Below are 144,179 nucleotides of genomic sequence, written 5' to 3' on the forward strand. Positions count from 1 at the left end.
CTGGAGGTCATTTTGCAGGGCTCTGGCAGTGCTCCTCCTGCTCCTCCTTGCACAAAGGCGGAGGTAGCAGTCCTGCTGCTGGGTTGTTGCCCTCCTACGGCCTCCTCCACGTCTCCTGATGTACTGGCCTGTCTCCTGGTAGCGCCTCCATGCTCTGGACACTACGCTGACAGACACATCAAACCTTCTTGCCACAGCTCGCATTGATGTGCCATCCTGGATGAGCTGCACTACCTGAGCCACTTGTGTGGGTTGTAGACTCCGTCTCATGCTACCACTAGAGTGAAAGCACCGCCAGCATTCAAAAGTGACCAAAACATCAGCCAGGAAGCATAGGAACTGAGAAGTGGTCTGTGGTCACCACCTGCAAAACCAGTCCTTTATTGGGGGTGTCTTGCTAATTGCCTATAATTTCCACCTGTTGTCTATTCCATTTGCACAACAGCATGTGAAATGTATTGTCAATCAGTGTTGCTTCCTAAGTGGACAGTTTGATTTCACAGAAGTGTGATTGACTTGGAGTTACATTGTGTTGTTTAAGTGTTCCCTTTATTTTTTTGAGCAGTGTATATCAGTTGGTGTAGCACTTTTGAGGCACATATTTCACATAAATTGAAATAATTTGCTTTTTTAATTTTACTGGACTGATGGTACCTGCATCTGACAACTGGTAACTTAATAAAACTAGGTCAAATCATGACGTCAGTGATTTTCAGGTCGGAAAGTCGGAGGTTTCTTAAGATGCCAGATTTTCCGACTTGGAATTCCGAGTTGGATTACCTTTTAAAACGGATCTCGTTTTTTTCCAGAGTTCCCAGTTGTCTTGAACGCACTGATGTCGGAAGTCGATGATCACTTGGCTACTCTCATTCATTGCAGCTGCAGCGCGAGCAGGGAGAAGCGCGTTTTATGTTTTGTAATAGTGTTGAATAAAAACAGTGCTGAATAAAAAATGTAACATGAACTCACTCATAAAAACAGCAGCTCTTTGCTGTATTCTTTGACAGTCTCTCTGTGGTCATGGTTTTAAAAGGTATTCAATCTTACTTAGGCAGTGGCGATTTTAGCATGTACATCTTGGTGGGGCAAACTCGACAAAAAAAATTTTTTATGCATGCCAGCGAAGCCACTACACAACATGTTATTATTTTATTAGGCCTATGTGTTCTAAAAATGTAGGAAAATACAATCAAATAGGATCCCCTTTTATAGACAATATACCGACGCACAGACAGCGCATTGGGCAAACAGAATAACTCTCCCAATATCAACTGGAATTACATGGGTCTATTACTGAACTTTTTGTTGATAAACAAATATCTGAATGGGAAGAGACTGTCACTGGCAAACATGGTTACACACCCAATAACATTATATAGTATCTCCTCCTCCTGAATTTTGATTAATACAGTACATTAATGAGCGAGTAGTCGATATAGCTATTTGTTCAGCACTTTTGAAATGTACAGCGACAGAATTCAGAACATGGTCCGTTCTTACAGTATTCTCCCTGTACACCAAGTCAGAACCGTAGGATAAATAAAGGGTGCATATAAGCAGACAATGAAAACTCTTACAATATTCGATGATTACATTTATCTAAAACAGGCTATCGGCTACATGTGCACCACCAAGCCAGAACAGTAGGCTAAGTTCTGAGGGGGAAAGGGACCAAATTATTAGGGTGAGGCACATGGGCTACTGACAGCTTACTACACAACATACACTTAGTATTACTTTCTTAGCTACAGTATACATATCTCTCTGGCATATTGCATCATTTATGCAGCAGCATACAATACATTTTTGGACTCACCGTTGTTGTGCTGTGCTCACTTGAACATGGCGCCGTTGTCCTTCCTGTGGGCAAACATCGTCATCAAATTTTGTCATCAAAGTCTGCCATTCTCTGGATTTATGTTACTTTCAAGACAACTGGGAACTCAAAAAACAAGGTTGAATCATGACATCAGTGATCTTCAGGTCGGAGCTCTAGAAAGCTTGGAATTCCAAGTTTGATGACCGTTCAAAACTTATTTTTCCAGTCCGAAAAGGTTTTTATTTCAGACTTCCCAGTTGTCTTGAATGCACTGAAGTCTGAGATTTCCCAGTTCCGAGTTTCCAGTTGTTTTGAATGCGGCAGAAGTCATGCTGGATTGACAGCATGGCCAATGTATTCAACCTTTTCTGTCCCATGGTGTTGCATTTGAATGTTTATCCTTTTAAGTTTGGAAAAGAGACCCTTTCAGACAGATGTTTTAAATCCTTAAACCGGGACTTGGACCACACACCCTCTCCACCAAATAGTAGGCAGAGGAAGCAAAATAGAGATTGCTTTGCAAAGCTTGCAGTTAGCCATTGATTCCTTCCAAACCACTCATTGTTGAATTTGCAATTTCCGACTTGTTGTCTAATGTTTATGTCCAATGGCGATGAGCACCGATACATTTTATCTATAATTTCTCTTCATATGACAAGGATTGAAAAGGATTTGCCAGTCGATGTAATTCATTATGACTGCTTGCTGCTGTAGCTAAGATTGTCAAAGTATGATGTTGACGTGATCAGTCCAGTCAAAGCTACTGTAGATATAACGTGATTTGACGTCATTTTATCTGTGGCCAATGACCTTGAACCTTCTTGGACAGGCACTTCTAATGTAAAACTATGGCATCACCCAAGGTGGCTTGAACTGCCTAGCTCGCCCTGTAGATTCTGCGGTGACATAGTGTCCCCATGAGTGACAGAACACTGAGCCAATCAGGGCGCAACTAGAGAAGATTACCAATACCTACGCTCTGTATTTTCGCTGGCTGCCATGCCACCACAGAAAGCACTGAGCTAGGCTGAAACACCTGAATTTTGGAGCTGCCTTACTCAAGAAAGAGACCATGTTTGTAAGTTGCTTTATTAACTCTAGGATTATTTTATTTTACATTGTTTGCAAACTGATAAGTGACACGAACTAATGCCAAAATAACACGCAAAACAGGCTAAATATATATATATATATTTTTAATATTTTTTTTTGCTAAACAGGCGGGGCTCAAAACAGGTGGGGCTCTACCCCACCTGCCCTGAATGATGGGTCACCATTGTTGTGGCCGGAGTCGTGGAAGCTGTGATTTGAGCTATCCGATTGGCCAGCGCAGTAGGCACACTTGATTTAGCCACATATCTTGTGGTCCACCGGGTAGGCGGCGTTTGTCTTTTCAGAAAAATGTAACGATTCAAAATGGGAACACTTTGCTTACCCCGTGCCAAGAGATTACTTTTTTTGGACAAGCTATGTTTTCAAAACTTTAATGTTTACATGAATTCTGAATTCCAGGGATTTCAGGGAATATATGTAGATATCCTTGTTAGAAAGAATACTATATTTCCCTTAACAGAGTGACACTGAATGAAAATAAATGGCTCAACTTACCCTACTCTCCCCTACAGTGCAAAATGTGCCTCCCTGCAGGCTGTGGTGGCCTAACTTTCTCTGATGTTTTTTTTAAAAAGGCCTTACAAAGCCTTTACAAAGCCTTTGCTTTCTCATATTGGTTCACCCTATGAAAGGTTTCAGTATTGTTTCACATCATCAAGTTAGTTTCACTTTCATAAAAAAAGTCAAATAATGCATGGACTTCTTTATGATTACTTATGCAAAAATTGCATACATTTAGTGTTGCCTTATGCCTGGTAGACTATGTCTGCGTTTACACAGGCATTCCAATTCTGATATTCTTTTCACTAATTGGTCTTTTGACCAATCACATCAGATCTTTTCACATCAGATTTTTTTTCAGAGCTGATCTGATTGGTCAAAAGACCATTTAGTGAGAAAAAAAAAAGATCAGAATTGGTCTGCCTGTCTAAACGCAGCCTAAATAATTTATGTGGGTTACTTTCTTGATTCAAAAAGTATAATGTTCACTGTAATAATGGAGCTATCACTTTATCATTTTCAAAGTTCCTTGTTTTGGCAACTGAAAAATGTATATGGCTGCAGGATAGCCTACACAACATTGCCAGCAAACCAAAATCATTAAAATGGTAGGCTTAACACTTACCTATAACTTCTTTCAACAAATATCTGATAATGTTTTCATCTTGAATCATAAGGAACAATAACTGGATTTGAGATTCATAAGGGGAGGGGTCTTTCCATCGATAGTAAAAGATAATAGGTGAGGAGCTTGTGAGGAGCTTGGAGCTTGGCGTCGGGTAAATGTGGCTTTATACATAGCTTGGGCTTTGTCGAGTAAGGCTTAAACTATGTATTTATATTGTAGTTAGGTATTGTAGGTAGGTATCGTGGGTTGTTGTAGGTAGTTATTGTATGTAATTATTGTAGGTTAGTATTGTATTCGGCGGTGCCGGGTGTAGCACGAAGCTAGCTAGCTAGCTAACTCACCACCTGGACTAGCTGGCGAGTAGCTATTAGCAACGGTATAGTTGTTTCACGCCTGAGAGTGCCTGTAATTACACCTACAATAATTACATACAATAATTGCCTACCATTCAGCTGTTTTCTAACCTCATTGTCTGAACCGTTAACGTTAGGCATCAAGTGGCTACTGTGCTCGAAAATTAGCAAGCTTGTTGCAACCTGGATAGCTACTTGTAAACAATAGCTGGAACGACCGAGCGAACAGACGCGAACTGGCTGAGTCAATTCAGTGGCTAGCTTTGCACTTGGCTAGCTAACAGTAGCTGCTAGGGGTAAGTCATAACCTACACTTGTGTTTTGTTTTTTACATATTGATAGCCCGAGTCGCTCAAGGAATTCGGGACATGGGTGACTAGTTAACGTTAGTTTGGCTCTCTCTGTGTGTTCGTGCCGTGAAAGGAGGGGTTATTCTTTGTCTGAAAGCAATGGCTAGCTAGTTTGCTAACTATTCTAGCTAACTAACTGGCTGAATAAGTTGACGACGGACTCGCTCAAGCTGTCGAGACTAACCCACAACGTTAGACACGGACGATCTGCTTGTGTGTTGATACACTGGTGGTTGTTGTGGCTGAGTATTGGCGCTAAACCCTGCTGTTGGAGACCGGCATGCTAGCTGGCTGTGGCGTCTTATGACGAGGTGCCCAGACGTTTTTCACGGAATAATACTGCACCTAGTTAGCTAGCTGAATAAACTAGGTTAGTCTATTCCTAGAAAACATTGAACCGCTGTAGTTTACAACAATTATAGTTTCTGAGGTGGAAGTTGGGAGAGTTATATTTGGGAGTTGTGGTGAGGGAGGCCCCGCTCTCTCCTTTCCCAGATGTTTAGTTCATTTTATTCCGATCTCCTCTGCATTATTGTAGCCATCTGCTGCAGCCTGTCAACTATGCCTCTGCCTATCCCTGTTCTCTCCTCCCCGCACAGGCTACACAAACGCCTCACACCGCGTGGCTGCTGCCTCTCTAACCTGGTGGTCCCTGCACGCACGACCCACGTGGAGTTCCAGGTCTCAGGCAGCCTCTGGAACTGCCGTTCTGCTGCCAACAAGGCAGACTTCATCCCAGCCTATGCTACCCTCCAGTCCCTCGACTTCTTGGCGCTGACGGAAACATGGATTACCACTGAAAACACTGCTACTCCTGCTGCTCTCTCCTCGTCTGACCATGTGTTCTCGCATACCCCGAGAGCATCTGGTCAGCGGGGTGGTGGCACAGGAATCCTCATCTCTCCCAAGTGGACATTCTAAATTTTTCCCCTGACCCATCTGTCTGTCTCCTCATTTGAATTCCATGCTGTCACAGTCACTAGCCCATTTAAGCTTAATATCCTTGTCATCTATCGCCCTCCAGGTTCCCTTAGAGAGTTCATCAATGAGCTTGACACCTTGATTAGTTCCTTTCCTGAGGATGGCTCACCCCTCACAGTTCTGGGGGATTTCAACCTCCCTACTTCTACATTTGACTCATTTCTCTCTGCCTCCTTCTTTCCACTCCTCTCCTCTTTTGACCTCACCCTCTCACCGTCCCCCCCTACTCACAAGGCTTGGCACATACGCTTGACCTCATCTTTACTAGATGCTGTTCTTCTACTAATCTCACTGCAACTCCCCTCCAAGTCTCCGACCACTACTTTGTATCCTTTTCTCTCTCCCTCTCCTCCAACACTACTCACTCTGCCCCTACACAGATGGTAATGCGCCGTCGCAACCTTCGCTCTCTCTCTCCCGCTACTCTCTCCTCTTCCATCCTATCATCTCTTCCCTCTGCTCAATCCTTCTCCCTCCAATCTCCTGATTCTGCCTCCTCAACCCTCCTCTCCTCCCTTTCTGCATACTTTGACTCTCTATATCCCCTATCCTTGTAAAGTGGTTATCCCACTGGCTATAAGGTGAATGCACCTATTTGTAAGTCGCTCTGGATAAGAGCGTCTGCTAAATGACGTAAATGTAAATGTAAATGTAATAATCGGTACACAGTAACCTACAAACTACATTCTACCTAATCCTACACCATTTTTCTTGCGAAAAAAGGCGCTGTACTGCCACCCGCTGGATGTGATGAAGTAACTTGGAGTTATTATGAGAAGAACAACAAAATGTGACAAACCATCATCATCAATGTGAGTGCCTGGTGCTGAAAGGACAGCTCCGCCAAGTGGCGCCAGGTCAACTAAACCTAGGGTATGGCAACGTGGGGTGTAGAGGGCAGTATTGCCATGTTCGCGGTGAAAATGGATTTGTACTATTTCTAAGTTGCACCGCGGCCGCCATGGTATTTCTCTTAAAAATATATATATTTCACTGTCACCTGCTGCTGACTGTCAGGCAGTGAGGCAGGCTGCTGCTGAGTGAGTGATGTGGAGGGCCGGAGGAGTGTGTGTTTGTATGTATACAGCAATTGTCTGAGTCACGTGAGCGAGAGGAGCGAGAGCAGCGCGCACGTACGTTGTGACAACTTTGTATCAGTTGAAGGTAGGCTATTTAGATTGTCATTATAAAGACACCTATTTCCAACCCATGTTCCATAAAGCATATTAATATGCTAGAACTGATGCACATCAAGAAATAGTGGAGACAAAGCACTGAAAAACGACTTTGGGCGCACTATAGCGCATTACATAAATTCGCTCGAGGTGGTTTAAACTGCATTCTAATGTTGACTGCTTAAAGAAAACAGTACCAAGCGAAGTGCTTTATGCATATTCAGTTATTGGGTCTCGGGGCTGCCCGAGGGGAAATTTGAAATGGAAGTTATAGAACTCCCTCGCATGGTTCTTTTTATGGGGGAAAGTCCACAATGAAACTGACATTAGGCTAAATGTGAATAATGATAAATTTGCCTCTGTTGGCCATCAAGTAGCCTATTCATGTATATGCCATCGTAGGCTACCATTTGATACAATAAATATGTTGATATGACTATATCACTGGAGTCATTGCAAATCAATTTGTGCCACTTGTGTAGCCTACCTGGAGCTGGCAAACCAATGTAATAAATAGCCTATAAATTACGTTTATTGTTGTTGTAGCCTTGTGTTATTATGCAATTATTAATGGACATGTTTAGTTAATTAAATTGGAAATTATCAAAACTCTATCGCAAATGCCGATCAGTTAGAACGCATTAGATTGATGGTAACAGTAGTCAGATTAGGCTACAGGTAAAACAAATTCTAAAAAAGAAACACTGGCTGTTGTTCCAGCAGGCTATTGGGAAACACAAGCACGTCTGGCCCCGTGTAGCTCAGTTGGTAGAGCATGGCGCTTGCAACGCCAGGGTTGTGGGTTCATTTCCCACGGGGGGCCAGTATGAAAAATGTATGCACTCACTAACTGTAAGTCGCTCTGGATAAGAGCGTCTGCTAAATGACTAAAATGTCAAATGTAAATGTTAATCGCCTTGCTATTCATGTTGAATAAATTAGTATGTTAATTTGAACTAAGCAAGCTACTAAATCGTTCAGTTTACATCTCATGTAGACTATCTGAAAGGAGATGTAGACCTATCAGGGGCAATAGGCTACCTTCCTTTATCTAAGCAAATTGAATTACAATCATAAACCCAGATTTTAGTCTGTAGCCTATGCCTATTGAAATGATAAATCAATCTCGCAAATGGGCCATTTGTAGTCTTAACATTTGGCACATAATAACTGCACAATTGCCAGAAAATTGCCTAACATTCGTTTTTTTATGTTCATCCAAGTTTTTCTTGCTCAGAGATTTCGAGATCATCTGTCCAACTTTTATCACTCAAACTCTTCTGTCAGATTTATCTATAGTTATGCACATGCGCAAAAGGGATTTATTTACAATTATAAACCTGGTTCCAGCTCTGAATGCTGATTGGCTGAAAGCAGTGGTATATCAGACCATATACCACGAGTATGACAAAACATTACTTTATACTCTTGTAATTACGTTGGTAACCAGTTTATAATAGCAATAAGGCACCCCTGGGGTTTGTGGTATATGGCCAATATACCACGGCTAACGGCTGTGTCCAGGCAATCTGTGTTGCTTCATGCTTAAGAGCAGTCCTTAGCCTTGGTATAGTGGCCATATACCATACCCCCTTGTGCAAATGATCTGGCAAGTTTAATAAGGGCAAATTATTTTTTCTCTTTCCACATATTCAAATTACTTTATTACATCATGTCATAGCTTGCAATAATGATTCTTTTGAGGAAACCCGAATTTTGCTTCTAACTTCATTACAAGTTACTATGATATTCCTTCATACACAAAAATGTATGCACGCATGACTGTAAGTCGCTTTGGATAAAAGCGTCTGCTAAATGGCATATTTATTACTTTTTTTCTTAATTGGCTCGATATTGTTATGTAAAAATAAAACAGTTTTATTGTATAAATATGGCAACTACTCTCTTGCTGTGAAAAACAAAATTGGGCTAGTTTCAGGTCTTTTGGGTCGTCATTGGGCTAGATATTTTAGCTTGACCTGGCAACCCTGGTAGAGGGTGTGTGAGGGGGGATTCCAAATGCCGACATCCATAGGCGGGGCGTGAGTTTTAAGTTACGGGAAGCTATTTTTTTCACCATAAAATTGCACCTTTATAATAAAGGATTGCGTGCCTCTATCACTCCCATTTGCAGACTAATTTAAGATAGGCTAGTATTCCTAATGTGATAAGTAGATTGCATAGTCATAATTTAGGCTAATAATATAACTCAATCACTGTATGCAAAACAGACAGTTCTGAACAATGCATGCACGAGCACTTAATGACATAGAGTAGGCCTAATCAGACACGTTTCTTTTCCCTTCTTTGCATGGGAACAATTGTGCCTTTTATAAACACATTTCATGCAATTCTACTACACTTTATATGACTGGAGATATAAGCAGTGAATCATTTGTAAATCGGGAGGTGCCGGAACAAAAGGTGAGCGCTAGAGGGGGGTGACCTGGGGATTTCTGAGGTCCCTGAACGCATGAGAAAAAAAACACGTCGTGAATGGGTATTCCAGCATGACAATGACTCAAAACACACGGCCAATGCAACAAAGGAGTGGCTCAAGAAGAAGCACATTAAGGTCCTGGAGTGGCCTAGCCAGTCTCCAGACCTTAATCCCATAGAACATCTGTGGAGGGAGTTTAAGGTTCGAGTTGCCAAACGTCAGCCACGAAACCTTAATGACTTGGAGAAGATCTGCATAGAGGAGTGGAACAAAATCCCTCCTGAGATGTGTGCAAACCTGGTGGCCAACTACAAGAAACGTCTGACCTCTGTGATTGCCAACAAGGGTTTTGCCACCAAGTACTAAGTTATGTTTTGCAGAGGGGTCAAATACTTATTTCCCTCATTAAAATGCAAATCAATTTATAACATTTTTGACATGCGTTTTTCTGGATTTTTTTGTTGTTATTCTGTCTCTCACTGTTCAAATAAACCTACCATTAACATGATAGACTGATCATGTCTTTGTCAGTGGGCAAACGTACAAAATCAGCAGGGGATCAAATACTTTTATATAACGTGATATGATGTTGTTTTATCTGTGGCCAATGACCTTGAGCCTTCTTGGATGGGCACTTCTAATGTAAATCTATGGCAGCACCCAAGGGGGCTTGAATTTTCAAGCTCTCCCTGTAGATTTTGCGGTGACGTAGTGTCCCCATGAGTGACAGAACACTGAGCCAATCACGGCGCAACTAGAAAACATTACCAACCCCTACGCTCTGTATTTTCCGCTGACTGCCCCACCACCACAGAAAGCACTGACCTAGGCTGAAACACCTGCATTTTGGAGCTGCCTTACTCAAGAAAGCAAAAAAGAGATCATGTTTGTATGTGGCTTTATTAACCTTTTCACACATACCAACAAAAGGGTGTGATCATTCTACAGTGGTTCCTGCAGCGTACGCTCAAACCGGTGTGATTAGAACGCTTATTTAGAACGTCCAGTTACGATTGACGCAACAGTCAGCATTTGAGCTGGCCACACAGTTTTTTCACAGAAACATTTTGCACAAACACAGTCCTTACAAAGTTATGTCCTGAATGTGAGCAGTTTATTTTTGGATGCAATGTTCAGACATTCACAGAAGTAGCGACAACATAACACAATTCTCATCCAAACCGGAAAATGTAGGCTACATTTGTCCTAGCGCTAATTGAGGAAAGATTGAGGTAACACAAGCGGTCAAATTTAGATAACTCTCGGCTGACAGAAACCACAATATGAATTAGCTAATAGCAATTACTATTTAAAATTCATCACTTCACCATCGATCGAAATAATTGAGTAAAACACTTTCTAGAAATTGAAAGTAATCCGACGATGGGTAGTTTGTGCTCGCAGCCATGTTTGTTTTTTCGCGTCAACCAAAGATAATAAGAGGAGACAAGATGAGTATGGTCTGTTTGCAGTATACATGTTGAAGGGGGTGTGTCGTCTACGATCATTCACTTCCCTTCATTCACTTCCGGAAGTTTACACGAAAGATGAGTGAACCATTCACCTCATTATATTATCTTTGGTCTGACAGATGTTTACGTGACACACAGAATGCATTGTATAATGTCAACCAACATGGTGCCACACATAGCTGGCAAATAGCTTAGCATTAGCTCATTATAATCAGTACAACATTCAAAAAAGTATTTTATACACATCATAGGTGTCCATTACAATCTATGCAATAATTGGAATGCATTATTTGTCACCAGTACTTGAAAACAACTGTAAATACATTATGCTCCATACATACAGTTAAAGTCGGAAGTTTACATACACTTAGGTTGGAGTCATTAAAACTTGTTTTTCAACCACTCCACAAATGTCTTGTTAACAAACTATAGTTTTGGCAAGTTGGTTAGGACATCTACTTTGTGCATGACACAAGTAATTTTTCCAACAATTGTTTACAGACAGATTATTTCACTTATAATTCACTGTATCACAATTCCAGTGGGTCAGAAGTTTACATACACTAAGTTGACTGTGCCTTTAAACAGCTTGGAAAATTCCAGAAAAGAATGTCATGGCTTTAGAAGCTTCTGATAGGCTAATTGACATCATTTGAGTCAATTGGAGGTGTACCTGTAGATGTATTTCAAGGCCTACCTTCAAACTCAGTGCCTCTTTGCTCGACATCATGGGAAAATCAAAAGAAATCAGCCAAGACCTCAGAAAAAAATGTGTAGACCTCCACAAGTCTGGTTCATCCTTGGGAGCAATTTCCAAACACCTGAAGGTACCACGTTCATCTGTACAAACAATAGTACGCAAGTATAAACAGCATGGGACCACGCAGCCGTCATACCGCTCAGGAAGGAGCCGCGTTCTGTCTCCTAGAGATGAACGTACTTTGGTGTGAAAAGTGCAAATCAATCCCAGAACAACAGCAAAGGACCTTGTGAAGATGCTGGAGGAAGCAGGTACAAAAGTATCTATATCCACAGTAAATCGAGTCCTATCGAATTCTGGGTTTAAGGGTTTCTCTTCCAAGCTTAAAATGATAAACATTCAACATTGGCCATGCTATCAATCCAGCATGATTTCTGCCGCGCTCAAAACAACTGTTAACTCGGAACTGGGAAATCTGACTTCAGTGAGTTCAAGACAACTGGGAACTCTGGGAAAAAACATGCTCCGACTGGGAAAATACATTTTGAACGGTCATCCAACTCGGAATTGTAAGTCGGGAACTCTGCCTCTTTCTAGAGCTACGACCTGAAGATCACTGACGTCATCATGATTCAACCTTGTTTTTTTCAGAGTTCCCAGTTGTCTTGAACTCACTGCAGTCAGATTTCCCAATTAATGCCAAAATAACATGCAAAACAGGCAACAACAACAACAACAAAATATACTGTATATATACAGTACCAGTCAAAAGTTTGGACACACCTACTCATTCCAGGGTTTTTCATTATTTTTACTATTTTCTACATTGAAGAATAATAGTGAAGACATCAAAACTATGAAATAACACAAATGGAATCATGTAGTAACCAAAAAAGTGTTAAACAAATCAAAATGTATTTTATATTTGAGATTCTTCAAAGTAGCCACCCTTTGCCTTGATGACAGCTTTGCACACGCTTGGCATTCTCTCAACCAGCTTCATGAGGTAGTCACCTGGAATGCATTTCAATTAACAGGTGTGCCTTGTTAAAAGTTAATTTGTGGAATTTCTTTCCTTCTTAATGCATTTGAGCCAATCAGTTGTGTTGTGACAAGGTAGGGTTGGTATACCTATTTGGTAAAAGACCAAGTCCATATTATGGCAAGAACAGCTCAAATAAGCAAAGAGAAACGACAGTCCATCATTACTTTAAGACATGAAGGTCAGTCAATACAGAACATTTCAAGAACTTTGAAAGTTTATTTAAGTGCAGTCGCAAAAAAATATAAATTACAGTTTTCCGTAAACAGTGTAGGGTTGGGCTAATCACATGTAAACAGCATGTATGTCAGAATTGAGTATGAAATGAACGCCAACATAGTGAAAAACAACTTGGCTACAGCAGAACCAAGGCTCAGGCCTACAGTACAATGGGTAATAGGGTAATAATGGGCCATCATCAGCTAGCAAACATCTCGTGTTTGTCTATGGTCTACACTTCCATAGAGAAACACATGGGATGTTGATCAATACAATATCCAACATCGCTTTGTATTTTGTGGTATTATGCTGGTTCCCTTGCAGTTACAACAGAATATGATGATAAGAGCCATAAGGCAGATAAAGTAAGGCGAAGGAAGAACAACGAGAGTTGGTGTGAAATTACCAACAAACAGCATGTTTGTGTAGCTTTTTGGGAATATTTGCATGGTGTAGTTTTAGTCAGACTCAGAACACAAAACAGAAGGGAAGGAAAGGCCTATACCTGCCCTGGCCCCTTCTGGGTCTATAGCGCCTTCCCTTTTTTCTACTGGACCATCACAGGAATATGCAAACCCATTAATCTCTCTCCATCTCTCTCTCTCATCTCTCTCTCTCTCTCTCTCTCTCTCTCTCTCTCTCTCTCTCTCTCTCTCTCTCTCTCTCTCTCTCTCTCTCTCTCTCTCTCTCTCTCTCTCTCTCTCTCTCTCTCTCTCTCTCTCTCTCTCTCTCTCTCTCTCTCTCTCTCTCTCTCTCTCTCTCTCTCTCTCTCTCTCTCTCTCTCTCTCTGTGGAGGCTGCTGAGGGGAGAACGGCTCATAATACTGTCTGGAATGGAGTAAATGGAATGGTATGAAAAACATGGTTTTCATGGATTTGATACCATTCCATTGACTCCATCCATTACACTCCATTCCAGCCGTTATTATGAGCCACATGTATAGGGAGAGGGGGGATAGAAAACAGACTGCATCTAGATCACAGAGTCATCATCATCCTCCACACCTTCCTCTGTCTGTCTGATCAGGTTAGTTCACTCTCAGTTTTCATTTGTCTACCACTGATTTTATACTGAATCCCAAGTCTTATTCATTTCAATTACAAGATAAGATAGTACTTTATTAATCCCCAAAGGGGGGAATTTGTATGTATTAGCTGGTGCAAACAAATGGGATGAATAAAGTACACATTTATATGATCTTATCTTGTAATTGTGATGCATTGACAGATTACTACTTTGACATTAAGAAGATAAGAACCTTGGAATTATATTGTTCAATGGCTTGAAGGTTGCCCTTGAAATTAGATACATGTTAAGAGTTTTGTTCCAAAATGCTATATCCACAAATGTTTCACATTTGTGTTTTTTCATCATAAATTATTGCTTATGGGTACCTTCGTGTGTGTGTAAAATAGTACTGTTATTCATAGATTTTAGATGTGTATTCAAATGGGTTTTGTTGCAAGACACTATACTGTATATCAATTGTTTAACTGGAATGGAATATTTGTATCCTCTATATTTGTCTGTGATATGTGGTTGTATTAATTTTACATGATGAGATATAATTTACATTTTACGTCATTTTAGCAGACGCTCTTATCCAGAGCGACTTACAGGAGCAATTAGGGTTAAGTGCCTTGCTCAAGGGCACATCGACAGATTTTTCACGTAGTCGGCTCGGGTATTAGAACCAGCGACCTTTCGATTACTGGCACAACGCTCTTAACCACTAAGCTACCTGCCGCCCCATTAATGTGTGAATGTCAGAATGATAAGCCTTATTTGTTGAATCTCACTATATTTTGAGTCGAGTAGAGACTTTAATGTTTGAGACTTTAATGTCAAAATGATTGATGAGTAGACATTACAGATTCATAACTTCAGATTCAGTGTTAATTGATTTTGAAGCTAGTTTAAAGATATCCCATTGTACAGGCGTTTCCCCATTCCCTTTGAATGGTTGGTGATACTTTGCCTGATACATATTCAGTATATGTAAATAGCGAATTGCTTTTGTCCACTACAGGGTATTCTGATAATTCTCCTCAGAACAAACACCATGGTCAACAATAGCACTTCCTCCGGTGGGGGTGCAGCATGCAGCAACTCTTCCTTTTGCTGGGGCCAAAACACCAATGGCACGAATAGTTGGGCCATGTCACCATTTGGCATGAGCATGGACGAGGTGATGCACCAGTGTCACATACTTGGCGATTCCACTGTCTGGTTGAGCATCAAGATCTTCATTCTGCTGACGGGTCTCCCAGCCAGCGTGGGCCTGCTGTGGCTGTTAATGAGCAGCAAGAAGGCCCTATCAGCCTCCGAGGTCCTGGTCCTCAACCTGTCCATCCTGGACATCCTATACTGCCTCTGCCTGCCCCTGGACATCTACACTGCCATGCACCACGACGTGTCCAAACAGATGCTCTCGGCGGCCAGAGCCCTCTCAGCCTTCAACATCTTTGGCTGTCCTCTCCTTCTGGCCTGCATGTGTGTGGAGCACTATCTAGTGGCAGCGCGGCCCGTGGCCTACATGCAACTGGGGAAGTGGAAGTACCACACTGGGGTGTGTGCCCTGGCCTGGCTCCTCACCCTGGTGGTGATGCTGTTGGCCTACTTCCAGGGAGTGTTCTCCATAGCTCTGTACTTGTCCTTCACCATTTCAGTCCTGTTCCTGATCATGCTGCTGTGTCTGGTGGGCATCGTGTGGGTGTTGTGCCAGAGCGGGACTGGGGAGGGCTCTGGGTCGGATTCGGGAGACAGCATGAACCTAAAGAGGAGAGCTCTGAAGAACATCTTGGTCGTCCTGGTGCCCTCGGTGGTGGCCTACACTCCTCTTGTGGCCCTGGTGCCCTTCATGTCCGCGTGGCACACGGAGAAAGAGGACCAGGAGGCTAACCGCATACACTGCCGCATCCTCCAGTTGCTCCTGGCCTTCCCCAACTTCGGCCTGTACATCGGACCCCTGTTCTACATGTCCCGCTTCAGACAGCTGCTCCCCTGCTGCAGGAAGGGGGATAATAACGTGTTAGCAGACTCCAAGACACAGGCAGAATAGGTGTATTTAGATACACAGGAACTAGTTCAAGCTTCCTGTGATCCAGTATGAAATGTATATTTATGACAGTTACCAAGGTAAATATGTTTTAATCGTATTTATATTTTTCTAGCCTGGGCAACACCAACCAGGCACAAACTGGTTGAATCAACGTTGTTTCAATGTAATTTGTCAACGGATTGTAATTTGGAAACTACGTGGAAAATACATTGGATTTGAAAAAAGTAATCAACTTGTTTTGAGGGTGAAATTTCAATCACATGATTATGTCGTCATTGTAACCAAATTTCAACAAAGACAAATCTTGTATAAAATATGTTGAATTTTTATCTTAAAAGCAGCAACTCCTACTGGAGAATTTATATATCTACAGCTACCCTTTGGTCTCCCATCCAGGGTTTTAACCAAGCCCAGCTATGATATTTGTCACTGATTATTACCAATGTGCTATCGTGAGAATGATAGTTGCGAGATCTCCATTTACTAAATAGATTCACTGTTGCTATAGAAGTCATTCCAAAGGGTAGGTTTAACAAAGTAAATGAAATGTGACCATACTTTATCACTCATATATTATTAATGATGCTACAGTATTTAGGCCTATATAACATTTACAAAGTAATCAACAACTATTGTTTAAATTCAACCCAGAATTCAACAAAAAATAGACAATACAATAGGCCAAGGTTTTTAGCTCTGGTTGATTTCAAATGTAATGATATTTAATGATATAATTGTGTTTGGTTGTCAACACAACCAAATATCAACATTTGAAGGAGATGGTTCTTCTGCTTGGATAGTTCTATCTGTGCCACTGACTTAGTCTGGCTAATTGATATGTTGGATTCACGTCACCATCTCAACCAAAAATCTAAGTTAAAGAATATGACTAAATCAAATCAAACTTTATTTAAAGTGCATTTAATGTTTGTTTTGATTTGTCCTATTCTTTAACTTTCTGGTTGAGATGGAGACGTGAATCCAACATATCAATTATTCATTTGTAGACAAACTGGAATTACAATCCAGACTAAGTCAGTGGCACAGACGGAACTATCCAAGCAAAAGATACATCTCCTTCAAATGTTGATATTTGCATGCATTGACAACCAAACACAATTCAATATCACTTTTAAAATACAACAAATAGCCTAGTAACTTGTCCACAAATTAACAGATTATACAGTATGTTGGATTCACATCTCCAACTAAACCACAAATAAAAGTTAAAGTTAAGGCTATCTTGCAAAGTAATGTAACATTCAACCTTAAAATTAGTAACACATCCATGGTCACATTTTGAGGTTACTGTAAGTATAAATGTCTTCTTATGTAATCATATAAAGTGTGCATGTTCAAGATAGCATACAGTAGGTCTTCGCAGGTCTGTGGAGATCTTCACAATTGCTGTAATAATATGCGCAGAATCTCAAACGGCATTGATCATTGTACTTTGTACACCATGTACTTTTAATGGAATCTCAACTGCAATCCAGGTCATTTGGTTCTGAAATCCAGGTAATTTGGTATTCTCATATAAAACTTTGCTGTGATTTTAAATGGTCGAAAATGCAGTGATAGACATTTGGGTGATAACTAAACCAAAAATCAGACATTGTTTTTCCATTGGAATTTGATTGTGCTTTTAGATGGTTGAAAGCGTAATGATAATCCATTTATTTTGATATTCAAATATTTTTTGTCTGTCTTTTTGATTGTGTGAATGTAGTTTGTAATCTCATTGATCAACGTCTCAACCAAATATTACTGAATTATCCACATTGAAATGACATGGTGTGCCCATTGGGCAGTATGTTTGTGCTATCATGCCACCCCTCGTCATACCAAACATGACGAGGAGTTGACATGGTAGCACAAACACATCTGGGAGCAGGCTAATATATTTGTCAGTTTTAATTATATGAAGTTTGATATCATATGGTATGGAATGTTCTATTTAGAGATGTCATCCAATGAATTAAATAGATGATGAAAACAGATAGTGGTTTTGTTGCCTCTCTTTTTTCTCCCTTTTTTTTATTTTATTTTGGTTTTGATGTCTCTCACAACCTCCCTCTCCACTTCCTATTGGCTCTCACCCCACAGAGTCAACAGAGGTAACAGACCATGGAAATGTTTGCATAGTCTTTTCTTGTGACGCACCAAGGAGGTCTCATTCTTATCTTTTTCCATTCAGTGTGAAACTGAACCATGCAAATATCTTAGGAAAGATAAACATTTGGGTCTGCCATTCCACTCTCAACTCTAAAAAAATATAAACTAATTTGCCTGCTGTGTAACTACTACAGTGGCAGTATGTTTTTTCTCTGTATAGTGCCTCCATAGAGTTAACACCACGTACAATTTTGTATCGAGATAACTTTATCTTACACAATAACCTCATTAAGTAATATAGGCCTATCTGTATGAATCATCATTAGATGCTTACCCATAGGAAATCAATTGCTTATTGTAGGAACAAGTTGCTGGCTCTTCAAATCTTCCAGTGCGTCAGTGTTACTACCTGATCCGATTTAATTGTAATGATTACAAAGCCAACACATCAGAGGGAAATTCAGTTTAATCTTTCAAAATAGTTTTAAACATATATAGAGTTTTTGTTTAACACACATATTGTGGATATGGGTTGGGAGGACAGCCACACAAACAGTCAATTTGGGTGTGGGCCCCACCTGAGCGCACTGCTGTCTCAGACTTGATGCCTATGGCTAAAAAACAGAGATAAACGTTTCTATAACTTCCACACGACTGTCTTTGTGGACCACCTCCTCAAGCTTTGGTCTGTCCAGTGTGCGCCACAGTCTCTCCTTTAAGTTTATGCCTTGGGGGTGACTATATGATGACAATGTACTAGCAGTACTAGCGAAGGGCTCCACCACTGTGTTGTAGATGGCCCGGTACTCATTGACCCTCAGGCCATGCATGAGCAGAGGCCGGATGGTTGGCTTGGTTGGGAGGGTTGGCTTGGTTGGCTTAGGTTCGTGCCTTTTACGCACTTCGGATAGCAGGAGAGGTCTACATCTCCTTTGGGATCCGGAGGTATATGCTTTATGATGCTTTAATGGCATTAAATATACTCCTCTTTTTATCTTTCGGGGTTTGCTTCTTTCCTTCTTAAGCTTCTGTACAAAAAGAAAAGCAGACAGAATATGAACAGATGATGGTGGAATAGAGCAGATTACTATTCAGTATGTCAGTCAGTCCAGAGGAAGGGAGACTGCAATCCCTCTAGAACAGATGTACTAAGCATTTGCATCAGTTGCAAAGTTGGGACTAGGCTAGTACAGTAGTTCGCATCATAAAATGTCTTTATTTTGCAGGGGTTTATAGCAGTGCTAGCCTAGTCTCAGATCTCTGTACTCTCTTGTAAACTTTGGCATGACAATGGCTATAGGAGTTCACAAGACAGCACAAAAATATCTGGGACCAAGCTATAGCAGTGCAGTGTAGATTACCTGTCTCTGGGGATGGATGGCAGCCTGGTCTCCAGCCTCTGGTCTCCTGCTGCTTGGATTCAGAGCCAGGCTTGGCTGGGTACCAACACTGGCCCCCAGCCCCGACTGCTCACCCCTGGCCTTGTTGGCAGGGACATTTTTGACCTGGGTGCCGTTTGAACCCCAGCTTAACCTCAATGGCTGCTTCTGTTAAAGAGATGTTGATAAGACATACAGAATGATTATGATATCCATAGGGCTTTATAAACTATTATGTAAAATGTTTTATTTTGCCTGGGGCTACAAACTGTAGGCCTAGTAAGCATTATTTAAATATGTCCAATACCAATAGATGTTAAGGTAAATAATCAGATCACTTGCATTAGATTTAGAATGAGAAATGCATTTAACTACAATAACATGCTACTAATAGACTATTATTGCAGCATCCCCCCCCCCCCCCCCCCCCCCCCCATTTCTTTATTAAATACAGTATATCAATATAAACCATACCAATCAAAACTGTTTCAAATGCACAGCAGCAAATGATACTTATTTGAGACTAATTGCTTTCAAAACACCAATCAAAATAATGTTGTTTTCCTACCTCATCCATTGAAAGTTATTTCTGTGAAAAGAGCTTCAACTGTTTGACAGTGTTATTTTCAGTGACTTGTTTTTTCTCAATTAACAAACAAAAACACATTCAAACGCTCGCTTGTTCTAGAATTTATGGAGTGACATAGAAGAATTCTAGTGTTGTGCAATACAGTAGCACAACAAAAGCATCATGTCAACAGAATGCATCCGTCTCACCCTAAAATCACATAAGAATGAGGAATAAGCGGGCTATAAAACCATAGTGCATAATTCAGAACGTTTGTGTATTTTCCTCCCTACAGTAAAGGACACAATCAAACACAATCAAACAGAGTAGACTATGAAACGCAAAAACAGCCCAATTATCCTACAACTCAATCAATATGTGCCACCATAGAGCTGCACACTATCTATCAAATCTAATCCAATTGTATTTGTCACATGCTTTGTAAACAACAGGTGTAGACTAACAGTGAAATGCTTACTTACGGGCCCTTCCCAACAATGCAGAGAGAAAAATATAGAAACAATTATAACACGAGGAATAAATACACAATGAGTAACAATAACTATATACATAGGGTTCCAGTACCGAGTTGATGTGCAGGGGTACGAGGTAATTGAGGTAGATATAGTATGTACATATAGGGAGGGGTAAAGTGACTAGGCAACAGGATAGATAATAAACAGTAGCAGCAGCGTATGTGATGAGTCAAAAGAGTTAGTGCAGTTTGGTTAACTATTTAGTAGTCTTATAACTTGGGGGTAGAAACTATTCAGGGTCCTGTTGGTTCCAGACTTGTTGCATCGGGACCGCTTGCCATGCGATAGCAGAGAGGACAGTCTGTGACTTGGGTGGCTGGAGTTTTAGGGCCTTCCTTTGACACTGCCTGGTATAGAGGTCCTGGATGGCAGGGAGCTCAGCCCCAGTGATGTACTGGGTCGTACGCACTACCCTCTGTAGTGCCTTGCGGTCGGATGCCAAGCAGTTGCCATACCAAGTGGGGGTGCAACCAGTCAAGATGCTCTCAATGGTGCAGCTGTAGAACTTTTTGAGGATCTGGACATGCAGTGTGTGTTGACTGGTAAAGCGCAGGAAGCATATTCATCTCTTGGTGTAGCCGACAGTGTCAGCTATGATAAGGTTCAAATGGCTAATTGGTTCCTGAGGCTTAAGGCCAACGATTTAGAACTTTAAAAAGGGCTGACAAACAGACTCATGTTGAGTTTGCGCGAGAGTTATCTTCACAGTTTAATCGCTGGTGTTCCGCCTCTGCGGTTACGACTTTCCAGGGGCTGTGAACTGATTATGCTAGAGCAATTTAAGGACACAATCCCTGATCGAATAGCCACGTACATTAATGAACAAAAAATGAAGACTGTCTCTGAAGCTGCGGTTTTGGCGTACAAGTATGTTTTGACTAACAAAACTGGCATTGCAGATCCCCGTATTCTGAGTGAGTGGGGACGTTCGGAAAGATTTGGGTCTCGCCCACCGAGATACTCTGGTTCACGGGCAGAGCTTCATTCGTCTAGGGTTGAGCCTGGCTCCCGTGGTAAAGCTGACTTCGGTCAAGTGTGTCAATACTGTCAGGGTTCAGGTCATTGGAAAAATGAATGTCCTGTACTCAGGGCTAAGGGTAAATTCAGTACTCACGCTAATGTTAAACCTAGGCCAACGGCGTTAGCAGCGCCTGTCCCACATCAGTTCACTCCTGTCACTCCGTCTTATGCCCAGGTGCATGTGAAAGTCCCAATTGACCCAGATTATTTACCTTTCATTACGGACGGTTTTGTGTCCATGTTCGGAAGTAATGACCTAGTGCCAGTGAAGATCCTAAGGGACAGAGGTGCCTCTGAGTCATTTGTGTTAGTCTGTGTTACCCTTCTCTGCTGAGACTGATTCAGGGAATAGTGTTTTAATTAGGGGAATCGGTTTGAACACTTTCAGTTTCATTGCATAAATTGATGTTGGATTCTGAACTGGTGAAAGGCGAGGTAGTTGTAGGGGTGCGTCCTTCGTTTCCTATTGAGGGTATCGACGTTATCCTTGGGAATAACTTGGCTGGTGAGCGTGTATGGCCTGTCGTGTCTCCATCTCTAGTGGTTTCCTGTAAGCCGTCATTTGTAGTGATTCCTGATGAGAGCGCGACCTGTTCACAGCGCCGGCTAATGATGATGGTACAAAGAAATCTGTCACTACTTTTCCTGTTATCCCATTATCTGTGCCCCGCTCTGATCTAATCAAAGAGCAACGGGCTGACCCCACATTAGAAGAGTTGCGTGACAAAATTGTACCTGTGGAACAGTTGGGAGATGTCGCCCATGGCTATTTTCTCCAGGATGATGTCCTGATGAGAAAATGGGTGCCTCATGGTAGTAGTTTTGTGGGGGAGGCAATTAGTCAAGTTGTGGTACCAGTTAAGCTTTGTGAGTTGGTGGTGAAAACTTCCCACAACGATGTTGCTGGACATCTGGGCGTGAAGAAAACCTACCATCGCATACTGAGACATTTATTTTGGCCTAGGCTAAAGAGGGATGTATCTGCTTTCATCAAAACCTGTCAATTAACGGTTAATCCTAATCAAGCTATTAAGCCGGGACCGCTGTTTCCTATTCCCGTACTCAGCCAACCTTTTGAGTATCTGATTATTGACTGTGTTGGCCCTCTGCCTCGCTCTAAGAATGGTAGTAGTTACCTGCTCACTGTGATGTGTCAGACCACTAGGTTTCCTGCTGCCCATCCTCTCCGGTCTATCACAACTAAGTCTGTGCTAAAAGCTTTTACTCAGTTTATCTCACTGTTTGGAATCCCTAAGATCATTCAGAGTGATCAAGGTTCTAATTTCACCTCTAACCTGTTTGGTCAGGTTCTCCAACAGCTCCATAATATTAAACATAATTTGGCTAGTGCCTATCACTTGCAGAGTCAAGGAGCGCTGGAACGTTTCCATCAAACACTTAAGTGTTTGTTGAGAGCTTATTGTACGGAGATGGATAAGGATTGGGAGGAAGGGTTGCCTTGGTTACTGTTAGCCGCCAGGGAGGTTTCACAGGAGAGCACGGGTTTCAGTCCAAATTACCTAGTGTTCGGACATAGTGTTCGTGGACTTCTAGCGGTGCTCCAGGATGACTGGAAGTCTCCTGAGCCACCTCAGTCTCTGTTATCTTATGTATGTGATTTCTGGCGACGCCTGTACACTACTGGTGAGATGGCTAAAGAGAAGCTATCATCTTCACAAGGGAGGATGAAAGGCATATTTGATTGGCGAGCTGAGCCTCGTCAGTGACCAGGTTCTTGCTATGCTGCCAATTGTTGGTTCTCCTTTTCACGGCAAGTTTCAAGGTTCATATACAGTTGTGTGCCAGTGCACTGAGCAAAACTATCTAGTTGCCACTCCGGAACGGAGGAAAGCGCACCAACTGTGCCAGGTAAATCTGCTAAAACCCTATTACGCACGTTCCTCTGGGGCCGAAGAGTGTGAATCCGCAGAGGACGGTAAACCTGTTATTTTGGCCAGTACTGTTACATCGCTGGGTTCTTATTTTTCTCACGCTAGGTCCGTGTATGGTGAGGAGAATGTCCCTGGTCCTGACGATTGAGTACTGCAGGGTAGATTGAAAAATTCAGAGACACTAAGTGTGAGTTTGCTCAGGCGACCGTTACGTACCTGGTAAGGTGGTTGGGCAGGGTGGTCCTGTTCGGTCTGAAGTGGTAGCTATTGATGCTTTTCCACCGCCAACTACTAAATGGAACTGATGCATTTCTTGGGAATGATTGGTTATTACCATAGTTTCTGTAGGAACTTCTCTACCGTAGTCGCTCCCCTGACAGATTTGCTGAAAGCTAAGGCGGTTTACATCTGGTCTCCTCTCTGTCAACAGGCTTTTGAGGATGCTAAGAGGTTGCTTACCTCAACTCCGGTGCTGGCTGCTCCTTGCGTGGATTTGTCATTCACCTTGCAGGTGGATGCGAGTCACATTGGGGCAGGTGCTGTCCTGTTGCAAGCAGATGTGTCCGGTGTTGAGAGGCCTGTTAGTTTATTTTCCAATACATTTTACCGTTATCAGTTGAACTACTCTGTGGTGGAAAAAGAGCTAGCATTCATATGGGCACTACAACACTTCGAGGTGTATGTCGGGTCGAGTGTAGTACCTATTGTGGTCTACACCGACCATAACCCTCTCACCTTCTTGAGGTCTATTATGTGTCCCAACCAGGGGATAATGAGATGGTAATTGTTTTTACAGGCCTTCCATCTCGATGTGCGGCACATCAGGGGGACTGATAATGTTGTTGCTGACGCGCTCTCTTGTTCCCCCTGGTCCTGAACGAATCTGGTCCTATTGATCGGTGGACACGCGTGGTCCCCGAGTGTATGCGTGTCGTCCACGTGACTTACTACTGTTTATTTGTATATTTTATGTTGTCCTGTTGCTCCTGTTTTCTGTTCCCTGCTGTTCTCGTTTTCTTCTTTCCTCTTAAAGGGTGCTTCCTGTGCGCAAAGGTTGCTGAGGTCTGGGGAGGACGAGGGTGGCTGGGGCAGTGGGATAGGGCTAACCAGGGCAGTATTTTGTTTGTGTTTATGTATGTATGGTTGGTGTGGTGTTCCGGGGTCCTTGGTGGTCCCCGGTTTTATGGGGGGTGGGGTGTGACGACCCTCCCACTCTGTCTGCCGAATTCTCTCTTTGTTCTTGTTTTCCTTAATAGGATGTCGGTGTGCGGAGCCGGGAGGGTCATCAGAGAAATGGGACACACCTGGGCTCGGGTGTGTCCCAGGGATAAATACACCTTTCCCCCATTCATTGTGGAGACTCTCTCCATGCAGACACACTGTTGGATTTTGGTTGTGGCATTTGTGTGGCTGTATTGTTTGGTTGTTTGCTTTGGCATCTTTCAACACTCCTCATTATCACATCTATGCACGCATCCGTTCACTTACATAACTGACTACACACACCATTGTTAATTGTAAATTATATAGTTTGCTTTAGTTACTAAATATATTTTGTTATTCCTTTTCTCCATGTTGTCTCCCTATTTGTTACGGGCTACGAGCCGGTTCATGACAGCAGGCATAGACTGGTTTTACGGTTTTCTGAAGTGGCACCTAGAATTATCCATCCGTATCCCACAAGCAAACAGTCTGGCTCGAGCTGTTGGCTTCACATTTTACATTTACATTTTAGTCATTTAGCAGACGCTCTTATCCAGAACGACTTACAGTTAGTGAGTGCATACATTTTTATTTTTTTTCACCCCCACAATGACCTCTACCCCATGCCACAACCTCCGCCACAACATCAGCATCCGTCACAACCTCCACCCCACAGCCTACCCAGCACCCACAGGTCTCCAGCGACCTTGCTCCGAATGTTGGTAAGAAAAAGAAAAGTCAGCACTCACTTTAAGAAAGACATAGTAGCATATAGAGTGATTAGATTAGAAATAAGTGTTTATTGAAACAATACTCATGAGTTGTTGTTTATTTATTTGTTTGTTTTTGTTTAAAGTACCAGTTCGACAACAACAAACCGTGGCAGAGGTCATGTTGGAGTTGTCCCCCAGGCCAAGGATACAGGAGGCAAGGTTTAGGAAAAGAAAGGCTGAGTCGGCTACAGTCCTGACAGCCTCACCCCACAAGAGGTTCCTGGAGGACAAGGCAAAAAAACTAAGAGAAATAAGCAAAGGGAGAAAGAAACCTGTGACACTGAAGAAAGCTGTGGCGCATCTGAAAAAGGTTGTTCCAGTTTCCAAAACCACAACAAACACCCTAAAAGAAGGGGATGCAGAATGCTTGTCCTGTAACGAGCTCTTCAGTTTTACCGGTGGGGACTGGATACAGAGCGAGATGTGTCAGAGGTGGGCTCACGAGCTATGCTCATGTTTAACTGGCGTGGGATTCATTTGCGACCTCTGTGTCAATTACAAAATCAGGGAAAATTCCATTGTGTTAAGTTATTGTTATTGTTATGAAATGTTTAACCCCCTAGAGTCGATGTCCGCACCCCTGCGAAAATGTATTAGCATAATAAAAAAACCCTGCATAATAATCTTTCCGTTTTGCCCCCACAAGCGTCTTGGGACTCGTCTGAAGTCAGTACAGCTGATCTGCCAACTTCTGTCTGTAGCATCCGAACAGTTTGGGCTACACACTAATATGACCCCTGTGTGGAAAGGTGAGACTCTCACTAACACGTACATTGTTTTGCACTAGGATGCCCACAGGCCTCATAAGACTCGTCTGAAGGTACAACGCTACCAGTTGAAAAATGAATGAAAGTACAGTACCAGTCAAAAGTTTGGACATACCTACTCATTCAAGGGTTTTTCTTTATTTTTACTATTTTCTACATTGTAGAATAATAGTGAAGACATCAAAACTATGAAATAACACATATGGAATCATGTAGTAACCAAAAAAGTGTTAAACAAATCAAAATATATTTTTTATTTGAGATTCTTCAAAGTAGCCACCCTTTGCCTTGATGACAGCTTTGCACACGCTTGGCATTCTCTCAACCAGCTTCATGAGGTAGTCACCTGGAATGCATTTCAATTAACAGGTGTGCCTTGTTAAAAGTTAATCTGTGGAATTTCTTTCCTTCTTAATTGCTGCAAAGAATCCACTACTAATAGACGAATAATAAGAAGAGACTTGCTTGGGACAAGGTTTAGACTGTACTGGTTTAATGTGTGTGTGTTTAATCAATATTTGATCTGTTTTATTCCTAAGACTTTGTTAAAAAATATATGTAAATATTACAAACTATTGAACTCTTACCCCAGTAGCTGAGCAAAAGCCCCTTTCCTAAAAAAGACATTTTATTAAATCACACAAAATCTGTCAACTGTAGCCATTTCTTTTCCTTTATAGTTCGTTATCCTAAGTACCCTAAGGGAGGCGTCATACCCCATGTTACCCTACATGCAGAGGTGCAGCTTGTGTTCTCAATTAAACAGAGTAGGCTATATCCTATGCATGGGCAGAGAAGCACCAGCACTTTATCAGTCCAAGGAAATGTACTTCCTAAATATGACTAGGCTAGTTTACTACGTTGCCTACAAATAAATATTGATCACGCATATTTGTCTCTGTCTGAAAATCGAGAAAGTGCAAGTATCTAACTCTGGTCTCCTTAAACTAAGACTAGTAATACCGATAGCCTAATATAATGGGCCACGTGAGAATCTCTTATAATTTAACCAATTTCTTAGGTTATTTTTGTGCATTTTGATATTGCCTATAGGGCGCAATATTGCTGGGACCATGGCTGGCAAGTGAGCAGCGTCACATACGCCTAAAATAACATTGCTGGACTGTGATTGGGCTCGAGACCAGTAGCGGGTGTGAGTCCGACAGAAAGCCAGCGGGTGCGGTATGAAGAATTCAGTCCCGCGCAGACCTCTACCTCCATGGACAAAGGCTATTGACAAACTGTCATTGAGTGTAGGCTTGTGTACTGTTGGCTCAAAATGTACCCAACTAAACCAGCAGAGGGTGATCAAATGCAGCATGTCGTCTGTGTCTATCTCTGTGACTTTATGTGTCACTATGCACTTGTACAGTAGCTCTATGCCCTAATGACATTTACCAGGTGTTGTCCGCGTGGTTTGTTTCGACACAAAATGCTGTATTGTTATTTAAGCAAGGTGTTCATCTCCCTCTTCATCTTGTAAATAAAAGGGACGACAGACAGTGGGTTTGTCAGGTGGAAAAAAGCTTTATCTCAAGCAAAGTACACAGCACTCATTCGTGCAAGACAGCCTTCTTTTTTGGCCATTCCAAAAGTGAAGGTGAAAAATCAACAATTAACTTTTCTAGTGTATTATTTTACTGTACTTTCCACTATACATTTGAAATTATAGACTCAAAAAATATAGCCTATTTGAAAGGATTATGCGTCTGTAAAATGTACACTTGACGCATTCGTCATGGACTGCCTGCTACATTAGACAGCAGGTAGATGTCAGATAAAAAAAATAAAAATAAATCGAATCATGTGGATTCGCCGCGTGTGCAGGCTATTATTGTAGCGGTTGCTTGGCAGTGTCGGCAGTATCAGCGGCATAGCTTTCCCATGGGACTGCCAGGGACTTAGAGAGCAGAAAATAGAAGCAGGGAGATGCGGGCGGCGAGCGCTGCGCTCCACTCACACAGTTGGCAAAATGCCCTTGTAGGCTACTTCTCTCACCCTCGAGCTACTCTAGAGCCCTCCCTAAAACTAATAAGTGAATTCAACAGACACAACCAAAAACGTGACTGAGTTAATGGACCGTAAGGCGAGAAGCAATGAGGTACATTTTGGTAGATTTTATTTGCAAAGATATGCGAAATCTGAGTTTTCAGTCGTGATGCTGAAAGACCTCGTTTTACATCAACAACCTCGAGCGGGAGGAAATTGACTCTCTACAGACACGCGCGAGCTCTTCTCAGCTTCCAAGCCTGATGGTGATTGCTACAGAGGTGAGTTGGCAAATAACACCTTATTACTACGTTATTACTATGTTATATACAATGTTATACGCCCTCACCTATGTATGCTGAAATGGTCCGGGTATATTTTCGGTAACTACTGTATGTGGAACCAGGCTATCTGAATGAGAAAAAAACGAGCTTTTATTTTGTGTTGTTTGAATTTCGAAATCATTTCACAAAAGAGGAAATTACATGTTTTGCATTCATACCAAACACTGCGCTGTGTCCTGGCTTCTATGGGATAAAACTACTTGTAGGCTGATTTATTTATTCATCTATTACTGAATTTTCATTTTACATTTCAATGTGGAATGGCATTGTGCATAAGTTCTCTGGAGATATGGAAGATATGTTAAATAAATACATTCATTGAAATTCATTTTAAAGATTTCCTGACAGTCAGGCAGTCCCCATGTTATGCAAAACACCCAGTTTATATATTAACCTAGCAAGCTAAAGGATATACAGTCATGTCAAGTTTCATTCATTGCCATAGATTTAGATTAAGAAATCATATCATGATTGTTGGCCAGGCTTTGGCTGTGCTGCACTATTCAGAGGAAGAAGAGTGTCTCTCTTTGACAGCTCACAGAAGGGACTGGGGATTGAGCCATAAAGCTTCTAACAGATATCATATCCCGTCTGTCATGAATGAAGAGTAGTGGTGGAGAGAAAGAGAAAGAGAGAGGACATATCCCCACTGTCATTAATAAAGACTGATAGAGAGTGGTAGAGAGAGGGGAAAGGGGATATTCATCTTTCACCTATCTCCTCTGTCAAAAGAAGACTTGAATGACCTGCGCTCTGATCACACTGAAATATTTATCTCCTCCTGGCTATAAATAGTCTCATCCTGTCTGTGCTGTGGGCACCTCATGGCCCCTGGCATGGGAATCTGTGCACTCCGGGCAGGGCTGGGAATCTGTGGAATCTGCACACACACACACTGCCTGAATGCACGCACGCACACACACACACACACACACACACACACACACACACACACACATACATACCGTATTTTCCGCACTATAAGGCGCACCGGAGTATAAGCCGCAGCAGCTAAATTGAATGATATTGAATGATGTGTACGTATATAAGCCGCACTGGACTATAAGCCGCAGGTGTTTTAATGTTTAATTACCATATGTAAGGGTTCGTGCACAGAGGGGATTGTCGGGAAAGAGACAAACTGTCTCGCTCTCGTAATGTCTGTCTGTCTTGCTCTCGTTCTGTCTCTCGTTCTGTCTCTCGTAGCACTCTCGGTTCCACTTTTACTTTTGCGCGCTACCTGTCTCACTCTTTTCCGGCCTCCAGCTTTTCCTACTGGAGCCCGCCGCTTAAAGGTGGGGGGCGCGGACCGGTCATAGAGCCCATAGAGTTAAAGTTGGTGGACTGTAACCTGTAAAATCCATAGATTTAGGAGGTCTTCTAGTGGCCGTTAGCTGTAAAAATCCATAGATTAGCCGCACCGTTATATAAGCCGCAGGGTCGAAAAATGGGAAAAAAGGCGCGGCTTATAGTCCGAAAATTACGGTACATACACACACTGCAGTTGGTACACTGTAAGAGCAGTGAACTATGCCAGCCTGTCCAGGGATGACCAATCTTAACAATTACAGGGAAAACGTTATAAGTCATGAAAGTATTAGCCAATTTGTCATGAGCCAATTTGTCATAACATCCTAATAACATCTACTGGCAAGTATTTTAGAGACTACTGATAGCATATAGCTTCCTAAATGGCATTCAATTCACTAAAGCTCCACAGCATGAGCTGGAAATCAAACCTAATTTCAAACCCACTTTCTTTGAAGTGTGCTGTTCACTAAATCTGTATAAGGATTCAGTTATCATAAAGACCTTTAAAAGGTTAGCGAATTACTCCCCCTCTCACAGAGGAAAAGGTATACTTCCACCTTCCTCTAATGAGGAAAGCTACACGACTTGATTATTCATCTGGGATGTCAAGTAATCCCCCCAAATAACTGAGATCCATTAATGATACATTATAAAAGATCCCCTTATGTCGGTCTCAGAAAGAAAGGGGACGCATCTCTGTTTGTTTTGTTGTCTCCAAGTCAACATAACCCACAAAGACCTTTACTCTCACTGGATTGTGGTTGTTTGGTGCCTTGGGACGGGACAGAGGTGATCCGGATGGATTCATGAGTGTGTCCCAAATAATGTCTATGTCGTGCACTACTTTTGACCAGGGCACACAGGACTCTAGTCAAAAGTGGTGCAATCGACCCTAGTCAAAAGTAGTGCACTATATAGCGAATAGGGATGCACATGGTGGTTAGGAATGTGAGGTGTTCAATGGCTTCCTTCCTTCCATTTGGAGGAATCAAGACTCTCCAGGGATCCCTAATGCTCTTTTAGCACTATGCTAATGGAGCTACGCATCCTCAGAGAGCTGTGATGTTTTATAACAAATCACTTTTAGTGCTTTTATGTGGAGTAGAATTACTTCAGCTCCTCTCCTCTCAAGTTGTCTGTGTTTGTTTTGGTTGACTATGCTCCTATGAATTCCTTTGAAGGGTTCCAATCGAACTCTCTGGAAACCAAAAGGAATTATATTTTAGAGGAAGGAAGAAGCTGATTTACAGTGCCTTCAGAAAGTATTCATACTCCTTGACTTATTCCACATTTTGTTGTGTTACAGCCTGAATTCAAAATGGATAAAAAAATATATACAGTGGGGAGAAAAAGTATTTGATACACTGCCGATTTTGCAGGTTTTCCTACTTACAAAGCATGTAGAGGTCTGTCATTTTTATCATAGGTACACTTCAACTGTGAGAGACGGAATCTAAAACAAAAATCCAGAAAATCACATTGTATGATTTTTAAGTAATTAATTTGCATTTTATTGCATGACATAAGTATTTGATACATCAGAAATTGTAGACCTGCACAAGGCTGGGATGGGCTACAGGACAATAGGCAAGCAGCTTGGTGAGAAGGCAACAACTGTTGGCGCAATTATTAGAAAATGGAAGAAGTTCAAGATGACGGTCAATCACCCTCGGTCTGGGGCTCCATGCAAGATCTCACCTCGTGGGGCATCAATGATCATGAGGAAGGTGAGGGATCAGCCCAGAACTACACGGCAGGACCTGGTCAATGACCTGAAGAGAACTGGGACCACAGTCTCAAAGAAAACCATTAGTAACACACTACGCCTTCATGGATTAAAATCCTGCAGCGCACGCAAGGTCCCCCTGCTCAAGCCAGCGCATGTCCAGGCCCGTCTGAAGTTTGCCAATGACCATCTGGATGATCCAGAGGAGGAATGGGAGAAGGTCATGTGGTCTGATGAGACAAAAATATAGCATTTTGGTCTAAACTCCACTCGCCGTGTTTGGAGGAAGAAGAAGGATGAGGACAACCCCAAGAACACCATCCCAACCGTGAAGCATGGAGTTGGAAACATCATTCTTTGGGGATGCTTTTCTGCAAAGGGGACAGGACAACTGCACCGTATTTAGGGGAGGATGGATGGGGCCATGTATCGCGAGATCTTGGCCAACAACCTCCTTCCCTCAGTAAGAGCATTGAAGATGGGTCGTGGCTGGGTCTTCCAGAATGACAACGACCCGAAACACACAGCCAGGGCAACTAAGGAGTGGCTCCGTAAGAAGCATCTCAAGGTCCTGGAGTGGCCTAGCCAGTCTCCAGACCTGAACCCAATAGAACATCTTTGGAGGGAGCTGAAAGTCCGTATTGCCCAGCGACAGCCCCGAAACCTGAAGAATCTGGAGGTCTGTATGGAGGAGTGGGCCAAAATCCCTGCTGCAGTGTGTGCAAACCTGGTCAAGACCTACAGGAAACGTATGATCTCTGTAATTGCAAACAAAGGTTTCTGTACCAAATACTAAGTTCTGCTTTTCTGATGTATCAAATACTTATGTCATGCAATAACATGCAAATTAATTACTTAAAAATCATACAATGTGATTTTCTGGATTTTTGTTTTACATTCCGTCTCTCACAGTTGAAGTGTACCTATGATAAAAATTAAAGACCTCTACATGCTTTGTAAGTAGGAAAACCTGCAAAATCGGCAGTGTATCAAATACTTGTTCTCCCCACTGTATATTCTCACCCATCTACACACAATACCCCATAATGACAAAGTGAAAACATGGTTTTACAATTTTTTGCACATTTATTGAAAATGAAATACAGAACTATCTAATTTACATAAGTATTCACAACCCTGAGTCAATACATGTTAGAATCACCTTTGGCAGCGATTACAGCTTTGAGTCTTTCTGGGTGTCTCTAAGAGCTTTGCTCACATGGATTGTACAATATTTGCACATTATTATTTTAAGAATTGCTGTCAAGTTGGTTGTTGATCATTGCTAGACAGCCATTTTCAAGTCTTGCCATAGATTTTTAAGCACATTTAAGAAAACTGTAACTAGGCCACTCAGGAACATTTAATTTTGTTTTGATAAGCAACTCCAGTGTATATTTGGCCTTGTGTTTTAGGTTATTGTCCTGCTGAAAGGTGAATTCATCTCCCAGTGTCTGGTGGAAAGCAGACTGAACCAGGTTTTCCTCTAGGATTTTGCTTGTGCTTAGCTCCATTCCGTTTCTTTTTTATCCTGAAAAACTCATAAGTCCTTAATGATTACAAGCATACCCATTACATGATGCACCCACCACTATGCTTGAAAATATGGACAGTGGTACTCAGTAATGTGTTGTATTGGATTTGACCCAAACATAACACTTTGTATTCAGGACAAAAAGTTAATTGCTTTGCCACATTTTTTGCAGTATTACTTTAGTTCCTTGTTGCAAATAGGATGCATGTTTTGGAAAATGTGTATTCTGTTCAGGCTTCCTTCTTTTCACTCTGTCAGTTAGGTTAGTATTGTGGAGTAACTACAATGTTGTTGATCCATCCTCAGTTTTCTCCTATCACAGCCATTAAACTCTGTGATTGTTGTAAAGTCACCATTGGCCTCATGGTGAAATCCTTGCTCTTCAGCAACTGAGTAAGGAAGGACGCCAGGATCTTTGTAGTGACCGGGTGTATTGATACACCATCCAAAGTGTAATTAATAACTTGACCATGCTCAAAAGGATATTCAATGTCTGCTTTTCTTATTTTTACAAATCTACCAACTGAACGGGACCGGCAAGTGCTGAAGCGCGTAACGTGTAAAAATCATCTCTCCTCAGTTGCAACACTCACTACCGAGTTCCAAACTGCCTCTGGAAGTAACATCAGTATAATAACTGTTTGTCGGGAGCTTCATGAAGTGGGTTTCCATGGCCGAGCAGCCGCACACAAGCCTAAGATCACCATGCACAATGCCAAGCGTCGGCTGGAGTGGTGTAAAGCTTGCCGCATTGGACTCTGGAGCACTGGAAACTCGTTCTCTGGAGTGATGAATCACGCTTTCCCATCTAGCAGTTCGACGGATTAATCTGGGTTTGGCAGATGCCAGGAGAATGCTACCCGCGCATATGCATAGTACCAACTGTAAAGTTTGGTGGGGGAGGAATAATGGTCTGAGGCTGTTTTTCATGGGTCGGGCTAGGCCCCTGAGTTCCAGTGAAGGGAAATCTTAACGTTACAGCATACTATGACATTCTAGATGATTCTTCCAACTTTATGGCAACGGTTTGGGGAAGGCCCTTTCCTGTTTCAGCATGACAATACCCCCGTGCACAAAGCGAGGTCCATACAGAAATGGTTTGTCGAGATCGGTGTGGAAGAACTTGACTGGCCTGCACAAAGCCCTGACCTCAACCCCAACGGACACCTTTGGGATGAATTGGAACGCCGACTGCGAGCCAGGCCTTATCGCCCAACATCAGTGCCCGACCTCACTAATGCTCTTGTGGCTGAATGGAAGCAAATCCCTGCAGCAATGTTCCAACATCTAGTGGAAAGCCTTCCCAGAACAGTGGAGGCTGTTATAGCAACAAAGGGGGGACCAACTCCATATTAATGCCCATGATTTTGGAATGAGATGTTCGACGAGCAGGTGTCCACATACTTTTGGTCATGTAGGGTAATTGTATGTGTGGGGTGCAGAAATGAGGTAGTCATTCATATTATGTGACTTGTTAAGCACATTTTTACTCCTGAACTTATTTAGGCTTGCCATAACAAAGGGGTTAAATACTTATTGATTCAAGACATTTCAGCTTTACATTAATTTGTAAACATTTCTTAAAACATAATTCCACTTTGACATAATGGGTTATTGTGTGTAGGCCAGTGGCACAACAACATGTGGAAAAAGTCAAGGGGTGTGAATACTTTCTAAAGGCACTGTATGTGTAGTGCTATGCTTTGTGTAATTTCAGTTAGAACAGTATACAAGGGACTGATAGTAAATATGCATAGGTGGGGATATCAGAGTGAGGCTGTGTTGTGTAATCACTTGGGTTCCATTTCACGCATAGACACACTTAATTGATTGAAAGCATCAATTGCTTTTCATCTGAGAATCCATCTGATGAAGGCCACTGTGTATTAGCTGACCTTTTCCTGTTGATACAAGACCATTATTACATTTTTTCAAGGCTGAATCCTAACTCTGTCTTTCAACTCTATTGTTAATGGAAATATTGCCTCATTGCTAGAATAATTTGACTGTAGTTTGATGTGAGGATGAATCTGTGAAATGACATTAGCAGTTTTCTAATCATGGACCTTTGTCTGACCCTGACACATTTACATTTATTTAATATCCCATGATTAGGAAGAGCTGTGGTGCTTTGTGATAAAAGAAAGGGCATCCAGTCTTTCTCTTCTCCTTTCCTCCATAAAGGGCTTTCATATGGTGGCAACAGAGCAATAAAGGCCAAACTACGGGAAAATTGATCATATTGGCTCATGCTGGAATACACTATATCTTATAAAAGAAAATAGCTTGGTTGAAATGATTAATTATTCAGAGTTCACGAAAGGGTACAAGGTGGGTACAAGGGTGCAAGTACAATTTCTTTCAGGACAGGATGCTATACCATGTATGGAACTTTAGTGCAGGAAAAAGTGATGTTGAAATAGTATTTTCCAAAGCAATTTGATAACTGTGCCACTTTCAATTTCCGCGCTCCCTTGGGAGCATGAAATTCCGTTAATTCACACTAACCTAATGTAGCCAGGCGTAAAATAAACTCCTGAAACTAGATCCCCTTCATTCTGGTGTTGATGATAATAAAAACTAACTGTCAGGGGAGGTTCTCTTCTGAACTGTTCAGCCAATCCATTAAATGTAAAGGAGGAGTTAAGAGGGAGTGTCGCCTTCTTAACAGGCACTTCCAGTTGTTGGCAACTCCGCCTCAACCCCATCGAACACCTTTGGGATAAAATGGAACGCCGACTGCGAGCCAGGCCTTATCGCCCAACATCAGTGCCCGACCTCACTAATGCTCTTGTGGCTGAATGGAAGCAAATCCCTGCAGCAATGTTCCAACATCTAGTGGAAAGCCTTCCCAGAACAGTGGAGGCTGTTATAGCAACAAAGGGGGGACCAACTCCATATTAATGCCCATGATTTTGGAATGAGATGTTCGACGAGCAGGTGTCCACATACTTTTGGTCATGTAGGGTAATTGTATGTGTGGGGTGCAGAAATGAGGTAGTCATTCATATTATGTGACTTGTTAAGCACATTTTTACTCCTGAACTTATTTAGGCTTGCCATAACAAAGGGGTTAAATACTTATTGATTCAAGACATTTCAGCTTTACATTAATTTGTAAACATTTCTTAAAACATAATTCCACTTTGACATAATGGGTTATTGTGTGTAGGCCAGTGGCACAACAACATGTGGAAAAAGTCAAGGGGTGTGAATACTTTCTAAAGGCACTGTATGTGTAGTGCTATGCTTTGTGTAATTTCAGTTAGAACAGTATACAAGGGACTGATAGTAAATATGCATAGGTGGGGATATCATAGTGAGGCTGTGTTGTGTAATCACTTGGGTTCCATTTCACGCATAGACACACTTAATTGATTGAAAGCATCAATTGCTTTTCATCTGAGAATCCATCTGATGAAGGCCACTGTGTATTAGCTGACCTTTTCCTGTTGATACAAGACCATTATTACATTTTTTCAAGGCTGAATCCTAACTCTGTCTTTCAACTCTATTGTTAATGGAAATATTGCCTCATTGCTAGAATAATTTGACTGTAGTTTGATGTGAGGATGAATCTGTGAAATGACATTAGCAGTTTTCTAATCATGGACCTTTGTCTGACCCTGACACATTTACATTTATTTAATATCCCATGATTAGGAAGAGCTGTGGTGCTTTGTGATAAAAGAAAGGGCATCCAGTCTTTCTCTTCTCCTTTCCTCCATAAAGGGCTTTCATATGGTGGCAACAGAGCAATAAAGGCCAAACTACGGGAAAATTGATCATATTGGCTCATGCTGGAATACACTATATCTTATAAAAGAAAATAGCTTGGTTGAAATGATTAATTATTCAGAGTTCACGAAAGGGTACAAGGTGGGTACAAGGGTGCAAGTACAATTTCTTTCAGGACAGGATGCTATACCATGTATGGAACTTTAGTGCAGGAAAAAGTGATGTTGAAATAGTATTTTCCAAAGCAATTTGATAACTGTGCCACTTTCAATTTCCGCGCTCCCTTGGGAGCATGAAATTCCGTTAATTCACACTAACCTAATGTAGCCAGGCGTAAAATAAACTCCTGAAACTAGATCCCCTTCATTCTGGTGTTGATGATAATAAAAACTAACTGTCAGGGGAGGTTCTCTTCTGAACTGTTCAGCCAATCCATTAAATGTAAAGGAGGAGTTAAGAGGGAGTGTCGCCTTCTTAACAGGCACTTCCAGTTGTTGGCAACTCCGCCTCAACCCCATCGAACACCTTTGGGATAAAATGGAACGCCGACTGCGAGCCAGGCCTTATCGCCCAACATCAGTGCCCGACCTCACTAAAGCTCTTGGGGCTTGAATGGAAGCAAGTCCCCGCAGCAATGTTCCAACATCTAGTGGAAAGCCTTCCCAGAAGAGTGGAGACTTTTATAGCAGCAAAGGGGGGACCAACTTCATATTAATGCCCATGATTTTGGAATGAGATGTTCGACGTACAGGTGTACACATACTTTTGGTCATGTGAATGTATTTCGATATTGTATTTTTAAAAATGTTTACCAATCGGGCATTGAGACAAGTGCGGAAGAATTATAATAAGAAATAACTATTCCATCAAAAACAATAGGTTTGCTTAAATGTTGAGGTCATTTGAATGTCAGTGCAGATAGATCAATCAATACACAGATACTAGGAAATTTAGATTATGATATCAGCAGTATAATCTGTTAATGTAATGTGTGGCTTCCCGAGTGGCGCAGTGGTCTAAGGCGCTGCATCGCAGTGCTAGCTGTGCCACTAGAGATCCTGGTTCGAATCCAGGCTCTGTCATAGCTGGCCGCGACCGGGAGACCCATGGGGCGGCGCACAATTGGCCCAGCGTCGTCTAGGGTAGGGGAGGGAATGGACGGCAGGGATGTAGCTCAGTTGGTAGAGCATGGCGTTTGCAACGCCAGGGTTGTGGGTTCAATTCCCATGGGGGGTATGAAAAATAAAATATATATATACAGTGGGGAAAAAAAGTATTTAGTCAGCCACCAATTGTGCAAGTTCTCCCACTTAAAAAGATGAGAGAGGCCTGTAATTTTCATCATAGGTACACGTCAACTATGACAGACAAATTGAGATTTTTTTTCCAGAAAATCACATTGTAGGATTTTTTATGAATTTATTTGCAAATTATGGTGGAAAATAAGTATTTGGTCACCTACAAACAAGCAAGATTTCTGGCTCTCACAGACCTGTAACTTCTTCTTTAAGAGGCTCCTCTGTCCTCCACTCGTTACCTGTATTAATGGCACCTGTTTGAACTTGTTATCAGTATAAAAGACACCTGTCCACAACCTCAAACAGTCACACTCCAAACTCCACTATGGCCAAGACCAAAGAGCTGTCAAAGGACACCAGAAACAAAATTGTAGACCTGCACCAGGCTGGGAAGACTGAATCTGCAATAGGTAAGCAGCTTGGTTTGAAGAAATCAACTGTGGGAGCAATTATTAGGAAATGGAAGACATACAAGACCACTGATAATTTCCCTCGATCTGGGGCTCCACGCAAGATCTCACCCCGTGGGGTCAAAATGATCACAAGAACGGTGAGCAAAAATCCCAGAACCACACGGGGGGACCTAGTGAATGACCTGCAGAGAGCTGGGACCAAAGTAACAAAGCCTACCATCAGTAACACACTACGCCGCCAGGGACTCAAATCCTGCAGTGCCAGACGTGTCCCCCTGCTTAAGCCAGTACATGTCCAGGCCCGTCTGAAGTTTGCTACAGTGCATTTGGATGATCCAGAAGAGGATTGGGAGAATGTCATATGGTCAGATGAAACCAAAATAGAACTTTTTGGTAAAAACTCAACTCGTCGTGTTTGGAGGACAAAGAATGCTTAGTTGCATCCAAAGAACACCATACTTACTGTGAAGCATGGGGGTGGAAACATAATGCTTTGGGGCTGTTTTTCTGCAAAGGGACCAGGACGACTGATCCGTGTAAAGGAAAGAATGAATGGGGCCATGTATCGTGAGATTTTGAGTGAAAACCTCCTTCCATCAGCAAGGGCATTGAAGATGAAACGTGGCTGGGTCTTTCAGCATGACAATGATCCCAAACACACCGCCCGGGCAACGAAGGAGTGGCTTCGTAAGAAGCATTTCAAGGTCCTGGAGTGGCCTAGCCAGTCTCCAGATCTCAACCCCATAGAAAATCTTTGGAGGGAGTTGAAAGTCTGTGTTGCCCAGCGACAGCCCCAAAACATCACTGCTCTAGAGGAGATCTGCATGGAGGAATGGGCCAAAATACCAGCAACAGTGTGTGAAAACCTTGTGAAGACTTACAGAAAACGTTTGACCTGTGTCATTGCCAACAAAGGGTATATAACAAAGTATTGAGAAACTTTTGTTATTGACTAAATACTTATTTTCCACCATATTTTGCAAATAAATTCATTAAAAATCCTACAATGTGATTTTCTGGAGAAAAAAAATCTAATTTTGTCTGTCATAGTTGATTACAGGCCTCTCTCATCTTTTTAAGTGGGAGAACTTGCACAATTGGTGGCTGACTAAATACTTTTTTTCCCCACTGTATATATATATAATAACAAATACAAAAATATATATATATATAATAATAATGTATGCACTCACTAACTGTAAGTCGCTCTGGATAAGAGCGTCTGCTAAATGTAAAAAATGTGTGGAGACATCATACATCCTCCTTCTCCTCCACAGTATAAAAAGGCCTTAGCCCCTTCAATGTCAGCTAATGATGAGTTCAGCCTTTTCATTATTCTACAAGCCTTTCGTTCACCATAGAGAGCTGTTTGGAGCTGTCATTTGTGTCTGAGACTTATGAAAGTGTGCTTCAAACAATGTACATTTGTGATTGCTAGGCATAGAAATAAGGTTAATTCTTGATCTAGATCTAGTCCTGTTGCGGCCGCAACTAGACCTTGTTTTAAAGGTATCAAGAATGTAGCTTATTTCTATACCTAGCAATCACAAATGTACAATGTTTGAAGCACACATTTATACGTCTATGGTGAACGAGAGGCTTGTATAATCAGGATTCTTTCAAGTTTTTTGTTTATCGTTGGCCGGCAGGGGGTTGTGTGTGCTGTGAACGACGCTTGACTGCCGCGAGGGAGATTTGCACAATGCCGTTTGCAAACTGCAGCAGGCCCCCAAACAATTTGTTCTCAAGTTCAAGCTTGTTGAAACTGTATGTTTTGGTTCTACAAAGCTGTCCATCGATAACATTCAATAATCAATTAATTGCATTTATTCTTGCACCATGTGATCAATTATCAGCATGATCTATTTTCCTGCGCGCACATACTGTATGATAGACAGTTGGTGCATACTGTATGATAGACAGTTGGTGCATACTGTATGATAGACAGTTGGTGCATACTGTATGATAGACAGTTGGTGCATACTGTATGATAGACAGTCGGTGCATACTGTATGATAGACAGTTGGTGGATACTGTATGATAGACAGTTGGTGCATACTCTATGATAGACAGTTGGTGCATACTGTATGATAGACAGTTGGTGCATACTGTATGATAGACAGTTGGTGCATACTGTATGATAGACAGTTGGTGCATACTGTATGATAGACAGTTGGTGCATACTGTATGATAGACAATTGGTGCATACTGTATGATAGACAGTTGGTGCATATGTAACCAGTGTGAAATGGCTAGCTAGTTAGCGGTGCGCACTAATAGCGTTTCAATCGGTGACGTCACACGCTCTGAGACCTTGAAGTAGTTGTTTCCCTTGCTCTGCAAGGGCCGCGGCTTTTGTGGAGCGACGGGTAACGGTGCTTCGAGGGTGACTGTTGTCGATGTGTGCAGAGGGTCCCTGGTTCATGCCCAGGTAGGGGCGAGGAGAGGGACTGAAGCAACACTGTTACACATACTGTATGATAGACAGTCGGTGCATACTGTATGATAGACAGTTGGTGCATACTGTATGATAGACAGTTGGTGCATACTGTATGATAGACAGTTGGTGCATACTGTATGATAGACAGTTGGTGCATACTGTATGATAGACAGTTGGTGCATACTGTATGATAAACAGTTGGTGCATAGTATATGATAGACAGTTGGTGCATACTGTATGATAGAAAGTTGGTGCATACTGTATGATAGACAGTTGGTGCATACTGTATGATAGACAGTTGGTGCATACTGTATGATAGACAGTTGGTGCATACTGTATGATAGACAGTTGGTGCATACTGTATGATAGACAGTTGGTGCATACTGTATGATAGACAGTTGGTGCATACTGTATGATAAACAGTTGGTGCATAGTATATGATAGACAGTTGGTGCATACTGTATGATAGAAAGTTGGTGCATACTGTATGATAGACAGTTGGTGCATACTGTATGATAGACAGTTGGTGCATACTGTATGATAGACAGTTGGTGCATACTGTATGATAGACAGTTGGTGCATACTGTATGATAGACAGTTGGTGCATACTGTATGATAGACAGTTGGTGCATACTGTATGATAAACAGTTGGTGCATAGTATATGATAGACAGTTGGTGCATACTGTATGATAGACAGTTGGTGCATACTGTATGATAGACAGTTGATGCATACTGTATGATAAACAGTTGGTGCATAGTATATGATAGACAGTTGGTGCATACTGTATGATAGACAGTTGGTGCATACTGTATGATAGACAGTTGGTGCATACTGTATGATAGACAGTCGGTGCATACTGTATGATAGACAGTTGGTGCATACTGTATGATAGACAGTTGGTGCATACTGTATGATAGACAGTCGGTGCATACTGTATGATAGACAGTTGGTGCATACTGTATGATAGACAGTTGGTGCATACTGTATGATAGACAGTTGGTGGTCGGAGCGCATATTTATCCTGCTGTTTTCATTGCGGCCAGCAAAGGTCAAACGAACGACTAAAATGAACAAATCACTCTGAAAAATACACGACTCTCAAGTCAGTAAAAATAGTTGTTCAAAAACTATAACTAATGTCAGCTAAGGAAATGATTAATCCATCTTCATTCTCTGATTAAACATATAATATTATATTTTATGATGTGGAGCCCAGCTGCAAACGTCAGTACAGTACAGTAAATCATGCTCTGTATCCTCTATGTGTATGTTTATCCAACAATATGTTAGTTGACCTCTAAATGAACTGAGGTGAGGTAAAGGTTACATTATGGCCAAGAACAGCAGAACATAGAACTGCGAATAAGCATCTAAACTGCAATTGTATCACTTTTCTTTTTGTCCTTTATGACCGGTTAACTCTTAAAGGGGAACTCCAACCACAAACTACACTGGGAGATATAGGCTAGGCCTTCTTGCAGAGAAACAGGCTTCAAACCACTACCTTTGAGCAGGTTTTTTTTTTTTTTTTTTTTTTGTCATTTAGCAGACGCTCTTATCCAGAGCGACTTACAGTTAGTGAATACATATATATATATTTTTGTATTTTTTTGTATTTTGTATTTTGTATTTTTGTAAACTGGTCCCCCGTGGGAATCGAACCCACAACCCTGGCGTTGCAAACGCCATGCTCTATCAACTGAGCTACATCCCTGCCGGCCATTCCCTCCCCTACCCTGGACAACGCTAGGCCAATTGTGCGCCGCCCATGAGTCTCCCGGTCGCGGCCGGCTGCGACAGAGCCTGGATTGTTTGTCATGAATTGACAATGGTGAATCACACAGGTTTGTCTTTTTTATTTTCCTTGTTTTTCTCCAATAGAGCTTTGTACACGGATCCAAACCAATAACTCACTGGTAGTATTGCAGCAGCAGACAGCACAAGCTGCTCTCAGCAGACCCACTTCATTCGTTCTTCAAATCATAACAGTGAGAGTCACAATATTGATACAGCAAACATGATCTGAGTGGTTCAATATTACCAATCGTTTCCGATTTCAGAGTGGTGATGATCCACCTCTGGGATATATTGTGTGGGGATCCGCTGTGTGATGGATGGATGGATGTAATCCTTGAGCTGTGATTGTCTGTAGGTTATATCATCAGATAGCCCCAGACCTGGGTCCAAATACTATTCGAAATCATTTCTAAAACTTTATTGGGGCTTAATTGAGCTTGTCTGGCGCACTGGAACCAATATAACAGTCCAATAAAACAATGTGTAAACCCTGCTCATCTGGTACTCCAGGCAGGCTAAAGCATACTCTATACGTATGTGTGTGTGTGTGTGTGTGTGTGTGTGTGTTTGTGTGTGGAGATGCAGGCTGGATTGTGTTTCTCTGTCTGTCAGGAATTCTTCTTCAGGAGAACATCCTTACTCTAACATTGTTTGACTGTCTATTCAGTCTAATAATGCATAACTGTTAGACATTTATCACCTGATCCCCCCCACCCAAAAAAAAAATATATATGTTTCTAATCACAGCTCATTATCATGCATTATTTTTTTTATATCATCATAATGATTAAATAATGCAATCAAAAGAACACCAGAGTTCAACTTAGTCACATGACAATATAATTACCATTTATATTATTTTATTATACGCTCTTTATATTATTATATTATGAACTCAGTGCGCTGTCTGATTATTGAAAATGAACTTAATCTTGTGCTGGGAAGAATAAAATAGTAGGTTCAGAGGTGCTACGTAATTAGCAGGATGAGATTTATTTTAATTGTCGAAGCCTTCCTCTCGATGACAAGGCTGTGAGGCTGTGAGGGGTGGGTGCACACTGCACATTTCATTTGAAGGAACAAAATAACTGAAAAAGAGCTTGGATGTATTGTGAGGAAATTATTAAATATAATGATAAAATGTGTGCCACACCATAACCTTGTGAACGAATATTCAAAATGCTAATTCTAGCTAAGTATAAATGTATATGTTCCTAGTGACTTAAAACATAGATCTTAAATGAACAAAGCACAACCACATGGAGCTAATTAGTATACTTGCCAAATCCAACACCAAATGGCTCCTGGTCCATCCACCCAGGAGGGAACATTGATTTGAATGGGAATGCCCATTTGATCCATTTTAATCTATGGGCTACACCAGAGGGAAAAGCAATCACCACTAGACGAAGAGGGTGGTTGGATTCCAGGGAAAAGCAATCAACACCCAATACAAAAAAACCTGATGAAGCATGGGATAGGTGTAGAGATGTTTTTTTTTACCCAGCATTGTCTCGTTTCAGGAGACATCCTAATCACACCTAGTTGAACATGCATGTGTGTGTGTGTGTGTGTGTGTGTGTGTGTGTGCCTATGCATGCCTGTGTGTGTGTGTTTGTGGACACCTGATTTGTGAAGCTAGTCACACCTGCTGAGTATTCTTTGAGTGTGCGCCAGAGAGACAGATGTGCTCTACCTGGCCTCTTGGGAACAAGAAGCCCGCAGTCAGCAGGACACTCTTCAGGGTTCCTGGATAGTAAACACACACACACAGTATTACTAACAATGTTCACTCTTGGCTCCTCTAACCACCTCTTCTCTCTGCAGACACAACTCTCACTGCATCCAACACCAATCTGTTAAAGTACTCACAGTATTCACACTGCCACTCTGCTTGTCGCAAATAAATCATTGCCCCTCTAGATTGTGTTTTAATTGGGCATCTCTAGTCTATTTGACCACTACCTTACTGTACGCTCTGCTTTTCCAGATTGCTCTCCTGATCTACTTTCACAAACCAATGGTCTTTTTACAGTCTGTTGCCTCTGGCAATCTCTGGTGTAATTCACTGCACTCGTTTGCAACATGGCGTTATTCATTTGCTGTTACCTATTATGTATTTATTGTGACTAGCCTATTTGCTTTTCTGTTGCTGTCATGTCTTTTTTTTAAACTATATGCTGCAAATAACGTAACTATTACTCTCTCCCCACTGGCAGGTTCCCGTGCCAGGGCCGAGGCTGAGAAGGCATGCTCTTGGCTGAGTGTAGTAGCACCAGCAGGCTACTGGAGGCTCTGTGTGGCAGGAGGAGGGTGATGGTGTCGGTCATGAAGCTGCCCTGCTCCTTCTACTGCTCCCTCTGGTTCCTCCTGCTCCTGGGGGCCGGGTCCTTACTCCTCCTCATCCACCTCCAGGACCTCTCAGACATGCTCCAACAGCAGACCCCAGGTCAGTGTGTGGGTGGGGATGTAGGTGAAGGTGTGTGTGTGTGTGTGTTTGTTAGTTAGTTTTGTTTATTGGTATAGGCAGTAATGAAAGAGAGCAGGGGGGAGACAGATACAAGTAGACATAGACAGTGGTGGGATTCGTAGCCATACTAACAGGAATAGGATGCGGGCTGCGGGTGTTGGTGTATCTCCACATAGCTTTACTGATCTCAGATTAGATCATGCCATAAGAGTTTGGTTGTTTTTTGTGTCACAAACAATCAACACAGAAAAAAAAGATGGATGTGCATACAAACTGAAACAAAAAATACATTGTGAAGCATGTTTGGCATCATAAATGTCCAGTAAATGATAGCTTCTGGCCAATAGGAATACAACTGTCGCAATAGGAATACCATTGTCGGAGCGATCATGATTGATAAGCCATTTCAAATTTCATCCGTTTTGAGAGGACCCTTGAGACATCCAATAAAATCTGTCATCATCAGTAAGTCTATCTGTGAGGAGGTATTTGTATTTGTTTTGTGCTGTACTGTGCTCTACTATACTGCTATTCTGTACTATGTCTATTCCCTGCTGTGTAATCACAAGTGGATCCTATGATCTCTGTGGCAAAAGCGTCTCTAGTGATAACAGCCACTTACTGGGAGCCAGCTGAGACTTCTGGGGCTGTTGTTTTCTACTTATTGTCTGATACAGATGGGTGACAGAGAACCCAGACAGAGTCGGAGTGGATATAACTCTCTTTGGTATTGAATCTGGCTCAGTGTTGTTGTGCTTTTGGTATCTTTTTAAGTTAAGTGACTTTGCAGTTATCATCTCATTGTTGGGATTTGGTGCAGTAATGAAGAGAATATGTTTGAAATACATTTTATTTTCAATTAGGCAAAACCAATTCTAGACGTTTTTATCGAACACAGCGTGTTATTATTGAGGTTGTTAAGGTGGCACACCTCGTTTGTGGAATAGAATAATTATGTCTGTGTTCGAAGAGAAGAAAAAGCTGAAAAGCAGGTCAGTGAAAGAAAAATAAATTGGAAAATGGCAGCGTTAGTAAATTACATTTCACAGATCAATATAATGGCATAAAAGAAGAAACACATCAGAAGCCATGTTTAAATTGCCTCTCTTTGAGAACCATCAGTAGGAAACGCACAATACCCTGAAATTGCTTTGTGATGTCTTTATTAGAATTTGCTATGATTTTCCCTTTTGTATCCTTCACAGACACAATAGATGAAACAAATGCAGATGTTCAATAATTCTATAAACCATTTAAGGAAATTGACATAGAGGGAGGGTGTAATTGTCAAAGTGGGAGTGCAGTGCGATTCCAATACTAATGGAACATTACCATTGTTGTTATGCTTCTGTTGTTGCCTCATGAAATACTAAAGAAACAAATAAAATTACCCAGATGTAAACAAACTTGGAGACAGACTAAATATTCTTGTTTGCGACTACACGATTAGCATGCCACTAGCTGATTTAGCTAAACACGAATTAATTACCACCTGTGCCACTCAGTCTGTAAATCCAGTGATTAAATTCAGGGTCTTTCTAGTACACATAGTTACATACCCAAGTTTGACAGATCACTACAGATCACTACAGATCACTACTGTCTGTTAGAACACTTCTCAATGACCTTCCCAGACCTTCACCACTATAGTCCTATGCTGTCTGACTCATGCACTAAGGAGGCCAGTGAGTGTCTACTACTCATTAATCAGACAGTGTAACCAGTCCAGTGGCAGTTCAGAATGGCCTCTCTCTCATAGCTGAGTCAACTGTCTCAATGTGGGACGTCCAAAATAGAATCCCCAAAACATCTCATCTAAATTCATGAGCATCTGTTTTGGCTTCCATGCCCATATGGTGAGGGCTGAGGGGAGGTGAGGGGAGGGAGGGAGGGAGGGAGGGAGAGGAGGGGAGGGGGGCTGAGGGGAGGTGAGGGGAGGTGACAGTGATGAGAAGGTCCAGAGAGGGATCAATATAATATTCAGCAGGTTGACTCAAGCCAGCCACCCTCCCTCAGCCTTCTTCAGACACTGACCCTCCTAAAATAGCACAGCTAGTTGGGTGGTTCTACACAGGCATGTGAGCAACACCACTCTATAAATGCATACTCAAACCAAGAATAATTCAGTTAATTGTCTAACTACCACTAACCTTTTTCAATCTATGTCAACTTCATGGTTAGGAGCTAAAAGTATAGTTGTATTCTACTCTCAATGATTGTTACAGTGTTACTGTGTCATTACACTTTGAATTATCCGATATACCTACCATAAGCTTAGGCTACATGGATGGGTTCTTGGACCAGCTTGGATATCCTCTAGCCCCAAACTCGAATTGATTAGCAGATCATTGATTCCACTGCTCTCAGGGAGGGAAGAACGTTCACTATGATCGTACAGAGAGTAATAATAACTCACATGCCGTTTTGGATGATCGTTCCTCTTTCAGTGCCGTTTCTAGGCATAAGTGAAATAAGCGTTGCTAGGGGGTCCCCAACCAATATTTTAGGAAGTCAGTTGTTGTCTCAAATGACTGTTAGTTAGGATAGTAGAATACACAACGTGCAATTTAAAAATGTGGTTGTGCATCAGCAGTTTTTCTGTTGTTATGTCAGTCACTGACAGTCACTCAATTAGCCCATGTCAGCTAACATTTGATAGATTACTAGTTAAGTTAGTCTAGCCAGCTATCTAAACCTTGTAGTAATCATGGCCGAATTACTGATCTGGCATGCAAGGCACGTGCCCAGGGACCCTGACCTCTAGGGGGCCCCTATTGATTTTGTTATCACTCTTACTCAGATATCATTATGAACATGGCAGAAGTCATGGCAAAATGTTTAGAATTACAGGAAATTAGCTTTAAAACTGCAACGTTTTCTCTCTGTCCCATGGCAAAATGAGTAAACCTGCATGAAATTAGTTTAAAAATGACAAAATGTTCTCTCTTCCCCATGTAAAAAATGTGTAGAATTGCAGAAAATGTGTATAAAATCTGCAACATTATCTCTACGATGCCAAGAGGGCCACTAAAATGTTTTGCCTGCGAGGTGGGGGGGCCCTCAACCAAATCACGCTTCGGGCCCCCAAAAACCTAGAAACGGCCCTGTCCTACTTTCCACTGTGTAGTATTTATAATCTAACTGGCATTTGAAGTGCCACTCTATTATCTCTCTCAGTACTGTATTTCAACATTTTTGCAACTCACAGAACACACCTTCTGCAAAGGAATCTATTACGCTACTGAAGTGAATATCCTCCAAATTATCAATTCATTTTACACTGACAGCACTTTAATCAACAGCCCTCATCCAGAGCATATACTATGAATAATTTTTATGTACTGTATTATGCATCTCAGAAACACATTGCCATTATTCAAGGTAGATTAATTTATTTTTGTTATATTTCGTTGTCTGCCTGCTTTATGAAAGACTACCTCGGGTAACTAACAACGGCCATCCAGAAACCGTGGCAGCCTTTTGTTCAGAACTTGCCGCTTTTCAAACAGAGACTCTAAACAATGGGGCATGGCTGCACTCAGTTGAGGTGAGCCTGAGAAAGTAAAGCACATTTAATCACATCAAAGCTTTCCCATCAAAGCTTCCCTCTTTCCCCATCTCTCCATCTCCCTCTCTCTCCCCATCTATCTCCCTCTCCCTCCCCATCTCTCTCTCTCCCTCTCCTTCTCTCTCTCCATCTCTCTCCTCCCCATCTCTCTCTCTCTCTCCCTCCCCATCTCTCTCTCCCTCTCCTTCTCTCTCTCCATCTCTCTCCTCCCCATCTCTCTCTCTCCCTCCCCATCTCTCTCTCCCGCTCCTTCTCTCTCTCCATCTCTCTCCTCCCCATCTCTCTCTCTCCCTCACCATCTCTCTCTCCCCATCTCTCTCCCTCCCCATCTCCCTCTCCCTCCCCATCTCTCTCACTCCCTCCTTTCTCTCTCCCCATCTCTCTCCCTCTCCCTTCCCATCTCTCTCTCTCCCTCTCCTTCTCTCTCTCCATCTCTCTCCTCCCCATCTCTCTCTCTCCCTCCCCATTTCTCTCCCTCTCCTTCTCTCAAAGCTTCCCTCTTTCCCCATCTCTCCATCTCCCTCTCTCTCCCCATCTATCTCCCTCTCCCTCCCCATCTCTCTCTCTCCCTCTCCTTCTCTCTCTCCATCTCTCTCCTCCCCATCTCTCTCTCTCTCTCCTCCCCATCTCTCTCTCTCCCTCACCATCTCTCTCTCCCCATCTCTCTCCCTCCCCATCTCCCTCTCCCTCCCCATTTCTCTCACTCCCTCCTTTCTCTCTCCCCATCTCTCTCCCTCTCCCTTCCCATCTCTCTCTCTCCCTCTCCTTCTCTCTCTCCATCTCTCTCCTCCCCATCTCTCTCTCTCCCTCCCCATTTCTCTCCCTCTCCTTCTCTCTCTCCATCTCTCTCTCTCACTCCCTCCCTTCCTTCTTCCCTCTCTCTCCCTCTCTCTCTCTGTGCGACAGATTTAATTCTCTCTCTTAAGTGACCTAATGTAATTTGAAAGTTTGACTATGGGTGTGTGAGACGTGTGAAGTGTGTCCTATTTTTGTCTAAACAAAAACATGTCACAGCATGCTAAACCCTAATTTGAACAGCTAGATTTAATTAATGTTCATCGGGGGTGGTCCAACAGCAGCCTTTCGTACCCAGGGGTTTGCTGAGCCATTTCATTGCAGCCACCCTGCTTCTCCGCAATAATTACATTGAAATGTGTATTTATTCTAGTCTGTTTAAATATCTCTAGTGACGTTCCCAATATTTTCTTTTGTCATTGTTATGCCATTCTCAGGATAAGCCGTGGGCTTTAATCAAGGGTATCATTCTGTACGTTTTGTTTATCCCATATGTAACTCTGTGTTGTTGTTGTTTTTATCGCACTGCTTTGCTTTATCTTGGCCAGGTCGCAGTTGTAAATGAGAACTTGTTCTCAACTGGCTTACCTGGTTAAATAAAGGTGAAATAAATAAAATAAAAATTTGTCAGTTCTGCTGCTGTGTCTTGAGCAAACGCAAACTCTCTCACATTGACAAGACATGTTAGCGCTTCAATGTCTGTCTATCTGTAAGTGAGTATGATGGAAAATGTATCTGTAACAATACGTTGAGAATAAACTCAGTGTTGTTTAGAACTGAGCCCACCTCAATCTAGGGATTTGTGAGCCCACACAAAGGTGGGAGTCTTTTCAATCCACGCAGTTCAAGACTGAGGCCAACGATTGCTTGGCAGTAACCATGCAACACCATTCATTTCACCCCTAGGGCTCTATTCTAACAAACCGAACGCAATGGGTGTGTCACAAATAATTGTGCTATTTTCACAGGCACAATTATTGGCGCAGTTGCTGGGGTTGGCACAAAAGAGCTGGGTTTTGATGAATGAACAAGTTGTGGGTGTGTCGATACTTGGCCCATCACTGGCCAATCAGAACGTGCTCCATGGCTAAATATGTGGCTGCTTCAAGTTGTGTATTTACGGTCTTTTCTGTATTGCCTTGAATCAACTCCAATTCCAATGTTAGTCCGTTATAGTTTGTTAAATAGCTTACAGAAACAAAATAACAAACTGTAGACCTATCCCATCTTTGCTAAATATGTTAACTTGAACCTGTTTGCAGTCCACATTGTTCTAAGTAATTGCATGGCTTCAATGTTGAAATATATACATAGCATTCGCACTGATATAGGGGCTAGGCCTACTGTGAATTGCATTATGGCTGAGCATGGACATGCCAAATGTTGTCAATAAGCAAGATTAAATTCACAAAAAACTGAGTGAATAATTATAATCAAATTCTAAACAAAACGAAACAACAACTTATTTTAAATAGGCTATGTCTAAATACACTTACAGGCACCATCATTCTTTCCTTTGGGCACATAATATTAAAATAACGCAGACTACGGAAGGTTTTATGCATTTCTAAACTTTTCAATTTTCCGCCTGGTGATGTCAACAGGCAGGCCAAAACTCTATTCCACTAAAACAGGCTGAAATTTCAGGTGTTCTTTTCAAACAGCTCTTACACTAAAATGGCATTGTCATCATTTTCACAATTTCACATTATTATTCCAACCTCATAATGTGGAAATGTATATAAAACACAGGAAAAGTACATTTATGACTGCACTGGGCTTTTAAGGCCATAGCATGAATCTCAAATGTTGCCTTCAGCAATATCTGGCCCCAGGGAAAGCAGATCACTCAGGTTGTTTTTTAGATCCCAGGTCGCGTACACATATACACTGGTATACAACTTCATACACCTAGACTTGTGTTGAATACGCTGACAGGAGACATATAGAGGAGACATACGCATATTCCTACCCCTGGGTATTGAGTGAGTCAGCGCTAACTTCTAGGAAGGTCAAAGCTTCAAGGTATTGGTCCTCAAGAGACAAGAGTGATTCCCTTGAGTCTCATATGTACGTATGTCCTATCAAAATAGCTCATGGGTAATCACAAACTTGAGATAGTTTTTTTTTATGAATCACTGGTTGCAAGTAGATACAAAGTCAGGGTTGTGTTACCAACTCACTCCGGGAGATTATAAGTCCTTCAACATCTTTCACATCTCAGTTATTCATTTCATTTTAGACATTCAAAAATTATCCAGGCCAAACAGGAATAGTTGACATCAAGATGTCGGTTTGATGTCTCTGTTGACATGCTCTAGTAGAAAAGTGTGCTGTCTAGTATAATTATTTTTTCTAAAGTGCTGTACAGGAATTGCTAAATATGTCATCTTTCACCCTCTCACTAGGAATGTATCATTTTTACTGTAGCCTACAGAAAGATGCACCGACTACATGCTTTATGCTGCTTCTCCTTGAGACAAGTTTCATCATGACATAGTGTTGCCAGCGATGTCTGGGACAAGCCACCCACAGAGAGATACTAGACCATCAGGATGCCAGCATGCAAACACAGTCTGAGCACAGGTGTCTCCCCTCCCCTGCCCTGCCCTCTCCTCTCCCCTTGTCTCTCCTCTCATCTCCCCTCTCCTCTCCTCTCCTTTCCTCTCCTCTCCTCTCCTCTCCTCTCCTCTCCTCTCCTCTCCTCTCCTCTCCTCTCCTCTCCTCTCCTCTCCTGCCCACTCTCCAGTTTTCCGGCTGGGTTCTGGAAGGTAGCTCTGACAACAGGTAGCCCCCACCACCTCCACTACACTGAGCTCAAACAAATCAGTTGGATATATGCCAGCCACATAGTCAAAACTTCCATTCTACCAACCTATAATATTGTTTGCGATAGCTGCTATGCTGCACGTACAGAATGATTAGCTCAGTTTGCATAGGTGTGTGTGAGATTGTAATACTACTCTGCTCGTCTACCTTGCGCGCTGCAGATGTGGCTACCTTGTGCTCGGAATACATTTATTTAAACCGCTGAAAACCCTCCCACTTGCTGGCCAACAGATTTTCTTGTGGAGTTTTCATTCAATAGGGTATCAGTACATGTACCTTTTAGTTAGAATTTTGTCGACAGACTCACTAGAGTCGGTGTTCATAATATTAGGGATCAATGAAAGAAGCCCCCACTGGGCACAGACGTCAAGTCCACGTCTGTTCCACGTTGGCTCAATGTAATTTCATTGAAATTATTGATTCAACCAGAATGTACCCAGTGGGCCATATAAATATATGCATATTCGTCTCTGTTTCAGCACCAATTGGTATATTTAAAAATACTCTGATCTTGTAAATGATTTAGGGTTTGGAAACAACAGGTTTGGAGAGCCTTTACACATGTTTATTCTCCATATTATAATTGTATGTACACTAATCTTCCAACATTACCATGGGTTGAAGAACTGAATATGGCAACTTTCAGGATGAATCAGTGTACAATAGTAGGCTATACCCTTGTCTATTGCCTGCACTGGCCTGCATTAACCATCGGGTTCAAACTGTTATGGCTTGGTCTGCGTTCCGCTCCATAACGATTTAATTAGCCTGCATGTCATTTTTGTTATATTATCAACTGTTACTGATGATCCTCAGCAACAACAACACGGCCCTGACTGCGTTTACAGTGGAAGCAAATGAAGGTAAATGAAGCAATGTAATGAAATGAAGTGATAATGTAGGCTATACCAACTGAAGGGAACTAACAGGCCTAATAACCAATGGGAGACTAAAGGAACATTTGACTCAAGTGGAAGTTAATAGAGTACAGACCAAGCTGGAGACAGCCCGAGCCAAGCTGACTGGACAGAGTGTGAATGGAGGGGTAATCGACTGTGGTAACCTGGGAGGATTGGCTCGGATCGGTTCAGGGTCATGGAGGAAAGCCAGCCAGAGCCAGGCTCCTCATTTCCATCTCTCTAGAGAGAATTTCTTAAGCCCTCCTCAGCTCCAAATGACGAGTTCAGACACAACTCAGGAGGTGAGGACGGTCAGGGCGCTCATCTCCCCAAAGCGTGCCCCTCTACTGAACTTCAAATAAAGAGTTCCTCCCTCGAAGGAATCACTTCCCCGGCCAGGCAGGGCATTCTTCACTCCACACTACAATCAGAGAGGAAACGATAAGCGTCAACTAAAGCATCTATTTCTAACCCTCATTGTCAAAATGTGCATCAAGGGTTTGATGTGAGTATAGTGTTTGCTGGCACTGAGTGTGTGGTTGAACATCTGGTTGTGAGAGACTACCTTACACTCTCTTACATATACATGTTACATGTAGCTAACTACATCACTTTGCTTATAAGCATGCATAACACTCATCTACATTTGGAAGACTACCTACATTATCTTACAGATTCAGGAACATGGTTTACTGAGCAGGACTCTTAATTACAGCCAGTCTACACAAGGAACCCCTCGAGTTCCTCAAGGAACCATTGCTAGTCAATGGTTCATATTTGCACATTTGGTTAGTTGAGGGGTTCTTGGAGGAACCTTTAATGCAGGGGTAGGCAACCCTGTTCCTGGAGTGCCGCAGGTACGTGGGGGACAACATGGTTACTGTTGGCTTGTTTTCTTTTGTGCCACTTCTGCAAAATATGAGACAAGGCACCATATAGAGAGAGAAACTGCAGTCATCAAGAAGCATGTGTTGCATAGTAATGGTTCATTAGCACTGGATTGTTTTCTACATTTACATTACATTTGAGTCATTTAGCAGATGCTCTTATCGAGAGCGACTTACAATTAGTGCATAATTTTTTACGACAGCTGGGTGAGAGCCACATATCACAGTCGTAGCAAATACATTTTCCCTCACTAAAGTAGTTATCATTTTCTCTTACAGACACATACTGGAAACCTCTCAGGAGTTGTGTCATAAGAATCTTGGCTTGCACGGGAAATGTGTCTGGTGTGTGTGTGCTTGTGTACTTGTGCGCTTGTGTGAGGGAGAGAGAGTAAGAGAGAGCTAGTTACCAACTCTTCCCTCCTTGCTAAGCCCCTCCCCTGCCCTCATTCTTCCTAGAACTTTGTCCTCTGGTCTCCTCGACAAGATTTTGCAGACTTGACACCTCCCGTAAAATAGGTTTGTCATGACACACTATTGTGGAAAAACTGCATTACCCCACTAAAGGTCCTAAGTAACCTGACAAATCTCGAGTGTGACCTGGCCTTTCCTCCATCATCTACTCCACCTCTGGAGCAGGATGGACCTACTTTTATGAGAGGGGCTCCCCTAAGTGCTTCCTCATTTATGACGTCTCCTCTCCAAATCGATCGCATAGAACCTGCTCATAAATATGTACCTGTGGTGCTCTGCACTCAACAACTATAGAGCTCTGTAGTCATCTTTCGGTTAGTCATCACTGAAATCATCTGTGGGTTTCCTTAGTTTCCTCGTAATAAAATTAACATGATTTTTCACTTACCTGTAGTCGATTCACTAAGATGGTTTTGAACAAAGAGGACACAATGACGGACATGAACAAAGAGTGTGAAAGGAATTTTCACTTTCAATCTAGCGTCTAGACACATCATCGTCTCCGTCCCAAATGGCACCCTATTCCCTATATTGTGTACTACTTTTGACCAGAGCCATATGGGCCCTGGTCTAAAGTAGTGCACTAAATAGGGAATAGGGTGCCATTTGGAATGCACATGCAGTAATCAAATTGATGAGCGCAGTCTGAAGTCTTCATAGAAGCATACAGTCACACAGTGATTGATTGGGTGAAATGCATTAGTCTGGCTTTTAGCTAGAGTCTGGACCACAACACATTATCTCATGCTGTTAGCGAATCTCAATAAAGTGACTTCCTGCTGTCTTAGTTATCTTTTTCACTTTTCTGACACTGGACTCCAATTCAATTTATGGCCATTTCCTTATGAGCGAAGAAGTGAAGGGGTACCTAAAACCTCTGTGTTTTGGTAGTGGTGCACAATTCGATTTAGTCATTATTTCTGAGACATTTGTGCATCTAAATCAGAGTGCTGACAGCAGGCATACTATAATGACTAATACACTACACTTAGAATTATTTTTTCCAAAAGGTTATTTGTGGAGGGATAGGGTTCTATCAATAACCTTTTTCATCTGAAGAAACCTTTTTGGAAGATGAGGGTTCTTTCTAAGGCAAAGGGTTCTAGAACACTCCGAGTAGATATTCACCTCATAAGAAGGAATTCCCCTCGACCATGCCCACAAATTGGGGGAAACAAAACATGCTGGAAAGCTGCTGTGTTGTTCAATTGACATGTAACCAGGTCAAAAATCCTGACCTACAATTTGCAATGCTCCCACGTAGGGAAATAGAGCCTGCGAGAAGAGCCCTATGGCTTCAGGCAATTCGGCATGGGAGAGTGGGAAATGTGGGGACCCGGTGTCCATGTTTTTAGACATTTTTACAAATTAATTAAAAATGAAAACGTGAAATGTATTGAGTCAATAAGTATTCCACCCCTTTGTTATGGCAAAAAATGTGCTTAACAAGTCACATAATAAGTTGCATGGACTCACTCTGTGTGCAATAATAGTGTTGTCGTGGAAATTCTACACAGGGACACACAAAGTCAATCTTAAATGAATCATTGTTTATTATCAGCGCGCTGGAGATGTTCCAACCAACTCAATGCACCAAGTACACATGTTGATCAGGAGCTCTACCAGGGAAGTCCCGTTGGTTCTCTTATATACTGATTACACAGAAAGTAATATTTGCATGATTAAGCTTATTCATCATTCATAATTAATTGAACATTAACGTTTGCTTCATTCATGTGACCAACCAATACTGGTTCATGCATGTGACAGACCAATACCTCACGAGGCTTCTTCTCTCTAAGCTGAGACCTTGAAACTGAGATATCTTTCGTTCTCAAAACAAGGGTCTGGGCGTACTGCCAAATTGCAGATACCAATAGTGATCGTTCAATCAGTCACTTGCATGAACACAGAAATTGGTTATTAGAAAAGCATAAACATAGAACACAGAAATTGGTTAATAGAAAAGCACAAACATAACATTTTCCATCACATTCCCTCCTCACTCAATCTGTGATAATTATCATTACATTTTAAGGTAAGCATTAGATTATAGCTTCTATCAAAAGGTTCTATACTTCTATTCAAGTAAGGGAAATCAGCACATAAAACCAGACACTTCATCATTTCAAACCCTTCATTCTGGGTTGTACAATCCTTCTTGTAAAACCATGGCTTAAGACCTTCACTTCATACAGTTACACATATGCTTCATTACACAATTTCATTTATGGATTCTGGCAATTACATTTCAGCTGGAGCTTTTGTCGCGAGTGGCATGTTAATGACAGATCGCTATCTCAATGTATTTCTAGTCTAAATTACTATACATTTTGCAGTGTGCAGACCTCCACAATCAACCTGATACCCCAAATAAACAATTTTGGATAAGCCTAAATTAATTACGGCCACGGTTGACCACACCCCTCCCTCTCGGCACTCATTCTTCTGCCGTTTCAGTTCGTCCTCCCAATGGCACATGTTCAAAGTGGATGGCCCTTGATAATGTCCCTCACCTGAGCCGCCACTGTCCTATACAGTCCATTATGTCTTGTCCATTTTCCTACCAGTACACCAGCAGCATGAGAGAAGTTTGGATGGGGATCTCTCTCCATGCTCACTTCACGTGGACTCATGTCGCACTCCTGAGAGAAAAGGCATGAGAGAAAAGGCAGTTGATAGCTTCGACTGGATGCTGTGTACAGGTTGCTGGCTCGGACTCAGGTCTCACGGTAGAAGTGCTGAAGGACCATAGTGAAGCCATTGTCGCCATTACTTCAGCCGGTTAAAGGGGGTGAGGTTCACACTGTTCTCGACCGAATTATCCCTTCCATGCTTCTAGATACCATCTGTGGTCACCTTCGCCATAACGTCGCGAGAGGACAGACCAGAACAACAGTTTGAACAACAAATGACAAATTATTTACTGTATGACTAATTATTACTACTACCAATATTCTTAATACAAATGTCAAAGAGAATAACAACACACAGTTGAAAACATTTTTATTCCTCCAAATTGGCTTATACTCTCCTATCATCTTGGTGATCTCACTGCAGAGTTACAGGGTCAGGGAGTTAGAGGGCTAATCCTGAGGGAAAAATCCCGACCATCCAGCAGACCCAATCTGGTGAGATTTGTATTGAAGCAAGACAAACACAAACAAACAACACAACAGCAATACACTTCTTCTAATAAAACTAGAGGTGGGGAAAACTTCAATCCATTTGGAGGAACTGTCAACCATTAACAAAATAATTTTTTTCCTTTTACTGGCAAGCATGTGAAGAAAATCTATTTGCATATTTACCAAAGGGCCCCAGGGGACCGGTAATTCCCCCTTTGGACACATGACTAACATGGTGAGTCATGCGTCCAAAAAAACAAAACAACACTGCCTGTTAAATCAAAATAACAAATAAAATTAGAATTAAAACCCTTGATGACTGCATCTTAACTTAATTGTATCCCATAAGGTAATGGTAAAATAGATTAGAGACAGGTGTCCCTCATTCAGGGGCAGCGCTCTCGCTCTCCTTCTCTTGTTCTGAATCACACATAGGACTGTTGATAAATTATAAACTTCTTCCTAATTATCTAGTGTTTACATAGCCCATTTAAATCTCACCCAATGTCTCTAGTCTTTCTAGTGAGGGTGATCAGGCCTCACCAGGAAGTCAGAACAGAGGTCAGAGGTCATTCAACCCCATTAAGTGAGTGTTTGTTTCCCTGTACCTCAGACATTATTTAAAGATATTTCAAACATTTTGTGTGTCAGGTTTACATTGGGTTTTTCAGTACATTTCTTATCAAGGTGGGTTGTGTGAGGGTGCTGGCGTGTGTGTGGTAAAAATCGTAGGGTAAAAACAAACAAAATGGCCTTACTTAATTTGGGAGCTCCCTCAACAGCTGGATCCGGGCACCTTTACACTGCACAGTACACAGTCTCAATAACTGCTCTCCTAAGGCACCTGCCTCAGGAAACCCCTCAAAGGGAGAGACAGAACCATTGGCAAACATATTTTTAAAAAAACTTGGTAGCAGACATTCCATAAGTCCTGGAAGAAAGAAAATAAACATCTTAATCTTAAGTGAGTTTACTGCATCTTGGGCAGGAAGTCTTGATAAACCCATGTGTATACAGAATTATACTTCAGACACATCAGATGATGCAGTGTCCCGTCAAGCTGAATAGGCACCTTCTAAAGTAAACAATCCCAGAGCCCCTCTCTTGTATTCATTGTCATTTTGACCTGTTGCATTGACATACAGTTCTGTACAAACTGTCCCTGGGACATAAAGTAGTGAAAATATGAAACCTGTTGTTTAACAAATCTGCTAGGACCTTCAAAAAGTTGGTGCTGGCTTATCAGCTCAATATTCGGTACTAAAACATTTACCTGGATCTACTTCATTCTGGACACAGTTCCACGTAATGGAAACAGATTATTGTTTTAGATTACATTACTTACTTAAATCACTGGTGCTACCCAAACTATAAAAATAAAAAAATGTATCTTATTCAATTATTCATACCTCTGTCCCAAATTTCCCCACTGTGTCCCTTACCCCCACTGTGTCCCTTACAGCCTGTTTGAGTTCAGTGTGTACTGGCGGCTATCTATTGTTCCACAGGAAGCTTATCTCTAACCCAAACAACAGATGGCGGCCTCATAACTCTGTTCGTCATGTGACCTTGTATTGAAACATTTACTTCTTCAAATTACTAAGACATTGCATTATTAGAATGTTATCTGAAAGCCAATTACCATTCACTTTGTTACTTTCACTAGTCTCCATATCTGTTTCCTTCAACTAGGACTCCCTTCTTCCCAATAGGAAGACATTCTCAATCTACTACTACTAATACACACAGATCACTCTCAAACAACGTTCTGCTCACAGAACTGGTTGGGGTATCCATTCAGTCACACTCTCACATCCACATTCACTTAGTACTATTCCCAAACACACTCGGTAATCTCCCTTATTACCCCATGTGCATCTTCAACGATTCTCCTGTCGTTACTTCCTATGCACTATATGTATCTTTCTATACATATAGAATAGCACCTCGTGCTATTATCAGTGGCTGCAGACCACGTAGACACATCTCTTATAAATGCCTACAGACAGCTGTCAGCGGGGCATGGTACCGTTACTTGCCCTCACTCTAGTCTTCTCTCTAAGACTAGCTCTAGCCTTCTTCTGTCATATGTATCACTTCCGCGGTTCCGCCATAGTCTCTACAGTATCTATACTCTCTAAAGTATCTATAGTCTCGCGTAGCTATAGTCTCTCATTGTCTATAGTCTCAGTAGTTTATGTAGTCATAAATACTATGGTCCCTATAGATTCTATAGTCTTGCCACATACATATAGAATAACACACGCACTTTCACACATTCACTCAGTACTTACAGTGGGGAAAAAAAGTATTTAGTCAGCCACCAATTGTGCAAGTTCTCCCACTTAACCCTCCCGTTGTCCTAGGGTCAAAATGACCCGCCACTGTGTTGAACCAACTTTATTTAATTGTTATATTTTTTTGATCATTTGTGAGAAGGAGGCAGTGATACTTTCTTTAAAGTCTCACTGCCTCCTTCTCACAAATGATCCCCAAAATATAAAAATTAAATAAAGTTGGTTCAACACAGTGGCGGGTCATTGTGACCCTAGGACAACGGGAGGGTTAAAAAGATGAGAGAGGCCTGTAATTTTCATCATAGGTACACGTCAACTATGACAGACAAAATGAGGAAAAAAATCCAGAAAATCACATTGTAGGATTTTTTATGAATTTATTTGCAAATTATGGTGGAAAATAAGTATTTGGTCAATAACAAAAGTTTCTCAATACTTTGTTATATACCCTTTGTTGGCAATGACACAGGTCAAACGTTTTCTCTAAGTCTACACAAGGTTTTCACACACTGTTGCTGGTATTTTGGCCCATTCCTCCATGCAGATCTCCTCTAGAGCAGTGATGTTTTGGGGCTGTCGCTGGGCAACACGGACTTTCAACTCCCTCCAAAGATTTTCTATGGGGTTGGGATCTGGAGATTGGCTAGGCCACTCCAGGACCTTGAAATGCTTCTTACGAAGCCACTCCTTCGTTGCCCGGGCGGTGTGTTTGGGATCATTGTCATGCTGAAAGACCCAGCCACATTTCATCTTCAATGCCCTTGCTGATGGAAGGAGGTTTTCACTCAAAATCTCATGATACATGGCCCCATTCATTCTTTCCTTTACACGGATCAGTTGTCCTGGTCCCTTTGCAGAAAAACAGCCCCAAAGCATGATGTTTCCACCCCCATGCTTCACAGTAGGTATGGTGTTCTTTGGATGCAACTCAGCATTCTTTGTCCTCCAAACACGACGAGTTGAGTTTTTACCAAAAAGGTATATTTTGGTTTCATCTGACCATATGACATTCTCCCAATCCTCTTCTGGATCATCCAAATGCACTCTAGCAAACTTCAGACGGGCCTGGACATGTACTGGTTTAAGCAGGGGGACACGTCTGGCACTGCAGGATTTGAGTCCCTGGCGGCGTAGTGTGTTACTGATGGTAGGCTTTGTTACTTTGGTCCCAGCTCTCTGCAGGTCATTCACTAGGTCCCCCCGTGTGGTTCTGGGATTTTTGCTCACCGTTCTTGTGATCATTTTGACCCCACGGGGTGAGATCTTGCGTGGAGCCCCAGATCGAGGGAGATTATCAGTGATCTTGTATGTCTTCCATTTCCTAATAATTGCTCCCACAGTTGATTTCTTCAAACCAAGCTGCTTACCCATTGCAGATTCAGTCTTCCCAGCATGGTGCAGGTCTACAATTTTGTTTCTGGTGTCCTTTGACAGCTCTTTGGTCTTGGCCATAGTGGAGTTTGGAGTGTGACTGTTTGAGGTTGTGAACAGGTGTCTTTTATACTGATAACAAGTTCAAACAGGTGCCATTAATACAGGTAACGAGTGGAGGACAGAGGAGCCTCTTAAAGAATAAGTTACAGGTCTGTGAGAGCCAGAAATCTTGCTTGTTTGTAGGTGACCAAATACTTATTTTCCACCATAATTTGCAAATCAATTCATAAAAAATCCTACAATGTGATTTTCTGGATTTTTTTCTCTCAATTTGTCTGTCATAGTTGACGTGTACCTATGATGAAAATTACAGGCCTCTCATCTTTTTAAGTGGGAGAACTTGCACAATTGGTGGCTGACTAAATACTTTTTTTCCACACTGTATGATCCAAATTTCAATCAGTTTATTATCATCATTTCAATCACTTAACTAATATTTCTTAATATCCACATTTTTATATTTTATTATCCAAATTTAAATCCTGTTATTATCCCAATTTCAATCAGCTTAATACTTTCCACACTCACACAACTCACATCCACATTCACTACACTCACACAACTCACATCCACATTCACTACAATCACACAACTCACATCCACATTCACTACACTCACACAACTCACATCCACATTCACTACACTCACACAACTCACATCCACATTCACTACACTCACACAACTCACATCCACATTCACTACACTCACACAACTCACATCCACATTCACTACAATCACACAACTCACATCCACATTCACTACACTCACACAACTCACATCCACATTCACTACACTCACACAACTCACATCCACATTCACTACACTCACACAACTCACATCCACATTCACTACACTCACACAACTCACATCCACATTCACTACACTCACACAACTCACATCCACATTCACTTTGTGCTATTACTTGACTTAGGACTAGTGGTACCCTCCTCCATTTTTATGTTTAGTTTGATAGGTTTTATTATATATTTTTTCTATTTTTATACAAATTCATTTAAATTGATTTACTGAAATTCAGTCTCTGTGTCCTTCAATTGTTCGCGGACGATGCGTCTCCTCCTGGGCAGTTCACAGTAAGGGTCTGGTCCAGGCTGGTCTCGTCGTCTTTTGGTCAGATGGGAATTTCCCTCACGCTTCATAAAATGCGCCACCGGTTTTCCTCGCAGACCCCCACTGGACACTCAAAGTCAATCTTAAATGAATCATTGTTTATTATCAGTGCGCTGGAGATGTTCCAACCAACACAATGCACCAAGTACACATGTAAAAGTAATATTTGCATGATTTAACTTATTCATCATTCAAAATTAATTAATCATTAACATTTGCTTCATTCATGTGACCGACCAATACTGGTCATGCATGTGGCTCATGAGGCTTCTTCTCTCTAAGCTGAGACCTTGAAACTGAGATATCTTTCATTCTCAAAACAAGGGTCTGGGCGTACTGCCAAATTGCAAATACTGATAGTGAGGATTCGTTCAATCAGTCACTTGAATGAACACAGAAATTGGTTAATAGAAAAGCACAAACATAACATTTTCCATGCCAGTGTTTAAAATGATTGTTGAATAACTACGGAGCGGCACGTCTTGCTCTTCATTTTAATCAGAGGGCTGATATAAATATTATGCATGCCAGTCTCTCTTGGCTAAGAGTTGAGGAGAGACTGACTGCATCACTTCTTATTTTTATAAGAAACATTGATGTGTTGAAAATCCCAAATTGTTTGCAAAGTCAACTTACACACAGCTCGGACACACACACTTACCCCACTAGACATGCCACCGGGGTCTTTTCACAGTCCCCAAATCCAGAACAAATTCAAGAAAGCGTACAGTATTATATAGAGCCATTATTGCATGGAACTCTGTTCCATCTCATATTGCTCAAATAAACAGCAAACCTGATAAAGCAACACCTCACGGCACAACGCCTCTCCCCTATTTGACCTAGATAGTTTGTGTGTATGTATTGATATGTAGGCTACGTGTGCCTTTAAATTTTTTTTATGTAGTTCTGTCCTTGAGCTGTTCTTGTCTATTAATGTTCTGTATTATGTCATGTTTCATGTTTTGTGTGGACCCCAGGAAGAGTAGCTGCTGCTTTTGCAACAGCTAATGGGGATCCTAATAAAATACCAAATACCTCATCTCTGTACCCCACACATACAATTTTCTGTAAGGTCCCTCAGTCGAGCAGTGAATTTCAAACACAGATTCAATCACAATGTCACGCCCTGACATAGAGTTCGCTAGTTGGTTTGGTCAGGGTGTGAGTATTCTATGTAATGTGTAATTCTATGTGGAGATCTAGTATGTTTAGATCTATGTTGGCCGGGTGTGGTTCCCAATCAGAGGCAGCTGGCGATCGTTGTCTCTGATTGGGGATCATACTTAGGTAGCCTGGTTGCCTACCTTAGTTGTGGGATCTTGACTCGTATTTGGCTTGTTGTGTGTAGCCACTGTTTGAGCTTCACGTTTCGTTGTTTTGTTATTTTGTCAAGTGTTTATTCGTCTTAATAAACATGTACGCATACCACGCTGCACCTCGGTCTGACCCGTCTCTCAACGATCGTGACACACAAAGACCAGGGAGGTTTTCAAATGCCTCGCAAAGAAGTGCACCTATTGGTAGATGGGTGGAAGAAAGAAAAAAACAGACATTGAATATATCTTTGAGCATACTAACTGTAAGTCGCTCTGGATAAGAGCGTCTGCTAAATGACTAAAATTTAAATGTAAATGGTGAAGTTATTAATTACACTTTGGATGGTATATCAATACACCCAGTCACTACAACGATACAGGTGTCCTTCCTAACTCAGTTGTTGGAGAGGAAGGAAACCGCTCAGTGATTTCACCATGAGGCCAATGGTGACTTTAAAACAGTTACAGAGTTTAATGGCTGTGATAGGAGAAAACTGAGGATGGATCAACAATATTGTAGTTACTCCACAATACTAACCTAAGTGACAAAGTGAAAAAAAGGAAGCCTATACAGAATAAAAGTATTCCAAAACATGCATCCTGTTTGCAATAAGGCACTAAAATAAAACTACCAAAAATGTGGAAAATAAATTAACTTTGTGTCCTGAACACAAAGCATTATGTTTGGGGCAAATCCAACACAACACATCACTGAGTACCACTTTTCATATTTTCAAGCATGGTGGTGGCTGCATCATGTTATGGGTATGCTTGTCATCGGCAAGGACTAGGGTTTATTAGGGGTGGGTGCCTGGAGAATGTCATTGCCAGAGAGGGGAATTGTGGGGGTTCCTGGGGTTTGGGGAGAAGAGGCCCCTCTATATGGGGCTAACCTGTCCCGGTGCAGTGTCACCTTTCTCCCCCTGGGAGGAAGCTGCACCCGGTAAACAACCTCCCCTACCCTCTCCAGGACACTGCAGGGTCCCACCCAGTGACTGTCCAACTTGGGGCATCTGCCTTTTTTCCTTAGCGGGCTGTAGACCCAGACCAGCTCCCCAGCCACAAAGTGCCTTCCCCGGGTGTGCACGTCATAGTTCCTCTTCTGCCTCACACCTGCATTCAGCAGCTGCTCTCTGGCGAAGGTGTGGGCTGTCTCCAGGCGGTCCTGGAGTCTCCGGGCATACTCCGGCCCCGGGGAAACATGAGGGCTATCCAGGGGCCGACCAAACGCCATCTCCGCAGGGGTACGGATCTCTCTCCCCAGCATGAGGAGGGCAGGCGTGCAGGAGGTGGAGTCTTGGACAGCGGAGCGGCATGCCATGAGGACCATAGGCAGGTGCTTGTCCCAGTCACGCTGGTGTTTGGAAGAGACGATGGCCAGCTGCTGTCCAAGCGTTTTGTTGAAGCGCTCCACAAGGCCATCACTTTGAGGATGGAGAGGAGTAGTGCGGGTCTTGTGCATACCCAGCCTCTCACACATGGTGGCGAACACACGGGACTCAAAGTTTCTGCCTTGGTCGCTGTGGATGGACTCTGCAGCTCCAAACCTGCTGAACATCCCCGCTGTCAGGGCGTCGACGATGGTCTCTGCCTCCTGGTCAGGCAGAGCATAGGCCTCGGGCCATTTTGTGAAATAGTCCATGGCCGTGAGCACCCAGCGGTTTCCACTGTCTGTGGTGGGGAACGGCCCAACTACATCCACTCCCACCCTCTCCATGGGAGCCCCCACTGGGAACTGTTGGAGCTGAGCATGAGAGCGGCCTGGGGGGCCCTTTCTCGCTGTGCAGTTGTCACAGCGGCGGCAAAAGTCTTCCACATCCCTCTTGTGCTGCCCCCAGTAAAAGCCCTGACGGAGGCGGCGCAGTGTTTTTGTGACCCCAAAGTGTCCAGTCCCCACCCCCCCATGAGTACTCTGGAGCACAGCCTCCCGCAATGCTTTTGGGACCACCACCTGCCACCTCTCCTCCCCCGTAGCTGACTCCTTCCATGCCCGCTGTAACACGCCATCAGCCAGCCGCAGTCGCTCAAACTTTGACCACAACCCTTTGGTCGCGAGTGAGAGCGCTGTCACCTCTTCCCATGGTGGCCTCACCTGCGCCTCTACCCACTGTAGCACTGGCTGTAGGTCTGTGTCCCGTCCCTGCTGCTGCCCCCATTCAGCCACGTCGACAGTCTGCAGCTCACAGCAGACAGGCCCGCTCGCCCGACACACTGTGGCACAGACCCCCTCCTCTGCACACAGCTCTCTCTCCCGTCCCTCTCTCCGTTCACAGTGGCGGCAGCCGTCTGCAGTACAGGGCCGACGGGACATGGCGTCGGCGTTGGAGTGGCGTGCCCCTGCCCTGTGCACCACCGTGAAGTCATACGTCTGAAGCTCCTCCAACCAGCGTGCCACCTGCCCCTCTGGCTCTCTGAAAGACATGAGCCACTGGAGAGCAGAGTGGTCAGTCCTTACAGTAAAGGGCAGACCACCCAGGTAGTACTTGAAGTGTTTGACGGAAGCCACAACAGCCAAGAGCTCCCGCCGGGTGACACAGTAGCGGCGCTCATGTTTGTCAAATGTTTTGCTGAAGTACGCCACCGCTCTCTCCCCCTCTGGCCCCACCTGGGCCAGCACCCCACCCATGCCCACATTGCTCGCGTCTGTGTCCAGGATAAAGGGCAATGTGAGGTCAGGGGTGGCGAGCACAGGGGCCTCGATCAGTGCACGTTTGAGGGTGTTGAACGCCTCCTCACACTCCACTGTCCAAGTGAAAGCCTTGTCCTTCGGCAGCAGGCGGTTCAGTGGAGCAGCAACGCTTGAGAAGCCCCGTACAAACCTCCTGTAGTACGAGGCCAGGCCCAGGAAGCTCTTCAGCTGACGCTGGTCGGTGGGGGTGGGCCAGTCTCTGACAGCCGCTACCTTGTCCTCCATGGTGCTGATCCCCTCCTTCCCCACTCGGTGGCCCAAGAAGGACACCTCTCTCCTCATGAAGTGGCACTTCTCGGGGTGGAGCTTCAGACCTGCGGCAGCCACCCTCTCCAGCACACACCGTAGCGCCCCCAGGGCTGACTGGAAGGAGCTGCCATGGGCCAGGATGTCATCGAGGTATACCAGACACTGCTGTCGGGGGATGCCATCCAGCACCCTGTCCATCAAACGCTCAAAAGTAGCTGGAGCGTTGCACAGGCCAAAGCACAGGACCTTGAACTGCCAGTGTCCTCTGTTAGTGGAGAACGCAGTTTTGGCTCTGGCCTCTGGGGAGAGGGGCACCTGCCAGTAGCCACTGCGGAGGTCTAGTGAGGAAAACCAGGAGGACCCCCTAACCAGGTCCAGCGACTCATCGATACGTGGTATGGGGTATGAGTCCTTCCTGGTTACCTCATTCAGCCGCCTGTAGTCCGCACAGAACCTCAGCTTGCCCCCCTTCTTCGGAACCATGACGACTGGCGCCACCCAGGGGCTGTCTGAGGGCTCAATGAAGTCTGCCCGCTGCATCTCCAACACAGCCTTGTCTGCCGCCTCCTGGCGTGCCAGCGGGATACGGCGGGGACGCATCTTGATAGGTCGAGCATCACCTGTGTCGATCTCATGCTGCACCAGATGAGTCTGACCCACCTCTTCCTCACTCAGCGCAAAGCTGTCTCTGAATTCAAACAGCAACTGCCTCAACCGTTCCTGCTGCTCGGGGTCAAGACCAACACAGTTCCTCCCCCATATCTCCCTCACTGCAGACAGTGTCCTCTCCCCTCCCATCTGGGGTAGCTGGGCTGGGGGGGCGCGGCCCGGGCTCACAGAGGACTGTGTCGTGGAGGTAGCTGGGGGAATGTAACGCAACGCCGTAGGTGACAGGGGGGCTGGGGAAAAGTCACACCCAGATGTGGGGGAGGGGGGGGCAGCCATGAGTCTCTGCTGCTTTAACTGTTGGAGTCAAGGGTTTGTTGGGTTGAGTGAATGTGACATTAGGGGCCATGGTGACCTCCGGCCCTCCCTGGAAGTGTGCCCCTATTTAGGTCTAACTGGCAGCCTGTGCTCCTAAGAAAGTCCAACCCCAGGATACAAGGGTCCTGCACAGCTGCCACCCACACAGGATGACGCACAGTCCTGCCCCCTACTGTCAGAGTCATTATTCCCTTCCCTTTCATGGGTGCCAGCTCACCTGTGACTGTGCGGAGCTGCACAGTTGTAGGCTCACACTGAGTCCAACCTGGCACAATATCTGGCCTCACCAGGGTTACTGTGGACCCAGTGTCCACCAGGGCGGAGCAGGGCACCCCCTCCACAGTGACAGGGACATGACAAAAGTCCCCAACACAGGTCCGGCCCACCACAACAACAGGCTCCATCCGCTTGCCCTCGTCTGCTTCTGGGGGAAGTGGAGCCTTGCTTCCCCGTCTGTGCCGGTGGGCTCCTCCTGAAGAAGATGGTGGTTGGGATAGAAAGCCAGGGGTCCGCACTACCCGGTCTATGCGGACCCCGAGCCGTTTCCCTGAGCTCTGGGGGACATGGGGCAATCTCGGCGCAGATGGCCTGGCTGGCCACAACCCCAGCAGACCCTGGGACCAGGGCGTGTGTTTCGTGCCGCCTGTAGCGACACAGCACGAATGAGTTCTGTCATTTCAGCCACCCATGCAGGCTTTTCCGGCTCCGGGCTGCTCTGCCCCCCAGCTCGCACAGAGGGTCTGTCTCCCTGCACCCCCACCAAAGCCCCAGCTGAAGCCCCAGCCCACACCAGCTCCCTCTCCAAAGCCATCTCCAAGGCTACCTGCAATGACTCAGGATGAGCCAGCTGGGTCTGTATGCGCAGCTCCGTAGGAGAGAGCGCCTGTATGAACTGGTCCCGTGCTAGCTCGCTCTGCACGGAGGGGGGCATGTGAGCATATGCCCGCCGAGAGAGGCTCTCAATGTCATTAGCTGGCACCCGTAGAGGCTCTCCAGGCTGCCTGCGTCTATTACTCAGTTCGGAGCGCAGTAGCCCGGGCTGTACACACTGTCCATAGCGCCTCCTCAGTGCTCCCACTAAAGCACCATAATCACGTCTGTCCTCGGGGCTAATCAATATCAAACAGGCCAGAGCTTCATCCGTGAGGCATAAAGCCAACTGCAGTGCCCTATCTTCATCCGACCACCCCCTAAAATGAGCTAACAGTTCAAACTGAGCATGAAAAGCTTCCCAATCCGCCTTACCGGAATACTTCGGGGTCTTAACGGATACGGACGCAGCCGGGAACTGGGCGCCGCCATGTTTGTTTACATCCTGAGCCCCAGATTCCTCGTCCCGCCGCGTCGACGTCACCCCTTCGGTCCGCCCACCAGAATCCGCGCGAAACACAGTCGACGAAGCACTCATGCCCGCTTCAGCCGCCATCACTCTAACGTCCTCCCTCAAGCGGCCTCTGGGCTCCGATGCCCTGGCGATCTCCTCAGCCAGAACCCCCGACGTCCATGCACACGCACCTCCTTGGCCATAATCGTCCCCTACCTCCACCTTCACTTTCGGATTCCCTCGAAGCATCTTCAACCCCCGTTCTCACCTACGGTAGCTAGCCACAGAAGTCAGCTAGCTAGCTGGCTAACTTTTATCAACGTTTTTACTTCTGACACCAATGTGATGACCTGACTAGATCATAAAAGAACAACTGTCCAGACAGAGGATTGAGTTTACGAATGGACGGTTTATTAAACCAACTTTACACAGGCTACTGTTTGGCCGTAGCCCACGCCAAATAAATGAAAGATAACCCACAAGCCAATCGTGACCTTCTCTTGTGAAGCCCAGACGTAAAGAGAGAGAGAACAAAGGCTAAACCTGGTCTTAACTTCCAATGCTCCATCCCCCTGCCCAACCCCCCTCCACGCCACTCCGCCAACCGCCAGGATGCCCGGCATCAGAACATTCCAGTCATTCCCGTGATTGGCAGATAGCAGGTTGATTGACATGTCGGACCCCGCGAACACTGGGTACTGGTAGGTACAACACAACCATCTACTAGCCTAACACATAACACACAGCTGTCTGTGCGGGTCGCTACAATACCATTGCTATAATTTAATACATTTCCCACTAGAAATGTGCTCAACATCCACTGAAGTAGCTAGCAAATTTACTAGATAGCTACAGTAGTTGCCGTGGTAATCAAACAAACAGACTTGCTAGTTTAGCTAACCAAACCATCAGTCCTTGCTATTATGAAAACTGATTTCAACAATATCAATACTGTTTTCAATTTGACTTTTGCTTTCAAAAGCAGTTCAAACAAAACATGTAAAAATGAACTATATACCGTGCGTTATAGGGAAATAATGCACACTCTAGAATGCCCTTCAAGAAAATCAGAAAGGAGCATTCAACAATGGCATGGTATAATAGGAATTACACATCACTTTGCAAGGGTTCGAGCTAGGGTTCTACCTAGCACCAAAAAGGGTTCCCCTATGGGGACAAGCAGATAGATGACTGCTAATGACAACATGCATTTCTCATTTAATATCAAGCTGTATTTTTAGAACATTAACCCAACATACAGTAGATCCCCACAGTCCTTTTGAAATATTTTACTGTGAAGCTTACTCAAGCTATATTAATCCTCTTTACAGTAATTTCTCTAAATAGACTCCCTTGTGTTGTGAGGCCCTGATGATTAGATAAGAAGATGTGACTGACAGGGTTAATATGAAGTGCTATATATACAAAAGTATGTGGACACCCTTCAAATTAGTGGATTCTGCTATTTCAGCCACACCCATTGCTGACAGGTGTATAAAATCGAGCACACCGCCATGCAATCTCCATAGACAAACATTGGCAGTAGAATGGCCTTACTGAAGAGCTCAGTCACTTTCAACGTGGCACCGTCATAGGATGCCACCTTTCCAACAAATCAGTTTGTCAAATTCTGTCGGGAGCTTCATGAAATGGGTTTCCATGGCCGAGCAGCCGCACACAAGCCTAAGATCACCATGCGCAATGACAAGCGTCAGCTGGAGTTGTGTAAAGCTCGCTGCCGTTGGACTCTGGAGCAGTAGAAACGCGTTCTCTGGAGTGATGAATCACGCTTCACCATCTTGCAGTCTGACGGACGAATCTGGGTTTGGCGGAGGCCAGGAGAACTCTACCTGCCCGAATGCATAGTGCCAACTGTAAAGTTTGGTTGAGGAGGAATAATGGTCTGGGGCTGTTTTTCATGGTCCGGGCTAGGCCCCTTAGTTCCAGTGAAGGGAAATCTTAACGCTACAGCATACGATGACATTTTAGACGATTCTGTGCTTCCAACTTTGTGGCAACAGTTTGGAGAAGGCCCTTTCCTGTTTCAGCATGACAATGCCCCTGTGCACAAAGCGAGGTCCATACAGAAATGGTTTGTCGAGATTGGTGTGGAAGAGCTTGACTGGCCTGCACAGAGTCCTGACCTCAATCCCATCAAACACCTTTGGGATGAATTGGAACGCCGACTGTGATCCAGTCCTAATCACCCAACATCAGTGCCCGACCTCACTAATGCTCTTGTGGCTGAATAGAAGCAATTCCCCGCAGTAATCTTCCAACATCTAGTGGAAAGCCTTCCCAGAAGAGTTGAGGCTGTTATAGAAGCAAAGGGGGGGCCAACTCCATATTAATGCCCATGATTTTGGAATAAGATGTTCCACGAGCTGGTGTCCACATACTTTTAGTTATGTAGTGTATCTATGCAGCAGGCTAGTGGATTGATATACAGTAGAGAAGTACTACAATGTGCAATGATTGATACTGTACAGAGAGAGTGCCTGTTTGGGTCCTCTGCCATAAATAATACCTTTGTTCTCAAATAGTCCATAGAGAATCCTCTTTTAAGTAATCCGCACTGCATTGTCAACAAGTTAGCAACTTGTCTGCCTGTACGGAAATACTGACTCTCTTCCTCACTTTGCGGATAATGATCAAAGTGTTTCTGGTGTAGATTTTAGGAACTAACTAACTTAATGCCTTGTCACCAGTTGTGGAAAAAGTACCCAATTGTCATACTTGAGTAAAAGTAAAGATACCTTAATAGAAAATGACTCAAGTAAAAGTGAAAGTCACCCAGTAAAATACTACTTGAGTAAAAGTCTAAAAGTATTTGGTTTTAAATATACTTAAGTATCAAAAGTAAATGTAATTGCTAAAATATACTTAAGTATCAAAAGTAAAAGTACGAATAATAAAAATATCCTAATATTAAGCAAATCAGACGGCACAATGTTCTTGTTTTTTAAATGTAGGTATAGCCAGGGGCACACTCCAACACTCAAACATAATTTACCAACAAAGTATTTGTGTTTAATGAGTCCGCCAGATCAGAGGCATTAGTGATGACCAGTGATGTTCTCTTGACAAGTGTGTGAATAGGACCGTTTTCTGTCCTGTTAAGCATTTAAAATGTAACGAATACTTTTGGGTGTCAGGGAAAATATATGTAAAAAGTACATTATTTTCTTTAGGAATGTAGTGAAGTCAAAATAAAAGTTGTAAAAACTATATATAGTAAAGTAAAGTACAGATACCCCCAAAAACTACTTAAGTAGGACTTTAAAATATTTTTACTTAAGTACTTTACACCACTGCTTGTCACTTTACCAAAATCATAAAGGAAGGTTCAGCATGGCAGCTTTATTCCTTTCAATTATATTAGTTGCGGACGCATTTCAGAACAAGCTGCCTTGTCAAAGAACTGTCACTTTACTCGTGGGCTGCTGCTCTCTGAGTCTGCTGTGGTGGCCTGTGTACTTAGGCAGTAGGGAGTCCAGCTTTTAATGCTGTGTAATGCATTTCTCGCAGTAATCATCCAGTAATTTACCTAAACAGTTAACTTCCTCCCTGCTGTTTTATTCAGAAGGTGTTTTCTCTCTGAGCACGTCCTTGCTTCATATCATATCGCTTGCCGTTGCCTTGAATAGACATGAGCTCAACCACAGTCCTATGAATAACACAAAGCCCAATGAATAATACAGTATAGATAACTGTATGTGTGGGTGTGGCAGAGTGGAAAAGAGCCACACACACCATGAGCTTGCTTTAAAAGGTTTAATGCACCCCCTTTCCAATAGGTTAAAACACAGAACCCAGACACAGTTAACACAACACAACCCATTTAAAATCGTAAAACATACAAACCACTGGCGTAGCACAGTTTCTCTGGACCCCCACAAAGTCAGTAATTAAAGTGGGAAATTCAAATATTGCAGATTGTAAAAATCAGTAACCAATAGATTTTTTTACAATATACAACTGTCCTGTAGGCCTATAGCCTACCTTAGCCGTCCTCGCACTCTCTAGCAGCTAGGATAGAAAGTTTGTGCTGTGTAAAACCAGTCTAATAAAGGTGAACTGCACTCACCGATTCCGCATGTGTTTCTTCCGGTGCTCATTAATAAATGCAGCGGCCATTACTGAAGCCCGAGAGTTGTCTTTGGGGTGTGGTTTAATGTGGGTGTTTCTTGGGTGTGTCTTTGCCATTTAATCACAACAAACAGACAAGGGCAGTAGTGAGGAACTTAGTGACAGTGAGGTTAGCTAAACTAGCTTTGCTATGGAAATACTTTTTGAAGTTGAGGACTTCTCCCGTCCTGACGGACTCGCCATCTCAAGATGATCTCCTAATTCAGTTCTATGTGTAGGCTAAAGCCTGCGATGACCTTGTGTTTAGCCAACCTGACAGCAGCTAGTTAGTTAGCATAGCTTGGGGATAGCTACAGCTGGCAAGTCTATGTAGCTAGTTGATATTTCTGTCAAATCACAGTAATGCCAAGATAGCAAGAAGTACCATATTTACATTTACATTTTAATCATTTAGCAGACGCTCTTAACCAGAGCGACTTACAGGAGCAATTAGGGTTAAGTGCCTTGCTCAAGGGCACATTTACGTCATTTAGCAGACACTCTTATCCAGAACGACTCACAAATTGGTGCATTCACCCTATAGCCAGTCTCTGGAATGTGTTTCATGAGACACTCATTCTACAACACCTTGCTACGAAAGTAGCTTTCTGCAACTTGAAGTTTTATCACGTCATGTAAAGACATGTTACCGTGGAAACAATATCAACAACTGCTAGTTGAATGCCAGGTCTTCAGTCAGCTCAGCTGTCAACACAATTATTCTATAACTGGCTAGTTTTGTTTTGTCTCTCCTTATGTCCGCTGTCAGATCTTTCCCGGGGGACAAATTCCAGAACTAATATTCCTACAGGTGTAAGCTAAATGTTGACATTGTACAAACATGGCCAGCTTGAGTGTAGATACATTTGTCAACAAAAAATTGATGGGTGTGTTTGTGTTACAAAGACTAAACATGTTCTACTGTAAATAGGCTATCATATTGATTTGCTTATAAAGACAGTATGCCTATACTTTACCTAGCAAATTAAAATAAGTTGTATCTAGAGTACAACCACAGATAGAACAAGGAGCATAAAAATATTTAGTACAACTTTAGCTGTCCCAGAACTAGCATGGCATTCTATTCTATTTCTATGATCTATTCTAAGGATTTGGCTGTCTAACCACACACTGATATGCACAGCTCTCTGGGTAAGGTTCTGTCTTCAAGTCTCCAGTGGATGATGAAGTCCCATCTACGTAATGTATTACAGGTTATGGACAGGTGCAGCCAGGTGGCAGGAGGGATGGAGTGCATGACACTCCATCCAGGATATGACAGAGTTTGCCTCAACCCATGGGTCCAGCAGGGAGTTCCAAGTTTGTATCCGTAAATTTTTACGAACTGATCATAGTGAACAATAACATAGTTCTGCATTTCCCGCTATGTAAACACATTGCAAATAGGTTCAGGATAACTCCTCCTGATTAAGTTGGGTAGCCAGGCCCGGCGCCACGAGGGGGCAAAAGGGGGCAATGCCCCCTTAGGTGGAATATTGTGCCCCCTCAGTTTTGTATCCCTATTCTGTCCCACAATCTGCCCCCTCCGTCATGCCCAACCGATTTGTTGTGTATGCTTCATTCATGCAATTCCCTTGCACGCATCATACGTACGTCATACACATTTTACCAGTTGAAAAAAAAAATGGTTCACTGCACAGCTGGATGGAATTTAGCTAATGTTAACAGTTAGGTAGGTAGCTGATAGCATGATGGATATTAGAAAGTGGCTTCGCCAGGGCACAACGGCAGCATCGGATCAAAGCGGCGGGGAGAAGCCTGCCACAGAGGCCAAGGCCGCTGAGCCGACGCTAATCACAGAGGCCAAGGCCGCCAAGCCCAGCAGCAAAGGCACCTGCACAACCGTCTTGCAGCCTGGTGACATAGGAGGTAACCTACCAGAGGAGGGGCCTGCAGCCGCCAAGACCGAACCTAACAGCAGCACCGCCAGGATATTACAAGCACCGATGCCTCCGTTAGTGCCTGACGACCTCGGTGATGAGGAGCCAGTGCAGGTTTGTCTGGGGAAATACCCAACCCGCCTGTACTGTGGGAGAAAACGGGCATTTTGTAGCGCGTGGCTGGAATATTCCTTGTTGAAAATGTAACATCCGCTCCAATGCTAACGCCAATAAGGCATTCACCCAAACTGGATATAATAACTGCTGACATGCCATTGATAGCAACAAGGGACTGGGAAGGCACGCATCAAGCAAAGAACATTTGAAATGCATGGTACTTTGGACAGAAAGACAAGCAAGGAATGCACAGGGAGCGGAGATTTCAACACTTGTGAATTCTGCACAGCTTGCAAGAAGTCGTATGTATTTGTCATCGATTGTGGACATTGTGGAATTTCTTGCTGTCAACGAGCTTCCTCTCAGGGGAACTTTGGATGCGATGGATGCAAGAGGGGAGGTGGACTATTCCTGGTGATGTTAGACTATACGCTCAAGAAAGACAAGGAACTTGCTAGTGCCTTAAGCACAATTCCCCGCAATGCCTCATACACATCTCATGACATCCAGAATGAAATAATTGGGCTCATGAGTGAGGTAGTCACAGAGGAAATTGTGAAGGAATTCATGATACACACTTAAAGTGGATGGGACAAAAGACACAACCGAGTACGAGAACATTTCAATTGTACTCCGTTACATGGGCGAAAACAACCGTGTTTGTGAGCGGCATCTGTCAATGGCAATGATGGCAAGAATGTGATGCTTTATCGCTGACTAACTTGGTCCTGTCAGAGCTAACAAATGTTGGCCTTAGCACCGAGAAGATTCTTAGTCAATGTTATGATGGGGCCAGTGTGATGTCTGGTAAACATGGGGGCATGCAAAAGGTAGTGCAGGACAAGCTGAAAAAGGAAGTGCCGTATGTGCATTGCTTTATCCACCAGCTGGATTTAGTCATAGTGCAACGCTATGTCCTCTGAGCGTGCATTGGATGACTTTTTTTATGTGTGTAATTCCCTTTACAAGTTTCTCAGGAAACCAACTGTGGCTGCGCAATATACGGGAGAGAAACTGAAATGGCTGCTTGAGCATCGATGGACTGGTCATCTAGCCACGGTGAGTGTCATTATAAAACCTCTGGACAGCATCATCCACCTGCTCAGAGAAATCGAGAGTACCCGCACCTACGGTACAGAGGTGCGACTTGAGGCTGTGGGCCTATTGAAAGCTGTTTCAAGCCGAGCTTGAGATTCATTGCCTTCATGGTCCACAAAGTCCTCAGCCTGCTCGACCCCCCTAATAAGTTACTTCAGGCTGAAGCTACTGATCTGTACACTGGCATCCGAGTCGTCCACAGTGCCCACAATTGCGTAGAAAAACTGCAACGTGACAGTGAGTTTGGAGCATCCACGGCAACTTGCGATAACTATTTTTCAACATTGAAAAACGTATTCAGTGAGCACAGACAGAGCATGTTGCACAGGAGGGAAGCGCAGCTGATTCAACTGGCATTTGAGAGGGATCTTACAAGCAAATTCCGTGGGGAGTGGAACAAGAGACTGCTGAGGAGGTTCAACTCAACTTTATTGAATCTGGGTAAGAACAGGCAGCCTGACTGGGCTTGTATTATTTTGTTATTTGCTAGCTTTTGGAAATGCGTGGCAAATGTCAGAAATAGGCGTAGACATGATTTTCTTTATTGGCGTTGCTGCCAAGTTTACTGCTTGATTTCTGTGATGTGGTTGGATTGGAAATGTTTGGTTTATAATATAATCTGATTGTTTTAAATGTTGTTTTATATGGAAGAAGAGGTGCTTTGTGTTACATTGATGAGGGTGGGCAGACCTTGACCAATCGTTGAGTAACGATGTAGCTATAGTGTTGCCATAAACAACTCGTTGCTATGGAATACTAATTTCTCTGTTATCATACGCAGCATAGTACGGCACTCTTGTGGGAAGACAGCTTGGTAGTTGTGTCCAAGCTGCATTGTACCGATAAGTCGTGGTAGTGCATTGTACATTATTGTTTGCTTTCCGCGATTGGAAATGCATTGTATTGGCATGGGGAAGTGTTATTACGGTAATTAGCAACTGTTTTGCATTGCATTGATGGGTATTGTGGATGTAGCTGTGTAGCATTGTCATAGCTTGCCATTTCTCGAGCCGGTTATGAATTGTCCATGTTTGTAAAGCGGTGCAGTAGCCTGTATTCTTGCGGCAAGACAGCTGTGTGTGGCTGCAAATAGATTGTGTGTAATTGTACTATCGATTATTATCCATCCTGTGTTATCAGCAGGCAAAAATAGTTGTGCCCCCTTAGTCATTTCTGATGCCCCCTTGCCGAGTTAATCCTGCCGCCAGGCCTGTGGGTAGCTAATATATCTTGAATAGCCAAATTGATTAGTCACAGGAATCAGGACTAATAACGCCAATGCAACGGCCTGTTTTACAAACGGTGGGCCTACCACATCAATGGGCTTTCATAAAATGTCATTGCAGGCAGACATGATAGGCTACACCCAGTAAGCACGGGCCGACGTCTTTTGGACGTCTTTTTTTGGTCCTGTCCGGACCCGCAGTCTTCTTTTACACCAACATTTCAGGCGACACTGTAGGCTATATCTCAGCACGGACCGATGCTAATGCCTTTTGGTCGTATTTTTTTTGGTCCTGTCCGGACGTCTTTTTTGGTGCAGTCCGGACAGGCCTTGATTTCCACGTCCACGAACATTAGTTTTTGGTCTGGTCCAGGCCCAAATCTGAACCAATCAAAGACGTCTATAAATTACGTATTTTCAACTTTCATTCAGAACTGAAAAGGAACCTGATTTCAACGGTCGGAAAATACGTATTTCAACGGCCGGAAAATACGTCATTTCAACTTTAATTCAGAACCGAAAATGAACCTGATTTCAACATCTGGAAAATACGTCTTTTCACCTTTTATTCAGAATCTAAATTGAACCTAACGTCAACGTCTGGTAAAATACGTATTTAAGACGTCTATTGAACGTCATTGTGTTTACTGGGACTATTCTAGTAGGGCGGGCAATTTATTTGTCTCGCCTAGGGTGGCAGAATGGCCAGGACCAGACCTGCAGTCACAGCCGATACATATCTAACTCATATCGATGCCACATAGGCCGTTTATAACCAGTGAAGTTGGTTCTAGAAGGCAGTTCTCCCCTTTAATGCCAGATAATACAATCAGTCCACCATCAAAATTATTTATTAAAGAAATTAATAAAATGTAGTGTGAGATGACGGGCACATGGGCATCCAGAGCTCGTGGGCCCCCCCGCCTTGCGAGGGCTGCGGGTGTTTCCGCTACGATAGTGAGACAAACACAAAACACATGAGTCCTTTGAAACTAACTCCAGTCCCATTCTAAAGGACAGTGAGGGAGGGAAAGAGGGGAGGACAGACGGAGCGAGGGAGAGAAGAGAGGAGAAATGGAGGGGGTACGTTTGGCAGGGTGTTGCGATGTGGGCGAGGAAGAGTGTCCAAAGTGTTGATTAATTCTATAAAGACCTGGCAGAGACACAGTAGACTAGACACCCTCCAGCACTGACCTGTCCACACAGTGTCATGACACAGACACTCTGTCTGAACAGATGGCTGCACTGGAAGGACAGTGCGGGCAGTGTCGGAAAATGAGTGAGAGACCGGCTGCTCATTTGTCTGGAGAACAACAGAAGTTTGGCCTTGAACGCTTTCACGTTGGAACACAGTTCATGCACAAAAACACAATTTCCCTGCAGTTTCACATTTAGATCGTTCAGATGCCCCAATATGTCCACACCGAAAGAAAAGTCGCCCAGCCAGTCTGTCTTTCAACTCTGAGAAGTCGTCAGCTTTACCAACCGTATCAAGGAACATACCTATCTCCCCTCTCAGTTCCCACACACGGCAAAATACTTTTCCCAGGCTTAGCCAGCGCACATTTGAATGGTACAACAAGTCCTGGTGCTCTGCCTCTGTGTCATTGAGCAGCTGAATGAACTGACGATGGTTAAGCCCCCTTGCCCATATGAAGTTTACAAGTTTTACAACCACTTTGACAACATTTTCCAGCTTTAACACACTTTTACACAGGGCTTCCTGTTGAATAATACAGTGAATAAATATAAATTCCTTCGAGTTAGGGCTTTCTTCTTTTAGTAGGCCAATGTTTTTACTGGTTAGATTTGGTGATCCGTCTGTTGTGACGTTTGTCAGTTTGCTCCACGGTAGATTCATTTTTTCCAAGCAGGCAGACACCCTGTCATATAAGTTCGAGCCCCTGGTTGTTCACATCATTGATTCCATCGCAAGATGTTCCTCTGTTATTTCAAAGTTCTCATTTATTCCTCTGACAAAAAATACAAGTTGAGTGGTGTCTCTGATGTCAATTCTCTCATCCAGTGCTATTGAAAAAAGATCGAAGCCATCTGCTTAGTTAGCATGCTTGCTTGAAAAAAAAAAACGAAGATCGAGATTATATTCCTTAAAAACGGCAACACTTTCTTGGCATATCAGACCTTATGTCCAATATTAGTAAAAAAGTATTTTGCTGTCCATTCTTCTTTAAACACACGACATTCAGAGTCCACTTTTCTCATTTTCGCAGCACTCATTTTTCACATCAAAAGTCGTCAAGCAATGAAGTGGCTATGATGACTGAGCGCATTCTGAATCTGACTGTAGGCCCAAATACAGAGCGCGCTGCCAGGCTACAGCGCCATCTATTGGAGGTTGTTTGTATATCATGGAAGGAGTAATATTAGGCCAAAATTTGTAACTCAAATATAATAATATTTAATACATTAAAAAAATGTCTCGTGGGCCGGATTGAAGTGCCCGGGGGGCCGGATATGGCCCGAGGGCCGTACTTTGCCACCCCTTGGTCTAGACTATACAGTGCATTCGGAAAGTATTCAGACCCCTTGAATTTTTCCACATTTTGTTACGTTACAGCCTTATTCTAAAATGGATTAAATAAATACAAATCCTCATTTTTGCACATTTATAAAAAATGAAAAACAGAAATACCTTATTTACATAAGTATTCAAACTCTTTGCTATGAGACTTGAAATTGAGCTCAGGTGCATCCTGTTTCCATTGATCATCCTTGAGATGTTTCTACAACTTGATTGGAGTTCACCTGTGGTAAATTAATTTGATTGGACATGATTTGGAAAGGTACACACCTGTCTATATAAGGTTCCACAGTTGACAGTGCATGTCAGAGCAAAAACCAAGCCATGAGGTCGAAGGAATTGTCCGAAGAGCTCAGGGGACAGGATTGCGTCGAGGCACAGATCTGGGGAAGGGTACCAAAAAATGTCTGCAGCATTGAAAGTCCCCAAGAACACAGTGGCCTCCATCATACTTAAATGGAAGAAGTTTGGAACCACCAAGACTCTTCCTAGAGCTGGCATCTATGCAGCACTCCACCAGTCAGGCCTTTATGGTGGAGTGGCCAGACGGAAGCCACTCCTCAGTAAAAGACACATGACAGCCCGCTTGGAGTTTGATAAAAGGCACCTAAAAAACTCTCAGACCATGAGAAACAAGATGATCTATTCTGATGAAACCAAGATTGAACTCTTTGGCCTGATTGCCAAGCGTCACGTCTGGAGTAAACCTGACACCATCCCTACGGTGAAGCATGGTGGTGGCAGCATCATGCTCTGGGGATGTTTTTCAGTTGCAGGGACTGGGAGACTAGTCAGGATTGAGGGAAAGATGAACGGAGCAAAGTACAGAGAGATCCTTGATGAAAACCTGCTCCAGAGTGCTCAGGACTTCAGACTGGGGCGAAGGTTCACCTTCCAACAGGACAATGACGCTAAGCACACAGCCAAGACAACGCAGGAGTGGCTTCAGGACAATTCTCTGAATAATATAATAATAATAATAATAATAATAATAATAATACAACCTTGAATGTCCTTGAGTGGCCCAGCCAGAGCCCGGACTTGAACCCAATCAAACATCTCTGGAGAGACCTGAAAATAGCTATGCAGCAATGCTCCCCATCCAACCTGACAGAGCTTGAGAGGATCTGCAGAGAAGAATGGGAGAAACTCCCCAAATACAGGTGTGCCAAGCTTGTAGCAAAATACCCAAGAAGGCTCAAGATTGTAATCGCTGCCAAAGGTGCTTCAACAAAGTACTGAGTAAAGGGTCTGAATACTTATGTAAATGTGATATTTCCGTTTTTTGTTTTTAAGGCCACTCTTAAATGTGCATTTTTGTCACACAACACAATGCCACAGATGTCTCAATTTTGAGGGAGAGTGCAATTGGCATTCTGACTGCAGGAATGTCCACCAGAGCTTTTAATTTAATGTAAATTTCTCTACCATAAGCCGCCTCCAACATATTTGAGAGAATTTGGCAGTTGTCGTTGAAATTGTTGCATGTTGCGTTCATATTTTTGTTGAGTATACAACCCCAACAGGACTACAAGGACAGTCTAGAAGAACCAACAAGGACGGGTTAGGGTAACCAGAAATAATAAAAGACAGAACTGCCTCTGTAACTGACTAACCTAGAACAAGACTGCTTGTATAACTAACTAATACTATAACTTACTAACTATCTATAACTGAGCTGTCTTAGGTAACTAATCCAGGCCAACACAGGAGCTATTGCCATGTTGCTCACAGCCATCCAATGGTTTCACCACTTCTCTCTCTCTCTCTCTCTCTCTCTCTCTCTCTCTCTCTCTCTCTCTCTCTCTCTCTCTCTCTCTCTCTCTCTCTCTCTCTCTCTCTCTCTCTCTCTCTCTCTCTCTCTCTCTCCTCTCTCTCTCTCTCTCTCTCTCTCTCTCTCTCTCTCTCTCTCTCTCTCTCTCTCTCTCTCTCTCTCTCTCTCTCTCTCTCTCTCTCGCCCTCTCTCTCTCACCTCACTGAAGGGGTATCTTTTATTGATGGAAAGGTTATAAATATTTGAGTCCGTTTCAGCGTGACTTGAAAGGCTTCCGGACCACAGCACTGTGTGCTGTTTGTTGAAAGAGCCATCCCTGTCACAATATCTGCTGCTCAGTACAGCGGTAATGAGTCGAGGCACTGAGTTGGAATAGAGGACCTGAGGCGCTTCATAAAGTAGAATTACTAGAATTCTATGAAGCTTCAATGTCAACAGACAGAGGATAGCGGGTTCTGACAAGTCATATGGGCATGTGCACTGTTAGGGACAGAACCAAGTGTATACATAGCGCAGGTACTCTCATACATAGATAATCACTCATACATTAGTTGGTGGGTATACAATATGATGTCAGAAGCAGTGGCGGTCAGTGCCATTTAAGATGAGGGAGGACGTTTTTTTTAATGAGCATAGCCTTATTTCTATTACAACATATTCAATGTAACAGCGATAGGTTTAGGTTACTAGATGATACTCTAATTGTCCGTATACCCATCATGACGTTGCTACAACCTAGCCTACAACCTAGTTTACATCGTAGGTGCACACAGGTCGAGAGACATATTTGAGGTGACAGACAGTGACACATGGACAGACAGGTATGTTTATCCCCGTTTTGTTCCGTTTGCTTCCGTTTAAGAAATCAACAGAATCGGCAGAATGAGTACACCCCTGATCATGCATAAACACAGTTCACTTTCATAGCAGCTACGTTGTATTCCTTCTCGCATCTATGCGCTCTCCTCCTCTCACCTCTTCCCTTCACTTGTGGACTTCAATGCACAACACATCAGCTGTATGTGACCAGGCGGAAAACCCTTTCGAAGCCAAACCGCTGCACACAGCCTACATCCAGTATGAAAAATGTATGCACTCACTAACTGTAAGTCGCTCTGGATAAGAGCGTCTGCTAAATGACTAAAATGTAAAATGTAATCGTTGTCACCATATTAGCTAAAGTAACGTCACAGTCAGCATAGCTAATATATAACTAACGCGTTAGTAAACCCACTACAATCATGCAGTAACGTTAGTGTACAGTCTGTAAGCAGTTACACCGGCGGGACCTGGTGGCAATACATTTGTAATAACAAAAGCTTACCTTGACTTGGAAGAGATCCAGTTTCATGTTGGAATGTCATAGCCAGCTAGCTAACATAGCATCCCTCTGTTTTAGCAGGGTGTTTCAGTAGGCTAAACTAGCTAGCTGCATATGCTAGCTAAGTAAGTGAAACTGAAAGTGAGAAAAAATGACACTCTCTCTCTCTATTTCTCTCTTGCTTGTCCTTCATTTTGGAAGAAATGAAATTGTTCAAAAGGGTTCAACTATTGTCTTTCTCTCTCTTTGAGTCAACTACTCACCACATTTAATACACTGCAGTGCTAGCTAGCAGTAGCTTATGCTTTCAGTACTAGATTAATTTTCTGATCCTTTGATTGGGTGGACAACATGTCATCTTATGCTGCAAGAGCTCTGTTAGGCTGGAGGATGTCCCCGGAAGTTGTCATAATTACTGTGTAAGTCTATAGAAGGGGGTGAGAACCATGAGCCTCCTAGGTTTTGTATTGAAGTCAATGTACCCAGAGGAGGATTGAAGCTAGCTGTCCTCCGGCTACACCATGGTGCTACCCTACAGAGTGCTGTTGAGGCTACTGTAGACTTTCTTGGCAAAATAGTGTGTTTTAATCAGTTATTTGGTGACGTGATTATATTTAGTATAGTTGTATTTTATATATTTTTTACCCCCTTTTTCGTGATATCCAATTGCGATCTTGTTTCATCGCTGCAACTCCCCAACGGGCTCGGGAGAGGCAAATGTTCGAGTCATGCGTCCTCCGAAAAATGACCCGCCAAACCGCGCCTCTTAACACCCGCCCACTTAACCCGGAAGCCAGCTGCACCAATGTGTCGGAGGAAACACAGCTCAACTGACGACCGAAGTCAGCCTGCAGGCGCCCGGCCTGCCACAAGGAGTCACTAGAGCGCAATGAGCCAAGTAAAGCCCCCCTGGCCAAACCCTCCCCTGACCCGGACGACGCTGGGCCAATTGTGTGCCGCCCTATGGGACTCCCGGTCGGTTGTGACACAGCCCGGGATCGAACCCGGGTCTGTAGTGACGCTTCAATCACTGCGATGCAGTGCCTTAGACTGCTGCGCCACTCAGGAGGCCCATATTTAGTATAGTTTTATCTAAAAAGGATAACTTTTTTAATGTTTTACAATCTTAATTTTTATGAAATTCACTGAGGAGGATGGTCCTCCCCTTCCTCCTCTGAGGAGCCTCCACTGGTCAGAAGATACTGTAATACAAGCAGTGCTGTGTGAGAAATCTGAATAAAACACAAACTCATGCCCTGAGGTTTTCTTTACTATCTGTTGTTGTTGATGCAAAGGCATCGGAGCAATAAGGCCTACTTCAGCAGAATTGCACCCAATGGACCAAAGTTGAGCACATTAAAAAGTGAGTAAATGTTTGTTGGTGTAGATTTCAGTCTCAATTCTTCTTAGCAAGGGTAATAGTGTCTAATGGAGACAGGGAGAACTCATATCTTAAAAAGATCTGGCAAGCATGTACAAAATGTATGTTTGGTGGGATTAATACTGGGAACATTACAGATCTTAGTTTAAATTGTTAGCGAGTCAGGTAAATAAATCCCTGTGAAATTAGAGTAAGCAGCTCTGCAAGGCATTCCAAGTAATTTGACATTGATGTGTTACCATAGGTTAACATGCTTTACTCTGTGACACAGGACACTTTGCTTTGGAAGATCAGAATATCTTCCTGACATGGCTGGGTAGAATATTGAAACCTCTATGGAAATGGTTTCATCTCGTAAGTGCACTTAAACATATATGACTCGTTTCAGGAAACTATGCGTATGTCGTGCGTCACTACTTCACAGGAGGTCCATTTGAATGTAAACTTTTTTTTTTTTATTCAAATGCGTTTTTTGGAAGAAATGCCTTCTGGAACATGTGAACTTTCATGTGCCTTAATAACAAACTTGTATGCCATCTGTAAATACGAATACAATTGTTAAATTACAAGCCTAGTTGGTTTAGTCATGGAAAAAGACAGCAACCTTTCCGCTAGCCATGATTGGCTGAGATATTGATTGGGCTGGACATGCCGAGAGATGAGTTCAGATTGGTCTGCCATGTAGCATGCTTCTGTCTGTAATATGAGCTGGTCAGTATGTGTCAGTATTTTGAAAGATATCACATAGGAGAACTGCATAAGTGTTGCTCTCCACTTTCTGGAGGACTGTTTTGAAATCAGTGGAATTAGAGTATGATAGCTAAGGAGATGGAGAAAATTCTGGTGTTTGATTGCAAATATGCAGACAAAGTCGAAAAGAGAACACAGAACGCTCCGGATTACATCTTCAAACTAAGGGCAACCGTGGCAGAGAGGGAGAAGCCTCGATCCATGTATACGGTAAGAGAGTCTAGCTAGCTACATTTTCAGATATTACACGTTTCTAATTTAGTCAGAAATTCGTTTTCATTTCAAGTTAAAGTGTGCTGGCTGGCTAGCTAGCTAACATTACGTGTATGATCTGTGTAGTAATATTATTCGTATCTCAGAGCCATTTGCATTGCTAGTTATAGCCTAATGTTAGCTAGCTAACATTTAACCTAGTTCAATATGGAACACTATGGAAAATATGGGAAACCAGGCCTGCTATTCATAGCAGACTTCGAAAAGGCATTTGATAAAGTACGACTGGGGTTTATATATAAATGCCTGGACCATTTCAATTTTGGAGAATCTCTTATAAAATGGGTCAAAATCATGTATAGTAACCCTAGGTGTAAAATAGTAAATAATGGCTATTTCTCAGAAAGTTTTAAACTGTCAAGAGGAGTGAAACAAGGTTGTCCACTATCGGCATATCTATTTATTGTGGCCATCGAGATGTTAGCTATTAAAATCAGATCCAATAATAATATCAGAGGATTAGAAATCCAGGGCTTAAAAACAAAGGTGTCATTGTACGCTGATGATTCATGTTTTCTTTTAAATCCACAACTAGAATCCCTCCACAGCCTCATAGAGGATCTAGATAAATTTTCTAACCTCTCTGGATTACAACCAAATTATGACAAATGTACTATATTACGTATTGGATCACTGTCAGTAATACAATTGGATCACTGTCAGTAATACCATTTTTACATTACCATGTAGTTTACCAATAAAATGGTCTGATGGTGATGTGGATATACTCGGAATACATATCCCAAAGGAAATAAATGATCTCACTTCAATAAATTTTAATAGAAGGTTAGCAAAAATAGATAAGATCCTACTACCGTGGAAAGGAAAATACCTGTACATTTGTGGAAAAATCACCCTGATTAACTCTTTAGTATTATCCCAGTTTACCTATTTGCTTATGGTCTTGCCTACGCCTAGCGAACAGTTTTTGAAATTATATGAGAAAAAAATATTCAATTTTATTTGGAACGGCAAGTCAGACAAAATTAAAAGGGACTATTTATATAATGAATATGAATTCGGAGGACAGAAATTATTTAATATTAAAGCATTAGACCTATCACTAAAAGCTTCAGTCATACACAAGTTATACTTAAATCCGAACTGGTTCTCAAGCAAATTAGTAAGATTGTCTCACCAAATGTTCAAGAAAGGCCTTCTTCCCTTTATTCAGATTACAACAACTCATTTTCAGTTATTTGAAAAGGAAATAATCTCCCAAATATCACTATTTCTAAAACAAGCCATAGAAAGTTGGTTGCAATTTCAATTTAATTCTCCAGAAACGACAGAACAAATAATGCAACAAATATTGTGGTTAAATTCAAATATACTAATTGACAAAAAAACTTAATTTTTTGACAGAATGTTTAAAAAAGGTATAATCTTCGTAAATTATATCATCGGTAGGACTGGTGGAGTTATGTCGCACATGCAGCTAACAAAAACATATGGAAATGTCTGCTCTACCCAAAATTACAACCAAATAATTGCAGCCTTACCGCAAAAGTGGAAGAGGAAAGTGGAAGGGGGAGAAAGTAAGGAACTTGTCTGTCGGCCTTGCATTAAAGAACATAATTGGTTAAGGAAAACTGTGATAAATAAAAAAGTATATCAGTTTCACTTAAGGACCAAAGGATTGACAGCCATCCCATATAGATTGCAAAATAGTTGGGAAGAGATTTTTGACGTTACGATCCCATGGCATAGTGTTTATGAACTGACACGCAAAACGACACCGGATTCAAAAATTAGAATCTTTCAATTTAAATTATTATATAAAATTCTTGCTACCAATAGAATGTTATTTATATGGGGGATACAATCTTCCCAGCTCTGCATATTTTGCTGTGAAGAGACAGTGTCACGATCGTCGTAAGGAATTGACCAAGGCGCAGCGTGTTGAGCGAACATCGTAGACTTTATTTAATTAAAGATACCACGATCAAAACAACAAACCAAAATGACGAAAGTGAAGTCCAAATCTGACACTGACAAAACAGGATCAAGGAAACAAAAACCCACAAAACCAAGGTGAAACCCCACAGTATAAATATGGCTCCCAATCAGAGATAACGAGCCGACAGCTGTCACTCGTTACCTCCGATTGGGAGTCACCTGAATAAACACTAACAATCACCACACATAGAAATGAAACAACCAGAATACCCAACATAGAAATACACCCAACCAAGGAAAATGAACAACCCTGGCTCAATAATAAAGTCCATGGAGCCAGAGTGTCACAGACAGAATCATTAGATCATTTGTTTTGGTTCTGTCCATTTGTAGCTTGTTTTTGGACACAGGTCCAGGAATGGCTAAAGGATTGCAATATTTACCTGGAGCTAACCTTGCAGATAGCATTACTGGGTGATCTGAAAAGTCATAGTCAATCGATCAATAATATAATAATACTTTTAGCAAAAATCTTTATTTTTAATTCACAATCTGTAGAAGCAATGAGAATAGAAAGGTTCAGAACTTTTGTAAAACATCACAGTACGGTTGAAATATATATGGCAAATAGAAATCCTATATGGATGGTGTTAAGAGATAGATGGGAGGTATTGAATGGAGTTGAAGGATGGGACTAATAACAAATAACAACAAATAATAACAAGATAACTAATAATGTAAGCATACTGTTTCTATAATGGCGCAGTCTCCCGAGTGGCGCAGTGGTCTAAGGCACTGCATCACAGTGCTAGCAGTGCCACTAGAGATCCTGGTTCGAATCCAGGCTCTGCCGGGCGCACAATTAGCCCAGCGCCGTCCAGGGTAGGGGAGGGAATGGCCGGCAGGGATGTAGAGCATGGCGTTTGCAACGCCAGGGTTGTGGGGCCAGTATGAAAAAATTAATAATATATGCACTCACTAACTGTAAGTCGCTCTGGATAAGAGTGTCTGCTAAATGACTAAAAAATAAATAAATAAAAATATAATAAGGTTGTATGTTGGGAGCTTTTGGGAAAGAGCACAGTTAGAATGATATGGCATATAGAAGCAAACCGGATGGACATCATGAAAATGATCGGAGAGGTTGAGAGTAGAAGAAATTCAGGAGCAAAAACAAAAAAAACAAATAAAATAGAATTCTTGTTAAATTGACTGTGTCCATAAGGTGTAGATAGTAAGTATAGGCTGGAAGTAGAGGCCTGGGCATTGTTGTTCACTAATTTACCCCAAGTAGGGAAAGGATGGCAGGTTGAAAAGTAATAAAGGGGAGTATATATCTAAAAATACATGGGGGATTGGAAGTGATGCAGACAATTGATAGAAGTTACAATCTATCTGCAATATTAAGCTGATCTACCCCCCCCCCCATTTTTTTTTAAAATTACATTGAACCTGGTTGGTTAGCTACCTGCAGATTCATGCAGGGTAGTAATGTTATTAGTTGGGATTATCGTTCATTGTTTAGCTAGCTAGCTACATGTCTAAACTAAAGACTCCACTATGCAAGTAACTATTTCAATAGAATGTTTATAATGTCACTGCGACAACTGTCGATAGACGTAGCTGGTAAATTCGCTCTGGCTATCTACTCCGATTTCAGAGCACTCTCGTCAGTGTGCCAATGCGCAGAATAACTGACAAATTTACGAACGCTCAACACCCGTTGAATATGGCCGGTGTCAGTAAACGTTGGCAAAAAAAACGTAATTAAATTGTTGCCAGCAGTTGCAGTCACCAACGCTCTGGATAACATAAACACAGCCTAACCAGCTCTGCTAGGGCGCGTATCAGAGTGAGCTGTTCTCTCATTTGTGTCTGGAAGTAGCTAGCAATCTAGCCAACGTTAGCCAGTTACCTTGGGTGCTTGACTGCTGTTGTTAGGTCAGAACTCTCGGATCTACTTTTCGGCCAGAGCGTCCAGTGTGCGCTCAGAGAGCGAAACGCTCTGAATTTACGAACGGCCAGAGCACACTCTGGCACTCCAGATCTAATTTACGAACACACCCGTAGTATAAACCTGCCTTTAGGTTGTTTAGTACATAGCCTCAAAAGTGAGGTTACAAGTTTATCAACTTTCAAAGCAGAATTACTTTCCCATCGTTCCTCAACTGTAGTGTATGATATTCAATTTTCTAGCTCTGAGTCTCTACTTTTATCCAAAACACAATTTCACATATTGACATACATTATGCATGCAGTAGATACAGTATGCATACATACACATTGTCAAGTGATTTGCCATTGTAGAGGAAAAAAGGTAACACTGTCACACTAGCAAGAAACCAGCCATAGCATATAGTAGCCTACATTTTCCAGTTTCCTTGTTCATACATTGTTCTCTTAACTGATGAATGCATTATGCATTAATATATTGTTGATTCTCTTTGATTACGCCATGCTTTCATGCAGAAAGTAGCTATATACATCCTTCGCACAAGAAACAATATCCACCAAATGCATATTTCGTACAGCAATGTGTTTGTTTGCTTTGTCACATAGAGATGAAAATCTCTGTATCTGTCTCTGTGCTTTGTCATCTTTTTATGTTTTGTTGGCTTTCCTTTTGTCTATAGAGCTTTTGTCTGTGCATCTATGAGTCATACATAGGGCTGTGGCAGTCATGACATTTTGTCAGCCGGTTATTGTCAAGCAAAAAACTGCCAATCTCACAGTAATTGACCGTTAATTAACATAAACACCATTAGCATCTCCAGGCTCCACACATATAAGCCGCAACAAGGAACATCTACATTTTGAAACAGTTACGCTAGATTTATAGGTATTTGGCAACTTTAGTTGTAAATGATACAAACCTTAGAATGGCTTAGAAATCAAAAGATATATGGGCTGCATGATGTGACTATTGGCTATTGATGTTTTGAAAAGTCACAAAAAAAAGCTTGCGCTCTGTTTCTTACCTCAGGCTGCACACGCTGTTCTCTCATCAAGTGATCATATTTTCACTCATCAGACTATTCTCAGTTTAATCTTGTTTTTACTAATATGTACAATTCTTTTCGATTTAGAATGGCCCATTATCAAATGGGCAAGAACAGGGGCAAGACAAATAATACATGTCATCCGTATGCACTGGAATAGAGAATGGAGGCCATTTTCCCGCCGGAACGTTTTTCACTCATGTTGGGTAGGCTACTCCGGTAATTTCCCTGCGCCACAGGTGATATTCCGCCCGAACTCAGTATGCCACTGGCTCTCCATCCTTGTTCCTGTAGCTACCCAGTGCTTAATTTTGGAAAACAAGTGAAATCGGTAACATCAATGGTAACATGTTTTCACAACGAAACATATTTCAAAAAACTGTTGACAGCTCCTCTCTCTGCGCGCTGGAGAAAAGAATGAACGAGAGAGGGGAGGAGATGGAAACTCACAGTGGTGAGATATTCTGTGGCTAAAGGTAATGTGTCTATTAATTATGAAAATGTTAAAAATGAGCTATTACTAGGCTATTCAAAATAAAAAATAAATTCAATATAATTGTAGGCTAAATCTGAATTTGTTTAATTTAGGCTAGACCAATTATGCACCAAAGATATCTTAAATCAGTCATTTTTTAAATGTTTTTCTGCCATGTGTAGTAATATGTGGTAGGCTATTTATTGTATAATGGCACAATCATAATTTTAATTCAGGGGGGTTTTCGGGCTTGGGCTCATATTTAGGCTTATTCTTATGTATAAGCTCTAATATGCATATGAGTGTTTTGAATTAAACATCACCTTATAAAGTGCTGTCCATTTCGTTGTGTTAGGCTTTGAAACAACATCCACAATGACCATGTTTTCCACTCAGTTTCAACCTATTGTTTAACTACTTTCTTCAAATTGATCAATCACAGTGAGATGGGTTTTAAAAGCACATACTGTTTTAAAAGCACATGCCGACCGTATTATCTCCGAAGAGAATTTTCTTCGGTTATAGTCACGGCCGTGTATATCCCCCCTCAAGCCGATACCACGACGGCCCTCAAAGAATTTCACTGGACTTTAAGCAAACTGGAAACCACATATCCTGAGGCTGCATTTATTGTATCCGGGGATTTTAACAAAGTAAATTTGAGGACTAGGCTGCCGAAGTTCTATCAACATATCGACTGTTGTACTCGAGCTGCTAAAATCCTCGACCATTGCTATTCGAACTTCTGGGATGGTTATAAGGCCCTCCCCCGCCCTCCTTTCGGCAAATCTGACCACAACCCCATTTTGCTCCTCCCTTCCTATAGGCAGAAACTCAAACAGGAAGTACCCGTGCTAAGGACTATTCAACGCTGGTCTGACCAATCGGAATCCACGCTTCAAGATTGTTTTGATCACGCGGACTGGGATATGTTCCGGGTAGCTTGAAAAAATAATTTTGACGAATACACTGAAATGGTGACTGAGTTTATCAGGAAATGTATAGGTGATGTTGTGCCCACTGTGACTATTAAAACCTACCCTAACCAGAAACCGTGGATAGATGGCAGCATTCGCGCAAAACTGAAAGCGCGAACCACCGCATTTAACCATGGCAAGGTGACGGAATATGGCAGAATACAAACAGTGTAGCTACTCACTCCGCAAGGCAATTAAACTGGCAAAACATCAGTATAGAGACAAAGTGGAGTCGCAATGCAACGGCTCAGACACGAGACATATGAGGCAGGGTCTATAGACAATCACGGACTACAAAAGGAATACCAGCCACGTCGCCGACACCAACGTCTTGCTTCCAGACAAGCTAAACACCTTCTTCGCCCACATTGAGGATAACACAGTGTCACAGACGACGCCCACTACCAAGGACTGTGGCCTCTCCTTCTCCGTGGCCGACGTGAGTAAGACATTTAAGCATGTTAACCCCCGGAAGGCTGCCGGCCCAGACGGCATCCCTAGCCGTGTCCTCAGAGCATGCGCAGACCAGCTGGCTAGTGTGTTTACGGACATATTCAATCTCTCCCTTTCCCAGTCTTCTGTTCCCACATGCTTCAAGATGGCCACCATTGTTCCTGTACCCAAGAAAGCAAAGGTAACTGAACTAAATGACTATCGCCCCGTAGCACTCACCTCTGTCATCATTAAGTGCTTTGAGAGACTAGTCAATGATCATATCACCTCTACCTTACCTGTCACCCTAGACCCACTTCAATTTGCTTACCGCCACAATAGATCCACAGACGATGCAATTGCCATCACACTGCACACTGCCCTATCCCATCTGGACAAGAGGAATACCTATGTAAGAATGCTGTTCATTGACTATAGCTCTGCATTCAACACCATAGTACCCTCCAAGCTCATCATTAAGCTCGAGGCCCTGGGTCTGAACCCCGCCCTGTGCAACTGGGTCCTGGACTTCCTGACGGGCCGCCCCCAGGTGGTGAAGGTAGGAAACAACATCTCCACTTCGCTGATCCTCAACACTGGGGCCCCACAAGGGTGCATGCTCAGCCCCCTCCTGTACTCCCTGTTCACTCATGACTGCTTGGCCAAGCACGCCTCCAACTCAATCATCAAGTTTGCAGACGACACAACGGTAGTAGGCTTGATTACCAACAATGACGAGACCGCCTACAGGGAGGAGGTGAGAGCTCTGGGAGTGTGGTGCCAGGAAAATAACCTCTCACTCAACGTCAACAAAACAAAGGAAATTATTGTGGACTTCAGGAAACAGCAGAGGGTGCACCCCCCTATCCACATCGACAGGACCGCAGTGGAGAAGGTGGAAAGCTTCAAATTCCTTGGCGTACACATCACTGACAAACTGAAATGGTCCGCCCACGCAGACAGTGTGGTGAAGAAGGCGCAACAGAGCCTCTTCAACCTAAGGAGGCTGAAGATATTTGGCTTGGCACCTAAAACCCTCACAAACATTTACAGATGCACAATTGAGAGCATCCTGTCGGGCTTTATCACCGCCTGGTACGGCAACTGCACCGCCCGCAACCGCAGGGCTCTCCAGAGGGTGGTGCTGTCTGCCGAACGCATTACCGGGGCCAAACTACCCACCCTCCAAGACACCTACAGCATCCGATGTCACAGGAAGGCCAAAAAGATCATCAAGAACATCAACCACCCGAGCCACTGCTTGTTCACCCCGCTATCATCCAGAAGGCGTGGTCAGCACAGGTGCATCAAAGCTGGGACCGAGAGAATGAAAAACAGCTTCTATCTCAAGGCCATCAGACTGTTAAATAGCAATCACTAGCACATTAGAGGCTGCTGCTGCCTATTGAAATCACTGTCCACTTTAAGAAATGGAACACTAGTCACTTTAATAATGTTTACATATCTTGCACCACTCATCTCATATGTATATACTGTATTCTATTCTATAATATTCTACTGTATCTTAGTCCATGCCGCTCTGTCATTGCTTGTCCATATATGTATATATTCTTAAATTCCATTGCTTACTAGATTTGTGTGGATTGGGTATATGTTGTGAATTCTTAGATATTACTTGTTAGATATTACTGCACTGTAGAAGCACAAGCATTTCACTACACCCGCAATAACATCTGCTAAACACGTGTATGTGACAAATAACATTTGATTTGATTTGTTTTGATGATAAGTGTTTGATGTGATTTTTCCATTGCATTTGCATTGTTGTCAGAGTGTACCATGTACCTGAGTACCAGGTTATTAGAGACATTTAAATGTTTACATTTTCGTCATTTAGCAGATGCTCTAATCCAGAGCGATTTACAAATTGATGCATTCACCTTATGATAGCCAGTGGGACAACCACTTTACAATATATCAATTTTCTTCTTTTTTTTTGGGGGGTAGAAGGATTACTTTTATCCTATCCCAGGTATTCCTTAAAGAGGTGGGGTTTCAAGTGTCTCCGGAAGGTGGTGAGTGACTCCGCTGTCCTGGCGTCGTGAGGGAGCTTGTTCCACCATTGGGGTGCCAGAGCAGCGAACAGTTTTGACTGGACTGAGCGGGAACTGTGCTTCCGCAGAGGTAGGGGGGCCAGTAGGCCAGAGATGGATGAACGCAATGCCCTCGTTTGGGTGTAGGGACTGATCAGAGCCTGAAGGTACGGAGGTGCCGTTCCCCTCACAGCTCCGTAGGCAAGCACCATGGTCTTGTAGCAGATGCAGCCTTCAACTGGAAGCCAGTGGAGTGTGTGGAGGAGCGGGGTGATCCTTGGTGATCCTTAGTGAGTTGGGTACTACTAGTCCAAAGTGCATAAAAGTAGATTACCATGACTCAACGGTCACGTAGAATTTGTGTGTGTGTGTGTGTGTGTGTGTGTATCTGCACCAGTGGAGGCTCCTCAGAAGAGGAAGGGGAGGACCATCCTCCTCAGTGAACTCATAAAAAAAAAAAAGTGAAATATTTTTAAAAAGTTATCCTTTTTAGATAAAACTATACAAAATATATTCAAAATGTCACGCGTAGATGCGAAAAGGAATACAACGAGCTGTTTGTATATTGTATGAAAGTGAACTGTTTGCATGTGATCAAGGGTGTATTCATTCATTCCGCCAATTCTGTTGAAAAACGTTTCTTAAATGTAAGCAAACAGAACGAAACGGGGATAAACATACCTGAATTTGTCCAATAAAAACTATTGTTTTCAACTGTTGGACTAATGATTACACCCTAGATCAGCTAGATGCAGGCAAGAGTGTGCAAGGTGGTATTGAATGTGTCATTGTCTGTCCATGTGTTAGTCTGTCACCTCAAATCTTTCTCTGGACCTGTGTGCACCTACGTTCTAGACTTTCATTCATAGGCTAGGTAGCAACCTCTTGATGATTATAGGGAAAATGTTAGTATCATGTAGTAGCCTAAACCTATCGATGTTACATTGAGCTGGGTGAATGGAATATGAATGACAGTCATCCAAAATGCTGTAATAGAAATTAGGCCATGCACATTAAAAAAAAAAAGGTCCTCCCTCATCTTAAACGGCACCGACCGCCACTGATCTGCACGAGTGTCTTTGTGTGTCTGTACAAGTGAATACTCTTGAACCGACATCCCCCCATACAGTTTGAGTCTATGGAGTTGTGCTGTCCTTTCTTGCTCAGTGGTGAGAGAGAAGATGAAGAGTGAATACAGTTAGTCAACTCAACAAATTAGTTGTTGTAATTACATTTGTTAGGAAACGGGGTAACTTATATTTTTCAAGTTGAAACAATTACACTGTTTTACAGTAGATTTGAATCGAGAGAGTAGTTAGTATGGTGAGGATTAAAAAGCGCAGAGTGCAGAGTTATCGACGTTACTCAGAGAGTCTGTTTGTAGACTGACAGTGGAGAGACCTTAGACAGGTGGTCTAAATCTGGTTCTTGCCTGGGAAGTAAGTAATTGGCCCTTCAGCTCAGCCCCTCACCACACACACACACAGTCACACACACAGTCTCACACACACACACAAAGTAAATATAATAATAATATAACATATGACATTTAGCAGACACTTTTATCCAAAGCGACTTACAGTCATGCGTGCATACATTTTACGTATGGGTGGCCTCGGGAATCTAACCCACAATCCTGGCGTTGCAAGTGCCATGTTCTACAAACTGAGCCAGAGTACAAACACACACACACAAACACACAGTCACACACAGTACAAGCACACACACACACAATACAAGCACACAAACACACAGTCACACACAGTACCAACACACACACACATACACACAGTACACAAACACCCCTCGCTCTCAGTCCGTCACCAGCAGCAGGCCTCCACAGCTCTGGCATATAATCGATCCTGTGATGACCCTGTGTAGGTCAGTGTGATGGCATTGACACAACTCTCCTGTCCTCCCCGCTGACACATGCCATCAGTCAGGTCTAGGGTTGAATGGCCCGGTTACCAGGATTTACCGCCCAAAACCACTCCCTTTTCCCGGGATAAATGACTGTAAGAAACCGGTAAATTATAACAGCATGTTGTGAAATGGAACTGTTAAATTATATGTGATGTCTAAATCTGGCTTCTCTACAGCCTGTTCATGATGAATCATCAACGCTCAGGGTGGGGACAGACAGCCTATCTCAGTATGGTACGCAGTTCACAATGCATGTAGACCTATCATCTCATCATGGTAACTTTTTTTCTTGTGACAGGTAGGCCTGCATTTGCTGCAGCATAGTCTATGCTACAGTAATATGAAGACTGAATGCGAGTCTAATTTACACATCTCCATCTGGCTTTTGGGGGTCACCTTATTTTTTTATTGTAAAGATTTGTATTTATTTATTGCAGCTGCAGAGTTTTAAAACAGCCTATTACTAGAATATCATTGCTTTAAATCAGTGCACGCGCAAGCACTCTCTCACAGTCTTTCTCTCTCTCCATCAACTCCATTCAAATTGCATCCAAAATAGATAATCCAGTTCTACATCGATAAAAGCCCTATATATATAGATGTCCTAGCCTACCTCAGGTAATCAATTCAATGCAGTAGTAGCCTTATATTTAGCTAATTAATGATGGGTTATGCATAATAAGCTTCTTATTTATAGCCTCGGTCTCTTGCGCAATACGCACGCACCTGTGCTCCCTCTCCTTCTAAAAAAAAAACGCTCCTTAGCTCTTGGAGTCTCATGCAGGAAAAACTAGACTAGAATAGCTTGCTGGACATACTTTTTTTAGCATTTCTTATACCAATAGACTTCAAAAAGGGACGCAAGCTCTTGTTTGCTGAATGTTAAATACTGCAGCCAATAGAACGGGTAGTTTGAAAGAAGAGCGAACGCGCGATGGCGGTAGGCTATGGCAGTTATTTATTCAGACCAATAACCATTCAATCTTCCTGAAGAGAAGTGAAAGTCTTCTGCATTTAATTCTAGTCCTATATTATTCAAGAATGTCATTAGAATGATGAGGATAAAGGAAACTGAACGTATTTAATTTAACTGTTGAAAGAGAGGAAGGAATGAAGCAACAACACAGAGAGAAATAGGAAGGAGGTTAATAACATTAGGGGAAATATTGTAAAAGGTATACATGCGTCAGCCTACTTACGAATTGTACCAATAGGCCCTATTATATTTCAAAATGAAAATCTAATTTGCTAGCATATACTTGTAACTTTGTAGGCCGCATGTGCTGCACCAGAATTGCATGTTCTCTCCCTACTTTATTATGGTTTGAACGATGTGCGTAATTACAGTCCAGTAATACAGTTCACACTCAAAAAGATGAGCCTACTGGAGCTAGTTTCATTTATTTATCCAAGAGAGCATATAGCTAGCTACATCTATGGGCTTTTATGTTGTGCGTAATGTGCAGTAGCCTACATCATATACAGTGGGGAGAACAAGTATTTGATACACTGCCGATTTTGCAGGTTTTCCTACTTACAAAGCATGTAGAGGTCTGTATCATAGGTACACTTCAACTGTGAGAGACGGAATCTAAAACAAAAATCCAGAAAATCACATTGTATGATTTTTAAGTAATTAATTTGCATTTTATTGCATGACATAAGTATTTGATACATCAGAAAAGCAGAATTTAGTATTTGGTACAGAAACCTTTGTTTGCAATTACAGAGATCATACGTTTCCTGTAGGTCTTGACCAGGTTTGCACACACTGCAGCAGGGATTTTGGCCCACTCCTCCATACAGACCTTCTCCAGATCCTTCAGGTTTCGCGGCTGTCGCTGGGCAATACGGACTTTCAGCTCCCTCCAATGATTTTCTATTTGGTTCCGGTCTGGAGACTGGCTAGGCCACTCCAGGACCTTGAGATGCTTCTTACGGAGCCACTCCTTAGTTGCCCCGGCTGTGTGTTTCGGGTCGTTGTCATGCTGGAAGACCCAGCCACGACCCATCTTCAATGCTCTTACTGAGGGAAGGGGGTTGTTGGCCAAGATCTCGCAATACATGGCCCCATCCATCCTCCCCTCAATACGGTGCAGTCGTCCTGTCCCCTTTGCACAAAAGCATCCCCAAAGAATGATGTTTCCACCTCCATGCTTAACGGTTGGTGTTACGAACCCCATGGCTTTAAATGTCTAGGGTGGATGGACAAGAGACCCGTAACATAATTCATGCAAATTAGAATCGTGACATGAAACAGTGAGAACAAAAACTACACGACAACCATAAACTACCGTCAAACATAAAATGTTTATTTTTGAACACACGGTAAAGGTTTGGGAAAAAGGGCTGAGCAGGACCCAATAAATGAAACCGTAGTGTAAAAAAAACCTAAACTGATCTTGCCTGCCTCAACAACCACTAAGCTACTGCTAATCATACAAAAATACAGTGGGTGGTCCGCTCAGGTCTAACTAGTGTTTTTAGACAGTTTTCTTCCTACGGGTAATGTATGCCCAAGGGCAACTTGCTTAAATTCCCCTTTTCCCAGAAACACACAACAAAGTTCCCAAACAGAGTAACCAGCAAATGAGTGAGTACACAAAACACAGGACACCACAGTATCCATACTCACATACGGAAATAGTCTCTAACAACAAACACAACTGACCGGCTTTTAAACAATGGGATGTGTGATTGAAAAACCAGAAACAGGTGGTGCAATGCAGAGGAATGTCCACTGATTGGTCCACCTCAGCAATCAGCAGACACCCCAACGACCACCAATCAGGAACATACAGGACACCTGTGAATAGGGCAGAAGGAGAGGAAAAACACAAAAAGACACAGGATACCTGTATCCGTAACAGTTGGGATGGTGTTCTTGGGGTTGTACTCATCCTTCTTCTTCCTCCAAACACGGTGAGTGGAGTTTAGACCAAAAAGCTATATTTTTGTCTCATCAGACCACATGACCTTCTCCCATTCCTCCTCTGGATCATCCAGATGGTCATTGGCAAACTTCAGACGGGTCTGGACATGCGCTGGCTTGAGCAGGGGGACCTTGCGTGAGCTGCAGGATTTTAATCCATGACGGCGTAGTGTGTTACAAATGGTTTTCTTTGAGACTGTGGTCCCAGCGCTCTTCAGGTCATTGACCAGGTCCTGCCGTGTAGTTCTGGGCTGATCCCTCACCTTCCTCATGATCATTGATGCCCCACGAGGTGAGATCTTGCATGGAGCCCCAGACCGAGGGTGATTGACCGTCATCTTGAACTTCTTCCATTTTCTAATCATTGCGCCAACAGTTGTTGCCTTCTCACCAAGCTGCTTGCCTATTGTCCTGTAGCCCATCCCAGCCTTGTGCAGGTCTACAATTTTATCCCTGATGTCCTTACACAGCTCTCTGGTCTTGGCCATTGTGGAGAGGTTGGAGTCTGTTTGATTGAGTGTGTGGACAGGTGTCTTTTATACAGGTAACGAGTTCAAACAGGTGCAGTTAATACAGGTAATGAGTGGAGAACAGGAGGGCTTCTTAAAGAAAAACTAACAGGTCTGTGAGAGCTGGAATTCTTACTGGTTGGTAGGTGATCAAATACTTATGTCATGCAATAAAATGCAAATTAATTACTTAAAATCCATACAATGTGATTATCTGGATTTTTGTTTTAGATTCCGTCTCTCACAATTGAAGTGTACCTATGATAAAAATTACAGACCTCTACATGCTTTGTAAGTAGGAAAACCTGCAAAATCGGCAGTGTATCAAATACTTGTTCTCCCCACTGTATGTATTGGATAACGGCACAATCATTTGGCCTTTTTTGGGCTTGGGCTCATTAAATGTCATTAATGTAGGGTTCATAAAATGTATTTAATGTATGGCTCATCAGGATCAGGTAGCATCAGGCTTGAATTTTTTTATCAACGCTCTAATCAAATCCACACTTAGGACTATTTACATGCTTTATAATGCTTTTGAATGACACTTCCAGTTTTGGCGAGAAATACCGGGTTACCCGGGAGAAAAGCTATTTATTCTTGGGATGGAACATTTGTAAAATATTCAACCCTAGTCAGGTCGCTCCCCTCTCGTAATCTCCATCATAGGCAGGCCAGGGTCGTTAGGCCAGTGTCTGTCTGTCTGAGTGTGTGCGTACGTGGAGCTAAGCTCCAGACAGAAAAGTGATGTTTAGGTTTACAGTTGCGGCTGTGAGTGTGATTGCCAGAGAGACATGCGAGAGTCAACCCTGAAATTAAGGAAGGGGACTGATGGTGGTGTGTGGTGGAATTTGTATTGTATTAGGATCCCCATTGGCTGTTGCAAAAGCAGCAGCTACTCTTCCTGGGGTCCACACAAAACATGACATAATAGACAATAGCTCAAAAAAAAGAAAAAAAAAAAAAGGACAGAACTACTTAAATTAAAAACATTTTTTTTTTTTACAAAAGGCATACGTAGCCTACATATCAATACATACACACAAACTATCTAGGTCAAATAGGGGAGAGGCGTTGTGCCGTGAGGTGTTTCTTTATCTGTTTTTTGAAACCAGGTTTGCTATTTATTTGAGCAATATGAGATGGAACAGAGTTCCATGTAATAATGGCTCTATATAATACTGTACGCTTTCTTGAATTTGTTCTGGATTTGGGGACTGTGAAAAGACCCCTGGTGGCATGTCTGATGGGGTAAGTGTGTGTGTCAGAGCTGTGTGTATGTTGACTAAGCAAACAATTAGGGATTTTCAACACAATGTGGTATGTGTGGGTAGGAAGTGGTTATTAGGCAGGCAGCAGGTGCATGCTTTACAATCTTCCCTAAATAGATACAGTATGTAAACACTACAGTAATAGACCTTACTACCAGTAGGTTTCCCAGATATGTGAAGAGGAAAAACTGAACATATGCCATTGAGGGCTATTACTTAGACAACCAACACAAGGGCAATTGACATAACCAGTAATTAGCATTAATGTATGCCTTTGTTAGCCTTATTCATTTGCAATACGTTATTTTATAATGCTAAAAACATATCCCCTCATACAGTTGATCGTTTATTTACTTTTCCTTTATCATGCCAAACTCAGTCAGATATTGTCCCTTAGAAGTCAGGGTAAGAAGTGGTTGACCTCTTGAGAGGAGGAGAGATTCTTCATGGCTCTTCTGACACTGCAGCCATCAGAAAGCAGTAACCTTCAGTATTAAGATGATCCCAGGGCAACTACTGTGAAGCCATCTGGATCCCCCATTACCTCTGGTACATACAAATTAGCAGACACTCTGTGTTTGTGTGTGTGTTCTAGTAAGGAATGGCAAGGTTCTCATTGTTATGTGGAGTATCAGTCACCCCCCGTGGAGCAGCCCAATAGCCCTGCATTTATTTAGATTTCTTGTAGGTGCCTAGTGCTATCGAGCAGTAACACAATATTGAGTACTTGTTTTTGAAATAGTTCATGAGAAATTAAGCACAGTGTCATTATACAGTCTAGATGCAACATTACATGTATCATTACATGAATGTATTTAAAATGTAGCCTGCGCTGTAGTTACTGTAGTTCTCACAAGCAACATCTCTAATGTCCATGTGATGTCTTGAACATCTGCTATGGTGACTAATTATGTTTTCTGATGTATTCATCCATCTCTTGGGTGTCTACTTCCCTCCCCCAAAAAATATGTGTTATTTTATGATGGATTATCAACACAATGTGAAAGACATTTCACATTGTTCTGTCTTCTGTGCATCCCTTGACTGATGTCAAACTGTCTAGTGACTCAGTCCCCTGTAATGAATCATGTTTTCTGTTTGACTGGTTTTCAGTTCTGCTCAAATACATTGTATTCGGAAAGTATTCAGACCCCTTGACTTTTTCCACATTTTGTTACATTACAGCCTTATTCTAAAATGGATTAAACAACTTTTTTTCCTCATCAATCTACACACAGTAGTACCCAATAATGACAAAGCAAAAACAGGTTTGTAGAAATTGTTGCTAATTTATTAAAAATTAAAAACACATACCTTATTTACATACAGTGAGGAGAACAACTATTTGATACACTGCCGATTTTGCAGGTTTTCCTACTTACAAAGCATGTAGAGGTCTGTAATTTTTATCATAGGTACACTTCAACTGTGAGAGACGGAATCTAAAACAAAAATCCAGAAAATCACATTGTATGATTTTTAAGTAATTAATTTGCATTTTATTGCATGACATAAGTATTTGATCACCTAACAACCAGTAAGAATTCCGGCTCTCACAGACCTGTTCGTTTTTCTTTAAGAAGCCCTCCTGTTCTCCACTCATTACCTGTATTAACTGCACCTGTTTGAACTCGTTACCTGTATAAAAGACAACTGTCCACACACTCAATCAAACAGACTCCAACCTCTCCACAATGGCCAAGACCAGAGAGCTGTGTAAGGACATCAGGGATAAAATTGTAGACCTGCACAAGGCTGGGATGGGCTACAGGACAATAGGCAAGCAGCTTGGTGAGAAGGCAACAACTGTTGGCGCAATGATTAGAAAATGGAAAAAGTTCAAGATGACGGTCAATCACCCTCGGTCTGGTGCTCCATGCAAGATCTCACCTTGTGGGACATCAATGATCATGAGGAAGGTGAGGGATCAGCCCAGAACTACACGGCAGGACCTGGTCAATGACCTGAAGAGAGCTGGGACCACAGTCTCAAAGAAAACCATTAGTAACACACTACGCCGTCATGGATTAAAATCCTGCAGCGCACGCAAGGTCCCCCTGCTCAAGCCAGCGCATGTCCAGGCCCGTCTGAAGTTTGCCAATGACCATCTGGATGATCCAGAGGAGGAATGGGAGAAGGTCATGTGGTCTGATGAGACAAAAATATAGCTTTTTGGTCTAAACTCCACTCGCCGTGTTTGGAGGAAGAAGAAGGATGAGTACAACCCCAAGAACACCATCCCAACCGTGAAGCATGGAGGTGGAAACATCATTATTTGGGGATGCTTTTCTGCAAAGGGGCAGGACGACTGCACCGTATTGAGGGGAGGATGGATGGGGCCATGTATCGCGAGATCTTGACCAACAACCTCCTTCCCTCAGTAAGAGCATTGAAGATGGGTCGTGGCTGGGTTTTCCAGCATGACAACGACCTGAAACACACAGCCAGGGCAACTAAGGAGTGGCTCCGTAAGAAGCATCTCAAGGTCCTGGAGTGGCCTAGCCAGTCTCCAGACCTGAACCCAATAGAAAATCTTTGGAGGGAGCTGAAAGTCCGTATTGCCCAGCGACAGCCGCGAAACCTGAAGGATCTGGAGAAGGTCTGTATGGAGGAGTGGGCCAAAATCCCTGCTGCAGTGTGTACAAACCTGGTCAAGACCTACAGGAAACGTATGATCTCTGTAATTGCAAACAAAGGTTTCTGTACCAAATATTAAGTTCTGCTTTTCTGATGTATCAAATACTTATGTAATGCAATAAAATGCAAATTAATTACTTAAAAATCATACAATGTGATTTTCGGATTTTTGTTTTAGATTCCGTCTCTCACAGTTGAAGTGTACCTATGAGACAAATTACAGACCTCTACATGCTTTGTAAGTAGGAAAATCTGCAAAATCGGCAGTGTATCAAATACTTGTTCTCCCCACTGTAAGTATTTAGACCCTTTGCTATGAGATTTGAAATTGAGCTCAGGTACATCCTGTTTCCATTGATCATCCTTGAGATATTTCTACAACTTGATTGGAGTCCACCTGTGGTTAATTCAATTGATTGGACATGATTTGGAAAGGCACACACCTGTCTATATAAGGTCCCACAGTTGACAGTGCATGTCGGAGCAAAAACCAAGCCATGAGGTAGAAGGAATTGTCTGTAGAGCGCCGAGACAGGATTGTGTCGAGACACAGATCTGGGGAAGGGTAGCAAAAACGTTCTGCAGCATTGAAGGTCCCCAAGAACACAGTGGCCTCCATCATTCTTAAATGGAAGAAGTTTGGAACCACCAAGAGAACCTTCCAGAAGGACAACCATCTCTGCAGCACTCCAGCAATCAGGCCTTTTTGGTAAAGTGGCCAGACGGAAGCCACTCCTCAGTAAAAGGCATGGTGGAGCATGGTGGTGGCAGCATCATGCTGTGGGGATTATTTTCAGCAGCAGGGACTGGGAGACTAGTCAGGATTGAGGGAAAGATGAACGGAGCAAAGTACAGAGAAATCCCTGATGAAAACCTGCTCCAGAGCGCTCAGGACCTCAGACTGGGGCGAAGGTTCACCTTCCAACAGGACAACGACCCTAAGCACAAAGCCAAGACAATGCAGGAGTGGCTTCAGGACAAGTCACTGAATGTCCTTGAGTGGCCCAGCCAGAGCCCAGACTTGAACCCGATCGCACATCTCTGGAGAGACCTGAAAATAGCTGTGCAGCGACGCTCCCCATCCAACCCGACAGTGCTTGAGGATATGCAGAGAAGAATGAGAGAAACTCCCCAATACAGGTGTGCCAAGCTTGTAGCGTCATACCCAAGAAGACTTGAGGCTGTAATCGCTGTCAAAGGCGCTTCAACAAAGTACTTAGTAAAGGGTCTGAGTACTTATGTAAATGTGATGCTGCCACCACCATGCTTCACCATAGGGATGGTGCCAGGTTTCCTCCAGATGTGATGCTTGGCATTCAGGCCAAAGAGTTGAATCTTGGTTTCATCAGACCACAGAATCTTGTTTCTCATACTCTGATAGTCTTTAGGTGCCTTTTGGCAAACTCCAAGTGGACTGTCGTCCTTTTACTGAGGAGTGGCTTCCGTCTGGCCACTCTACCATAAAGGCCTGATTGGTGGAGTGCTGCAGAGATGGTTGTCCTTCTGGAAGGTTCTCCCATCTCCACAGAGGAACTCTGGAGCTCTGTCAGAGTGACCATCGGCTTCTTTGTCACCTCCCTGACCAAGGCCCTTCTCCCCTGATTGCTCAGTTTGGCCGGGCGGCCATCTCTAGGAAGAGTCTTGGTGGTTCCAAACTTCTTCCATTTAAGAGTGATTGAGGCCACTGTGTTCTTGGGGACCTTCAATGCTGCAGACATTTTTTGGTACCCTTCCCCAGATCTGTGCCTCGACACAATCCTATCTCGGAGCTCTACGGACAATTCCTTCGACCTCATGGCTTGGTTTTTGCTCTGACATGTACTGTCAACTGTGGGACCTTACATAGACAGGTGTGTGCCTTTCCAAATCATGTCCAATCAATTGAATTTACCACAGGTGGACTCCAATTAAGTTGTAGAAACATCTCAAGGATGATCAATGGAAACAGGATGCACCTGAGTTCAATTTCGAGTCTCATAGCAAAGGATATAAATACTTATGTAAATAAGGTATCTTTTTTTAAATACATTTGCAAACATTTCTAAAAACCTGTTTTCGCTTTGTCATTATGGGGTATTGTGTGTAGATTGCTTATTTATTTAATCAATTTTAGAATAAGGCTGTAACGTAACAAAATGTGGAAAAAGTCAAGGGGTCTGAATACTTTCCGAAGGCACTGTATATTTTGTGATGACAAAGCATATTTTTGGCATCACCACTCCCCAGTCCTGTAACAATTCCTGTCCTATTATGCGTAGTCACATTTCCCAGTCTAAAGAATATCACTTGGCAACGCACACAAACACAGACACACACCTTGCCTCTATCAAAAACCTAATCTTGGGATAAAATGGACTCTTCTCCTATATCACCATCGGTAATCAACACCATCTCTCTTGATAACTATTTCAGCTCGGCTGGAGAAACTTGTTACCAGCAAAGGACTTTTTGTAATATGTAATGTAGGATTCTCTCTCTCTCTTGCTCTCTCTCTCTCTTTCTCTCTCTCTCTCTTTCTCTCTCTTTCTCTCTCTCTCTTTCTCTCTATTTCTCTCTCTTTCTCTCTCTCTCTTTCTATCTCTCTCTCTTTCTATCTCTCTCTCTTTCTCTCTCTCTCTTTCTCTCTCTTTCTCTCTCTCTCTCTCTCTATCTCTCTCTCTTTCTATCTCTCTCTCTTTCTATCTCTCTCTCTTTCTCTCTCTTTCTCTATCTCTCTCTCTCTCTCTCTCTCTCTCTCTCTCTCTCTCTCTCTCTCTCTCTCTCTCTCTCTCTCTCTCTCTCTTTCTTTTTCTCTCTCTCTCTCTCTCTCTCTCTCTTTCTTTTTCTCTCTCTCTCTAGGTGCAAAGTTGATGGTTGCTCCAATGTGGCCCATTCAAAAGGTATGATTATTGTATCAGATCAGATTACATTAAACTCACTGAGCCTCTGTTAGCTCAGTTCACTCAAAATAATGTAATGGCACCATCTTGTGGATTCCTGAGAAACAAGCACTATATTCATCTTCTGTAAAGTTGAGCTTCTGTTAACAATTGTTCCATGTGCTCTGTGTGCCACAGGAGCAGTCCTTTGACAGTGCAGTCGTTATGGGCATCGACCTGGGTGGAGGTTTCCATGGAGCACCAGGGGTAGAGATGTCCTCTTACCCCAGCCTCCCTATTCCTAGCCCCAGACAACCTCCAGCCTTCCAGTGGCTGCCCCACCCAGCCACCCCAACCTCTGGGAACCAGCAGGCTGAGAGCACCAGGCAACCGCTCACCAAACGCCACAGGAAGCTGCTGTTAAAGAGCGGGTCTGTAACCCCTAGTGGTGTCCGCTCTGGTGAGGAGGACCGTCGGCTACAGGGCCTGGCGCAAACCCAGGCATCCCGCCGCCAACTGCTGAGGGAGGTCTGTGCCAAATACCAGCCGGGCATCACCAAGCGCCCCGTGTCCCGCCGGCAGGTGTCCCGCGTCTACGTGGAGGACAGGTGTTGTAACTCTAGTGGTTAATTTCATTGAGAATTACCTACAGATATTATTAACAGTACATGTAAATACAGTACATGACTTACATGTATAATTGTATTTCATTGCAATTCATGTTCAGGGCTGATCTAGAGGTCCCCCCGTCCATGTAATTTAATTCATTGTGATCTAAAAGGCAGAGCTGATCCGAAATCAGGATTCCTACTCTCAGATGCTAGATACATACAGGATACAGCCCCAGATAACTATTAATATATTTCTGTTGTATTGGTTAATTAATAATAGGTCAGGCCTGCTGTACTGTGAGGTGCCCAAAGCTGGCTGCTCCAACTGGAAGCGGGTGCTGATGGTCCTGGGCGGCAGCGCCACCTCCACGCACGTCATCGCCCACGACAATGCCCACTATGCCAACCAGCTCCGCCGACTAGACGCCTACGACCAGGCGGGCGTGGCCAAGCGCCTCCGCTCCTACACCAAGGTCCTCTTCGTACGGGAGCCCTTCGAGAGGCTTGTGTCGGCCTTCCGCGACAAGTTCGAGAGCCCGAACTCGTACTACCACCCGGTGTTCGGCCGGCCCATCATCTCCCGGTACCGGGCCAATGCCTCGCGCACCGCCCTAAGGACCGGCGCCGGGGTCACCTTCAGAGAGTTTGTCCAGTACCTGTTAGATGTGAGACGGCCCGTGGGCATGGACATCCACTGGGAGCCGGTCAGCCAGCTCTGCAGCCCCTGCCTGCTGCACTATGATTTCATTGGGAAGTTCGAGAGCCTGAAGGAGGAGGCCAACTTCCTGCTACAGAGCATCGGGGCGCCTAGCAACCTAACTTTCCCTGACTTTAAAGACAGGAACCCAAAGGCAGAAAGGACTTCCTCCACCATCACCCAGAGATACTTTGAGCAATTGAACTCCACAGAGAGACAGAGGGCCTATGACTTTTATTACATGGATTATCTGATGTTTAACTACCCCAAGCCCTTTAAAGACCTGTACTGAGGTACTGGCTGGATTGCCAGGTTGAGATTAATATGAACACTACGGAAGAGATTATTATCCTGTGGGACTTGAATAAGCACTACAGGCACATTCATGTGAAGGATTATTTTTACGGGTCTTATTTACAAATGGCTAAAATTATGATTTCATGTGATTACTTTGGGCATAGGTTGTAGGCCTACAGGTTTTTGTTATAAAGCTTTGTATAGTGTGTCAAATGCATTTTTTATTGATTGGCAGACCAGTGACTTCTATGAAGTGACCTTGGGTTAAGAATTAATGATCTGTTAATTGTGTAATTCTTACAGCATTGTTATGTGAAGGTATACTTTTTGGTCATCTTCAATCATGTGTATTCTTATTCTGCAGTAAGTTTATGAAAAGAAGGGAAAGAGAGAAGCTAGATACAGTTGAAGTCGGAGGTTTACATACACTTAGGTTGGAGTCATTAAAACTCATTTTTCAACCACTCCACACATTTCTTGTTAACAAACTACAGTTTTGGCAAGTCGGTTAGGACATCTACTTTGTGCATGACACAAGTCATTTTTCCAACAATTGTTTAAAGACAGATTATTTAACTTATAATTCACTGTATCACAATTCCAGTGGGTCAGAAGTTTACATACACTAAGTTGACTGTGCCTTTAAACAGCTTGGAAAATTCCAGAAAATTATGTCATGGCTTTAGAAGCTTCTGATAGGCTAATTGACATCATTTGAGTCAATTGGAGGTGTACCTGTGGATGTATTTCAAGGCCTACCTTCAAACTCAGTGCCTCTTTGCTTGACATCATGGGAAAATCAAAAGAAATCAGCCAAGACCTCAGAATTTTTTTTTAGACCTCCACAAGTCTGGTTCATCCTTGGGAGCAATTTCCAAATGCCTGAAGGTACCACGTTCATCTGTACAAACAATAGTACGCAAGTATAAACACCATGAGACCACACAGCCGTCATACCACTCAGGAAGGAGCCGCGTTCTGTCTCCTAGAGATGAACGTACTTTGGTGCGAAAAGTGCAAATCAATCCCAGAACAGCAAAGGACCTTGTGAAGATGCTGGAGGAAACAGGTACAAAAGTATCTACAGTAAAACGAGTCCTATATCGACATAACCTGAAAGGCCGCTCAGCAAGGAAGAAGCCACTGCTCCAAAACCGTCATAAAAAAGCCAGACTACGGTTTGCAACTGCAGATGGGGACAAAGATCGTACTTTTTGGAGAAACGTCCTCTGGTCTGATGAAACAAAAATATAACTGTTTGGCCATAATGACCATTGTTATGTTTGGAGGAAAAAGGGGGTTGCTTGCAAGCCGAAGAACACCATCCCAACCGTGAAGCACGGGTGAGGCAACATCATGCTGTGGGGGTGCTTTGCTGCAGGAGGGACTGGTGTACTTCACAAAATAGATGGCATCATGAGGAAGGAAAATTATGTGGATATATTGAAGCAACATCTCAAGACATCAGTTAAAGCTTGGTCGCAAATGGGTCTTCCAAATGGACAATGACCCCAAGCATACTTCCAAAGTTGTGGCAAAATGGCTTAAGGACAACAAAGTCAAAGTATTGGAGTGGCCATTACAAGGCCCTGACCTCAATCCTATAGAAAATGTGTGGGCAGAACTGAAAATGCGTGTGCGAGCAAGGAGGCCTGCAAACTGGACTCAGTTACACCAGCTCTGTCAGGAGGATTGGGCCAAAATTCACCCAACTTATTGTGGGAAGCTTGTGGAAGGCTACCCGAAACGTTTGACCCAAGTTAAACAATTTAAAGGCAATGCTACCAAATACTAATTGAGTGTATGTAAACTTCTGACCCACTGGGAATTTGATGAAAGAAATAAAAGCTTAAATAAATCATTCTCTCTACTATTATTCTGACATTTCACATTCTTAAAATAAAGTGGTGATCCTAACTGACTTAAAACAGGGAATTTTTACTAGGATTAAATATCAGGAATTGTGAAAAACTGAGTTTAAATGTATTTGGCTAAGGTGTATGTAAACTTCCGACTTCAACTGTATACTCTCCCAAAGCAAAGACTAGTGTTTGTAGATACTGTAACAGATTTCACAGCTACTGTCTACTGATGAGAAATAGCACACATTTCTTAGACAATTTGAATATAATTAAATTTGATTTCAAAACCACACTTGCTCTTGGGGTATTTATGTATTTTACATACAGTACATGAAATAGACTTGTTACAGTATATTACTCAAATACAGAAACACATGAAATAAGGGACAGGAAAAATATATCAACGCAGGTTTCTTAAACTATGGGTCGGGACCCAAAGTGGGCCTTGGGCATGTGAGAGGTAGGTCGCGAGTTATGAGAATGAATCTATAATCACACACTATTTCTTCTTAATTTGGGTCGTTGGAGGGCATTTTGGGTCATGGGAAGACAGTCAATTAATCATTTGGGTCTCGAGCTGAAAAAGACTCCCTGAATAGAGGAGTAAATAGTGCAATTACATTTACATTTTAGTCATTTAGCAGACACTCTTATCCAGAGCGACTTACAGTTAGTGAGTGCATACATTTTTCATACTGGCCCCCCGTGGGAAACGAACTCACAACCCTGGTGTTGCAAGCGCTATGCTCTACCAACTGAGCTACACGGGGCCCCGTGTAGCTCAGTTGGTATGTTGTTTCATTGCATATAGCCTTCCAGATCTATCTGATGGTAAATTATCTTTGAATCTGTTGGCAATTTATATTGAAACAGATATGATTTAGGTTTTGGGTAATTATATGGGCCTCATGTTACAATACAAATGATTACACTGTAAAGAGTGAACGTACAATTGTTCTACATGTCTGTGCAGAAGTGTTCCATCTACAAACATGATTTTATATCCTATCCTTAACACTGCCAATTTACATGTTCATTTTCATTTGTTTGGGTTTTCAAGCGCCGTTACTATGAATAAATGTTTAGTAATTAAATAAAAACATGTATCTGTTTTTCCAGGTCTGGTTTTAGGAAAAGTGACAAATGTTAAAATTTCCTCCACTTCAAATTACAAATTTGACACTTTATTTATCTAATCCGAGTGGCGCAGCGGTCTAAGGCACTGCATCGCAGTGCTTGAGGCGTCCCTACAGACCCCCTGGTTCGATTCCAGGCTGTATCACAACTGGCCGTGATTGGGAGTCCCATAGGGCGGCGCACAATTGGCCCAGCGTCATCTGGGTTTGGCTGGTGTAGGCCGTCATTGTAAATAAGAATTTGTTCTTAACTGAATTGCCTAGTTAAATAAAGGTTAAAAAAAAAAAAGATTTGTCATGTCTCATTCCCCTGGCCTGTGGGCCACTCTTAGCCCCCCTCCCCCTTTGTCTCTCATCAGGCCGGGGCCCCCAGGCACAGTGTCAGGAAGGGAGCAGGGGTGGGGCACTCTTACCCCCGATTCAGAGGACTCATCAGAACCATAGATGGACACAGTTTGGCCAATTGAGACAAACATTGGCACATGGATGCTAATTAATTGGTTTCACTCTTCTGAACAGTAATAGATCTATGTACCACATCGAAAGTTTTTCATTATTCCTTGTCTGAGTCAGTGTAAGGTTATCAACTAAGTTTGAAGGTTCAGGGTTATAATTTAACTTAATTATCATTAAAACTGTTGGTGGTATGTTGCGAATCTGCCTTAGATCAGAGCATAGGAAATTAGATTAGATATTTATACTGAACAAAAATATAAACGCAATATGCAACAATTTCAAAGATTTTGCTGAGTTACAGTTCATATAAGGAAATCAGTCAATTGAAATAAATGAATTAGGCCCTAATCTATGGATTTCACGACTGGGCAGGGGAGCAGTCATGGGTTGGCCTGGCCCACCCACTTGAAAGCCAGGCCGACCCACTGGGGAGCCAGGCCCAGACAATCAGAATGAGTTTTTCCCTACAAAAGGGCTTTATTACAGACAGAAATACTCCTCAGCACCCCCCCCCCCCCCTCCCTTCCCTCTTCTGACAATCCCGCAGGTGAAGAAGCCAGCTGTGGAGGTCCTGGGCTGGCATGGTTACACATGGTCTGCGGTTGTGAGGTCGGTTGGACGTACTGCCAAATTATCTAAAATGACGTTGGAGGTGGCTTATGGTAGAGAAATGAACATTCAATTGTCTGCCAACAGCTCTGGTGGACATTCCTGCAGTCAGCGTGCCAATTGCATGCTCCCTCAAAACTTGACAGCTGTGGCATTGTGTTGTGTTGTGTGACAAAACTGCACATTTTAGAGTGGCCTTTTATTGTCCCCAGCACAAGGTGCACCTGTGTAATGGTCATGCTGTTTAAAAAGCTTCTTGATATGCCACACCTGTCAGGTAGATGGATTATCTTGACAAAATATAAAATGCTCACTAACAGGGTTGTACACAAATTTGTGCAAAACATGAGAGAAATAAGCTTTTTGTGCCAATGGAAAATTTCTGGGATCTTTTATTTCAGCTTATGAAACATGGGACCAACACTTTACATGTTGCGTTTATGACTTCAAAAATGAGACGGTTAATTTTCTTTATTTGAAGATGAACTCTTTGGACATAAAGACAACTGAGCTGCTTCTTCTCTTTCCACATCCTTCTCATATCAGACACTCAGCATAACATTCATAAATTAAGAAAATTAACTGCCAATGCCTGAGGTGACTTTGCCAGCTATTTAAATCTGCAAATTCACAACATCTTTCCCATATTTAATCTAATTGAACTAACTGCAGGGTTTCTATAATTAGAAAAAATGGCAAATGGCACCCTATTCCTATAGTGCACCACTTTTGACTACAGTCCTATAGGCGCTGGTCAAAAGTAGTCACTATCTAGGGAATAGGGTGTAATTTGGAACAGAGCCAGAATCAAGTCCTTGTGTTGGTTTTTACTACAGCAGAGGAAGACACATGCACAGCATCATCCTGGGGCAAAAACAAATGGAAGAGGAGGATTTAACACAGGAGTCTTAGTATCAAACAGACATTGTGTGTATTGCTCTATTTCCTTGGTTGATTTAACTGATGAAGAGAATGACTTTCATGTAAAAATGAACAAGGAAATTATCAAAGCAATGTATTTTATGTCCATCCCATCCTCCTCACCCATAGCTTCATACCAGAGGGAAAGCATTGGGTAATGCTTGAAATGGTTCACAGTTAGGCTAGCCTACGTATATTTTTAAGGTCCATTTTTGTGCCGGACAGTATTTTGCAGTGTGCTCTCAATATGGTCTGTCTTGGATCCTTAGAATATGAATAAAATGGGGGGGGGGGGGGGGGGGGGGGGGGGCAACTTTAGGATTCGTAATCTGATTACTTTCAGTTACTGTTGGATTACTTTTCCCTTAAGAGGCATTATAAGAAAAAAAGGATCCACTAAACACATATGGTGTGTCATCATAGTGGTCTCTGACTTGTGGTCAGACATGCTCAGGATTACAATAGTGTTGCTGGTAAAGTAACACATTCGTTTTTTGTAATCAGATTACATGTAACTGATGTAATCCCCAACCCTGACAGTTAATGTCTAAAGCACTGGTGCAAAAATGGACATTACAGCTTTTGGACTCTTTCTGCGCAATGGAACGCAAAGTGGTGACCATATGGCTAGATCACGCCCTGCAAGCGCTCAGGGCAAACATCTCCATCTACTAGAGCGCAATTACTGAAATGGCGCATTTTGCCGAAAGCGAGTTTTGCAATGGCATAATGCATGACGATAGACGTCATTTGGTTTAAATGCCAGTTAGATGTTAAAATATAAACTATTGGGGAGAGAGACGAGAACACTACAGGACTGAAAGGATCTGCGGGCGCCCTGTCTGTGCGACAGTTTTATTTAAGAGCCTATCATTTTATAGTTTTATGGACATTCACAGTATCCCTTTAGTAGACATTTTATCAACAAGTTAGATGTATGTTTTTTAGGACGAATGTAGCCAATTTTCACACTACTAAATCCGGTGAGTGAATTATGACACTCATCTGATAGGGGGCAAGATTAAACCGAACACTGCAACCCATGCAGCAGACCTGACTGCTCTCAGTTGGAATAAAACTGCGATGTTTTTGGTAAAATCAAATTGAGGTGTGAAATAAGAAACAGTGGATTTCATTTTCATATTGTACCGAGATGAGGCGAGAGAGAAAAGGCTGCTCTATTGTAACATAATCCTTGCCCTGCGGGCGTTTGAATAGCCCAGAGCAAGAATACTTCTAACCCTCTTCTTATTTAGAGACGGACTGGCTTTCTTCTCATAAAACTCGACGGTTTCATCATATCAGAAAAGGAAAGACCCGGACAAAGACGGATATACAGCAAACGACGACCACATTTGCATAAAACAGAGATAAAATTGGAAGGGAGAAGAGATTCCTATGTCTTCTCTATCCGTGTCCTCCCAGGTAAGGACGCAATTTAATTCGTTGGTAGTTTTTTGGGGGGGAGGGAGAACCTGTAGGCTAGTCTGTCTGACAAATTGAATCTTAAAGACACAGGGACTCTCTAAAATCCTTGCGTTGGTATAGATTTCCCGGGATTATCCCCAAAATCTTCAAAACATTTGGACTCCAAACGCCAAGAAAAACGAGCCGTCAGTGGATTGTGCCATATTAATTTTTAATATTTTAGCGAAACGCAGAATGGAAGCTTCACCGGAACGCATCTGATCTCCTAAAATGTTTGAAACGGTGGGTTCAATTTATTGAGATACTGTAGTTTCTATTCGATTCTAAATGCGGTAAAGGGGTCGATGGAACTCAGACGTTCCATTGACCAGATTGGTGCACATTCAACAAATCTGATCTAACAAAGTGGATATTCGTCAAATCCGACATGATTTATGTATTGTAACAGACCCACAATGTGGTTACTTAAATCAAATTCGCTGCATAACATTTAGTAGTCCCTTTTCAGGTTTAGAAGCTAGATGCTCTCCCGTTCGAATAAACTGGTTAGCATAGCTGGCATACATATATATATATATATATTAAACATTTTTAAATAGGTGGAGGTAGTCCTCGTATTTAAAGGTGCTACACATAGGATTTTAAAAATAATTTTGGCATTGTAATTTCAGAAAATGTCATTAATATATCTGGCGGTAATAGTGGAATGATAGTGTTTCATAGTATTATTTACCCGCCAGTGTTGTGATTGGCTGTGATATTCGCCTATAGATTTCTCCCGCTGGAGCAGCAGCTGTTGTCAAACTGGGAAAGCTGTTCTGACTTTGTGGCTGCGTTATCTAATGGTAATCCTGGTTGCTAAAATTGTACACTGACATTTTCTGAAATTACAATGCAAAAAATAAAATAAAATCCTATGTGTAGCACCTTTAACTGTAATGCAGTTGATTGGTGACTATGGCATGAACATGTGTTGGGGTTGACATCCATACAAACATTATACTCCGATTTTTACCTCAACATATTGTGAAATACACATATAAACAGTAGCCTAAACGTAGGCTAATTTTGCTGGAGAGCAATGAGGAGATTCGGATCTTTCCCCCATGGCCCTTTCCCCCACGCGTTTATGGCAATTCCATTGTTTTGGTCGAGTTCGATTTGACCTCTATACTGCATCTTGATTTAATTAATGTCTGGAATAATATGGTAAAGAATATGCAATTTCAAAATATGGGGGGAAAGTATGCAAGTGGTAAGTAAAGTACAGTCGTGATCAAAAGTTTTGACAATGACACAAATACTAATTTTCACAAAGTCTGCTGCCTCAGTTTTGATGATGGCAATTTGCATATACTCCAGAATGTCATGAAGAGTGATCAGATGAATTGCAATTAATTGCAAAGTCCCTCTTTACCATGAAAATGAACTTAATCCCCAAAAAACATTTCCACATCATTTCAGCCCTGCCACAAAAGGACCAACTGCCATCATGTCAGTGATTCTCTCGTTAACACAGGTGAGAGTGTTGACGAGGACAAGGCTGGAGATCACTCTGTCATGCTGATTGAGTTAGAATAACAGACTGGAAGCTTTAAAAGGAGGGTGGTGCTTGAAATCATTGTTCTTCCTCTGTTAACCATGGTTACCTGCAAGGAAACACTTGCCGTCATCATTGCTTTGCACAAAAAGGGCTTCACAGGCAAGGATATTGCTGCTAGTAAGATTGCACCTAAATCAACCATTTATCGGATCATCAAGAACTTCAAGGAGAGAGGTTCAATTGTTGTGAAGAAGGCGTCAGTGCGCCCAAGAAAGTCCAGCTGCGGGATCAGGGTACCACCAGTGCAGAGCTTGCTCAGGAATGGCAGCAGGCAGGTGTGAGTGCATCTGCACGCACAGTGAGGTGAAGACTTTTGGAGGATGGCCTGGTGTCAAGAAGGGCAGCAAAGAAGCCACTTCTCTCCAGGAAAAACATCAGGGACAGACTGATATTCTGCAAAAGGTACAGGGATTGGACTGCTGAGGACTGGGGTAAAGTCATTTTCTCTGATGAATCCCCTTTCCGATTGTTTGGGGCATCCAGAAAACACCTTGTCCGGAGAAGACAAGGTGAGCGCTACCATCAGTCCTGTGTCATGCCAACAGTAAAGCATCCTGAGACCATTCATGTGTGGGGTTGCTTCTCAGGCAAGGGAGTGGGCTCACTCTCAATTCTGCCTAAGAACACAGCAATGAATAAAGAATGGTACCAACACATCCTCCGAGAGCAACTTCTCCCAACCATCCAAGAACAGTTTGGTGACGACCAATGCCTTTTCCAGCATGATGGAGCACCTTGCCATAAGGCAAAAGTGATAACTAAGTGGCTCGGCGAACAAAACATCGACATTTTGGGTCCATGGCCAGGAAACTCCCCAGACCTTAATCCCATTGAGAACTTGTGGTCGATCCTCAAGAGGCGGGTGGACAAACAAAAACCCACAAATTCTGACAAACTCCAAGCATTGATTATGCAAGAATGGGCTGCCATCAGTCAGAATGTGGCCCATAAGTTAATTGACAGCATGCCAGGGCGGATTGCAGAGGTTTTGAAAAAGAAGGGTCAACACTGCAAATATTGACTCTTTGCATAAACTGAATGTAATTGTCAATAAAAGCCTTTGACACTTATGGAATGCTTGTAATTATTCTTCAGTAAACCATAGTAACATCTGACAAAAATATCTCATAACACTGAAGCAGCGAACTTTGTGAAGACCAATACTTGTGTCATTCTCAAAACCTTTGACCACGACTGTAGAATCTCTGCAATCATTTTTTTTCTCTTGGTTTTATAACCTGAAATGTGTTTTAAAAATACATTAATAATTGGATTTCGTAAAATACTGGTTTCTGACTATGCAGAGGAGGCAACACCCAGGAAATATAGTGAGGACTCTGTGTGCTCTGCTCAGCAGCCCCGGGCATCTTGCCCCTGGCAAAACACTGAATGAAGTTCACCTCCTGTTCACCTTTTTATGGTTCAAAGAACCTCTTTACAATGGAGAGACCTGGTGGGGGATGGTTGGTTGGTTTAATTAATCCAGAAGCTGCACTTGCCCAGTTCCCTGGGGTCATGAACACCCTCTGTTCACCCAATGTGGGCAACTTCAACTACTGTCTGCAGCTTATGAATATTGTATTCATGTTAATTGGGGAACGTTGAGGCTTATGTATCTCTCAAACAATTTGATTGGCTGCGAGCCAGAGTCTACACTACTGTATACTCTTACACCTAATTTGCTATCGCTTCATGTCATTACACAATCAGTAGCCTAACTTTAATGAAAAGTAGACATCACACTACTTTTCACTTTACTCATCTCAGGGCAGCTACAGTACACACTTCTATAACAAATACTATCTGTTTCCATGTGTTCCTGTAGGAGGGAAGGAGCATGTCCAGGATGTCCATGAGTCGTTCTCCAGTTTCTCCAATGAATGCCCAGGGCATCCCATCACCGGCCCAGCTGACTAAAGCCAACGCCCCGGTCCACATCGACGTGGGAGGACACATGTACACCAGCAGTCTGGGTACTCTCACCAAATACCCAGAGTCTAGGTAAGGGTATAAGGCCATGAAGCATAGTACCACCATGACAATGTGAATAATTTCCTCATGGAATATAATTCAATACTAACTTTTATCCTATGGAAAAAATGTCAGCTTCATGGATAGGTCTACTGACTGTGCATTATGACTGATACATTTTTCAATTACTTCTAGAAATCCACATAGCATCATGTTGAAACACAAGCAGCTTGGTATCCATGATAATTGGTTTGAGAGCAAGCAAATACAGAGAGAGAGAGCAGAGAGAGAAAAGAAAAGGCTCGATTTTAATTGCTTTTTTGGAAGACCGAGAGGGTGGAGAAGGCAGAGAGAAGGCTGAGCTGCCTGGAGATGTGAGGTGAGACTTCTGCTGGAAGAGTAGAGGACCACCTCAGGCAGAGAGGAGAATAATGTTGAGTACTGTGCAGTTGGCATCGATTTCGAGAGAGCGCGAGAGAGAGTGTTGTATTCAACCCAGTATGAGTACGTGATTCAGGAGACGTAGTAGACCCAATTTATTTTCTGTTCTAAAATAAACTTTGTCGCCCACTTCCTGCGTAAAATGTAGGCCTACATGACATACATCACTCTCAAGGAATGATCAGCTACACTAGAAACAATTTTTACAGTTCACTAAACATACTTCAAGTACTACTTGATTCATAGTATGAATCTAGAGCTCTCAACCATTCTTTCTCTGTTCTCCAGAATCAGTCGTCTGTTTAATGGAACAGAGCCCATTGTACTGGACAGCTTGAAGCAGCACTACTTCATCGACAGGGATGGAGATATATTCAGATACATCCTCAGCTTCCTCAGGACCTGCAAACTACTGCTCCCAGAGGACTTCAAGGTACAGGACACACTCCAGGAGGACAGCACTTTTCCAAAATAGCTCACAACTCACCAATAAAGTCAAATAGGCCTAATACATTACCTTACTTCTCACCCGAGCATAGTTCAACCAAACCACCTTTGTTACTTATGCATAAACCTGCCTGAGGCATGAAGACTTGTTTTATTTCTGAGCTAATGCCTAGGCTAACACAGTCTCTTAACCAGATAGTACACCTCATTTCCCAACCTTTTTTTACACATACAAACTTATACCCATTTCAGACAGCAGATGTGGTATTTTACCTGTAAAAATATAAGGCAATATTTATATGACCCCCTTTCAAACAGCCCCTTATTTACCACTTATTGGCAGGTATACCCCTTTTAATAATACAGTGTATTCAGAAAGTATTCAGACCCCTTGATTTTTTTCCAAATTGTTACTTTACAGCCTTATTCCAAAATGGATTAAATAGTTTTTTTTACTAATGAATCTAAACAAATGACAAAGCAAAAACAGGTTTTTAGTTTTTTTTGCAAAAAACTGATATCACATTTAAGTAAGTATTCAGACACTTTACTCAGTACTTTGTTGAAGCACCTTTGGCAGCGATTACAGCCTTGAGTCTTCTTGGGTATGACGCTACAAGCTTGGCACACCTGTATTTGGGGAGTTTCTCCCATTCTTCTCTGCAGATCTTCTCAAGCTCTGTCAGGTTGGTTGGGGAGCATGGCTGCACAGCTATTTTCAGGTCTCTCCAGAGATGTTCGATTGGGTTCAAGTCCGGGCTCTGGCTGGGCCACTCAAAGACATTCAGAGACTTGTCCCGAAGCCTCTCCTGTGTTGTCTTGGCTGTGTGCTTAGGGTCGTTGTCCTGTTGGAAGGTGAACCTTCGCCCCAGTCTGAGGTCCTGAGCACTCTGGAGCAGGTTTTCATCAAGGATCTCTCTGTACTTTCCTCCGTTCATCTTTCCCTCAATCCTGACTAGTCTCCCAGTCCCTGCCCCTGAAAAACATCCCCACAGCATGATGCTGCCACCACCATGCTTCACCGTAGGGATGGTGCCAGGTTTCCTCCAGACGTGACGCTTGGCATTCAGGCCAAAGAGTTCAATCTTGGTTTCATCAGACCAGATAATCTTGTTTCTCATGGTCTGAGTCCTTCAGGTGCCTTTTGGCAAACTCCAAGCGGGCTGTCATGTGCCTTTTTACTGAGTAGTGGCTTCCATCTGGCCACTCTACCATAAAGGCCTGATTGGTGGAGTGCTGCAGAGATGGTTGTCCTTCTGGAAGGTTCTCCCATCTCCACAGAGGAGCTCTGGAGCTCTGTCGACCTCATTACTTTTACGTTTTTGCTCTGACATGCACTGTCAACTGTGGGACCTTATATAGACAGGTGTGTGCCTTTTCCAAATCATGTCCAATCTGTTTAATTGACCACAGGTGGACTCCAATCAAGTTGTAGAAACATCTCAAGGATGATCAATGGAAACAGGATGCACCTGAGCTCAATTTTGAGTCTCATAGCAAAGGGTCTGAATACTTATGTAAATAAGGTATTTGTTTTTAATTTTTAATAAATTTGCAAACACTTCTAAAAACCTCTTAACTTTGTCATTATGGGGTATTGTGTGTAGAGTGAAGAGAAAAAATATTTAATACATTTTAGAATAAGACTGTAAAGTAACAATTTGTAAGTCGCTCTGGATAAGAGCGTCTGCTAAATGACGTAAATGTAACAAAATGTGGAAAAAGGGAAGGGGTCTGAATACTTTCTGAATGCACTGTATCAGTGGGTTAATGGCAAATTAGAAGGGGGGGGGGGGTGTTGTTAAACCATGGGGGCTGTTTGCAGTTCAAATTAGGGAGGTGTTAAAAAATGGAATCATTCATGAATTTACCTGCAAAAAAGCAGAGAACCATTCACACAAACCCAATACCTGTAGGGATGGTGCACGAATCATGACTAGGTCTTTAGGTGGCTTTTATTTCTACATGTTTTTTTTACCCCCTACCCATTTCAGATTTACAAAAAAGCTGCTATAAAAATGCAGGCATGGTAAATTAGTGGGTTTTGGTCTGTGTATGAAAGGGATAATAGTATCTCTCACAGTGATTTCAGGATGGTTATGCAAACCTGAACATGACCGTAAAGTCATACAAATTATCCTGCAGTACCCAGAAACACATTGTTATCTTCATAGTGTACCACTATAAGCACTCAGTGTGTGTAAACTGTGCAGGATTCGAACACATTAATCAGTTCTCCATTACGCCTTGGGCTCCTACATGGGTCAATTCTGCATGGCTGGAAGTAGGGACATTATGTTTTGCTAAATTGATGTGTGAGGGGGTTGTGTGTGTGTGTGTGTGTGTGTGTGGTGTATGAGAGTGTGTGCATATGTGTGTGTATCCCTCTCTGTCGTTAGTGTAGCTGTGTTATTCTGTCCTTTGCACAGGATGACTAAAGTGCCCTGCAGATAGAGCCCTCTTTTATAAAACACATCTATCCCTCGCTTCAAGCCTATGAAGGGAGGGGAGCTAAGGAGGCAGGCTTTGATACAGAGAGGAGCCTGAGGGGGTAGCAGCTCTGTGTCTGCCTGTTGTCAGAAGCAGTATGTTGTAAAGAAGCAGCTCTCGCGGTTTCACACCCAGTAATTATAAACAGAAGTTTCTGCTGTGTGTGTGTGTGTATGTGCTGCAACAGTTTCATAATATTGGGCATGCAAGGGGAAGATACAGGGGAGAGTGAGATGTACAGACATGTCTTCCCTTACAAAAGAAGATTGCCGTTAGAGTGCAGTATAACTGCAGTATGTTGCAAATACTGAGTCCAAAATACCAGTTGACTGCAGTTACTGCACTTTTACAGCAGTTTTAAAACTGCAATCTTTTTTTTTGTGTAGAGGTAAACATTTGGTATTAATAAATCCATCACATTCATTCAACAGAAGTAAATACTTATGTACTGCATCTGAATGCAATTTGTATGAGTTGTAATTGTTGTATTAATTTCCGTTTATTTGTGTGTGTCCCAGGGTTTCCGTTAGGAAAATGTGTTGCCGAACATTTGACCGGCAACATTTGAATTTACCGGACTCATATGCATAGGGCGCTTAACCTGATTAGGGCGTCCACCCACGTTGCTCTGAATAACAGAAATCACATTTAAAATATGGTAATTCATATTAACAGAACATGCAAGTCGAGGATGCAACGATGTGCACTTTGAACATGTTAGAATAACTGTCCACATGTACTTCTCCTCAGCCAACACAACGAGTAACGAACAGAAAAATCACTAGCCTATGTCAATCTACTATAGTAGAAAAGTTTAGGCTACCTATCTTTGGTCAGCTGGTCGATAAATTAATATCCTATTCTAAACACTGTGGGCCAGTTGTGGGAAGATGGATCCCAAATTCATACAACCAGTAGGCCTATGCTACATTTAAAAAGCAATGAGTCTGATGCTACAGATCAGAACATTAAGCTTAAAATGTTGTTGAACTATTATTTGTACACATTATAAGCGCAGCAATGCGCACAAGGCAGTAGGCTACGAACGAATGTTCGTTCTATAACGCAATTAGCGGGAAAACACCTTTTTGACAAAAGGGCACTGTATATGTGAGCAGTTTCATGTGACAGAGTTGAAAATATCTGTTAGAAATTTAGAACGAGGGGATCTAATAGGATACTTTGAAGCAAGGTAAGACATGCCTCAATTGTTTGAAAACTGAACGTTTTAATACATATAAGTATATGTTTTCAAAATGCATACTGCCTCCAGCTCATTGCAAAGAGGTGTGTGACGCACTGATGAAGCCTGCCTTCCGTTGCTGGTTGATGCCGCGTTCAAAACAACTGGGAATGCGTACATCTGAGAAAAAACAAGCTCAGACTGGGAAAAATCGTTTTGAACGGTCATCCAACTCGGACAATTGGGCTAAGGGGTACAATATCACATTACACAAGGACCTTAAAGGGCATACACACATTTATAATTCTAACAGCTTTTTTGTTGGTAGAGTATTACATTGATAAAAAATATAGTTCAATTTCTTTTGTAAGGTAGAAGATGTGTTTTGTTTGTACATTTTACATTTCTGAATATGACATTTGGCCAAAAGAATAAGGAAATTAATTACATAAAATTGCTTCAACTTATTTCTATTGTAGGTAAAGAATCCAAGCAGTACATCTCTCCATAATAGTGTAAAATCTTCATAAATGTGTTCAATTATACATCTGCTGATGTCTTGCCACAGATTCCTTACATGAATACAATGCCAAAAAAGATGCAACACCGTTTCTGGGTGGTCATTACAAAAGGTACAATTTGAATGTATGTTTTTATTTTAAACTTCTTCATATAGTGGTTGGCAGGATCATTTTTATGAATAATTTAAAAAGAAACTTCCTTAATTTTGTTAAGTATGTGTGTGGCAACATCCAACTTTTCCCCCAACAGATATTGTCAATAAAAACATTACAAAAAGGATTTCTTCTAGAGCTCCAACTTCCCGATCTGAAGATCACTGACGTCATGAGTTCCCAATTATCTTGAAAGTAGCACAAGATGCTGTAGCAGCAGCTCCTGCACTGTCTGACCGATTTTCTGCTCACAGGCTCTGTATCTGTTTACTGTACGCGTGTGATAAGATACATAACGAATATATTGTACACAGACGCCAATTTAATTCCACGAAATTATGCAAATTAACCTATAGCCCGATAAGCATGACCAGTCAATGTTTCCATTGACTGGTATTTCCATCAATGAATTTTTGTAATCTTCTCCTGGACAATTGGTGGCGCCAATTGTATTTATCCGACAAAAAACAGCTATTACCAGCTAATGGAAACCCTGGTGTGTCCATGCATTCATTTGTGTTTGTGTACGCATTCTTGCGTATGTGTGTTCTTCTGGGTATACAGTGGGGAAAAAAAGTATTTAGTCAGCCACCAATTGTGCAAGTTCTCCCACTTAAAAAGATGAGAGAGGCCTGTAATTTTCATCATAGGTACACGTCAACTATGACAGACAAAATGAGAAAAAAACATCCAGAAAATCACATTGTAGGATTTTTTATGAATTTCTTTGCAAATTATGGTGGAAAATAAGTATTTGGTCACCTACAAACAAGCAAGATTTCTGGCTCTCACAGACCTGTAACTTCTTCTTTAAGAGGCTCCTCTGTCCTCCACTCGTTACCTGTATTAATGGCACCTGTTTGAACTTGTTATCAGTATAAAAGACACCTGTCCACAACCTCAAACAGTCACACTTCAAACTCCACTATGGCCAAGACCAAAGAGCTGTCAAAGGACACCAGAAACAAAATTGTAGACCTGCACCAGGCTGGGAAGACTGAATCTGCAATAGGTAAGCAGCTTGGTTTGAAGAAATCAACTGTGGGAGCAATTATTAGGAAATGGAAGACATACAAGACCACTGATAATCTCCCTCGATCAGGGGCTCCACGCAAGATCTCACCCTGTGGGGTCAAAATGATCACAAGAACGGTGAGCAAAAATCCCAGAACCACACGGGGGGACCTAGTGAATGACCTGCAGAGAGCTGGGACCAAAGTAACAAAGCCTACCATCAGTAACACACTACGCCGCCAGGGACTCAAATCCTGCAGTGCCAGACGTGTCCCCCTGCTTAAGCCAGTACATGTCCAGGCCCGTCTGAAGTTTGCTAGAGTGAATTTGGATGATCCAGAAGAGGATTGGGAGAATGTCATATGGTCAGATGAAACCAAAATATAACTTTTTGGTAAAAACTCAACTCGTCGTGTTTGGAGGACAAATAATGCTAGGTTGCATCCAAAGAACACCATACCTACTGTGAAGCATGGGGATGGAAACATCATGCTTTGGGGCTGTTTTTCTGCAAAGGGACCAGGACGACTGATCCGTGTAAAGGAAATAATGAATGGGGCCATGTATCGTGAGATTTTGAGTGAAAACCTCCTTCCATCAGCAAGGGCATTGAAGATGAAACGTGGCTGGGTCTTTCAGCATGACAATGATCCCAAACACACCGCCCGGGCAATGAAGGAGTGGCTTCGTAAGAAGCATTTCAAGGTCCTGGAGTGGCCTAGCCAGTCTCCAGATCTCAACCCCATAGAAAATCTTTGGAGGGAGTTGAAAGTCCGTGTTGCCCAGCGACAGCCCCAAAACATCACTGCTCTAGAGGAGATCTGCATGGAGCAATGGGCCAAAATACCAGCAACAGTGTGTGAAAACCTTGTGAAGACATACAGAAAACATTTGACCTGTGTCATTGCCAACAAAGGGTATATAACAAAGTATTGAGAAACTTTTGTTATTGACCAAATACTTATTTTCCACCATAATTTGCAAATAAATTCATAAAAAATCCTACAATGTGATTTTCTGGATTTTTTTCCTCATTTTGTCTGTCATAGTTGACGTGTACCTATGATGAAAATTACAGGCCTCATCTTTTTAAGTGGGAGAACTTGCACAATTGGTGGCTGACTAAATACTTTTTTTCCCCACTGTATATCCTTGCTTATGTGTTTCTACTATGACAGGACTTTCCCCAGCTATACGAGGAGGCTCGCTACTACCAGCTGACACCCATGGTCCGCGAGCTGGAGCGCTGGCAGACGGAGCAGGAGGGCCAGAAGAGACTGCCCTGCGAGTGCCTGGTGGTCCGAGTGACCCCTGACCTGGGGGAGAGGATCGCCCTCAGCGGGGGGAAGGTGCTCATCGAGGAGATCTTCCCCGAGACTGGAGACGTCATGTGTAACTCTGTGAACGCCGGCTGGAACCAGGACCCCACGCATGTTATTAGATTCCCGCTCAACGGCTACTGCAGGCTCAACTCAGTTCAGGTACAGACGGTGATATAGTTGTAGTTCTATAGGACAATTCTGTTCTGATGTGGATTCAGGTGAATGCCACTGAGGATACCAAAGATTAGGAATAACTTCCTAATATTGAGTTGCACCCTCCACCTTTTGCCTTCGGAACAGCCTCAATTTGTCGGGGCATGGGACTCTACAAGGTGTCGAAAGCGTTCCACAGGGATGCTGGCCCATGTTGACTCCAATGCTTCCAATAGTTGGCTGGATGTCCTTTGGGTGGTGGACCATTCTTGATACACACGGGAAACTGTTGAGCGTGAAAAACCCAGCAGTGTTGAAGTTCTTGACACAAAACCGGTGTTCCTGGCACCTACTACCGTACCCCGTTCAAAGGCACTTACATATTTTTTGTCTTGCCCATTCACCCTCTGAATGGCACACATACACAATCCATGTCTCAATTGTCTCAAGGCTTAAAAATCCTTTAACCAGTCTCCTCCCCTTCATCTACGCTGATTGAAGTGGATTTAACAAGTTACATCAATAAGGGATCATAGCTTTCCCCTGCTTTCACCTAGTCAGTCTTAATGTTTTGTGTACACTGCAGAGCAGATGAGGTCATCCAGTAATGCTGAAGACTCAAAGTAAACTAACATGACAGACAGACTCACTAAAGTTACTTTGTAAACCCCGTTTTTAATTCTTAAGTTCTTCTTAATAGGCTCAACTCAGTGCAGATGCAGTGATGTAGTTATAGGTCAACTCTGTTCTTATGTGGCTCATGGTCAACTCTGTTATACATACTTTTGGTCATGTAGTGTATGTGGACACCTGCTCGTCGAACATCTCATTCCAAAATCATGGGCAATGATATGGAGTTGGTCCACCTTTTGCTGCTATGACTTGTTGGAAAGGTGGCGTCATATGACTGCCATGTTGAAAGTCACTGAGCTCTTCAGTAAGGCCATTCTACTGCCAATGTTTGTCTATGGAGATTGCATGGTGGTGTGCTCTATTTTATACACCTGTCAGCAACGGGTGTGGCTGAAATGGCAGCATCCACTAATTTGAAGGAGTGTACACATTTTTTGTATATATAGTGTTTAAGGAAGAGGGTATAACAATAGCGTACTCGGCACTATAACTTATGTCAAATGTCTAAAGCCCCTGTCTGTCTGTCTGTCCTGCAGGTTCTGGAGAGGTTGTTCCAGAAGGGATTCAGCGTGACGGCGTCATGTGGCGGCGGAGTTGACTCCTCCCAGTTCAGCGAGTACGTCCTGTGTCGCAAGCTCTACAGGGGTCAGTCCATCGGCACCACCACCACCATCCACATCAAACAGGAGCCTCTGGACTAGGTTGGGAGGAACAGAGGGATCCGTGAGAGATATCCAACACGTCCGGTGCTCATTTTCGAGTCCCATCTACACAACTTTAACAGTGAAAAACACACAAGGACTCTTCATGCTTGGGAATATCATGTGCCAGTGGCAATGTAGACTGGACAAGCAAGATGTGAGAAGGTTGTGATTCTCTATTTCATAGACACTACAGGGATCCTCTGAAACTAGTCTGTCCGAGGTGAGCTCATTAGCTCTGTTTGTATGGAACTCTTACGGCTGCCATTTCAACGGTCAGTCACCTCTGGGCTGTTGACAACTAGTAATATGGTGCTCAGATCCAGCTTAGGTTTAACTGGGGACTCTGTTCAAGCCTGAGGATGGGTCTACTGGTATGACAGATGACCTCCGCTTCAGAGACATTATGGCTGCGTTTACACAGGCAGCCCAATTCTGATCTTTTGTCCAATGATTGGCATGTCCTGCCCTGCCACAGGAAGAACAGAACATGTCTGTATTTGCCTAATTTCTTGACTTCCTACCCAAGACACTGGTCAGTCTGAATATGTCATATACTGTAATGTGTAGGTATTTGTTCAATGAAATGTCAAATGGACAATTTGGGGTTTCCAATTTCTATATATAAACTCAGCAAAAAAAGAAACGTCCCTTTTTCAGGACCCTGTCTTTCAAAGATAATTTGTAAAAATCCAAATAACTTCACAGATCTTCATTGTAAAGGGTTTAAACACTGTTTCCCATGCTTGTTCAATGAACCATAAACAATTAATGAACATGCACCTGTGGAACGGTCGTTAAGACACTAACAGCTTACAGACGGTAGGCAATTAAGGTCACAGTTATGAAAACTTAGGACACTAAAGAGGCCTTTCTACTGACTCTGAAAAACACCAAAAGAAAGATGCCCAGGGTCCCTACTCATCTGCGTGAATGTCCCTTAGGCATGCTGCAAGGAGGCATGAGGACTGCAGATGTGGCCAGGGCAATAAATTGCAATGTCCGTACTGTGAGACGCGCTACAGGGAGACAGGACGGACAGCTGATCGTCCTCGCAGTGGCAGACCACGTGTAACAACACCTGCACAGGATCGGTACATCCGAACATGACACCTGCGGGACAGGTACAGGATGGCAACAACTGCCCGAGTTACACCAGGAACGCACAATCCCTCCATCAGTGCTCAGACTGTCCGCAATAGGCTGAGAGAGGCTGGACTGAGGGCTTGTAGGTGATGTCCTCACCAGACATCACCGGCAACAACGTCGCCTATGGGCACAAACCCACCGTTGCTGGACCAGACAGGACTTTCAAAAAGTGCTCTTCAATGACGAGTCGCGGTTTTGTCTCACCAGGGGTGATGGTCGGATTCGCGTTTAACGTCGAAGGAATGAGCGTTACACCGAGGCCTGTACTCTGGAGCGGGATCAATTTAGAGGTGGAGGGTCTATCATGGTCTGGGGTGGTGTGTCACAGCATCATCGGACTGAGCATGTTGTCATTGCAGGCAATCTCAACGCTGTGCGTTACAGGGAAGACATCCTCCTCCCTCATGTGGTACCCTTCCTGCAGGCTCATCCTGACATGACCCTCCAGCATGACAATGCCACCAGCCATACTGCTCGTTCTGTGCATGATTTCCTGCAAGACAGGAATGTCAGTGTTCTGCCATGGCCAGTGAAGAGCCCGGATCTCAATCCCATTGGGACCTGTTGGATCGGAGGGTGAGGGCTAGGGCCATTCCCCCCAGAAATGTCTGGGAACTTGCAGGTGCCTTGGTGGAAGAGTGGGGTAACATCTCACAGCAAGAACTGGCAAATCTGGTGCAGTCCATGAGGAGATGCACAGCAGTACTTAATGCAGCTGGTGGCCACAACAGATACTGACTGTTACCCCCCCAGGGACACATTATTCAATTTCTGTTAGTCACATTTCTGTGGAACTTGTTCAGTTTATGTCTGTTGTTGAATCTTGTTATGTTCATACAAATATTTACACATGTTAAGTTTGCTGAAAATAAATGCAGTTGACAGTGAGAGGACGTTACTTTTTTTGCTGAGTTTATATAAATACAGTACCAGTCAAAAGTTTGGACACACCTACTCATTCAAGGGTTTTTCTTTATTTTTTACTATTTTCTACTTTGTAGAATAATAGTTTAGACAAACTATGAAATAACACATATGGAATCATAGTAACCAAAGTGTTAAACAAATCAAAATATATTTTATATTTGAGATTCTTCAAATAGCCACCCTTTGCCTTGATGACAGCTTTGTACACTCTTGGCATTCCCTCAACCAGCTTCACCTGGAATGATTTTCCAACAGTCTTGAAGGAGTTCCGACATATGCTGAGCACTTGTTGGCTGCTTTTCCTTCACTCTGCGGTCCGACTCATCCCAAACCATCTCAATTGGGTGAAGGTCGGGGGATTGTGGAGGCCAGGTCATCTGATGCAGCACTCCATCACTCTCCTTCTTGGTAAAATAACCCTTACACAGCCTGGAGGTGTGTGGGTCATTGTCCTGTTGAAAAACAAATGATAGTCCCACTAAGCCCAAACCAGATGGGAAGGTGTATCACTGCTGTGGTAGCCATGCTGGTTAAGTGTGCCTTGAATTCTAAATAACTCACTGACAGTGTCACCAGCAAAGCACCCCCACACCATATTACATTTTAGTCATTTAGCAGACACTCTTATCCAGAGCGACTTACAGTTAGTGAATATTTTTTTTTTTTTATACTGGCCCCCCGTGGGAATCAAACCCACAACCCTGGCGTTGCAAACGCCATGCTCTATCAACTGAGCTACATCCCTGCCGGCCATTCCCTCCCCAACCCTGAGCCAATTGTGCGCCGCCCATGAGTCTCCCGGTCGCGGCCGGCTGCGACAGAGCCTGGATTCGAACCAGGATCTCTAGTGGCACAGTTAGCACTGCGATGCAGTGCCTTAGACCACTGCGCCACTCAGGAGTACATATAACCCATATAACACCTCCTCCTCTATGCTTTACGGTGGGAAATACACATGTGGAGATGATCCGTTCACTCATACCGCGTCTCACAAAGACACGGAGGTTTGAACCAAAAATCTCAAATTTGCACTCCAGACCAAAGGACACATTTCCACGGGTCTAATGTCCATTGCTCTTGTTTCTTGGCCCAAGCAGGTCTCTTCTTATTGGTGTCCTTTAGTAGTGGGTTCTTTGCAGCAATTCGACCATGAAGGCCTGATTCACACAGTCTCCTATGAACAGTTGATGTTGAGATGTGTCTGTTACTTGAACTCTGTGAAGCATTTATTTGGGCTGCAATTTCTGAGGCTGGTAACTCTAATGAACTTATCCTCTGCAGCAGAGGTAACTCTGGGTCTTCCATTCCTGTGGCGGTCCTCATGAGAGCCAGTTTCATCATAGCGCTTGATGGTTTTTGCGACTGCACTTGTTCAACGTTCTTGAAATGTTCCGTATTGACTGAACTTCATGTCTTAAAGTAATAATTTCTCTTTGCTTATTTGAGCTGTTCTTGCCATAATATGGACTTGGTCTTTTACCAAATAGGGCTGTCTTCTGTATACCTTGTCACAACACAACTGATTGGCTCAAACGCATTAAGAAGGAAAGAAATTCCACAAATTAACTTTTAAGAAGGCACACCTGTTAATTGAAATGCATTATTACCTCATGAAGCTGGTTGAGAGAATGCCAAGAGTGTGCAAAGCTGTCATCAAGGAAATGGGTGGCTATTTTAAGAATCTAAAATATATTTTGATTTGTGTAACACTTTTTTGGTTACTACATGATTCCATATGTGTTATTTCATAGTTTTGATGTCTTCACTATTATTCTATAAAGTTAAAACATTTAAAATAAAGAAAAATAATTGAATGAGTAGCTGTGTCCAAACCTTTGACTGGCAGTGTATGTGTGTGTATATATATATATACAGTGAGGGAAAAAAGTATTTGATCCCCTGCTGATTTTGTACATTTGCCCACTGACAAAGAAATGATCAGTCTATAATTTTAATGGTAGGTTTATTTGAACAGTGAGAGACAGAATAACAACAAAAAAATCCAGAAAAACACATGTCAAAAATGTGCAATTGCCTTGGCCGTGTGTTTTGGGTCATTGTCATGCTGGAATACCCAGCCACGACCCATTTTGAATGCCCTGGCTGAGGGAAGGAGGTTCTCACCCAAGATTTGACGGTACATGGCCCCGTCCATCGTCCCTTTGATGCGGTGAAGTTGTCCTGTCCCCTTAGCAGAAAAACACCCCCAAAGCATAATGTATCCACCTCCATGTTTGATGGTGGGGATGGTGTTTTTGGGGTCATAGGCAGCATTCCTCCTCCTCCAAACACGGCGAGTTGAGTTGATGCCAAAGAGCTCGATTTGGGTCTCATCTGACCACAACACGTTCACCCAGTTCTCCTCTGAATCATTCAGATGTTCATTGGCAAACTTCAGACGACCCTGTATATGTGCTTTCTTGAGCAGGGGGTCCTTGCGGGCGCTGCAGGATTTCAGTCCTTCAGGGCGTAGTGTGTTACCAATTTGGAAAGTATTCAGACACCTTGACCTTTTACACATTTTGTTATGTTAGCCTTATTCTAAAATGTATAAAAAATAAATATATATAAAATAAAAATAAATCAGCATTCTACACACAATACCCCATTTAGACATTTTTGCACATTTATTAAAAGTATTCAGACCCTTTGCTATGAGACTCGAAATTGAGCTCAGGTGCATCCTGTTTCCATTGATCATCCTTGAGATGTTTCAACACCTGTGGTAAATTCAATTGATTGGACATGATTTGGAAAGGCACACACCTGTCTATATAAGGTCCCACAGTTGACAGTGCATGTCAGAGCAAAAACGTAAATGTAATGAGTTCGAAGGAATTGTCCGTAAAGCTCCGAGACAGGCTTGTGTCGAGGCACAGATCGGTGGAAGGGTACCAAAAAAATTCTGCAGCATTTAAGGTCCCCAAGAACACAGTGGCCTCCATCATTCTTAAATGGAAGAAGTTTGGAACCACCAAGACTCTTCCTAGAGCTGGCCGCCCGGCCAAACTGAGCAATCGGGGGAGAAGGGTCTTGGTCAGGGAAGTGACCAAGGACCCGATGATCACTCTGACAGAGCTCTAGAGTTCCTCTGTGGAGATGGGAGAACCTTCCAGAAGGACAACAATCTCTGCAGCACTCCACCAATCAGGCCTTTATGGTAGAGTGGCCAGACGGAAGCCACTCCTCAGTAAAAGGCACATGACAGCCCGCTTGGAGTTTGTCAAAAGGCACATAAAGACTCTCAGACCATGAGAAACAAGATTCTCTGGTCTGACGAAACCAAGATTGAACTCTTTGGCCTGAATGCCAAGCGTCACGTCTGGAGGAAACCTGACACCATCCCTACGGTGAAGCATGGTGGTGGCAGCATCATGCTGTGTGTAAGTTTTTCAGTGGCAGGGACTGGGAGACTAGTCAGGATTGAGGCAAAGATTAACAGAGCAAAGAGATCCTTGATGAAAACCTGCTCCAGAGCGCTCAGGACCTCAGACTGGGGCGAAGGTTCACCTTCCAACAGGACAACGACCCTAAGCACACAGCCAAGACAACTATAGGAGTGACTTCGGGACAAGTCTCTGAATATCCTTGAGTGGCCCAGCCAGAGCCCGGACTTGAACCTGATCGCACTTCTCTGGAGAGACCTGAAAGTAGCTGTGCAGCAATGCTCCCCATCCAACCTGACAGAGCTTGAGAGGATCTGCAGAGAAGAATGGGAGAAACTCCCCAAATACAAGTGTGCCAAGCTTGTAGCGTCATACCCAAGAAGACTCAAGGCTGTAATCACTGCCAAAGATGCTTCAACTAAGTACTGAGTAAAGGGTCTGAATACTTACGTAAATGTGATATTTCCGTTTTGTATTTTTAATAAGTTAGATTTTTTTGCTTTGTCATTATGGGGTATTGTGTGTAGATTGAGGGGGAAAAGCTATTTAATCAATTTTAGAATAAGGCTGTAACATAACAAAATGTGGAAAAAGTCAAAGGGTCTGAATACTTTCCGAAGGCACTGTATACAACTTTCCTGACAAATACATTTTCATGATGTGAAAACTGGGATTTTGAATGTGTTAATATGGTGCACATTTCACAGATTTGTATAACTGCAATTTCAATTAATATTTAAGGTATGTGTTTGCTTACTGTGAGTCAATCTTTTTTCATTTGTATAGCTGTATTGATAAAAATAACTGTTTTTGTTGGGAGATTTTGGTTCTGCGTTGCAGAGATTAATAAAACTGCAATAAGCCAAACTCAACTTGACACACATAGTGCATTCGGGAAGTATTCAGACCCCTTGACCTGTTTTCGTTTTGTTATGGGGTATTGTGTGTAGATTGATGAGGAAAAACATTTATTTTATCAATTTCAGAATAAGACTAACGTAACAAAATGTGGAAAAAGTCAAGGGGTCTGAATACTTTCAAAATGCACCGTACCATCAAATAAATCAGGCTATTTGTACTTCTTTTCAGTCACTTTCTTTATTAATTTTTTTTGCAAAGGTACAAACAATAGTAAAATTGCATCGCCTGAAATGCGTCAGGTTTGAATACACAGACAGTAGGAAATATAAATAGTCACAAAAATGTGTCCTTCAACAGATGATACTGTAGCTAGGTGCTTAAGACCCAGACTCTTAACACCACATCTTTATCTCATTGATCAATTAGAACTATGCACTATATAAACAAATGCCTGTTACAGTAAAAAATACATTTAAAGCATTAAAAACCTTAAGTCATTCCAAAGTCAAACTGGGAAAAAAAGGGATTTCGACCAAAAAAATAAGGAAGCAGTTGTATACAATTAGCATTAGAAAAATAATTGCTTGATCGCTTACGACAGATCGTCGTTTTGATTATCAGCATTAAAATAGCAAAGCACTCGATAGATCTTGTTGCGTGGTGCTGCAAGAGACTGACTTTCCAGATGAAAAAAAAAATTACGAGTCCCGGATGGAATTTAAGGTCTTGAGAAGAAAATTATAGGAATGGTGTTCAATATCACATTGTTTGTTGATATCTTCATTTCATTAGCCTGAGTGAGTGTAAGAGAGCCAGCTCCCTGTTCTGTGCTGAGCTTGAGTCTGAATAATTATATCTTTAAATGGCTACTGGTAATTAATCTAGATTCACGGTCTACAATAGGAGAGACAAGTCTATGTATGAACCATAGAATATGAACCGAGTTGGCTCTTTACACACACAAAAAATATATATATAATAATCTTGTGTTTCACTATTCTGCCATAATACCTACCAGACATGCTGCGCAGTAATACCGTAATATGAACTCTAAACTACCATGTATGCCAGCAAAACCTGGGTCAAATACTTGAAAGTAATTAAGGTGTGCTTGATTTAGCTTGGCGTTTGAATTTAAAATGGGACTATTCCATCGGTTCTACTGTACCAGGCAAACTAAATCGAGCACAGCTCAAGAACTTGAAAGTATTGGACCCAGGTCTGGAACTAGTATATACTGTATGTATTTGTTGTTTTAAAATGAGGCATCACAGTACTCTGTACATTTATCTGACAATAGGATTCTCTAACATTCACTATATGGTGTGGTGAATTAAAACCTGTTGTTTTTTCAAACTCAGTACTTACTTGTATGGTACATAAAATGCAAACATTATCTTTCATTTTGAAATGGTTCCTTCCTTTTCAATGTTTGAAAAAAACGTAGATAACACAAGTGTGTAGGCTTTGATCTGGAGAGCACAGATCCTGCCCAGGGTGACCAAACAATCCTCTTGAAAATCCAGTCCAAACTATCTGTGGTGTGATGTAACATCCTTAGTGAGTAGCCATTGGGCTAAAATAGCAAGGCTCCTGACATAAATCTTACTACTGTAGGTTTTGTTTGAGAATTACGCAACTGATTGGGACAGAGACTCAAAAGGCACCTCTTCTGGTACATAGCATGAGTCATGGTAAAAAAACGAGTGTGGCCGCCTGCCAGCTTCTAGGCTTTCAGCATTGTAAAGCACACAGCTAGTGAATGAGACTAGACGATGTGAGAACAAGGATGTGGCTAAGTGAAAGAGTAGAGCCAGTGGTGTACCTGTCCAAAGGGTCTGTATGATCAAGGGGCAACGTTGGGGTGGCGTGGGGTTGCTTAACATCAGATTAGAGGGGGGGATATAGGATAGTGTGGTATGGGAATGAGTGTGTGTGTCTAGAGTTGGGGGGCAAAGGGGAAACTTTACTTGTCACAAATTTGTATTGGGTCAAGTACAGAACCCTGGGGGACTCCACTACTTCAGGAGAGCCTTATAGAGTAGTAAGGACCTGGATGTGGCCCTCTCCTGCTCCAGGCAGAAGATAAAGTCCCTGAGATTGACTCGCGTGATCCGCTGACGGAGCTGTTGGCGGGAGGAGGTGGCTGTGGAAGAGCCAGCCCCTGAACTCGAAGCAACCTGAGGAGAAAGGGATGGCATTACAAAAGTTAGATCTGCTAGTAAGTGATTTAGGGTTGTTTCAAGTGTCTTACAATATCTGTATTGGCGATCCCCAGCCTGTGTGCCAACATCTAGGCTCAAGCAATAGTAATGCAGCCAGGGAACAAGTGATGTGGTCTAACGACAGAAATGTAAATTCACTGTCACCTGTCCTATCCCACTCACTATTAAGCTATGACAGCGCAGGCTTGTGTGTGCATCACCACAGTTTCATACAAGGTGTATGCACCGTTTGAGGGAAACGGGCCACACCCTTACCGTGCACACTTAATGCCATGTTCTCTCCATTTTGGGACAGCTCCAACATGCGCAAAGAGCAACCATTACCAATGTGATATCATACAGTGAGGGTTGAGTTGATGCGGTGTTTTGCATGGGGTGAGGAAATTGTACATGTCTTAGTGAACTCAGTGACATTGTGCCTAACTGAATAACCCTGTGGTGTATCCTGGAACTGATAGGCTACATGCCAGCCAGGGGTTCCTTAACTGGGGCCTGGTGGTTACAACAGGTACATTTCATTATCGGGGCTCATGAAAAACATTTGGGAACTAGAAAATGTCTGTTTTATGTAATGGCCATTTTGTGAACAAATGGTGGTCCATATTATATCAAATGAGTAGTACTATATTCTACTTCTATGTGCCGAGAGCCTGAGGGGAGAGCTGACACTAGAGGATAGGAATAAGGCTCCAGGTCCATACAGGAACACAATCAGAGCATTATAAAGCTTAACAGCCTGCAGGCGCCACACACACACACACACACGGGTGTGTACTCCATACTGGCACAATGAATGCCCCCAACATTACACACCCAGTGTAGACAGAGACACAGCAATCACCAACCCCAATCAAGCATGATGGGTAGCACGAGATCACCGTTCCGACTCAAATCAGTCAAAGATCCTCGTGATATAACTGTGACCGGTCTGATCACTCAGGAAACTCGTTCACATAGGCATGGAAGTTGGCCATGGATAAAGAACTCTTCTTTATTTAGAAGAACGTATTACAAATGTTATTTAGTTCTCTGACTTAAAGGCCGAATTCATTCAGATCCGGGTTAGATCCGCCTTGACATTAAACATTTCTGATTGAGCTCTTGAAAATCTCAACAAAAAAAATCTGATTGAGGTGCATAGTCGAAAAGGGCCGATTGGATTGAATCCCAGCGTGAAATCTTTGTCTCCAAGCTGCCTTCTTTGTAACTAATCTGCCCTGAGGTTGGAGCCCCAACAGGCCCCTTAGCTCCCATCTGCAGGAGCGCTCAGGGTGAGGTAGACACATCAGCCTGCCACGAGCCCCTCAGGCCGTTTGGGTTTGTATGAGGAAAGGCAAACAAAGGAGTCAGGCAACCTTTCTGCATTTCTACTCATTATCTACGGTAGAAAATAAACATCCCATAGGGGACTACTTTGTTTACTTGCTAATTACCCAACTATCTAACGAACATACAGGTGACTGTCAAAAATAATGGAAACACTTGAGTAAATGACGGACATAAAGTATATTAAAAGCAGGTGCTTCCCCACAGGTGTGGTTCCTGAGTTAATTAAGCAATTAACATCCCATCATGCTTAGGGCCATGTATAAAAATGCCCAGTTGCCCATTATTTTGGCTACCATGGCCAGAAGAGATCTCAGTGACCTTGAAAGAGGGGTCTCAAAGGAGCATGCTGGCTTTAAAGGGTGTATGTGTGTGCATGTGTGCGTCTCTGTCACCCCTTGCACATTTTGCTGCCTTCAAATTTTATCAAAAAATGTATTAAATTCGATTTTTTCCCCTACCAATTTACACAACCTACTCAACATTTTCAAGTGAAAGAAACATTTATTGCAATCAAGACATCTTTGTTTGTTTTATTTAGGAATATTTTCTATAACTGCTTACACTTTACCAATTTAATATATTTTTATTACATTTTAAGGCAGCAAAATGTGAATACTGTGCAAGGGGTGTGCAGACTTTCACTAGCGACTGTTTATCTATTTTACAAACTAGCAAGCAAAGTAGCTGATTTAAGGGACTTGCTGGGTAGTTCCACGAAATGAGTGCCTTTTGCGTCCCTTTGATATTTTAAGTAGAAATTGTGCACCAATATTGCCAATTCAGCATTTTGACATGTCCCTCCGTGCGCTCTGACTTATAGGAAGATTTTAACCCACTTAACCCCAAAATGTCTCCAAGTCTTCACCATCATTGTAAAGCCCTAGTTATTTTGTTGCTTTGACAGTCATTTCCGAAGATTATTTATTTCATGTGATTAGTGATTCATTTTAATCTGTCCTTCATTTTAAGGTCAATTCTGTTACATGAACTGAACTCTCGTTCTAAAACGGTGAAACTATTCCTTTAAAACATTTTTTTTCAAAAGAAACATTGAACATGTAATAGTCAAATCATAGTGTAAAAGCAGGTGAGCTGGTTGTACTCTTTTTGGCCATTTGTTGGTGTTTTGTGGTGGAAAACTGAGCAAGTCGAGCATAACAAGTCAACACTGTTACGCACAGACAGGCTAGACGTTTGAACAATTTCATTTTTTTGTGAAACTTGCATTCAATTTTACATTTACATTTTAGTCATTTAGCAGACGCTCTTATCCAGAGCGACTTACAGTTAGTGCATAATATATTTTTTTTATACTCCCTGTTGTATTCACCCTGTCACAAGGGGATTTATGGCTGATTAAGATGAAATCATCAACCCTGTTACAGTCAACCCTGTTACAGTCAACCCTGTTACTTTATTTGGCAGTTAATAGGCACTTGCTATAGTATTTTTTATTTATTTAATCTCTTGAGATGGGAAAAAATTGTTTTTTTATGAAGTAGAACATGTGCTCTTTATGACACAACGTTAAAACATTTTTATTTTTTTACCAAGTTACACTTCTCAAAAGGCACAGAGAATTGTTGGAACGACTCAGCTAACTACCTGGCTAGCTCACCAACTGGCTAACCTACCAACTGACTGACTAGCTTGCTAGCCGTTCAGATAGGAATTCACCACGGCAAAGTTCATTTTTACACCTTCCCCTTCCCAAAATGTTCCCTCTCGCTTGCATTCCCTCCCTCTCCTAATCCCAGGCTCTCATCCCGCACAGAGCCCTTTGTCTGGGATCGCTTGGGGGAGAACTCAGGGCTGGATGTGGGAGGGGGTGGTGGCTGTGACTGAGGCACCCATACTGCAGCTGCCCCAGGCTGTGTTACCCCTCAGGCTCATTTCTACAGAGCTGAAATCTATGGCTCCTCTCAGGGTGTGAGAGGAGGGGGGCTTCGAGGGGGTAGAGTGGTGCAGACACACCAACAACAAGCCTTGAGGCACACGCTGACCCCCTTCACTCAACTCTGGTCACATTAACTCTGCTCTCTGTTGGATAGGGAGGGTGATGGGGGACATGTAGTTGTATTGATGACAGAGGTGTACGACCATGAGCAAAGCAATCCCCGCTTTCTTTTTGGCATTACTTAAAAAGCAAGTTTTTTTTCTTAATGTGATGAAAAGTCAGAGGGTAAAAGTAATTGGAAAATGAGGATATCTTTCAAACTTAGGATATATACAGTGGGGGAAAAAAGTATTTAGTCAGCCACCAATTGTGCAAGTTCTCCCACTTAAAAAGATGAGAGAGGCCTGTAATTTTCATGACAGACAAAATGAGAAAAAAAAAAATCCAGAAAATCACATTGTAGGATTTTTAATTAATTTATTTGCAAATTATGGTGGAAAATAAGTATTTGGTCACCTACAAACAAGCAAGATTTCTGGCTCTCACAGACCTGTAACAACTTCTTTAAGAGGCTCCTCTGTCCTCCACTCGTTACCTGTATTAATGGCACCTGTTTGAACTTGTTATCAGTATAAAAGACACCTGTCCACAACCTCAAACAGTCACACTCCAAACTCCACTATGGCCAAGACCAAAGAGCTGTCAAAGGACACCAGAAACAAAATTGTAGACCTGCACCAGGCTGGGAAGACTGAATCTGCAATAGGTAAGCAGCTTGGTTTGAAGAAATCAACTGTGGGAGCAATTATTAGGAAATGGAAGACATACAAAACCACTGATAATCTCCCTCGATCTGGGGCTCCACGCAAGATCTCACCCCGTGGGGTCAAAATGATCACAAGAACGGTGAGCAAAAATCCCAGAACCACACGGGGGGACCTAGTGAATGACCTGCAGAGAGCTGGGACCAAAGTAACAAAGCCTACCATCAGTAACACACTACGCCGCCAGGGACTCAAATCCTGCAGTGCCAGACGTGTCCCCCCTGCTTAAGCCAGTACATGTCCAGGCCCGTCTGAAGTTTGCTAGAGTGCATTTGGATGATCCAGAAGAGGATTGGGAGAATGTCATATGGTCAGATGAAACCAAAATAGAACTTTTTGGTAAAAACTGAACTCGTCGTGTTTGGAGGACAAAGAATGCTGAGTTGCATCCAAAGAACACCATACTTACTGTGAAGCATGGGGGTGGAAACATCATGCTTTGGGGATGTTTTTCTGCAAAGGGACCAGGACGACTGATCCATGTAAAGGAAAGAATGAATGGGGCCATGTATCGTGAGATTTTGAGTGAAAACCTCCTTCCATCAGCAAGGGCATTGAAGATGAAACGTGGCTGGGTCTTTCAGCATGACAATGATCCCAAACACACCGCCCGGGCAACGAAGGAGTGGCTTCGTAAGAAGCATTTCAAGGTCCTGGAGTGGCCTAGCCAGTCTCCAGATCTCAACCCCGTAGAAAATCTTTGGAGGGAGTTGAAAGTCTGTGTTGCCCAGCGACAGCCCCAAAACATCACTGCTCTAGAGGAGATCTGCATGGAGGAATGGGCCAAAATACCAGCAACAGTGTGTGAAAACCTTGTGAAGACTGACAGAAAACGTTTGACCTGTGTCATTGCCAACAAAGGGTATATAACAAAGTATTGAGAGACTTTTGTTATTGACCAAATACTTATTTTCCACCATAATTTGCAAATAAATTCATAAAAAATCCTACAATGTGATTTTCTGGATTTCTTTTTCTCATTTTGTCTGTCATAGTTGACGTGTACCTATGATGAAAATTACAGGCCTCATCTTTTTAAGTGGGAGAACTTGCACAATTGGTGGCTGGCTAAATACTTTTTTCCCCCACTGTACACATTCATACTGCCACATTTTAGGACCCTTACCTCTGTGCCCGATGTGGAGCTCCCTGGCGAGTCCATCTTGCGTTTCTTGCGGGGACCGATGGCCGCCAGGGCAGTGAGGTTGGCTTCACGCTGCCGGATCTGGGCCTGCTCCGCCTGCTGCATCTGAGATGGGAAAGAGAGCCACAGACATTTATACTCTCCTGTCTGATTTACATCCTGAAAAGGATCTATCATTGGTTGCATAATAGCTGGAATGGAGAAAGTTGTCATCTACAAAAGAGAGATGTGATACAGAGCCAAGTACAGTAGCTTTACAAAAGGGCTCTGAAAAATCTTACAGGACAAACCCTCTAATATGCCAATTAGCAGACGCTTTTATCCAAAGCGACTTACAGTCATGCGTGCATACATTATTGTGTGTGGGTGGTCCCGGGGATCGAACCCACTACCTTGGCGTTACAAGCGCCGTGCTCTACCAGCTGAGCTACAGAGGACCTCTAATAGGCCTATTCGTAGAGTACAACCATTTCATATTATTAGGCTATTATTATCTGCCATGAACACAAATCCTTCTGCAGCAGGCTAGTGCTACAAACTAAAACAGCCGCCCACTCCAAAGGAGGAGCATGGAAAAAAACGAATCGACAGAAGACATAATTCAAGGCAACGTTGACATCCTCATTAATGTCAACGTTAGTAACGCTAATTGAAAGGGAAGTGCTGCACATGGTGTGACCTGACCCTGGAGGTCAAGATGGAACAGAGGCCAACGGCTTGAAGCAGGCGCATGTGTGTGTGAAGGGGGCATTGTATCTTCAGGCATTATGAGGGCACAAGGCAGAGAGTAGGGCTCTGTAGGCCTAGCTAACATTGCCTCTGGTCAGGTCCCTGTCTGTTTAAGAAATTAATTGGTAGAGGCAGAACCAGGTTACGCCTCTCTGCACATCCTGGAAACTAGTCTTGATCACATAGGCCAGAGGCCTGGAGGGCCCAAGTAGTGCTGGTTTAATTTTCTACCTTGTAGTAGTAATGATTTATTTATGTCACGGATTGATTGGACAGAGTCCACCTGGTGTCTCAGGTCTGAATCAGTCCCTGATTAGGAGAGAATGAAAACCAGAGGTGTTTTAGTTTTTGGCCCTCTAGGACTGAAGATGCCTATTCTTGACATAGGCGTTAAACCAGGTGTGGCCAACCTTCCTCCTGGGGAGCGACTTGGCTTCCATGCCTTTGATCTAGCCCAGCACTAACAAAAATGATAAAGCTAAACAAAATACTGATTAGGCGACTTCTACAGGACATGGGTTGCTGACTACAGCAACGTGTCCTGACTTGGGCTCCCCTGTCCTGATCTTTATGAATAATGCCTCAAGGCACAGAGGTCACAGAGCCCGCTCTGGGTCAAAGTGGTGAAACACTGTCCAAACAGACAGTGTGGCCCAAGGCAGAGCTATAATATGGGGAGAGCTAGCCTCAAATATGGGCATGGTTGGGGTGGTTGGTCTATATGGAAAATGTTTGTATTTTGGTGGAAAGTTCTTGCATGCCAGTCTGTAGCTGTCTGACAATGGACTTTATAGACCATTTGTGTATTTTTTGATATTGTACATAGATAATGATACTGCGTGTCAACTGCTTTGATTTGTTGGTATGTGGAGGGAAACACAAAATGAAGCGCTTACCTCTTTAGCTTTCGCCTTCAACCGAGCTTGCTCTGGGTCCTCCTGTCTGGCGCGACTCTATAGTTGAGAGAGTGAGAGACAGACAGTTTAGAAGGAGAGAGACAGAGGGAAAGCGAGAGACAGGGGAGGTGGATACCTTGTCATGAGAGGAAGAGCTTCAAGTTCCTCTGTGTCCACATTACTAAGGACCTATAATGGTCCAAACACACCAAGACAGTCGAAGAGGGCACGACAACGCCTCTTCCCCCTGAAAATATTTGTCTTGGGCCCTCAGATCCTCAAAAAGTTATACAGTTGCACCATTGAGAGCATCTTGACTGGCTGCATCACCGCTTGGTATGGCAAATGCTTTACATCCGACCGTAAGGCGCTACAGAGGGTAGTACGTACGGCCCAATACCTCACTGGGGCCGAGCTCCCTGCCATCCAGGACCTCTATACCAGGCGGTGTCAGAGATAGGCCCTAAAAATTCCAGCCACCCAAGTCCTAGACTGTTCTCTCTGCTACAGCACGGCAAGCAGTACCGGAGCACCAAGTTTGGGACCAAAAGGCTCCTGAACAGCTTTTACCCCAAAGCCATAAGACTGCTGAACAGTTAATCAAATTGATACTTTGACTAATTGCATTGACCCCCTTTGTTAAAAAAATGTCACTGGCTCTATTCACACTCACACATACTACACAACACAACACACACACACACACACTGCTTATAATCTATCCTGATTGCCTAGTCATTTTTACCCCTACCTACATGTACATATTACCTCATACCCCTGTACATTGACTCGGTCCCAGTACTCCTTGTATATAGCTTGGTTATTGTTATTTTATTGTGTTACTATTTCATTATTAATTTTTTTAGCACCATTTTCTTACTTTTAAATGTTTCTTACTTTTTAACCCTGCATTGTTGGGAAAGGGCTCGTAAGTAAGCATTTCACGGCAAAATCTACACCTGTTGTATTCGGCACATGTGACAAATAAGATTTGATTTTGGAGCTTGTAGGGCTGGCGCAATTACTGTATAACTGCGTAACCAACAGTTATGGATGAAGACCGTCAAGAAAAGAAAATATTGTCATTGGGAACTGTTATAATGATCTGTGATACAAGATTCATTAATGTATGTAAAACTCATAAGCTGCATGTGGGACAGAGGACAAGGACACGCCATGTGTTATTGGTGTCATGGGTTAGTGACAGAGTGTCGGTGTGCCAAGATAGATTGGGGGCCACAGTTGCTAATCTTAAGAGGGCTACGTGAGGGCCTGGCTAGGTGATACACGATACCAAATATGTGGATGCTATTGTAGTAAGATGAGTGACAGTCAATAATGTGTGGGACAGAAGTAGATCGGAAGGGCATTATATAAACAGAGATTTTGTATGGAAGTCATTCAGATGGCAGGAGGCTACGTCCGTACAGCCTGTCATTGAATCCAGTACTGAATTAAATAATGGCTGAATCAACTCTCCATCTGTGTCCCATACTCTCTTGCATCCTGAACTT

General features: G+C 42.8%; 3 protein-coding genes across 4 annotated transcripts in view; 2 read left to right on the plus strand and 1 right to left on the minus strand.

Moving 5' to 3' along the window:
* Nucleotides 1–44,949: 44,949 nt before the first annotated feature.
* LOC311136809 (carbohydrate sulfotransferase 8-like) lies at nt 44,950–108,249 on the plus strand (the record flags this gene model as incomplete). Its single annotated transcript, XM_084171090.1, has 4 exons — nt 44,950–45,148; nt 106,630–106,670; nt 106,848–107,257; nt 107,541–108,249. The coding sequence occupies 4 exons, from the start codon at nt 44,950–44,952 to the stop codon at nt 108,247–108,249; spliced, it is 1,359 nt and encodes a 452-aa protein (XP_084027216.1).
* Nucleotides 108,250–114,261: 6,012 nt separating this feature from the next.
* LOC311137169 (BTB/POZ domain-containing protein kctd15-like) lies at nt 114,262–129,334 on the plus strand. Of its 2 annotated transcripts, none has more exons than XM_084171519.1 (5): nt 114,262–114,663; nt 118,095–118,270; nt 118,970–119,114; nt 125,668–125,970; nt 127,134–129,334. In XM_084171519.1, the coding sequence occupies exons 1-5, from the start codon at nt 114,637–114,639 to the stop codon at nt 127,296–127,298; spliced, it is 816 nt and encodes a 271-aa protein (XP_084027645.1). In that variant the 5' UTR covers nt 114,262–114,636; the 3' UTR covers nt 127,299–129,334. The 2 variants fall into 2 exon arrangements, with proteins under 2 accessions (XP_084027645.1, XP_084027646.1); XM_084171520.1 differs by lacking the exon at nt 114,262–114,663 and adding an exon at nt 114,726–114,948.
* Nucleotides 129,335–133,852: 4,518 nt separating this feature from the next.
* LOC311136838 (transcription initiation factor TFIID subunit 4-like) overlaps nt 133,853–144,179 on the minus strand; it is a gene marked incomplete at its 5' end in the record, with an annotated part of 23,517 nt that continues 13,190 nt past the window's right edge. The window contains 3 exons of the mRNA XM_084171127.1: nt 133,853–135,801; nt 141,023–141,145; nt 142,666–142,722. Coding sequence (XP_084027253.1) covers nt 135,640–135,801; nt 141,023–141,145; nt 142,666–142,722 — 342 coding nt within the window. The 3' untranslated portion in view covers nt 133,853–135,639. The remainder of the gene's footprint in view (nt 135,802–141,022; nt 141,146–142,665; nt 142,723–144,179) is intronic.

The sequence above is a fragment of the Coregonus lavaretus genome (genome assembly GCF_964263955.1).
Source record: "Coregonus lavaretus genome assembly, chromosome: 11".
In the NCBI taxonomy this organism is placed as follows: domain Eukaryota; kingdom Metazoa; phylum Chordata; class Actinopteri; order Salmoniformes; family Salmonidae; genus Coregonus; species Coregonus lavaretus.

Bases quoted from the DNA above. Each gene is read 5' to 3' on its own strand.
- LOC311137169 (XM_084171519.1), top strand. From the start codon at position 114,637: ATGTCTTCTCTATCCGTGTCCTCCCAG. The intron at 119,115-125,667 runs GTACAGGACACA...CTACTATGACAG, and splicing joins TGCTCCCAGAGGACTTCAAG to GACTTTCCCCAGCTATACGA. The intron at 125,971-127,133 runs GTACAGACGGTG...TCTGTCCTGCAG, and splicing joins GCAGGCTCAACTCAGTTCAG to GTTCTGGAGAGGTTGTTCCA.